The 144,179-nt window shown below is 47.7% G+C and overlaps 1 protein-coding gene across 3 annotated transcripts; it reads right to left on the reverse strand.

The window, feature by feature from the left end:
* Window positions 1-27,022: 27,022 nt before the first annotated feature.
* Window positions 27,023-78,073, reverse strand: LOC126530011 (uncharacterized). Of its 3 annotated transcripts, none has more exons than XM_055070182.2 (8): window positions 78,011-78,073; window positions 77,018-77,053; window positions 72,060-72,356; window positions 71,127-71,456; window positions 56,557-56,892; window positions 48,952-49,368; window positions 36,631-37,083; window positions 27,023-33,548 (listed from the first exon to the last, which is right to left on the reverse strand). In XM_055070182.2, exons 2-8 carry the CDS (start codon window positions 77,027-77,029, stop codon window positions 33,261-33,263), a joined length of 2,133 nt encoding a protein of 710 aa, XP_054926157.2. In that variant the 5' UTR covers window positions 77,030-77,053; window positions 78,011-78,073; the 3' UTR covers window positions 27,023-33,260. The 3 variants fall into 3 exon arrangements, with proteins under 3 accessions (XP_054926157.2, XP_072144265.1, XP_054926158.2); XM_072288164.1 differs by lacking the exon at window positions 78,011-78,073 and adding an exon at window positions 77,656-77,989; XM_055070183.2 differs by lacking the exon at window positions 78,011-78,073 and having other exon boundaries at window positions 77,018-77,627.
* Window positions 78,074-144,179: the final 66,106 nt, after the last annotated feature.

Below are 144,179 nucleotides of genomic sequence, written 5' to 3' on the forward strand. Positions count from 1 at the left end.
CAAAGCTGTACTCGTGGACTGCGGCGTACGACTGCAGGGGCCTCTCGCTGGAAATGGGAGGGATCCTCTGCGCGTATTCGCCGACGAGAGTCCTGTTGAAGATCCAAGCCGGGGCCAGGGTCTCGAAGCGAGTCGCGGAGACGATCTTTCGAATGGCCCCTCTCGCAGCACCGTCGAGGTAGGGAGCGGTGCTCACGGTGCTGAGAAATTCCGCCACGATGTCCTTCACGAGTCCCGCGAACTGCTCGGCGGGGATCTGCGCTGTGAGCTTTTCGAGGGAGACCCGATGAAAAAGCGGCGGCATCGCCTTCTCCGCGACGCGCAAGCACAGCTTCCAGCGCAGGTCGGCTTGCCGCCACTTTCCGTATAGCAGGGTAGCGTGGGCGTCGGCAAGGCCGGACTGCGGTATGAATGGAGTCACTTGGACCATTAGCCGGACGCCGAGGAAGTTCATCACCGTGTGAAGATCGGTCTCCTGCACGAGTGCCGCGAGCTTCGCCAGGAATTCGGGCGACCGACTCAAGACCTCGCAGCCGGGCGCAGTACAGGCAGCCCCGGAGACGCCGTCGAACAGCTCGGCCAGGAACACCTGGAGTGCCGAGGCATTGACGAGCGCTTCGATTCTGGCGTCGCTGTTGCTGGACTGCAAGGAAAGCTTTTCGACTTCGCTCGCGAACTTGATGACATTCAGCGTGTGCACTGGCGGAATGAAATCTTTGCGCAGCGCCTTGAAGGCTGCAAAGACGACCGACGTGTAGAGGCGGATGGCGTCGTTGATATCAATGCCGTCGATCGCGGTGAACAGCTCTGGCGTTCCGACGGAGATCACATCCTTCGTCGTGACGTTTGGGTGGGAAGCTACGGCCACACCGATCAGCGTGGCCGCGCCAGTCTTCCTCAGAAGCCTGGCTGCGATCTTCCAGACGGAAACGCTGCTTCGGACGGGCGGCGTCAGCGGGAAGCCGTCGAGGTACAATTCGGACATGAATTCTAGAAGGCCGTCCCAACCGGAGTCTTCAATAAGCTTGGCGTTGACGCATTTGTTATAGAGATCTAGCAGAGGCCCGATGGCGGCGTAAGAGCCGAGCGGCTCGTCTTCGAAGAGCGAGCGAATCTGGCCCTCCAAGCTGCTGGCATAGTCATCGTCTGCGGAAACGCGAAGGTCTGCGGCGGGAAACTGGTTCCTCCAGCGGCTGCAGACGAACATGTAGAAGTTCTCGCACGGGTCGAAATTCCAGTTGAGCAGTTCGTTCAAGTAGACAGTGTCTCGTAGGCAGTTGAGAGAACTGCATGTTTCCGGCATCTTCTCTTCAAATGCCCGCGGCTTCGTTTTCGGTGCGAAGTACAACAGTGCCACCATAAACGCGGCAGCGACCAAGATTAGTGAGAGGGGATATAGACAGAGTTCTTGACGAATCGCCACGGGCGAGCCACCGCCAACCTGACGAACGTGAAGTGTGCTGTCTTGTAGCGTAACGTTCACGATGTCTGCCACGGCACTTCGTTCGAGAGGCACTTGAGTATCGCCAACTGCTTCGTCGTTCCGGTATTTGGGGCTTTCGCAAAAAGTATTATCTGACTGCATCATCTCTGCGTCCTTCTCCACCAACTCCACGAACTCTGCGCTGAGTTGGTTCACTAGCGTAAGCAAACTGGCAGAGCGCGCCCACTTTCCAGGGTCGTGTGGCGCCGGTGCAATATATACTGAAGATTTGGCGTCGGACGGTGATCGGGACTTTAGGCGAGAATCCATGCTGCCGGCGTCGCCGATGGAGGTCGAACATTCCGAAGCTGAGTGCTTCGAAGGTGCAACTTTAGCTAAGTCTGCGCTGATGTTATCTGGCTCCGCGGGCGCCCTGGACGTCTCAGCAGCCCGTTGGTCACCTTTCGTCTCGTCACCACTGACTAAGGGAGGTCGAGGCTCATGGCAGCCATCTTGACTGTTACGACTAGCAGAAGTCCTTCGAGAACGGATGTCTGCCGGTTTTTCGAGGACGGAGTGGTGCTTATCAGGCTCGTGATTGCTGTCGCCGCTATTCTCAGACGACGGGGAAAGCTCCGATTTTGACTCGCTGCTGCGGATGCTGCGAGGTTCCCGCGCCGTCGCCTTTGACGGCCCCCGAGAGCAACCTTGTCCCTTGGCGAGGGTGCAGTGGCCAGATTTCGCTGTGCCTTCGGCGTTTTCGCTGTCCTTCTTGGACGACTCCTCGTGATCGCCGCCGCTCCTCTCAGACGAGTGGTGCTGCGCTGGCTTTGACTCGTCGTTACGGATGACGCGAGGTTTCCGCGCCGACGTCTTCCGCGCATTGCGCGATGCGCCCTGTGCGTCGGGTGACGTGCCGTGACCAGATTTCTCTCTGTGTTTGACAGTGTCACGGTCGCCTTTGGGCGGCTTCTCATCAGACGAGCTAGCATGGCCTTGGGTAGTTTTTGGCGTTGAGGAACTTGGAAAACTTGTCTGGGAGCGGTCCGCTTGCATTCCACGTGTTCCCGCGATCTTAGTTCCCGTTGCCGCGGACGACTTAGATGTGCGACGCGATGTAGCACGAGCTTTAGCAGAGGTACTCTTACGGGGCTTCGCTCGGCGTTCAGAGTCTGCGCTTTCGCTGTCATCGCTGGGCGATTCTTCGTTGATCGAACGTCTCGTCCCTTTTGTTGTCGAAGACCTCAAAGAAGCAGCACGGGAACGAGCTTCTCTGACGCCTTTGGGGGCCACCGAGCGGCGCGGCGAACGAGCGTCGTCTTCCGGATTGTCGCTGTCGTCGTTCGAAGAGTCCGTGTGGTTAGCCGATGAACGGGAAGACTTGTGGCGATAGCGCTTGGATTTGATGGTCTGCGTCGGTTTACCTGGGGCAGCATCACTTCCACCGAAGCTTGCATTGGCACGTTTACTGGACGATTCGACGTGGCGCCGTGGGAGACTACGAGGTGACTCTTCCTTGTCGGAATCCGATGGCTCGGCGTCTGAAGGTTCCCACATCTGTGCCTCGAGCGCCATTGGATTGAAAGCCTCTGCGCTGTAATACGTTGGCCACAGTGGAGGGTGAAACAGGTGGCGGTAGTCCTTGTGACATCTATCTATCTCACCTTTTTCATGAGGGCACTCCATCTGGTAAGGCTGCCACCCTAGATAATTCTCAAACGAAGGTACTGCATCGGCTCGAGCGCCTGCAATTCTTTCGTTACCGGCTTGTTTCGACTTGGAATGTCCAGTATGGGAGGCAGTTCCGGTCTTCGTGTTAGGCGCCCGCTCGGTCGAACGCTTCGGCTCCGGTTTCTTCTCGTTCTCGGTAGCACCCCTGCGCGCAGGTTGCTTCTGGGCGCGCCTGAGGAGTTCGTCCTCGTAGAAGGTCACCTCCGGCGACTTGCCCCGTCTGAGTTTTCCGGCGAGCGTTGGCTGCATCGGCGGCGTCAAAATGGGTTTCCGGCGCGGTCCTGCAGCCGCCGACGCCGCGTCGGTCTCGGGGCGGACCACGGCGCGAGGATCCATGGCAAGCGGGCGTGTACTTAAAGGGGTTTGCACGGAGGGCTCAACGTGCGCTGGACGGTACGGCTGCGCTGACACTGGGTTGCGGCAGCAGGGCCCGTGGAGCGCGCGGGGAACGATACCAGCGAATCGTGACCTCGCGCATTTACGGCACCAGAGCAAAGGAAGATGAAGATGACCTCAACGGCCGGATGCGCATGCTCTCTGCATTTTTTTTAATCACTCACCGATACTGTTCACCCACACTGTTCAAAGGTTTAATTTGGCTGTGATATTGTTCTTTTAATATCCCCGTAGTGGGCAGGAGCCGTTTGTCTACAAGAACAAGAGCGTGCCCACTGAGGATCGTTGTTAAAGCGTATTCATTTTGACACAGATATCCGTCCCACTATACTATTGTCATCGCTGGTTGACGGGTCGGGTGAGGGTGGCGATGAAAATGTGCGTTTGAATTAGACTAAATATAAACTAAGAGTAATTTTTAAAAGTCTGCTAGAGGGAGCTCTGTCGTTACAGATCTAAGAAGGAAGAAGAAGCATGTGGTTGCTGTGGGAAAGCTAGCGCAACGGCGGAGCACGTTCTTGTAGAATGTGGAAGTCGTCGATTTAGGCACCTCTGGCCTCATTGAAGCCCTTGGGTTCAGCGAGAGCAGGGGGAAAGTAAACATGTCTGCAGTAGGAGATCAGTAATAGGCGACTGGAATATTGGTGGAAAAGTAGGGAAACGACAAACAACGGAGGCGTGCAAAAAAAACAAAGTTCCCGATAGGGGTTCTGAAAGCTTGGTGATGGGAATACTTCGGGTTTTTTTCTTTTTTAACATAGGTAGGGCATTAGGCAATAACAAGAGCTTGGTGGCGCGACCCACCGCCCAGTTCCAAAGGGGACGCTCATGGCATCCATCCACCCATCCATCCATCCATCCATCCATCCATCCATCCATCCATCCATCCATCCATCCATCCATCCATCCATCCATCCGTCCATCTATCCATCCGTCCGTCCGTCCGTCCGTCCGTCCGTCCGTCCGTCCGTCCATCCTCCTGGAGCTATAAGGCTGTTTAGCCAGCGCGCGAATAAATAGGGTATGGAGGAATGAAATTAGAGGTGCTATATAGTTTGGTTTGGCATGGTTTGGAGCCTATGGGCTGCCTCAACCCACTACGGGGTTTCGGCCATGAATCGGGCGGTAAAAGGATAAAAAAGGGAGAAAACCTAAATGGAATTTTGTAAATTAAGAATGAGATATAAATGAATACTAATCGTTAATATCGATGTAAGGCTGTAATATATTTAAGCTATTTTTTGTTTTTATGGAGAAGAAAAGAAACACTGTCAAAATTAACATAACAATCTCTTTGTTTCTTTTGCAAAATTAAACATGGCATCACATACGTTTCCGTTGCAGTGTCCAATAGTGGCCACGCCCCAGGGGATAGTAGAGAGTTATAGCTGAGCGGGTTTACGGGCCAGCGGGCAAGCGGAGACGGGCAGCGGGGCACCACACGACAAGCGATCCCTCGCTCCGCCGAGGAGCGCTGTGCTGCGCTACCAGTCGAGCAAGGTGGGAGTTAGCGTGAAAAGATCAGTAGGCTCGCTGCAGGTCCTCGGTCGCGGTCATCCACTTCAAATTGTCGCCAAACGGTCTCGTTGCCGAAACCTCCCGCAGGATAGAGAGGTCAGCTTCAGTGGTGAAACACCTCCGAGGGTTTCTCGCCTGCGGGCGAGCCAGCGCCGCGTTTGAACACGACGCCGACGACATATGTTCGTGCGGTGGGTCGCCATGTTTGTTTCGCAAGAAGGAAGGAAGGAAACCAACTTTATCCAAGATCCTGCAGGCCACGAGAGCTTTGCGGCTCTCATGGAGTGGGCGTCTCCCGCGACGGAACCGGGAGGTTGAGTTTCCTGGCGGCGTCGTGGACCTGCTGGACGGCCCAGAGTTAAGGAGCGAGTTCTTCGCTCCAGATTGCTTCTTAAAACTTGCGCTTGTCCGGTTCGCAGTTTACGTGAGCTTGCGATCACGGCCAGAGTAAATGATAGACGTTAAGGGACGTGCTGCAATTGGTGCAACAAGACTTGTCGTAGAGCTCAGGCATGTCGTGGTGTAGCGGACCAGCGTTTGGCAAGAACGCTGGTCCGTAGTTTCTGGTTCATTGTAGTTTATGACATTTAGTGGAAGGAGCCAAACCAGACCTGGGGGAATAAAAATCAAGCATCGGTATTCTGCAATGCGTTCTCGTAAATAAAGCTTCAAATTTTCTTCTTAAGCAGCATCTGCTGTGCCAAGGGATTCTAAGATGCTGAAAATCCTTGTTATACAATAGGCATGATTTGGCAAACTCCTTTTGACCGCATTTAAAAAAAAACCTTGCTCCGGTGATGCGATATGCACCGAAGGCCGTAGGATCCTCAGTACCGGTGCCTTTAAGAGATGCTGCCACTAGTTCGTCTGCTGACTCGTTTAATGTAACTCCCATGTGCCCTGTGGCCTGGTACCCATACCAAATGGGTGAGGCTTAAGCCGAGCGAACATTGATAGTTCACGTGCACCCCAGCTAAACGTTTTCTCTAACGCTAAAGCAGTTTCATGCTGGGGAATAGGTGAATAAAATTCTCGCAGAACGGTAGATGAATTTTGCATTGACATGGATTTGTCTAAACTTTGTCTTTGTGGCTTCGAGTTGAAGCGACCTTGTGATTTTTTTTTGTAGTGCCGTTGAGCGGAAATTACTTTTTTGCATCGTGACTTGTGCAACCACGCATGTTCTTTGCGCCTTCTGCCGTCGTGACGTCACTATACCAGGTGGCTAAAAATGTCACTGCTTGATTAAACAATGTTCGCTTTTGTACGCTTGTGTCAGAACCTGTCAATTTTGCCATATATGATCAATTCGCAAACTCATCAATTGATCACACTGACCTCCTTCCTTTGTAGACATCAGTGATTGATCATATATCAAAACACTGCGTTATAAATGCAACTATTCTCGACAGTTGTGCGCGTGCGCAGATTACGTCTTTATTGCCTTTTGTGCACAGAAAAATAGGATTTATTCAAAATTAAGGCAAATAACGGCAGGTGAAGCTTGTAATAAGAAGCCGCAAGAATGCCTGAAATCGCAAGCACGACCACAACACATGTCCACGCATTACCCGTCATTACAAGATGGTATAACCACGGTCCATGTATAACTGGAAGATTGAAACGCCAGGGTTCCCTCTAGTAATTCCACTATTCTTTTTCAACAGCGCGAAGGACAAAGACGAGACGAAGTGAACTTACACAGCGCTGTGTATGCACACTCGTCTCGTCCTTCGCCCTGTTGGAAAAGAATGTTACACCAGCGTGCCCAAGCTTCTACAGTGTCTATAATTCTAGTAGAAACTCCATACCTCGATGTATGCACGACATATGTCCGTCACTTTCACTGGCAGAGGAATATAATAAGAATAATTAGTAATGTGCGACGAGTAAAAACATGTACGTATATTGTTGCAGATGTAGAATGGATCTATTTGCAGTGAAAAGGGTAGAAAAGACATGGGATTGTCCGGAACAGCCGATTACCAAAACTTTGTGCCGCTTCTTCTTCCTCTTCTACGCTCCTCCGTTGCGGCGTTACATTTTCCTCCGGGGCAGACGAAGCTCGCCGAGCGAGTCAGAGTGCGCGTTGATGGTACGGTCTCAATCGTGCGACGTGCACAACTTGCGTCTCGCGTGAACGGCGGTTATCTACCTCCACTTTAGCGATGACATTGCTCACTTCACTCAAGCGTTTCAGAATGACGAACGGGCCCGAATACTTGGAAGGAAGCTTTCGGCAAAGTCCCCTTTACCGAACCGGTGTCCACAGCCACACGAAGTCATCGGTGGCGAACCTGATGGGCGAATGTTGTGCGCCGTAGCGAACGCTAGCATGAACATGCGACGATAGGGTTCTGAGCCGGGCAAGTCGACGTGCTTCTTCGGCACGACGGGATATCTGCGCGACAGAAGCATCTTCGTTAGTTGAGAAAGGAAGTATGGTGTCGATAAAACTTTGAGCATGGCGAGCGTAGAGGAGAAAGAAAGGTGCGTATCTTGCGACTTCATGTTTGGCTGTGTTGAAGGCATACGTGATGAACAGTAATGCGGCATCCCAGTTCTTTTGATCCGCTGAGACATACATTGAAATCTTGTTGACGAGGGTATATGATTGGTGCGCTCGGTTAGACCGTTGGTTTGCGGATGGTAGGGCGTGGAATGGCGATATTGAGTTCCACAAAGGCGTAGCAACTCTTCCACGACGTCAGTGGTGAACTGCCGTACGCGATCAGTTATCACCGCACGAGGAGCTCCGTGGTGTAAAATAATCGAATGGAGAAGAAACCCCGAAACATCGGATGCTGTGGCTTTTTTGTTTCAGTATAACGTGTTAAATAATCCACGCACGCGCTAATATAGCGGCAGCCGGTGGAAGACTTGGGGAAGGGACAGGGTAAATCTATACCCAAAAGGTGAAGTCGGCGGTCTAACTGGTTGCGGAGTTCCTGCAGGAGCCGTAATCGGTTGTTTGTGGCGTTGGCAGACATCGCAGCTTAGTTGTTTTCCACGATTGAGGCCAATAGAAACGTTGTTGCAGGCGGTGCAGCGTTCGAGCGAATCTAAGGTGGCCGGACGTAAGGTCTGCACATCGTATTGACCGCAAATAAAGACGGGGACAGCGGAAGAGAACACAAAAACAACACGGGCGGTAACTTTCAACTGGTCTATTCACGGCAACCCGTGGGCATATATAGACAAATAGAACATGCGCAGAACGCAGCAAACAAGAACACTCATCAGCCTAGCGGGGCAACCAATTATAAAAAAAATATCTATTTCCGATTGAAACAACCTATTGGAAGTGTCACTAACACAGACTTGGCCTTTCTTTTTTATGTGATATACGTCCACCAGTTTGCGTGCAGTCTGGCCCTGGCTTCTCCCCAGAATCTTTATCTCCTTAAATAATGGTGCACAGGGTCAGGCATTGCAGTGCGCGGGCAAGTGCGCCAATTCATCTTTCGTTAACTTTTGTTCATGTTCCCTGGCTCGATCATTCGGACACCGTTCATTCAGACACTTGCCACATGCCAGGGGGATTTCGTACACAACTCCTACATTGCATTTTGCGTAAGGCTTGGTATGGTTCTTGCCACAGCCTTGCCTTCCTTTAGGATCACGGGAGGTGTGAGGGCAGAGCCGCGCCAGCTTAAAAGGGGCCGAAAGGACAAGGGGGACTCCAAACCTGCCTGCCACTTTCCTTAGGTTGTGAGTGACCCTGTGAATATACGGTACCACTTCAGGTCTTACGGCCATAGTAGTCGTCCTCACTCTTGCTTTGCTCCTAGATCCTTTTACCTTCTGAAGGAGGGTTTCCACCACTGGCGTTACCACCGAGTCAGGGAACCCTGCCGTGTTAAGACGGGAAATCTGATTGTCAAAGGCAAGCTGCATCTTGTGCACACACGACTTGCGGAGAGCTGATTCTAAGCAGAACATCGCTACTCCTCGTTTAACAATCTTTGACTAGGAGGAGTCATATGGGAGGGTCTGCTCCGGACCACCGTCATTAGGGGATACCATACGAAGGTACAGTAATAATTTGAGACACTTCAAACTGGGCCAGAAACGGGAAAGTTTCAGAACACAAAAAATTGGACATTGAAATTATGTTCATTGAATTTCGACTTCATGCTTTGTGCAGTTGTTTTAGGACTTGGCGAAATATTGCGAATGACACTTTCAAACACTTGATTAAGAATGTTGTTTGCAAAGACTGCGTTTCATCTAGGCGCATTTAACTGCACAGATATTTGCTATTGATGTCCCCCCCTCACCCATTTTTGCTAAATGTGATCTTGGTGGCATTTGTAGTTGTGAATGGGCTGCGTGAAACATATCGCGTTGCTTGTAAAACCGAGTATAAGAACGCTAAGGAGCGCCTAAATACGTAATTTGTCACACAGGCAGTAATTATCCACAAAACCTTGAATTTCGCCCACACACAACAAACAACATGCCCCTTATTTTTGTCAGATATGAAGTTTGCGTAACGTAGAGTTCCCTCACGACACTGAGAAAGATAGCGTAATATCATCATATAACGCTTTCGAGAGCTTCAAATTTCTTTACTCATAACGCTCCGGAACACTTGCACACGTAATTTAAGAACTACCGGAAACCAAACAATCTCTTACAATAAACGGAGTCTCCAAGGTCACGTGTTTGGCCGACTTTTCGAGACAAAGCGAAAGGAACGACTTCACGGAGAGTTGGCTCGCTAAGGCTGGCTGCGTGACGTGGTGCTCCCTCTTAGTTTATTGAAGACTTAGCTGACTTTACATGGGTTTGGCGTATGTAGGATTCGGGGATCTTGTAACCACTTCTAGAAAAAAAAAAGAAAAGGTATTTCGCGCATCCAGAGTGTTATAGCGAGTCGCAAGAGGTTTTGAAATGTAGCTCTCAACGAGATAAGAAGCGAAAATTCATTGCAGAGTAGGTAAAATTAACGGTGCGAGCCTAATTATCACCAATAAATAAAAATAACCACATTGTACTTTACCCTTGTAAAGGGTGCACCACCGCAGATAGAGACATGTTGAGGCAAAGCCGCCGTACGACACAGTTTTAGAAATTGAGCGAGTTCGTTTGGAATAAGCAGGGCTCACGCGAGACAATGATGTCTGGAAAGCGGTTTCGGCGGTACCCGCAAGCGAGAATTATTCGCAAGATATGTAAAGCTAACTGTACGGGCGTAATTAGCGCGAGCATTGTCAAAAATTAATCACATCTCACTATATACTTTACTATCTCCAGGATCAACGCAGCTGGCCTCTTGGCCAAGAAAAGGAAGGACATGTTAACCAGAGTCACTGCGAAAGAAGACAAGGTCGATCTATGTGCGCGTGAAATACCGTACAAGTGATGTACGAAATGTGTAAATATTGAACACGAAAAAAAAAGAGACAGAATACAGAGATATATGCATTTATTTGGCGGAGAAAACGTTATTCCACTGCGAATACTGTGCAAGAACCGCAGCACCGGTTTGTTAGCCCGGTCACGGATTGTGTATTGCGTTAGCAAATTGTGCGGACGCTCGAGGCGCATTCGTGCCGTCGACGCTCGCCGCATGCAGTTGTGCACTGTAAGAAAAGTCTACACCCTTCGAGTCGCATCTTGCCACACAGCGATAAACGTCATCTGTCTTGTCCGCATTTCCTTTCTTTAACGCTGCGAGCCCGGTACTTCCAAGTCACGAACAGCATGCGCGTTATCAGCATGGCAAGAGCATTGCCGACAGGAAAGTAGCGGGCGCGGCGTTTTCAACAAAGGAAACGCAAGCAAGGCAGATGACGATAATTGTTGTGTGGCAGATATACACCCCAAAGGGCGTAAACTTTTTTTAGGGTGTGGCGCTGGCCCATCGACGGCGAATGCTCGGCTCGCGCGCGTGGTCTTTAAATGGACACTAAACAGAAAAATAATTTCTTCTGCCCCCCCCCCCCCCCCCATCAGTAAATTACTTTCCTACGACATTTAGAGCACCGCTCTTACCACGATAAGACGCTTGGTACGCGAGAAAAAGCACAAGAACGAAAGACTGGTGGCGACGCCTCCTTGATGGTCCCGCACCTGGTCGCTGTGACGTCATGGATTTTGAGGCATCTTCTAGGGCCATCTTAAATATATGTCGGTACAGGTTAACTACATTGTGTTCTAAAGGAACCAAATATTAAACATGGGAAGTTTCGGGAACCTTTACTCAGCCAACCCGGCCGAAATGCGAAAACATAGTTTGGAAAGTGTGACGTCAGGGTTTCGGCGTGCAATTCAAATACTGATACTTCGACCTTCATTTTCTCGTATAATATTCAAACTATTATTTTGAAATGACTGCCTGCAGGGTTCCCAAACAATGCTTTATTTGTCTAAACTGATTTATAGTTTCGCTTTAGTGTCCCTTTAACGAGGATCTCGAGAGACGCGAAGCGCGTTCGGTCGCAGACAAGACGAAGCGAAGTGGGACGTCTCTCCAGCGCTACGCTCAATGCACTCTGTGGCGAAGCAGTGGCAGCGTTCTGCCTTCTGTGATTCTAGTAGGCTTTAGATTCATACTCTATCCTACCTGCTGGGTGCGTGCCCTGGTCTGAGCAGCTGGCGTCAAGCTAACGTTGTCTATTTCACTTCACCGACTAAAACGCCGACCGTTTCCCGTCCGTCTCACCTCGTGCGTCATCAGGATTCAGCGACATTGGTAAACGACAGTCACTATGGTGTCGCGACAAGCTTGACAGCTGGCGGAGCGCCGTTTCTTCTGGCAAGCAGCAGCAGCTTCGCCGTGACAACACGTCGCACCCGCGTGTGGCTTAGAAGTTGGAACACCATCCGAGAAGTTCGAGTGCTGCACTAAATATTGCCGGCACTGTCGGCGCTTCGCCCGAACTCTCCAATTTCGACGCGAAGAATTCTTGGCGAATTTCAACAATGGTTCAACTAACGGGTTTTTCTCCAACGACTGTCTGACCACCGCTTTCTTGGGCCGTTCCAGAAGATAATGCAGTCGAAATGTGTGGGCCGATCCCGAAGGTGGGGCAGTATAAAATGATGTACACGTTCCCGCGCGTATGCGCCTCTGAGTGTGTGCGCTCCTTTCTGGGGCCAATTTGCACGTGCCGCTCATCAACTAACAACTTTCACGCCAACTTAAGTATGTGCTACCGAACATATTATTCCAGCCAAGCTGTCTGTGGCTTGATCAAAAAAATGAATTGCGTGGGCCGATCCTGGCGACAGTGCAGAAAGGGTCCAAGCTCAATGGCACATATCCCTGCGGGCTCGGGGACCTGTAACGCGCCCTTCATTTTATTATGACGATGCGTGTCGAAACGTCAGCGTATATATATATATATATATAAAGTAACAGAAAATTAAAAACAAAATAAAATTAAAGAATGAGAAAGACGAAACGAACAACGAAGTTATGTGTTTGTGCCCTTATTCAACGAATGCACCACAAACACCATATAGAGCTGAATATATCTATTGAGCAATACAGCTTCGCTGGTCTTCCACCTTCACATAGTGGAGGGGTTCTGAATTTTTTCCAAAAGTGTGGGACATTTGTGCTTGAATGCATAAAATATCCGTATGTTAAAAAAGTATGCGGAACAACAGTGCATTCTTACCGCTTGTCTCCAAACTGGTGTTATTCTGTAAATCAATTTCAAGCGGATATGCCTTGCAAGCTCACCGGCTGCATTTCGTAAATTGTCATATGTGCCGTAAAGTAAATAATTTGCGATTTTTTAAAATAGTTCAAACTGTGTTTCGATTTCGCGTGGATGAAATGTCCGCCTCACTGAATAACCTAGTTCAAGGACTACGATTGTGTTATCTATAACAGGCGACTTTTAAATATTCTGCAAAACTTAACAATGACCACACTGTACTGCTCGGCCGTGGATGCGCATCGCTGTCTCCGCAGATGAGCGCGCATGCGGCTCGCGCGCTTGCGTTCAAGGTCATTCAAGGTCAAGGTTCAAAGCCGAGATGGCTGTTGTGATGTGCGCTGTCTCACCGCGGTGGTGGTGAAAAACTTTTATTGATGAGAAGGCCAAAAGTAAAAACAAATTAAAAAAATAAAAAGCAGCGTTGTGGGCGGCCTTCAGGCTGCCGGTTGTGGCGTCCAGGCCATGCCTAGTCGCGACGTCCTCAGCCCAGTTCACCAGCTCGAGTTGGATATCCGGCTCGGTGCTGGACAAAGCAGCCTCCCACTGCTGCGGATTGCTTAGGCGCCAAGAGGCAGGGGGCAAGTGTGCTGGGCAGGAGAATAGGACGTGAACGTAATCGGCGCGGGAGCCGTCACATAAGCGGCAAGCCGGCGAGTGCGTCCCGGGGTGGAAGAGGGCAAGACGTGCGGGAGTAAGATAGGTATGGGCCTGAAGGTGGCGCCATAAGTGTTGGTGGGGCTGGGAAAGGGATTGGTGCGGAGGGGGGAAGGTGAGACGAGAGAGGCGATAGTGCTGCGTGATATCGCGGTACGTGAGGAGCGCGTCGCGCGTATCCATTCCCGGCGGGGACGGGCTTGCTCGGTCAGTCGAATCTCGAGCGATGGAACTGGCCGCCTCGTTACCAGGATGGGCCGCGTGAGCGGGCACCCAGATGATTTGGATGGGGCGAGAGGGAACGGTATCGGAACGCAAGATTCCGATGGCCGGGTGCGCCACCCGTCCAACCGCGTAGTTGTAGACCGCAGGTTTGGAGTCGCTGAAGATGTACTTCGCGGAGGTTTGCGTGATGGCAAGGGCAATAGCTGCCTCCTCGGCCTCGACAGAGGTAGAAGTGTAGACTGAGGCAGTAAGAGTGGGTCAGAGAGAATTGTCAGTGACGGCAAGGGCATGTGCTGGGTAGCGGCGGTACGGGGCAGCATCTACGTAAGCCACGGCGGCCTGCCGTTCGTGCTGACGCCAGAGCGCGGAGGCTCGCGCTGCTCTACGGGAGGGGTGGTGTTCGGGATGCATATGTTTAGGGAAGGGATTAACGGTTAGGAGGGGGAAGACATGGGAAGGGATGAGCAGTGATGTGGGAAGAGGAATAAGAGGGGAGAGATTAAGGGTGGAGAGAAGTGCGCGACCCGGGCGGGTGCGGTAGAGACGGAGGAGTTGGGCCGTGCGATGGGCCTCCGTCAGCTCCGTCAGGGAGTTGTGGACGCCCATCGACAGTAACCGAGCCGTCGACGTAGATGTGGGAAGGGACAGGGCTGACTTATATGCGTGGCGAATGAGGCTGTTGACTTTGTCTTCCTCGGTACGAGAAAGGTAGAGATTGATTGATTGATTGAGTAACTTTTATTTTACAGTCCTGCAGAACGCGTATTAGCACGTCGCGGGCCGCTCCCACGTCGGGACCGACAGGCCTAGCCTGCCAGCCGCATCGTGGGCCTGCTGGACAGCCCAACGTTGCTCAGCCAGGAGTGGGTTGCGGAGGGCCGCCTCCCACCTAGCTGAGCTGAGGTCAGGGCTTGCTATAGAGATACATCCCCAGAGCATGTGCGAAAGTGTTGATCTATCCCCGCAAGCAGGGCACGCGTCATCAGTGTAAATCTCCGGATATATCGCATGTAACGTGAACAGGTTGGGATAGGTTTCTGTCTGCAACAGTCTGAATGTCAGTGCCTGAGGCCTAGTGAGCTTGGGGTGAGGAGGAGGGTATTGTCGCCGCGAGAGATAGAAGTGTTTAAGAAGTTCATTATAAGTGGCCGGCGCGTCCCTACCATGCATAACTCTCTCTTCGGCCGTTACAGCGCCAGCGCGGTCAGTCAGTGCGCGCGCGGCAGCGTGGGCCGTCTCATTGAGGTTCGTGGGGACACCCGCCATGTGCCCAACGTGGGCTGGGAACCAAGTAAGCGAGTGATACTTGATTCTATCCGGACCTGCCTTACGAAGCAGCCCAAAAGCCTGTTCTGAGATCACTCCACACTGAAATGCCCTAATGGCCGACCGTGAGTCACTGTAGATGACGTCGCTGCTGTCATCAAGCATCGCCAAGGCAATGGCCACCTGCTCGGCTATCGCCGGATCTCCGGTTCGTACAGATGCACAGTTCGTGAGTCGCTGTTTGGAATCCACCACTACTGCAGAAAAGGAGCACCCCTTCCGATATGCGGCCGCGTCAACAAAGCAGGCTCTACGCCCCTCTGTCTGGATCTGTTTGAGTATGGTTGAAGCTCTTGCTTTCCTTCTACCCTTGTTATATTCAGGGTGTACATTTCTTGGTATCGGCGATACGGAGATCAAATCTCGTATGTCCCGTGGTAACTGGCATTTTCTTGGTGCTTCTGCAGATGGTGGGTAGCCGAGCTCTTGTAATATCCTCCTACCGGCGGCGGTCGTGGAGAGTCTGGCAAGTTGCGCTCTTTCCTGAGCCTCTGCAATCTCCTCCAGAGTGTTATGCACACCTAGCTGGATGAGGCGATTGGTGTTGGTGAAGATCGGTATACCCAGGGCTCGCTTAGTTATTTTCCTGAGCAACGTGTTGAGTTTGTTCCTCTCTGCTCTTTGCCATCTGTGCATAGCCGCCACGTAGGCAAAGTGGCAAAGCACAAAGGCGTTAATCAACCGTAGCAGATTGTCCTCTTTAAGGCCATGATGGCGGTTAGCCACCCTTCGGATGAGACGTACTGCGTTGTCCGTCTTGGTCGTGAGCTTGATTATTGTTTGCGCGTTAGAGCCAGTAGATTCGACCACCATGCCGAGTATTCTTATTGCGTCGACCCTAGGAATCTTGTCTCCCTCGCCCGTGCGAAGACAAATGGTGCTGTCAGACAGTGGTCTCCAGCCCATGGGCTTACGACCTCTTCTTAAGGGGCGGTAGAGTAAAAGCTCTGACTTCTTAGCCGAACAGTTTAATCCCGTGGGTCGAAGATAGCCCTCCGTGACCTCGATGGCCTCCTGTAACGCACTCTCAACCTGTCCGTCACTTCCTCCAACACACCAAATGGTAATGTCATCCGCATAGATGGTATGCCTGATGCCCTCGACTCGTGAGAGTGTTCTGGAAAGGCCGATCATGGTCAGGTTAAACAAAGTGGGCGAGATCACCGAGCCCTGTGGAGTGCCCCTTGTTCCAAGCTCCACCTCTTCCGCGATCATGTCTCCTGCGCGGAGAGTCGCTCTTCTGCGGTGCAAAAATGACCTGACGTAATCATGGAATCTTACGCCCAGACCAAGCTCGGATATCGATTGCAGTATAAATTGATGGGCTATCTTATCGAAAGCCTTCTCCAAATCTAGTCCAAGGATGGCCCGAGTGTCCCGCGTGTCATTGTCGATTATCTGACTCTTGATGAGCTTCATGGCGTCCTGTGTGGACAGACCTGCCCTGAAGCCAATCATCGTGTGGGGGTAGAGTTCCTTGTGTTCGATGAACCTCGTGAGCCTGTTGAGTATGACATGCTCCGCGACCTTGCCTACGCAGGATGTGAGCGATATTGGTCGTAAGTTGTCCAGGCTTGATGATTTGCCAGGTTTGGGGATCAATACTGTAAGTGCCCGCTTCCATGCTTCCGGGACCTTGCCTTCCTTCCATGTCTCGTTGATGACTTCTGTCAGATATTCTATCGAGTGATCGTCCAGGTTACGGAGGGTCCTATTTGTGATGCCGTCGGGACCAGGAGCAGATTTGCTATTAAGCTCATGCAGCGCCCTCCTAACCTCTTCCGTGCTGATGTCTGCATCCAGCTCGGAGTTGGGTGGCCCAAGGTAGTCTGCGTAGGCGACCGATGTCCCTTGCCGGGGACCAACGGGGAGGTACTTCTCCACTAGGCTCTGCAGGACTTCCTCCGTGGTCTTGGTTCGTGTGGCTGTATGCAGAAGCTTTGCCATCACATGCTGCTGGTTGGACCTTGTGTTGGTGTCGTCCAGAAGATGCTTTAAAAGATTCCAGTTTCGACCATTCCGCATTTGACCATCAACTGAGTTGCACACCTCGTCCCATTGTTGCTTTGAGAGGGTGTGGCAGTACTCCTCTGTGGTTCTATTGAGTTCAGCAATCTTTTTGCGTAGTCTGCGATTTAGCCGTTGGCCCTTCCATCGATTGAGGAGTGACTGCTTAGCCTCTAGTAGATGGGCTAGGCGACTATCCATCTTTTCCACGGGAAGGTCCGTGCATATTTTGTGAGTGTTACTCTTGATATCTTCCCTGATCTGGTCCATCCACTGATCAAGGCTCAGTCTGGTGGTTGGAGGTTGGCGCTCATTCCTTATCTTGCGGAACTTGTCCCAATCCGTGAAGAAGAACTCCTTCGGCCTCTTAGGTGCTGTTGGAAAGTGTGTAGCGAGGATATAATGATCGCTGCCAAGATCAACAGCAGTGTTAGTCCATTGCGCCTTTGACAAATTCTTGACGAACGTTAAATCCGGAGTCGAGTCCCTGCACGAAGATGTTCCCATTCTGGTCGGAAAAGACTTATCAGTGACGAGCGTTAGGTCCAAGTCTGTAGCATTCTGCCATAACTCCTTTCCCTTGACCGTGTTGTACATGTAGCCCCACGCGTAGTGCGGGGCATTGAAGTCCCCGGCTATCACCAAAGGACTAGTCCCGGCGAGGTTGATTGCCTTCCTTAGAAGCGCTTTGAAACGCTGGCGAAGGTCATTGGGGCTACTATACACGTTAAGAATGAAAACACTCTGGCGTCTCAATCGGCCTGGTATGATTTCTATCATCACATGCTCTGCCTTACAGGTGGCCATCCCCAGGTCGTGAGTGATATATGTGAGCTTACGATTTACAAGGGTGCATACACCTCTCCTCCCAGTTTGACCAAGAATCGATTGATATCCCGACAAATTGACTTCAGCAGATAGGGTTTCTTGAATAAGGATTACATGTGGTTTTTCGGAATTGCTGCGAATGTACTGCTGCAGAGGCGCTTTCTTCTTAAGAAAGCCCCTGCAGTTCCATTGCCAAATGCGAAAAGATTCATTTGAGCCCGCCATCTTGTTGCTGTCTACTTTTGTCTCCATATTCTGCGGATGAATTGTCCCCAGTTATAGGGGACCCAATGGTAGTATGTGGTACGACATTGACGCTAGGACCAGGGATTGGCAACATTACGTTCTCTAGGAACGATTCTATTTTGGACACACGTTTGTTCATACTTTCAGTTTGAAAGGCCATCTCGCTTTGTATCTGGGAGACCTTCTCCGCCAGTTGCCTTACGCTGTCGCTTAGCGCTGAAAACATTTCGCGAATTTCTGATCTTGCGCGTCCCGGAAGACTATCCTGCTCACAAGCCACTGCTCGTTTTTTAGAGGGTCTCGCCTCATCTTGTTCGCCCTCCGCTGTAGGAACCTCCATGGGTTGGGGTGTTTCCAACGGAGCGGACTCAGGCGGAGGACGCGTTCCTCTCGCGTGTTTGATCTCCGCGATTTCGGACGTAAGCTTTTTAATAACCTCCCTCATATTCGCATTCTCGCGTTCAAGTTGTGCTATTTTACGCGCGTTTCCTGTCACATGCTCTGAGGATGCCCCCGACCTCACCTCTGCTTGTCCTCCACGGATAATGTCAGCCCAGGTGGTTGGTCTCGACGATCCAGGAACCGGTCCTGTCGGGTGCCCTCTGGGTCTGGAACTGGACCTGGTGCGGCTGTCGGGCCTAATGCGGCTTCCGGAATTGATGCGTATTCTCATCCCTCTAGACGCTGTCCGTCCTCTGGATCTGGAGCGCCCCCGGGGTATGAAGCGCCCCCGGGATCTGGATCGCCCTCTGGATTGGGAACGGCCTCGGGTGCCGGATGGGGCCGATGAGTCCGATTCTTGAGAGCGTGGGTGCCTTTCACCGGAGATAGCTGGAAAGTGTTGCTCATCCTTGAAGGGTGGTGATGGCTTGCTTCTTTCCTTCCGCTCAGCGTTGCGAGCGCGTTCTCCTCTTCTGCGTCGAACTACGTACGGCGTCTGGAAGCGTTTCTTGCATTCCTTAGCCGCGGTGAGGTGGGCCTCGCCGCATAACTTGCATTTTGGATCGCAGCTGTGTTGTTCATCGGGATTGGTTGCTCCACAACCCCTGCATACCACTTCCTCTGGTGACGGGCAGACATCGGAGCGGTGTCCAAGGCGTCCACAGGTGTAACAAACATCCATCTGTTTGTGGTAAAGCGTGCACCTGATCAGAGTGCCCCCATACGCAACGTAATTTGGGACCTTATATCCCTCGAATAACACCACCACAGTTCCAGTATTCTTGATTCTTTTTGCACCGAGCGCGAGTGGATTTCTCCGGTTGACGATCTTCCTGTCAATGACCTCAGGTCCGTCCTCGATTGCGATGCGCCGAATTACCCCCTTGCAAGTGGCGTGCGGCGCAGCAACATACGCGCTCACCTCATGCTGCTTCCCGGCGACTGTAATGTTCTCCACAGCGGCGTAACGAACCGCGTGCTCGTGACTAGATGTGCTGATCACCATCACATTTTGCATCGGATTGGGGCACATAGTGTCCCATTCTGTTTCCGTCGTACTGATACCCGTTGCAGCCCATATGGCTTCTGCGACCACTGTTGGGCCTGCCTTGGTAATACTCAGTCCGCCTCTGGGTCTGACCACAATCTTCATTTCGTCCTTTGGCAGTGGTGGCATCTTGCTGCCCCGGATAATCTTGCTTTTAGCTTCTTTATATCTATTTCGGTCCGGCAGCGTATCCTGGCCGTCAGGGTGGGCCGCGGACGAGTTTGCGCCAAGACGCCCGGAAGCGTTCTTGTAAACGCGCCGTTTGGCGACCGTTATCCAGCCAGAATCTTTCCCAAAACCTTCGGGGGCTAAATCGTCCCCATCGTCTTCACTCTCCATCGCACAAAAAGCGGCGAACTAGCGCCTACAGGCTAACGCAGGCCAGCGGCAGCAGCCCAGCGTCTCGTCGAGATCGGCGCCGTTGCGTTTAGCGTTAGGGTTAGCACTCAGTCCGGCGTGGTCGGCACAAGATCGGCGATAAATGTTCAGAAACTCCACCCACCTCCAAAAAACTGGTATCCACGTGTTCGGTAGAACTTCACTGAAATAATGCACGCAAAGTTCACGGGCCACCACTTCATAAACCTCCAAGAGATCGAGAAAAAGCAGGAGCCGATCGGAGCGCGTCCGACCTACTCGGCGTCATCTTCCTCTTCCAAAGGTAGAGATACGGAAGAGAATAAATGAAGCGGCTGAGAACAAAGGCCTGGACCAGGCGGCGGAGGTCGTGTTCGCGCATGCCGTGGTGGCGGTTTGCAATGCGGCGTATGAGGCGGACAGTGTGGTGTACAGTGTTTGTGAGTCGGGTGATGAGGGTGGTGTGCTTGCCATTGGACTGAAGAAAGAGTCCGAGGATGCGGAGGGTAGAGACGAGAGGAATGGGTGTGCCGTCAAGGTAGACGGTGAGTGGAGAAGGCGACAGGGGGCCATCCGCCCAGGCCGAAGGAGCAAAAGCTCCGATTTGGTCGGGGAGCAGCTCAACCCGATGGCCCGGGCGTGAGCTGCTACCGCGTCCACACCTGCCTGTAGAGCGGTCTCCATGTCGCCAATATTGCCGGTTGTCACCCAGAGGGTGATGTCATCGGCGTAGAAAGCATGAGACAGAGCTGGGATAGCTCGTAAAGCACGTGCCAGCGGGAAGAGGGTGATGTTGAACAGAAGAGGGGACAAGACAGAGCCTTGGGGGGTACCCTTGTTGCCAAGGGAGAAGGAAGGAGAAGAAAGTGGGCCGTATGAAATTTCGGCTGTGCGGTGGGCGAGGAACGGAGTGACGTAAGCATGGACACGGGGTCCGACATGGAGGGAGGAGAGAGCGTCCAGGATGGCGGTGTGGTGTACATTGTCGAATGCTTTAGTAAGGTCCAGCGCCAGGATAGCTCGAGTGCGTTTGTGGTGGGAGGGGCTGTCTCACCGCGCGCTTAGTGTTGAAGTGAGCGACAACACGAAGCGCTCACTCCTCGCATCCGTCGCGCCTTGTTATCACGGCAGCATTGTGAAAACGAATGCTCGAAATCATCGAGCGAGACCTGTTTTGTCTGTGCACGAGTGACAGCGTGCCTGTTTAGTTATTAAGCGAAAGATTGTTATATACGGCCGATAAAACTGCGAACCTTACTTCATGTCGATAACCTAATACTTTGATATTGCTATCCGTTTAGAGTAAAGCTGGTATTGGTATTCCGCAAACGTATTTACCAATCGTGTCCACTTCTGCCATGGCCTCCCTGAGCTCTTTGCATCTCTTGGGACGTTATCAATTGGATGTAAAAAGCGCTTGTGCGAGGTACGTGCCGGCCTCACGCAGAGCACGAATCCGACAACAAAAGGCGTTACAAGCGTGCTCGAATTGGCGAAAAACAATTTGCTGACGCATCCCAATAGGCGCGTTTCATCGTGCCCTTATTTCCGGCTATTCTGCTGCTTGCAGCACACTTTACTACCTCGCATGACAAAGATATTCACGTCTTAAGTGGAAGCGCGCCGGGAGAGTGAGAGATGTCTGCACAGTTACGTTCGATCTGATGTACTCTCACGGCATCGTTTTGCACCGCAATGACAGGGCCACGAATGCTTCCTTCAACAGTGACATGTTCACGTGCCTGTACCCACACTTGAGACATACAAGTGATGATGGGCGCCTAAAAAGGAAAGAAAAAACATGCCCTGCTGTACACTGCAGGCGCTCAACCTTGGACAGAATTTGGGGACAATCGGGGCCTCACCACGAGTGCCGTTCATGCAGACGCGGCACGTGACTTGTTCAGCGGGACGTTCTTGGACTGTGGAAATGTGCGGATTCTCAAGTGCACCCATCCCACTAAAGCGCTTATAGTATTCCTTCGAGGCCTCAGCGAGACCTTTGTAAATAAGTTTTGTGCTAGTGTGTTTGGCTTTTATCTCACTCCCTCTCTATCAACCTTCACCATCTCACTTGGAGTAACACGCCAGGCTTTTTTGCTAGGCTAACCTCTTCGGGTGTCACCAAGCTTTCTCTCTCTCTTCATGTAATGACTAACTGCCTAGTCCATGCGAAAAAAAAAAAAGGTCTTCATTTAACTTCAAGCATTCAAGCGTGACCTGGAAAGTGCATTGGATAAAGGCGGAACGATCGATTGCATATTTCTTGATTTTAAGAAAGCTTTTGATGTTGTGAAGGGTGATTTCTTAATAGAAAAGCTGTCATGGTATGGTAGTCAAACAACAGTAATGAATTGGATAAAAAATTATCTGCAGCTTAGACATTTGAGGGCTGTTATAAAAGGAGAGAAATTGGGTGAGGCTGTCGTGACATAAGGAGTACCACAAGGGTCGCTGCTTGGCCCAGTGCTCTTTCAGATTTATATGCATGACATTCTTAATATTAACTCTTCCGTGTGCATGTTTGCACATGACTGTGTATTGCACAGGGTTACTAATAATTTGAATGAGTGTGCAACATTTGCAAGGCAACATTGACAGGATCACACAGTAGTGCTCAACATGGCATATGAACCTTGACGTAGCAACAAGCAACAAAACCGATACTAACCATGTGACAACATATTCAGACAGCCTGTGGCTGCAGTCGGAGATACGCCAATTCATTGCTTGATAATGATAATGAAGGTGAGCTGACACATGCATGGCCCAGACGAATGATAGCCTTTGCTTCGATGATTTCTCTTGTGACCTGATTACGACTACGACCAAGAATGACGCATTCCTCTAAGACAGGTTCGCAACCACACGTTTTGCAGTGCTGGGCAAGAACCACGTTCGCGCAGCCTGTCATTCAGACATCGGCCAGTTTGACCAACCTAACGTTTTCCACACTTGAGTGGAAAACAATAAACAGCACAATGTGTGCAATTAACGAACTTGTTTTTGTGATTCTTATCACAGCTAGGAGGAGCCTCCTTATTCGGATTAGTGAGCTTGCAAATCTTCATAAGCTTGTTGGGGGCAGAAAACACTCCACGAACATTCGCTCGCTTGGCGATTTTCTTGAGATTATGTGAGACATTGTGAATATAAGGAATGATGCTTGTCCTACCCCGAGTAGTTGCAGGATTATCTGCATGCTGGTTGTCTTTTCTAAACTCTCTTAGAAGTCGTTCTGCTACTGACACTTGTAGGGACACGGGATAACGGGACACGGGATAAGATTTGCAAGCTCACTAATCCGAATAAGGAGGCTCCTCCTAGCTGTGATAAGATTCACAAAAACAAGTTCGTGAATTGCACACATTGTGTTGTTTGTTGTTTTCCACTCCAGTGTGGAAAACGTTACGTTGGTCAAACTGGCCGATGTCTGAATGACAGGCTGCGCGAACATGGTTAGAATGCTAAGAATTGTATTACAGCTGGGGGGTTTCTTGCGCAGCACTGCAAACGTGTGGTTGCGAACCTGTCTTAAGGAATGCGTCATTCTTGGTCGTAGTCGTAATCAGGTCACAAGAGAAATCATCGAAGCAAAGGCTATCATTCGTCTGGGCCATGCATGTGTCAGCTCACCTTCGTTATCATTATCAAGCAATGAATTGGCGTATCTCCGACTGCAGCCACAGGCTGTCTGAATATGTTAGCACATAGTTAGTATCGGTTTTGTTGCTTGGTTTTTGTAATCTCTTGATGTCACATGGTTTGCCGAGTGTATAAGTAGCCTTCTGTGTCACGAAATAAACCATCAGTTGGAAGTTAGCGCTCACTCTGTTTTTCGTTCCCTTTCATTACCCCTACACCTCATTCCTTTTTTGCTCTTTCTGAGCTGCGCTACAAGCCTAAAAAAGTACAAAGTACAATTTTTGAGGGCGGTGCGCTTTGCCTTCAAAAATTACACACAAGATTTTAGTGTAACAAAGGCCAAAAAGAAAATTGGGGGGGACATGCTGCAAAAATGTTTAATTCATAGATTAGAACTGTTGCATACGTTTTATTCAAGAACAGGTATCGATAACATGAACTATATACATATGCCCGACTACGTGTCTGTGAGAGTTGAGCACGAACTTTATGTAAAACTAATGTGTTTAGCGAGTCCTTTTTCCCTCAATACAACTCGAGACTGGAATCGGTTGCTTAGTGATATCATGAAAATAACTTCAAATGGTATTGATACGTGTACTTATATTTACCGGGCGACCACGTTTCGCCGCCTAACAAATGTTATCGCACAGCGCGGGACGCGTCTGCATGTATCCGAAGTTTCTGGAAAGTTATCGATGCTTCCATCCGCAGTCTGTTGTCGCCGAACCTTGTGTTATCTGATTTCATCGCGTGACTCGAATGTTGTAGAACTTTGTGGAAGGCATGCGGGTCCCAACGATTAGTCTGGAACATTCAATGACTGCTGTATAAAAGCCGACCCGCTTGACCCGCTGATCAGATTTTCGACGATCGCCGACCGTGTTCGCCGCTATCGTTGTGCTATAAGCGTAGCCTGTTTTTGTGGGCACAGGTTCGCCCAATAAAAGTTAAGTTTTGCCCTTCACAGTATTGCTACTGTGTTCTTCAACGTCACCACCACGTGACAATATGTTCATATAGTTGCTTTATGATTTAATATTATATACACGAACATGTTTTGTTTTATCCTATGCTGCCTGTATTATGTATCTTTTCTATCTTCTATGGGATTACCCCCCCCTCCCTTCCCCCTGTAATGACTATTGAATGCACCATGGGTACTCTGGTAGCTAAACAAATAAATAAGCAACTAAACGGTAGCGTGTTCGGTGTTAAGCATGTCTGGAAAAAAAAAAGTACAATTTCAATCTATTAGCAGCGCGGCAGGTGCCACTGGGATAGTGCGATGAGCGGCATTCAAGCACCCACAATCGCACAGAAGTCTGCCTGCTAGTCCATGTGAATGTGCTCACAATGGTTTAGGGTTATGAATTACGAATGGGAAGAAATATTGGGGCAGCGCATACAATTTTGTTTACTTTCAGGCTATGCAACGAGTAATCTCATGAAATGTGCGTGTTTGTCCACTGAAAATGTCACAACTTTATTGTCTGCAACATTTATGTTAGAGGGACACTAAAGGCAAATACTGAGTCGACGTGGACTGTTTAAATATCATTGCAGAAACCTTGCAACGCTTGTTTCATGCAAAGACTAAGTTTACGAGGAATTTGCATCTGAAGGGTCCGAATACTTTTTTTAAATTTCTAATCTACCGCCACAAAACCGGGGTAGTGGTGATGTTGCATACGCCATCACCACCCTTTGCTGCCATCGGTGAGTAAAACGGTACCCGTAAGACAGCGGTACCGAGCCAAGATTTGCCACTGCAACTATTTTTGGTTAAGGGGCGTAGACCCTTCGGGCATCCCACGACATCACATGGAAGTTGAATTCTCTGCTACTTGCAGTTTGTGCGAGTTTCGCGAGCCAGCAAAACCAGCGCAGCACTATGCAATAACGAAACTACTGGAACGTGAAAACGTGGGTGGTGCAGAGCTGGGCAAAAACGAAACCTTTCGACCACCCAAATCGTTGCCAAGGGAAGTTTCAACGAGTTCTTTTTTCTAAAGATGAAATAGAACTAGGCAAGTAGCATTTCATTCGGTCTTATAATACAAAGAACGATGTTTTTTGCAAGGAGTAGTTAAGTACTAGCGACAAAATTTAACTGAGGAGTGCGTTCATCATGGGGCAAGTGTTTGAATGTCCCGGGGGAGTCTCTAATCGTGTCCTGCATTTACCTCATTTTCTTGATTATTAAGGCTCTGTTCATGACAATATTGACACCTCAGAGATTCCCGAGCACTGATCTATCACTTTAGCTGGACTTAACATTAGCCTTTACTGTCCTTTTAATGTATGCATCTTGTGTCCTGTAATCTAAAGCTCTCAAATGATGACACGACACCACTTTGTTGACTGATGTCTAAGTCGGTGAAGAACTGCCATTTCGATAGGGTTGCCGAGCATAAGCAGAGTCATACTGCGAATATCTTCAGTTCAGTCAACTATTCCAAGTCACACCTTCACATCTCTTTTGCCTTGCCCATGAAAATGATCTACACTATCATTCAAGTGGTCCTTACCGTGCTCCAACTCAGTGGGATGCGAATGCGGAGCCCTGTTGAGATTGGAGCAAGAGAGAGCCTATTCCAGACGAGTGTTTAGCCACTCCCAGAGCACTCTGAGGAGCGAAGTATAAAATCTCAGTTTCACGCCCAGCTCGAAGGTTAAAACATTTCCAAGCATTGAGCTGGAGCATTGCGTTTTGAATGAACCAGGTGAGTGTGTTCCGAATGCTTGATTTTGACCAGCCAAATGTAAACTGCACTACAAGAGGGCTCTAGATTGCTCGAAGGCAACCAGTCGTACGTGCTCTTAAAGTGCACTATGAAGTTACACTACAGTGTAAAAAATGCCTCCTCATCAGGTCCCATAGGAAATTTTGGTTACACAATGCGAGTTGTATTGTGCCATCAAGGGAGTGTCCTATTGGAATACACATTCAAAGTGGTTCACTATTAGTGAAGATAGCAATTAAAATGTTGCGTTACCATCCTGTCAAGAGGCAAGCTTCGCTGACAAGAGCACTCTCTCCCTTTCCCTTGATTAGCGTCCACAAGTCATAGAGCAAGCAACATTCGTTCCCTGCCTGCTCCGACACCCGAGCTGAGGGACCATGTCACGAGACCTGCCGCCATTTTCTTTTTCTGCTATGTGGCGCATTTCCAGCGGTGCTTTTGTCTGTTCTGCACAGGATGATTTACCATTGTCATGTGCCATAACTGATAACGTTACAGGTGTTCAACGTGACACTGTCACCCATCTGGGAAGCAAGGCTCTCTCAAAGGGAGTACAGGATGCCACTTGAATTTTTTGACTGTTTTCACAACGTGTATCGGAGTGACCAGTCGCACAAAATATTGTTGTTACACAATCTACCCACCACACTTGTCCATCTGCAATGCTCAAACAGGGCGAGGGATCCATCAAGCTCAATTTCGGTTCCCTCGGTCACTGCTGCTTTGTGCAGTAAAATACAAGATCAAGACAAGATACTTCCACCCCTTTTATGTGTCAGTTAAACCAAGGGGCCACACGAGGACAGGTACAGTAATTTGCTCTTCATATATTTCCATACAGCAAAAAATGAATGATGTGCACAGAAAAAAAAATTGCTCCTGTTTGCAATTAATGTAAAACTGGTACAAGGGTAGGAAAAAAAGAGGAAAATGCAATGTGAGAAGCACACACAATGACAGGACCGATATAGACAATGAAATATGAAAAAGCTCGTGCAAGTATTACTGCTTGGAAATCAGTATTAAAACAGACACACGAAATTCATCATATTTTGTAATAAGGCACAAAATGACTTCTTGACACCATTTCTGATCAACTATATACATCGTAACTTTTAATCGGACAATGCAGAGCTGCTCGCAACGCTCGGTGAGCAAGTCCACAAGAAAGTGAGAGAGAGAGAGAAAAAGTGCAGAATTAAATCATGAAAATGCAAAGGAAAATGATGGCTTACTTCTCTCCTTTGTTATGACGTGAATCTAGCTGTGTGCACAAGCAGACAAGGGCACTGTGAAACAATTTGCAAGGCACTTGTTCTAAGGTCTTGGTAGAATGAAGAACGCATAGCCAACTAACTTGCTGGGAAACATCATAGATGTTCTACGATCCATTTTGAGCGCATTAGTACCATTCAGACGACGGCTTGGGGCAGAAGGTTAGAACAGTTGCTGTCTAAAACGTTCAAAGGGCACCTAAAGGGCTAATGGTGGAATGTAAAATTTGCCGGCGTTTGCCTGTTGTTGGCCGACCCGAGTGCAACAACACACAGATGACAACTGACCACCCAAGGCTGCTCATGAGTAACAGTTTATGAGGAAGCCCCAAGCATCAAGCCAAACTACAAATTTCACCATTCAAGTATGGTAGAATCTTGGTAAATGAAAACTACCTACACAGAATTGCTGGTTAAATGGAGAAACATGCTCTTAATTAATTGGCTTCATATTTAAACAATTTAAAAACACTTTCCTTAAGGAACCAAAATGTATACAACTCCCTATAAACGGAACCACAGAATCAGTATCTAAACGACTTTTTTTCCAAGGAGAACCAGGATCTGAAATGTTTTTGCAACGTCTGTCTTCTGTGAAGAAAGTTACTCTTAAAATGTGGCAGCATAAAATGTTGAATGCCATACATCTTGTCATTTTCCAATTTTTTTTTAGCTAGCTGCTACATTCGCTTCTAATACTCGACGTTTCTGACAACAGCATTAAGAGGGCTTCAGATCTATCTCGGTAAACGGAACTCGCGTTTAGCGGAACATGTCTCTTCGGTACCTGGAGGTGCCATTTAACAAGTTTCTGCTGGATTCAATAGGAAACCCAGAAAGTATGTGAACCCTTAAATGGTCTCAATAATGAACTCTGTCGCATACGATTGAGGAACTTAAGCTCCAGTGACTGGTTAGAGCCGAACTGTTATTCGCACCATTGATTATTTAATGGATGAGGACCTGAAATGCCGAGTCCACAACTGTGTGGCCTCACAACAATGCATATAGCAATTTTCCATACCGTACCTGCTACAGCATCAACATCGGGCAGCTAACACATTCTGCATGGCTTTAGACTTCACCATATCCCATAATTCAAAGTTTTCCCGGAAATACTTATTGACAGACACAAGTGCATGTACAAAGTAGTGTAAAATGATGTAATCTGCTCTAAGCACCATCAGCTGCTGTTTACAGAGCTGTGGTACCAGCATGTATCGCGGTTACAGAACTTTAAAAACCTGCTGTTTCATTCAAAACTAAAATGTCCCAAATTGTTGTGGCATTCTGCACACATATATAGTCACTGCAATTAGACATCATTTCCCAATGAATGTATTTATTTCATTTCTCTCGCAATTCAGCGTGAAAGTCATAGTCGAACCTGAGCTGAAGCTTCCTCTTACACTGCAGACAGAAAATAAGGCACGGTCTGACTTCTTAACGCTTTTGTATGATGCTTTATATAAGGCTACGTGTGGCAACATTGGACAAATGCAGAGGCTGATGCATCCCCTGAAGTGACCCACTGATATTCCGTTACGTAAAGACTGATGGACAGTGTCAGTTGGAGCCATCTAGGGGTTGACTGTACAAGATGGGCAAAAGCCATCGTAAAATTTTTTTTTCAGCTTAAAATACCGATGCGCATCTCGTGCTGCCCGACAACAATGTAATGTATATAAAATCTTTAACAATGATCAACACAACTAACTGCTAATCACAAGTTTGTCGCATCAGGTGAAAGGTACTGTCGACTGCCTTGCAGAAGCTGATAAAAACACGAGGCAGTAATGGGAAAAATGAAAAAACTAAAAATTAGCAATATGGATACAACAGAAATGTGCTGCTCGAATGGTACAAAGCAAGTATCTACTTTTCCTCGCCCTGAAATCAATATTCATATTGTTAATCTGCTCAAGAAAACTCTCGTGTGAACAGTGCTCCCAGTCTGCAGTGGTTATTTTCAGCAGAGGATGTTAGCTGTGAAGCACCACTCCACACTTATCAGTGATTAGGTGATAACCACATGTCATTTCAACACTGTAAAACAATGTATGCATGTTACAGAAGTCTCAACAATTAGGATATGAGCGAAAACCTACAGCACTTCTTTTAGTGCTTGACTTGCTAGGAGATGCTGACAAATTATTTACCTCATAGTACTCTGTTTGCTGTCAGCAATCACAGAACACAGGCTGTGAAAGTTTGGCCACCGCTCTGAGCCAAATCGTCTTACAGTATTGTCCTCTTAAAGGGCCCCTCACCAGGTCTGGCCATATTGTGCTGACAAGGGCATAGCGTACATTGCATGACAACAATCGTGCCTGCACAGTATTACATTGCTACGTCTGAAATCTCAATCCAAATGCTGTTTCCCTCTTCACTCGCTGCCGCCACACTCCAAGCCAGACAGTGACGTAATCGTGTCCATGCGCCTACATAATCATGTCTGCAGTGTGATGTCGCTTGTGGGGACACGTGACTTCGAGAATTATTGAAGACAACATGTGTTATCTGTGCGATCTGTTGCTTGAATTGACGAATTGAAGTTTAGAGAAATAATAAAACACGCAAACAGAATGTCTGCGAGTTTTTTGTTTTACTTCACACAGAAGCGAGAGCTGTGCTTCTGCTTCGTCTGCTTGTTCCCATGGTCGTGCGGTCACACATACAGGTACTGAAACTATGCTATTTTCTACAGTGTTTCAGTGCTTGATCATGCTCTGCGATCCGCTTGTTCTGCCTCAGTATTCGTGTGTAGCAGAATGTAGCAGAATGTAGCAGAAATGTGTAGCTGAGGGAAAAAAGTGAGGAGAAAAATTGAAGGCGGGGCCTGAAGACGCGATCCTCGAGGTCCGGTATGGGAGAATGCAGGGAAGGCTAGACGGGGCGAGTGGAGAGAGTGTCTTGCTTGGCAGTGAAGCCTGCCTGCTGAAATCATGGTTTCGCGGCACTGAAATATTTCTATCTTGGCTATTAATGAGCCGATGTGAAAAATTTTTTCGGCAGAACGCTCCCTAGAGGACACGTAATAATTTCCAGCATATAACAAGAATTTGATATGGGGCCTGGTGAGGGGCCCTTTAAGCAGACCACCTAGACAAAATTGCGCAACTAACCAGAGCTGGTATCTGACACGAAGGCCTGTGCATTACATTTTTACACATATACAACTTTCTAATGTCACACCAGCCACATTTCTTAGATAATTCAGAAATATTAGTTTTTGTGGCTCACTTCTTAAACTATAAGTGTATCATACTGTATGACAGGCATGAGATGCAAAGGCAATAATGGCTGCTGCTGCACCAATCATAAGAGTGCGATAAAACAGTGAAAGCCTCAAGAATTTCGAAATACAATCTAACAAGTAACTTTAATCTTGAACTTCATATAGGAGTAAACACTGCTCCTTGTGTGCAAGACTTCATTAGTATTCAAGTGCGCACAGCAACTTAAACTTCGCATGAGAACCTGCAGGTGAATATTTTATCAGCAGATGTATGTGGTAGGTGTAGCACCGGCTACTTTTCCCCTTCAAAGTTGAAAAAAGAATGTTAAAGCTACTTAGGGTCAAATACTGGCCTTTGCAGGTTTCTATGTTCTTTTTGCACTAACCTCCAATATGAAGAGCAGGCCTTGTGCAAAGCTAAATTAGTAAATTACTGAAGCTATTGTAAGACTTCATTAAACAACTACACTTTAAACCAGAAATTGGTAGCATACATAATACAAAAATTTTGCTTGTTTTATGTAAATTTTTTTCGCACTAGTAGTAGTTGACAATTGGTTCCCTTAGGTTTACTTGTTCGCTGCTCTGAGTCATGGCTGTGCAATGCTCAGCTTCCAGTCTTCAAGCAGTGCTTTGCCCCAGAAATAAGCAGGCCTGCTTTTCCTTGAGCACGTGACATTTGGCTAGACTGAAAGCGAAGAGTAAGTGATATGCTTGTAGTCATCAAGGACAAAAGCTGTCTAGAACATTACCAGCAATCTTAAATCTCCAAATTTTTATTAGCTTCCACTACTAGCTGTGACCCTACTCCAGTTTCAATGTTAGCCATTACCAAAAGGAAAAGATGCCGTTAATCTCACGACTTCAAGGAAAGACAAGTGCTATGCACTGCACCCCCTCCCCCTTCCTGTCTTTAGGAAGGAACGCTAAAATGCACTCTACTACAATTGTGGCATGGAAACACAATGAATGACTTCCTTTTACAACTTTCACTACCTCGCATGTGAAAAAAAAAAAGTCTGAATGAGGAAAAACATGACAAACACTGAAGCACCGTAACGGTAAGGCACAAGTTTGGGCATCTTAATTTCACTAACATGGGCACATCTAGCACTTTCTTCTTGCATTAATATTCCATGTCTCAATAACTGGCACATCACATTACCTGTCAAGTCGGGCTTTCCCTACACTGCCGACAAAGAAACCATCACATAGAGCCCTCATACTATGTGGGCCGATGTTCTCACACTTAATGTTGTGCAAAAGTTGCCTTACAACAAAACTGCTACAAACACTTAAAACACACAGAGTGCATCATGTAACTCGCGCTCCTCTTGCAAAGCGGCGAAAAAACCGATAGACTTGGAGACGCCTTGCTTTCTCCAGTAACCCTCTCCTACAACTTCTGCTACAGGTCTGGGAATGTGCCACAAGAGTCAAAAACATCAAATGGGAGAGAAAGCAGTTTTTTTTCGTACGATTTGGGCTACCAGGCCGGTGTAGATTGTGCGTGCCCATGATCGTGACAATCTTCATGTTGGTAGACCAGACTCTCCCTCCCCCTAGAATACACAGACGCACCTACAGGACTCACGACAAAACCCAGCACATTTCCAACTGCCTGCTGCTCTGTTCATGCCCAGCTAAGCATGGGCATTGTGCAATGCAGTACAAAAGAATGATACAGAGTGAAGACAAAGAGTACACGGTGTGCAAAGCACAGGAGAGGTTAAGTGAGGGTGCAAAGAAGCAAATGCGCTTTGTGGCATCGTAGTGTGTGCTATGAGCTTTCTGTTCAACTTGACATCAACGTTTACCTTCTGCCGACGGCTTTCTTGTGACTTCACGACCTTATGGGCACTCACCAAGTTAGTTATGCGAGCAGCCAGAAACTGCCACTATACTGTCCACGAAAAAAAAAAAAAAAAAAAACAGCTAATGCAAGGCCCAACCTGCTTCCAGGCATTGCTCCTGTTCTTTATCTGTCTTTCTTTCTTTCTTTTGCTCCAAAAACTATTGTCATTTACTGAGCTAATAAACAGGCATAAGATGTGTTTACGACTAGAGCGAATGCAGTATGCAGGACTAACAACACTGGTCATGCGTATTTATGTGAAAGCAGGAAAAGCTGTTCTGTTTAGCTACAAGTGTCCCTTGAAAATCTTTGCAACCATGAAACGTGTTTGCACCATGTGTAACAAGACCGCTGACATTATGCTTTTCCAAGTTCCAAGGGCTTTCACTACCAAGAACGTATTTAACTGACTGCTACTGTCTGCAGTAGGAGTCAACTAAATAGTAATGTTGCACAGCATTAACATATTGTGGTCCCTTCCGTTATGATAGCACGTGGAAATCAAACAAGCTCAGCCCAGACAACCCATGCGAGTGCCACCCAATTACAATTAGAAGACAATTCGTTTGCTTCTGTGCACCCTCAGTTAGTCGAAACGAGATGGGGGAAGGACGACAATGAGAAGCTAGGACTTTGCGAGACGCAACACGTGTAGAATGACCTCGTCGACAGTCTGGTTATTGAGCAGAGTCTTGACAGCATTGTCGTCAATGACCACTGTGAAGAGCAGCTTGGAGTTCTCACGCAGCCGGTCCATGTAGTTGTAGTCGTCAGGACTGGCCGGGCTGTGGCCGCAGCGACGGATGACCGCTTCGAGTAGTTCGTCCACGGGCTTGTCCGGGTACCCAAAGCCCTTCAGCGTTGGCTCATCAACGAGCAGGCCCAGCAGCTCGCGGATGCTCTCGCAAAGAGCCTGTGGAAAAAAATAAAACGAGCATAAGCAGGGCTACGCATGGTAAATGAGCAAAAAGGATGGGAGAACTCTAAGGGCTCGGTTGCTTGGCAGTTTTGATGACTTGAGATAGTATATGAGGGCTCGCTGGCTAGCTGCCTGCTCCTAAGCTCACGTGCTAGCATGCGACAGCTGTGGTTAAAAGGGCATTCCACATCTGCTGCGTTGGCCACGAGTGTCACTGGCTAACATTGTCAGGGCCAAGCCTGTACACAAACGCCCAAGAAAGTGGCTGGAGTGATAGCGCCGCGGTAGCTTAACAGGTAGACTACCACACGCGTAATGCAGCGATGTGGGTTTTGTCGAACAAATGATCTTTTTGTCCACTTTCGTTTTCCTTTGCTCTATTATTTACAGATTTCGAATAAACCTAAACATTACCTTCCCTTATGCTTTCTCTAGATTTGTCATTTTGTATGAACATTGTAAATGAGTGACAGAGAGTGCTTTATTCAAACGCAGAGAGCTTTGCCAGTTTAGCAGTATTAGCTTTGAGCACTTGGACTGTTTGCATTTATTGTCGAGAAAGTATGTCTCGCTTCATTGATACACGAAAATCGCAACCGTATTCCGCTGGTTGTTGAAGATAGAGGGACAGCGCTAAAGGAACCTTAAGTAGACAATTCGTGAACACTGACGTCTTTCCTATTTCTCAAAATCTGAATTCGTGCTAGGTAAGTGTGTGCCAAGCTGTTCCCTCTGTATGATGTTGAAGACGGGCAATCAATACTTAAAAAAGAAAGGAGAGTATTCATCTACAAGTTACTCTGCAAGGGCGGAGGAAAGAAATGGCTGTGGCTTAGCTAAGGTTAAGCCCAGGATGCGAAGCATACTAGCCTTTATTTTAGTTGTTGAACCACTGTTTAGCCTGGTGAACTGCTGTTGCTTGGCTATATTTGGTTCGGCTAGACGAAGAAACAACTCATGCGTTACTCTGCTTCGCCTTCAAGAGTGGAACGCGACAGCGTTCCCGTCGACCCGCCAAGGGGTGTAAGACAATGGGCTACGGCGCAGCGACTACGCGCCCCGCATTGGACGCGGTGAGCGTCGAGCAACGCAGCGTTCGGCGCGGCAACGAAATGTGCGCCTGAGCCTTAGAAACAGCTCGTTTCTAAGGCAACACCGCATTCACTAGAGGCGCTTTTGTACCGCTTTGAAGCATCGTACTCGTGGCTCAGTGGTAGCGTCTCCGTCTCACCCTCCGGAGACCCTGGTTCGATTCCCACCCAGCCCATCTTGCAAGAGTTGAGCCAAAGCCACCTAGAAACAAGCGCGGCTGCTTATATACCGCCGCGACGCCGCGAGCGACGGCGCGAGTTGGAGCCCCGTTTCTCCTCTGTCGTGACGTCACGGTGTCCCGTGGTATGGCATGGGGTCACTAAAGGTCATTGAAGGCGACACCGCCGCGCCTGAGGAGCTGGGTTGAGCTCTAGTAATATGCTTCGCATAAAACAGCATATAAGATGGAAATAAAGAGAACAACAACAACAACAACAAAAAAAAAACCTCAGTGCCTTTCCACTCTGTGAAGAAGGATGACCAGCGAAGCTGTGTATGCGGGCCCCTCAATGACGAATTGAACCTCCGCTGCGGGTCGGCCTGGCATTGCACTATCTTCGGGATCGGCCCACTTATGGGGAGTGCTTAACGCTTGCTTCACCTCCACCGCAGGTGGGGCCGGTACTGCACTATATTTGGGATTGGACCACGTATGGAGAGTGCTTAACGCCTGTTTCACCTCTGCTGCGGGTCGGTCCGGCATTGCGCTATCTTCAGGATCGACTCACGTATGGGGAGTTTTTTTGCTTACGACACGAAAATTTCCTTGGAGGGTAGAGGTACATAGCTTTGCTGTAAAAAGGGGGAGACAGCCGACAGCATAATATTTTTAATATCACTTTTGGCATTTGGAGTGGTGAACTTGTGCCATCACTTTTGTCACCTTCAGTTTGTCTTGACATCGTGATTACACTACACACTTTTTGTAGAATGTAGGAGTCCAAATTAGAGGTAGTTTTGAAATAGAGCCAAATGAATCAAAGTAAGCACACAAGAAATTGACGGCTGAATGTTATATTGATGGAGAGTGCCGAGGACCTGATCTGTGCTCGTTTGGCCCCCTGAGGGTCAAAGGGCCTTGACAAGAGTGTTGACATATTCCTCTGGTGCTGTCAACATCCAATTTTTCAGACTCCCTAAGGGCTTCAAATGCCTCAGAAAAAATGGATACATGCATTTCTCTGCCCCCAAGGGCTCAAACAGCCACAGGCATGTCCAAAATAGCTCTGAAGGCCTGCCGGTACACTTTGTACAGGTGCTCGTGGAAAATTTGACAACATGTAACTGCGCGCACATGCACTTGCCTTTGGCATAGACGTTCCGTGGCATGATTTTCTAGCAATCTCTTTCATGCTATTTCTTTTTATGCTTCTCACACTTCGTCGGTGATCAGAGTATTCCCCACACGAATTATCAACAGTATCAGCCGGCCACGAACGGTGGATAATAATAGTGACATATCATTGAGCGGAAGGCATCACTACAAAATTGAGGTCCACGTCTCAGCCTTTGTCATGCTGTCGCTACAGACAGATGAAAGTACAGTCAATGCATGTACCGAATTCTCATTGGGGACTACAAGATTGACTAGGCTTTGCAAGTTTCGGTATCGTAGAGCCGTTGGCGACATGGCCGACAGCCACGCAGGCAACATCTCAAAATGAAAATATAGGTAATTCTGACGACTTGGTGGCCAAATTAGCACACGGTTGTGCAGTCGGAGGATGAATTATTGCACGACGCGCTGTAGGGTGTCAGAAATTTCAGTCATCCTTAATGCCTATGAGGCCAGTGGCGGTGCCACGGGCTAGCCGAATTATCGGTCGGTGACTGTAGTCATTTCTAAGAGGATTTCTAGCGACTTCTATGGCCACTGCCACTTAGCCTTCTGGTGAGTGTGTGACTGTCTGCAAAGTGAACAATCCAGAACGGCGATTGAAATACGGATGAAAAGTCCAACCAAAGTGAGGGCACACACTCGCACCTGTTCCGACAGGATCCGGGCCACAGTGCCTGCCTGGGCACCCAGCTTGATGCCGCTATCCGTGTTGGCCGTGCCTCCCGGAGTGGCGACGGGGGTCGGGGCAAAGCGGTCGTCCTCCTCGTCGAGCAGGATGCGGTCGAGCAGGTCGCGGTGGCGCTTGCGCATGTGTCGCATGAGGCAATCCTTGCGAATGAAGGCGCGGCCGCACTCGTGGCACGACCGGGGCTCTTCCTTGGTGTGGGTCACCATGTGGATCTTGAGCGAGGGCTTGATGGCAAAGCGCTTGTGGCACGTTGGGCACTGGAATGGCTTCTCGCCCGTGTGCAGGACCGAATGACGGTTCAGGTCCTCACGCCGCGTGAATCCCTTGCCACAGTCCTCGCAGACGTGCGGCTTTTCCTTTAGGTGCAGGTACTTCATGTGCAGGTCTAGCCGGGCCTTGCGGTTGAAAACCTGCGTGTAAAGTAGGAAAATGTGGCCATGAGCATACGTACTGTGTTTTATCGACAGCTCATCTTTGTACAGTCACTGTCATACTTAATCCAAACGTGTCTGAAGCGCCGCTTTGCCTCTTCCGTGGAGGCTGCTGGAAATCCCTGGTTGGAGCACTTATAAATACCCGAACAAGGAATTTTTGTGGCACAATAGTTATTCGAATCTAGGCCGAGAGTTCTTTTTTTCAAATAATCATATGCCAAACTCTAGGGCAGGCTTAGATTCAAAGATTTTAACAAACGTGCCAGTCTGCAATTGAAAATGATAAATATGGTGCGTAGCTAGCACCATCTAGAAAAGTCATCTAGCATCACAACCGCTACTAGCCGTGCCAGTAGCCAACTAAAGTACACAAGTGATGTCGCCATTTTGAGCTGTGTCGTATGGGTGTGCAGCGTGGCGTTATCGTAATGGCACCAAACAGGCAATACCACTATAGTGTTGCTTTCAAACGAAAAGTTGTGCTAGCCGCAGAGGCATCGTCAAATGTTCAAGCCAGGCGGGACTTCACCATTGATGAGAAAAACATCCGTCATTGGAGGAGGCAACGGGAGACGCTTTTTGTGTGAGCCGCAAACGAGGAGATGACAGTAATAAGGACGATAAGCGCGCGATAACCGAGAGGAGCTGTTCACCGAGATCGCGCCGCATTTCAACGCGTACGAGCCGTGCCGCACGGACGCAAGCTTGCGCGCATCTGCAAGTGTACGAGCATGCGAATGAGGCTAGCAGCGATGACGACGTAGAGTGAGCTCGGCATGTTCATATTAAATAAATGCCGTTTTCATTTTGTGAACGCTGTCCTCATTTGTTTGTTCGGCTTACATTCGAGGCGAGTTTTTAAATTTTTTCGGGCTTCGGACAGTTGGCAGTCTGCTTAGAATCGGGGCCGGCCTAGATTCGACTAAGTACGGCATGTTCTATACCATAGCAATCAAGAACGTTCTAGTTCTACCGAATGGCTACACCAATTATCGGTCATTTTCCTTTTCATACGATGCAGCCGAGTTGTGCAAGACATTAATGACAGACCAAACAGAGCAACAATAATTTGTCAGTTACAAAACTAACCTTCACTCTTTCATGCTTGCATTACTCAATGAATGAAGAAGCAATTGATTTATACGGTCGCAAACATTCACTTTTCTTTCATTCACATACTCAATGTGTTTGTATATAAAACCATATAGTCTAGGGACTCTTCTTAAGACTCCTACGTGAGCTATGAGGTCCCACCTTTATACGTACTTGTAACTTGACTGAATTTCATTTTCCTTGGTGCCTATTCTGCTGCTCTGGTCATCTGCTATACCCTTTACGTGACCTGCCCAACAAGCACACTTATTTCTCTGTGATCCACTGTTTCTCTGTAATCCAACTTGTCTTCCTGTAACATCACATCCACCATTTACACTTCATTGCTGACTGTTCGGTCTTAATAGGGAGTTTTAGCACGTCTGGTATTCCTGGAAGCACAAGCCATTCGGGTGAATTCCCAAGTGAGCGGAGGCGCAAAAATGAGCGATGTCGGGAGCCTACATGCAAGCGCTGTTCTCATGTGGTGACAACAGCAAAATTCTGACAGTCATTTACTGCCAAATTTGGTGAGTACACTATATCTAAAATTAACATGTACCGAACTTAACGTTCTAAACATACTTTCAAAAGAGCTCACTATATCTGAACAAAAATTAAATGGCATATTTATGCCATTATTACACATTATACCATCTTGCGCTTTGTTTCTGAATGATTATTTACTGAATGAGTACAGAATTTTGTGTTTCTTGAGCTAAGCTGAAAGATGGTGCTTGGGTGGAGCAACCTCCAGCAAGTTCGTGGTTGCCATATTTTTGACATCAAGCGCTCGTTGTTCAGTCTGAGAAGTCGAACGAGACATTGTACAGCGTCTGAAGTTTTGGTTGCCGTCCTACATTATTTCTGTGGAGTTGATGGCAACGCTGGGGGAATTTCAAATACTGCATTTACTCGAATCTAACACACACTTTTTCCCAGATAAAACGGGTCCAAAAATTGCATGCCGTTAGGACCGAGTACGACCCGAAATATACGTTACCATATTGCCATCAGCATTTCAAAATGGCTGCCTCGTACGCGCTTTGAGCCTAGCTGCCATAGCTTTCTCCTTCTGCTGTAGTACACGTGCTTAGATTAGTCTACCATTCGTCTTCCCGTCTTCTGTGTTTGCTCCATCAGTGTGGAAGTGCCGATTGCGAAGACATGCCGAGCTGATCATGATGCCACATTAAAAAAGAAAGTGATCATGTGTGCGGACACCAACAGAAATTGGCCAGCAACACGGAAGTTGAGTTCCCGAAACTTTTATGACAGACCGGCGCGAACAGATGGGGAGGCTTACTCCGGCAGCTGCTGCGTATGGCGCAGCCATGTGGACCATATTTTGAAAGCGATCTATGGCGGGGACAGAGCCTACGCATCGAGACACACCGAGGGCAGATAGCTTCATGTGCGCTGTGTTCTTGTCACTTCGTGTTGAAGCAAGAGGCAGCACCAAGGTCAATTCGCTCGCTCCTGCTACTGCACTTCCTTACTACAACGCTCTGATAGTGAGTTTTTGCAGTCATCGAGCGAGACATGTTCATGTTTGCTTATGTGCATGACACCATGCTTGTTAGTTTAGTTCGTAAGTGAATGTTTACTAGTTTATACAGCCAATAAAACTACTATCCTTACTTCGTATAGCTGTCTACTAATTTGATATCGCAATCGATGCTTCACCTTTTGGGTGAAACTGCAACTTTTTTTTTATTAATCGCAACTTTAGTGCACTGGAAGTAATGTTTGCTTTTCGAAACGAGAGAAAGTTACCGTATTTATTCGCGTATAACCCGCACCAAAATGTGAAAAAACGCGTTTAAAAAGTGGGGGTGCGGGTTATCTGCGAATTTTTTCCTTGGGAGGGGGGGGGGGGGGGGGGTCGGCTTCACCGCAATGTGCGGCGGCCTCCCCGTGTAGTCCGCCATCCCCATCGTCATCGACGCTTGTCAAGCCGATGAAGGGCCAACGAAAGGCCAGCATTGTTGAGCCTCGCGTTAGGCGCTGTTTAGTGTACTTACCCCAGTTTGCACTGTTTGCCTGCTTTGTTTTGGCATCATGAGTGCGACTCGACGGCAGTGTTTCACAGCGAAAGAGAAGCTAAAGATTATAGCCGCTGCCGAAGAAATCGGCAACAGAGCTGCTGCAAGACAGCATGACGTCGACGAGTCGTGCATTCGCGACTGGAGGAAGAAAAAAGAGAGTCTCGAAGCAACGAACCGGGACAGGCGAGCGTTTCGGGGTCCGAAGACTGGCGCGTACCCCCACCTCGAGACGCAGCTTGCGAAGTTCATTGAGGAGCGGAGAAGTCGTGGCCACGCTGTTTCGACTGAGATGGCGCAAATGGAAGCCCTGAAGTTGGCCCGGGAATTGAACATTCCACGTGAGTTTCGTGCAAGCCGTGGATGGCTTCAGCGCTTCATGCGAAGACATGGATTTTCTATGCGGCGGCGAACAACCATGTGCCAGCGGCTTCCTGAAGCCTACGAGGAAAAGTTGTTGAACTTTCAACGATATGTGATCGCACTTCGGAAGGAGCACAGCTATTTGCTGTCTCAGGTGGGAAATGCTGATCAAACACCTGTGTACTTTGAGATGCCGATGGACACGACCATGGAAAAAAAGGGCTCCAAATCAGTCAGCGTGCTGACCGGCGGAAATGCCAAGCTGCGCTGCACAGTCATGCTATGCGCTTTGGCTGACGGCACGAAACTGCGCCCGTATGTCATTTTCAAACGCAAGACGCTACCTAGCATTCCACTGCCCCCAGGAATCGTTGTGCGTGCGGAAGAAAATTCGTGGATGAACAGTGGCCTAGTCGGTGACTGGCTTCGAGTAATCTGGGAGCGAAGACCAGGTGCCTTGCTGGCACGCCGGTCGATGCTCGTACTAGATTCCTTCAGAGGCCACTGCACTGATGCGGTGAAGGCTCGCCTTGCCGAGACCAGCACCGACCTCGTCATAATACCTGGCGGCATGACGTCCATGCTACAGCCACTCGACGTGTGCCTGAACAAGCCGTTCAAGGCACACGTGAAGCGGCTGTATGCCCAGTGGATGGCCGACGGCATTTACGCCCTCACACCGACGGGACGCGTGCGAAGGCCTGATATTCCATTGCTGTGCCAGTGGATCGTGGATGCGTGGAAAGCGATACCGGCCGATTTGGTGCGGAAAAGCTTTAAAAAATGTGCGATCAGTAATAGTTTGGATGGTTCCGAGGACGACTACGTCTTTGAGAGTGGCGATGAAGCCTCGGATGGCAGTAGTGAGAGCGGCGACGATTAAGAATCGGATAACCAGTGACGTGGTGGCGGTCGTTTGAATAAATGTTCTGAAAACGAAATGATCACTGAGTGTGAGTTGCATCTTTCTAGCGCTCATTTTTTTTTTTCAGGTAAACGTGCGGGTTATACGCGAGTTTTTTTTTTTTTTTTCCGCCGAGTTCAAAGTTAGGGGTGCGGGTTATACGCAGGGGCGGGTTATACGCGGGTAAATACGGTATTTCTGTATGGAAGCATGATGTGCGCGGTACTGTAAAGGCTTTTTTTTTTTTTTTGGTCATGGAAAACGGGTGCACATTGCAATTGAGGGGGGCACATTAGAACCAAGGAAATGTGGTAATCGGCCAGACCTGAAAATTTAGTCTGCTATTTCTTTTTTCCAGTGTTACTTTGTCTGCTTCATGCAAAGACCGCAGACACTTGACAAAAATCTTTAAAGCCTTAAAGCCTTAAAGATTTAAAGCCTTTAAAACAGATGCAAATATCCCGGTCGCAAGCTTCAATTATTAGTTCTCAGATATGTGCAGCTGCTTGTTCTACGTGTTTTGCACGCATGCAGCCTTTGAAAAATGTTCTTGTGGTTGATGTGCGACACCGTTTACAGTGTGGATATTCGAGACTCTGGCAACTTGCGCTATGAGTGGTCTATGCTGTAATGATTATCCTGCAAAAGCAGCACATTCAAGCTGCCTGTTACTCAGGGGAGTTGTGTAGATAGCTCTCACAACTGGCAGTACTTCCTGCATGGAAGTTGAGTTTGCTACCGATAAGGCAATATATTTTGCTTCAGCTTCAAACTACGTTTTTTTTTATTTCTTTACCCAAATGTAGAGGAATGTAGCATTAAGCAGCAAGATAGATAAGCAGGCTAGTTAGCTGACATTCATTGTGTCTCTGTGGTCTTTTCGTTGCACTAATGAAGCGCACGTGACAAATACAGCGTAACTTCAAGGTCTTTTACGAGGCCAGACATCGTCATTGCAGGGTGCTTTTGCAATGGCAGTAGGTGCGACAATCTCTGAGGAAAATGCACATAATTTAGGTTATGGAGTGTCTGCAGTCTACCATGGTGGAGTATAGGCAATGGGAGAGGCATAGGAATAAAGCTTCCAGCTCACATGGCAGGTGTTTATACCTTTAAAACATTGCGAACAAAGAGCAACACCAAGAAGACATGTACCATTTAGCTCAATTCAATTTATTTCAAAGGTGTTTATAGCCAAGTCAAGTTTTGGGAGTCAATAGGCTCCTTTTCAAGAAAGCGGGATTATTTGCTGCCCGCACTCCATCCTTTGAAAAATAGTGCCCTTGCACACACAGCCAAAATCACCAAAAGTGGGGGAAAAAAAAAAGAGAAAGATAGTGCACAGCACAAACTGGCCGTATTAATAGGAGATTAGAAGATGAATTTGGATGGCCTCTTGCACAAAGTACCCCCTCAACAACACTCCACAATATGCGGAAGCATGAGACCAACAAGAAAGGCTGAAAAAAAAAGAAAGTTACATTCTGTGGTCAAACATGCTAATAATGAGGCATGCCATATAGGGGGACAATGAATTTATTTTCACCACCTGGAATTCTTTAATGTGCAGCTAAATTTAGGTACTTAAGCATTATTGCATTTCGCCTCTAATGAAATGCACCCGCCACGACCAGCATCAAACACTAGGAAAGGCTGAATTGCCTTAATAGACATGACTATGACTTGCAGCTCAGTAACAGAAACCTCCTCCCCTCAGGAGGGTGCGAGAAGTTCCATCGCAACAATGCGCATGGCAAAGCTGAAAGTGCGAACGTGAATATTGTTACGTAGGAAGACGCAGACGAAAAGCTATATGCAAGGGAATACACCGCACTTGGCCAAGAGGCAACAGCCTGCGCTATCCTCTAATCATTGTTGTCGTCTTCACACTGCTCGCCTCGTCGTGATCGCAAATACTGTTCCGTAGCACTACTCCCGGCGGCAAAAGCGCCGTCCAAGAGCGACTAAAGGCCGGACTCGGAAGCAGTGTAGTAGGTCTTGAGCTTACTGATGTGCACGACATCACTAGGTGCCAGAGGAGAGGACGAGGTTGAACCGACAGGAGCAATTTCGTATGTCACATGTGTCAGCTGGCGCAGCATGCGGTAGGGCCCTGTGTATCGTGAAAGGAGCTTCTCTGAAAGTCCGACGTGACGAGAGGGCAACCACAGGAACACGAGCGCACCAGGTGAAAACTGTACGTCACGGTAGCGGGCGTTGTACTGACACTGCCGAGTGGTTTGTGAGGCCGTCAGTCGAGTACGGGCAAGCTGGCGTGCATGGTCGGCGAGGGCGATGGTGTTGCGCGCATAGTCGCTTGTTGAGATCGCAGCAACAGGAAGTGCCGTGTCTAGGGGCAAGGTTGGTTTACGACCGTACAGTAGATAAAATGGAGAAAATCCGGCGGTGTCGTGCCGAGAAAAATTATACGCAAACGTGAAAGGGCAACGTGCCAGTCGTGGTGGTCCTTGGAAATGTACTTGGACAGCATATCGGTAAGAGTACGGTTTAACCGTTCTGTCAGGCCATTGGTTTGCGGATGGTATGAGGTAGTCAGCTTGTGTTGAGTGGAACAGGAACGCACAATGTCGGCGATAACTTTTGAGAGGAAGTTGCGACCACGGTCAGTAAGCAGCTGTCGCGGGGCACCATGAAGTAAGATAATGTTACGCAAGAGAAAGTTCGCGACGTCAGTGGCGCAACTGGTAGGGAGAGCACGCGTGATAGCGTAATCAGTTGCGACGGCTACCCATTTGTTCCCAGAGGATGACGTGGGAAAGGGACCGAGGAGGTCTAATCCAACACGAAAGAACGGTTCCACAGGGACGGTGATCGGCTGGAGATGACCGGCAGGTAGCACCTGAGGTGTTTTCCAACGCTGGCAGGGATCACAGGCAGCAACATAGCGTCGGACGGGGCGAGCGAGACCAGGCCAATAGAAGCGGCGGCAGACACGGTCGTACGTGCAGGTTACCCCAAGATGTCCTGCAGTGGGTGCGTCATGCATCTTAAAGAGTACAGTCTGTAGTAGACGTTTTGGCACGACAAGATCAGATCCGTCAGGGAGGATGTTCCTTTGATACAGAATGGCGCCCTGGAGGACATATCGGCGAACGGATGTGTCGGTAGGTGTAGAGCGCAGACGCTCGATGAGTGCTCGCAGCGATAGGCCTCGGTACTGCTCATCAGCGATGTTAGTGAAGACAGAGAAAGAGAAAGCGCCGTTGGCGGTACCACTGTCGGTGTCGTCAGGCTCGTCTACCGGGTAGCGAGACGGGTAGTGAGCGTCCTTGTGTAGTCGCCCAGATTTATAGGTGACAGGGAACGAATATTCTTGGAGGCGTAAGGCCCAGCGACCATGTCTTCCTGTAAAATCTTTCAGTGAGCATAACCAGCAAAGCGTGTGATGGTCTGTGACAACAGAAAAGGGTCGGCCACATAAGTATGGGCGGAACTTCGCAACCGCCCAAACTAGGGCCAGACACTCACGCTCAGTGATGGAATAGTTGCGCTCCGAGGATGAGAGGAGCCTGCAGGCGTAAGCGATAACACGGTCGGTGCAGCGCTGGTGTTGTGCCAGTACTGCGACCCAGCACCTCCACCAGATATGTTACGTAGGAAGACGCAGACGAATAGCTATATACAAGTATATTTACAAAGGAATACGCCGCACTTGGCCAAGAGGCAACAGCCCGTGTTATCCTCTAATTGTTGTCGTCGTCTTCTCACTGCTCGCCTCTTCGTCATTGCAAGTACTGTTCCGTAGCAATATGTAGGACTCGGATGGAAACAGAGACAGGATCCTCTGGTGCATGTGCAATGTGCTACACTTTTAGAGAGAACGCTGTACTAAGCAACTCACTAGCTGCGGGTACTGGCTGAAGTTATTGGTACCTTCGGTTGACGACACTCGTGATGTTATCAGTGCACTCGTGTGCTGTCGCATGTTCGTCTGGGTGCCACGCCTGTGGTGGAGCACATTCGGCTGGGGCGAGCACCACACGCGTTCGCACCACATCGCAGAGAACGGCGGTGAAGCGCGATATGATCCTGTCGGGCAGCGTTCGCCTGCAGACAACAAATAGGGGGTCGTTCTGTTCAGGCTCCATTTCGTAGCAGACGGCTAAGATGGAAGCCGTGTCTCTGTGTGTGCTGCACAAAAGTGCTTTTGCTGCTAGAATCCAGTAGCTCATCGGTCAGCGAAGACGACGAAATTGATCGTCGTCGCTACCCTAGAGCAGCGACGAGAAGAAATGTCAAAGGTCGCCGAGGTTCCGGCATCCTAAGTACCGTATTTACTCGCATAATGATTGCACTTTCTTGTAAAAAAAATTGATGCAAATTCAGGGGTGCGATCGTTACGCGGTTTAATTGCCCGCGAAAAGAAAAACTAAATATTTTTCAGCCCGCATTTGCTGAGGGATGACAATCGGTCAACAAGCAGGCGACTACCGCTGAACAGTGCGGGACACCAAAACAAATATGGTGGCCGGCGGATCAAGCTGAACGCGATTTTTTTTCTTCTCACGAGTACATTACGCGCATCGAAACAGTTTCTTCCATATCAGTAATGAATAATATCGTAAATATCGGCAAGTTTGCAACAATAACGTAGCCATGTCCACTTTGAGGGGACAGAAACAGAGGTGGGCATAGAAACACATGGCGGGCATGCTGCGGAAACTGTGGCCATTTGTCTTCACTACTATCGTAATATGGCACGTTTCCGCTAAGGGTGGGCGAATATCTTAGCTGTGTTACAAGCATCGGCGTATGAATAGGGTACACTGCTAACGTATCAGTGTAAATGTGGTCACTATTGTTGTCGCTCTCGATTTGTTGCGTGCCCACGAGTGCAGACGACAAGAATTGAAAAGCACCTTTTTTGTTGCTGTTGTTGACCAAAACCATTTGGAAGCCTACAAATAGTAAAGCCAAGGTAAATTGGTAGTAGCTTTTTTTTCATGGAAGTGCGAAAAGTGATGAAAGGAATGAAATGGAGCATCTGCTTAAGAATGTTTGGTGCGAGCAGACCGCTTGGTATGTCTTCAAGTCGTTCGCGTGGCATTCGACAGAGGGTAAGCGCGATCATTAGCTAGACTTGGCACACGACATATCGCTGTGACAAGTTTGGGGTGCGGTCATTACACGGGAAAGAAAAAAAATTTTTTGACAACAAAATTCAGGGGTGTGATCATTAGGCGAGTAAATATGGTAGTAGAGGAGGCGTGAAGCTGCACCATTAGGTTGTGCGTTTGATACAGCAACTTTTGTATTTCCGTCGTTTCTTTTCAATCTTGAAGGCAGTTTCGGCTAAGTCAGAGTACGTGCAATGTGCTGCCAGAGCAGTTCGCAGCCTGAAATATTCCAGTACCTTAAGAATCATTCGTCATTACGCATTCTAAACATTTCTTATCAATAAACAACTTGACCTTGTTCACGTTGCTGAGAATCATGGCAAGTGCAAGTGACAAGTGGCTTCAGCTAAGCTGTCGTCTGCCGAGTTTCGAATTCCGCACGTCTTTCGCAGAACGTGCTACAGTTGCAAACTCGCGTTTGGTGGCTCATACATTTGCCTGGCAGGTAGTAAAACGCGAAACTCGGGCAGTGTTCGATGTAAATTCTGCTGCACTGGCACTGTGCCGGGGTGGCTCAGCTGAAGGTACCACATGTCTATGCACTGCGGCATAGGAAGCTGCCAGCAACCACCGAACACAAGTGGCTTGCTACAGGTCAACTTACCAGAGAAGAATTCGCACGCGCTCTGCACTGATGTGTTCGTTTTCAACAGTGGACTACAGTGAAACCTCGTTAAACCGTAGTTGGCCAGAGCTCGGAAAAAGTATGTACTAAACGGTAGTACTGTTTAACCGAATAGCATGAGATCACCCACTTACCTGTCGAAAACGGAACTCAGAGAGAGTGCGATGAAAGGGGAAAAGACATGCAGTATTTATTCACTTCGCGCGACAAAAGTGTTATTTTCGCTTGATGCCGCAGCGGCCTAGAACGACGACGACAGCGGCCTCAAACTTACTGAAGCTGTGTGACAGCTTTTCAGCCAGCCCCGTCTTCTCGGCAAACACTCGCATGGCAGATTCCTCGTTGGCGTTACATATTCTCCGTGCACGTGCGCAGTAGTGCTGCAGAAGTCCCAGGGGTGCCTTTTTCATTTCCAGATGCCGGAGTTAAGAATACTTTTGATATGGAATAGAATTACGTTATCGCGTCCCTGTTCTCGTCGCAACAATTTCATTCATGAGGCTGACGTAATGCGCAGCTTGTGCCATTGTCGGGCTTGAATCGCCCGTGCTGTCGCTTTCCGTGTCGTCCTCACCACTGTTGATAGTCGACACTTCGGCAAAAACACAGGCAACGATGGCGAAAAGTTGAACCTCGTAGCCGACATGTCTTCGCAGTTGCAGCAGCGCTGCCGAGCAACTTCTTAGCATTCCAAATGCCACACACTGTAGCCAGCAGCAGATTCCTGTTGCATGCCAGCGCCGACTTCTTTGTGTCACGTTCGACAGCACGGACGATGTCTACTTTTTCTTCTATGCTGAGCACCCGGTGTCTTTTTTATCCGAGCTTAGGAACGACCAGAGTCCTGGCTTGCACGACACCATAACGCTCTCTGGCACGGCCATAGAGAAAGCACGGCGTCGAAATGATGTTGATGTTGATGTGGCTTCGCACAAATGCACAGGGCGCTCGGAGGCCGTTGTTCCGATCTCTGAGGCTTGTTGTTCTGCTAGGCCGCCCGATGGAGACGGCTCACCGCCGTGTTTGCGCGACGAAAAGTTGAAACGCTACGTTTTAACCGATGTGTACGCAATAAGATGGTACGGTTTATGCGGATACAAAACACATTATGCTCAATGGCCGCTAAGTCGGGGATTTGACTTTACTACTTTTAAAACGAAACTACTGTCTAAGCGGGTACGGTTTAACGAGGTTTTACTATACTAACACATCTTGAAAAAAGCACAAAACAAAAAGAAAAGCAGTTTTATCTATATGTTCAAAAATGTAGTGGTTGCCGTAGGGCACCAGGCAACAGATTGTCCTAGAATGCATACAACGCCGTGCTTTGACTGGAGGGAAGCTGCTATCAGTTTTGGCACAATACGATCTGCCATCCGTGCAGTCCGAAGGGCCCTACTCTTGCGCAACAGGCTAGCACTCTAATTTACTGTAATAGTTTCACGGGGCGACAGAGACAAGGCAGCCTGCCTGTTCCAGAACTCACAACTCTCTCTAACTGGGTATACATATCCATCAAATGCACTGTGCACGTTCCCATAGGATATGGGCACCATGGAACAGTGGGGCACTTCCCACTGCACTGACGCCCTGTCATCGACTATGGTACACGAGACACTGACCAAAGCACTCGCCGGCGAAAGGTGAAACAACACGTGCACTGGCAAAGCTCCTCACCTTGTCACAGACGGTGCACTTGAAGCCGTTCATGCCCGTGTGATGGAACAGGTGCGCCTTGAGTCCGCCACCCTGGATGAACTCCTTGCCACAGTATGGACACTTGTGCGGTCGGATTCCCGTGTGGATACGCGTGTGGCGGTTGAGCGTCCCCTTGAGTGAAAATCGCATGCCGCACTCGGCACAGGCATACGGCTTCTCTCCCGTGTGGATGCGCCGGTGCTTGTTGAGCGCCGTGACCGACGGGAAACCCTTGTTGCAGAAGTCGCAGGGGAACGGCCGCTCGCCGGTGTGCACGCGGATGTGGATCTTGAGCAGCGAGATGCCGTGGAAGGTCTTGCCGCAGTGGTCGCACTTGTACTTCTTCCGCCGTGTCACCTCACCGGCATGTGCCCGCAGGTGCTCCCGAAGGTTATCCTGGGAGAAGGCACACGTGTATCAAGCCTGTTTCGCACTCGGCAATTTTCTTGCACAGCGGTTTCAGAGCCACATCAACGGCACGTGCAGACTTCACCTTTGAGCTTTGCATGCACTAACTGCACCAACTACGGTTTTGACATTTGCAAGCACCTAGTGGAAGAGTCACTGCGTGGTTTATTCAGTACACTATGTTATTATTGTAGCCTTATTAACTACTGCTATCCTTGAGAAGAAAAGTGTACAAACATTGTGTTCTACCAGTACCAAGACATGGGGTGGAAAGATGGAGTTTAACAAAAAGCTTGAGAAGAAGTTAAGACCACACAAAGAGCAATGGCACAAAGAATGTTAGGCATAATGTTAAGAGACCGGTAGCAGTGTGGATTACAGAGCCAACAGGGGTAGACGATACTCTAGCTAACATTAAGAGAAAAAAATGGAGGAAAAAATGGATGTGGGCAGGTGATGTAATAAGTAGGACAGATAACCGGTAGTCTGTTAGAGCTACAGAATGGGTGCCAAGGAAAGGGAAGTAAGTACAGCAGAGGATGGCAGAGAATCAGGTGGTGTGATGAAACTAAGAAATTTGCTGGCATAACTCTGAATCAGCTGGAGCGAGACAGGGGTAACTGGAAATCATTGGGAGAGGCCTTCATCCTGGAGTGGATGTAAAAATAGGCTGATGATGATTAAGTACACATTGGTTGAAAGCAAGGCAGAACAAATTAGGAACAGTTCCCGTAAAACCTCACGATTTGTGTGACAAGCTATGTTCTTGCTGGTTCCCCATTCACGCCGCACAAGTGATTTAAATAGCAGAGTTCAACACTTCAAAACATTGAAAAATCGCATGCACAGACTGAAACAACAGCAATGCTGCATGTGCAAAAGAACAAGCAAAACTGCACCACGTGAGAAGTGCTTAACTGCTATCACTGTGCGAAGACAAGACAAAGAACAAACGCAGCCTTGCAATTTCTCTATGCGCACTGCTTTCTCACAATGACCATTCATCAACATACCAGCAGCTAATTTAGCATTAAAAGCAAAGAATGCTAGAGTTAGATGCCAGACTACTAAGTTTATAAAGAGAGTCATCCCATAATGTCAAGAAGAAAGATGGGAGGAATTCCCAAAATGCCTGGCTAACAATCGAGTTTGCAAACTGGGCATGGTGTTGTTTCTAACAGACCAGAAATATTAGGGGTTGTTATCACTGCAAGTTGGACAACTAGACAAAAAGAATGTGCCTGACTAACTCTCCACACATTCTAAGGTATTGACGAGTAGCTTTGATTGCACATTTCCAGCTGCATTTTCACTTTTGTGCAACCTGGCTTTCAGTGTACTGTCATGCACATTCAGTCAAAGTTTCAGGGGTGTTCTCGCTAGGTCGGCAGTGATTCAGCCCATTTGCATTGCCCTATGTCATGCACTTACAGAGCAGCCTTGCTGCTAACATATATATTGTTACGGGTGGCATAGCGAGTTGTATAGTCCGTAGCGGAAGAAGGAAGAAGCGTGCGTCTATTTACAGATGGCTTTTTAATGGCTGGGCCAACAAGCGTAGAGCAGCGATAAAAAACTACCCTCTTCCTCGTCGTCTCTCAGGCCACCATCAAAGACCTCTTCTTCACACATTACCGACTGTGACATCACCCCCGTCGGAAAAAGCACCTTATTGGTGCGGCTCATCTGTCCGAGAAAGGTAAGGTTTGAGACGGCTGACGTGGATGATGTCAGAGAGAGGTGAAGGCACCGTGGCATCCAGCGGAGACACTTCATATGTGACAGGGGTCACCTGGCGAAGGATGCGGTAAGGGCCATAGTATCGCGAGAGGAATTTCTCCGAAAGACCAACACGCCGAGTTAGATACCAAACTAGCACAAGAGCACCTGGTTCGTAATGCACGTCGTGATGGCGCTGGTCGTAACGGCACTTCTGGCGTGTCTGTGAAGCAGAAAGACGAATGCGGGCAATCTGGCGTGCTTGGGTCGCTGTGGTTATGACATCCCGAGTGTACTCTGTCGGCGAGTCGAGCGTGGTCAAGAGGAGTGCCTCGAAAGGCAAAGTTGGCTCACGGCCGAAGAGGAGGTAGAAGGGGGAATAGCCAGCTGTGTCGTGGCGTGAGGAATTGTAGGCGAACGTGACAAATGGTAGAGCAATGTCCCAGTCGCGATGATTGGAGGAAACATACATTGCTAGCATGTCAGTTAATGTGCGGTTCAGGCGTTCGGTAAGACTGTTAGTTTGAGGATGGTAAGCGGTAGTAAGTTTGTGTTTAGTAGCACATGATCGAAGTAGGTCGTCTATGACTTTGGAAAGAAAGTATCCGCCGCGATCGGTGAGAAGTTGACGAGGTGCACCGTGGTGCAAGATAACGTCATGAAGCAAGAAATCAGCGACGTCTGTAGCGCAGCTGGTCGGTAGGGCTCTAGTAATGGCATAGCGAGTTGTATAGTCCGTAGCGACGGCAATCCACCTATTTCCGTCATTCGGTATAGGGAATGGTCCGAGAAGATCAACGCCAACGCGAAAAAAAGGGTCGGCCGGTATATCCAAAGGCTGCAGCAGTCCGGCAGGAGGCACAGCTGGTCTTTTCCGGCGTTGACACGGCTCACACGCGGCAACATAGCGCCGAACGGAGCGGTTGAGACGGGGCCAGAAAAACCGTCGCCGAATTCGGTCATAGGTCCGCGTAACGCCAAGGTGTCCAGCGGTGGGAACGTCGTGCGGTTGCTGCAGTACAGTCTGTCGCAGATGAGACGGAATGACGGTTAGGAGCTCGGGCCCGTCGGGGTGCATGTTGCGGCGATACAGGATGCCATTTTGTAGCATGAACATGTGAAGGGATGGGTCAGACGGATAAGAGAGCAGGCGTTCAATAATGGGGCGTAACGACTCATCGCGTCGTTGTTCAGCGCCAATGTCTTGCAAGGCAGAGAGCGAAAGAACGCAGATCGGTGCGACATCCACTAAGCCGTCCGGTACATCGACAGGATGACGAGACAGGCAGTCGGCGTCCTGATGTAGACGACCCAACTTGTAGACCGCAGTGTATGTGTATTCCTGCAGCCGTAGGGCCCAGCGACCGAGGCGTTCGGTGGGATCCTTAAGGGAGGAAAGCCAACAAAGGGCGTGGTGGTCGGTTGTAACTGTAAATGGCCGACCATATATATAGGGTCTGAACTTGCCCACCACCCAAATGAGGGCGAGACACTCGCGCTCAGTAATCGAGTGATTGCGTTCTGCGGGAGAGAGGAGGCGGCTGGTGTAGGCGATGACGCGGTCGTGCCCACATTGGCGTTGAGCTAAAACTGCGCCGATGCCGTAGCCACTAGCGTCAGTGCGGATTTCTGTCGGAGCGGAGGCGTCAAAATGGGCGAGAACAGAAGGTGTGGTGAGCAGCGTGATGAGCTGCGAGAAAGCAGACGCTTGTTCAGAGCCCCAAGAGAAAGGAACGTCTTTCTTCAGGAGGTCAGTCAGGGGACGGGCAACATGGGCGAAATTTTCCACAAACCTGCAAAAATACGAGCAAAGGCCAATAAAGCTGCGAACATCTTTGGCACAAGTTGGTACGGGGAAATTCTGCACAGCATGAACTTTAGCGGGGTTGGGGCGAATGCCCGACGAATCGACGAGGTGTCCGAGCATGGTTATTTGGCGGTGACCGAAGTGGCACTTGGACGAGTTGAGCTGCAAGCTAGCGGTGTGAAAAACAGAAAGAACAGATGAAAGTCTTTCAAGATGAGTCGCAAAAGTTGAAGAGAATACGATGACGTCATCCAAGTAGCACAAACAGATGGACCATTTCAAACCACGCAAGAGCATGTCCATCATCCGTTCAAAGGTCGCCGGGGCATTGCACAAGCCTAAAGGCATTACCCGGAACTGATATAGGCCGTCTGGTGTGACGAATGCGGTCTTTTCACGGTCCATTTCATCCACGGCAATTTGCCAATATCCAGAGCGAAGGTCTATAGATGAAAAATAAGTGGCACCGTGGAGACAACCCAGAGCATCGTCAATGCGGGGAAGTGGATATACATCTTTCTTGGTGATCGTGTTTAGATGACGATAGTCAACGCAGAATCGCCAGCTGTTATCCTTCTTTTTGACGAGAACAACAGGGGACGCCCACGGGCTGGAAGAGTGTTCAATAATCCCTTTGGCAAGCATCTTGTCAACCTCGCTCTGGATAACGTGTCGCTCAGAAGGCGACACCCGGTATGGGCGTCGGCGAACAGGTGCTGCATCGCCGGTATTTATACGTTGCTTCACGACCGTAGTTTGACACAAAGGGCGATCGTTCAGGTCGAAAATGTCGGAGTAGGACTCGAGGAGGCAACGGAGCTCTGCGGCTTGTTGGGTCGAGAGGTCCGGTGCAATCATCTTTGTAAAGTCGTCGGTCGGAGCTGATGTAGACGGCGGAGATTGAGCATTGGTCGAAGATGGCGCAACAGATAGAGCGGAAAAGTGGCACTCGTGCGTCGGTGACAACGTGGCTAGGGACATGCCTCGAGGAAGTACTTGTGGGCACTGTCCGAAATTTGGGATGGGAAGACATGTCTCATTGTCCGCAACAGAAACGATAGTGTGCGGGAAGGAGACATTGTGAGAAAGCAGGACTGAAGTCGCGGGAGTAAGGACGTAGTCTCCGTCAGGTACAGGTGGGCAGGCCAAGACAGGGATGCAGGTTGCTGCAAGAGATGGCAGGCGTATAAAATCCGCGGAACAAAGCTGAGTTGGAGCTTGAGCAGGAAGGTCAACGGGAACAGGTAGGGGTAGGTCAAGTTGTACAACGCCGGCAGAACAGTCAATCAGAGCAGAATGGGCGGCCAGAAAGTCGAGTCCGAGGATCACATTGTGAGGGCAACGTTCGAGCACACTAAACAAAACGGACGTGTGGTGGCCGGCGACACTGACACGTGCAGTACACATTCCAAGCACAACTGGAGTTCCACCGTCGGCGACCTGGGGGGCTTTTGCGAGGCTTTTCTTTCGAGGAACCCGTATGGATTTCCATTGTAGCAACTGCTATGATTGGTTGGATGTCTCATTTTGCCTTAATTACTTCTCTCCCCCTTGTGTGTGTCCACACAACTATTACTTCAAACTGCGCTTTTTTATGTCGTAAAGTTCGTTTAACCTGGACAATTACTTTTGCATATAAACGTATGTTTTTGTTTTCCTACTACCACAAGTTGCATTTTTATGCTTGCACTTGCTTTAACAGCTTTTTTTTACTCATTGTCCCTTCCAGGATCCTGCAATGCATACTAAGTAAGTTATGTAACTATATTGACGGCCAATTGCTACGACAATGTGCTGGTTGCCTACCCTGTCAATGCACTTGACAAGAGCAACATCGGAAATCAAAAGCAATTGAAAGGGACTGAGGGACCCGTGATGTTTTACTCCCCAAAATAACACTGGGCCTATGAAAGATGCCATAGTTAAAGGACTCCAGATTAATTTAACAATACAAAATAAACTGCAGTGCGACGACCAAGCAAGTGGGCATACTACACAATTTAAGAACATAGAGCAAGAGCACGACCTAAAAGCACGATTTAAAAACATAAATGCTTGCAATAAATTTCGCAGGACATTAACGCAGCGGAAAATAAATTCAACAAAATACTTTCAAATGTTTTAACTATGCATCATGGTGAATACTGAACCGATTTCAGTATAGTCAAAACAAGTTTTGGTCTAGCAGTGGCTCTGCCTTTATCTAAAAAGAAAATGTTATTGCTAGTCGCGAGCTCAGTCGGCGAATTGTCGCACTGATAGGAGTACAAGAATTTTGACCACCTGAGGCTCTTTAACGTGCACCTAAATATAAGTACACATTTTTTTGTATCCTGCCCCCTGCACAGAATGCTTGCCCTCATTGACACAGGTGCCGCCATATCTGTAATTGCCGAAAAACTTTGCCGCTCAATACGAAAAGTCACGACGCCTTTCTTCGGTCCTTTACTCCGCACGGCCACAGCACAGCACGTCCAGCCGGTGGCTGCGTGCACCGCCAGACTTGAAATTCAAGGAGTGCTCTACGCAGTCGAGTTCGTCGTTTTTCCCCACTGTTCCCACGATATTATTTTAGGTTGGGATTGTCTCTCCAGTCACCAAGCTGTCATTGATTGCTCCCGTGCAGAAGTCGCCTTCTCTTCGCTTGGCAATGCCATATCTGATGATGTTTCGCTTTCCTGTACCAAGTTGTCCCTCACTGACGACATCCAAATACCTCCACACACATCCGTTCTGGCACCTGTATCCTGTTCCGTTGCCTCCGACGCTACCGTACTCTTCACACCTTCGACTTCTTTCGTTCATCGCCACCCCCCATCAAAATGCCACTGCTGCAGCGAGGGACCACACCCACAACCTGGCAAGTGGCAGCAGAACACCATGGCCAGTGAGGCACCGCAGCTGGTCTGATGCAAAGCGCACCTGCAATCAAGCTTCGTTCATCGCGTCTAACAAGCATCAACACGCATCAACATAAAAGGATATACCTCAGAGCAACTTGCAATGCTATGCCATTATGCTATGCTTTTTGGTGTTCTTTAATAAAACTACCTAAAGGTACCACTTCGGTGCTGTGAATGCATGGGAATGCTAAGGCTTTGGATTGGCTTGTTTTCTGGGGTGCCAGGACGTCCCAGAGATATGCCTGGCGATCCGTCTCAATGGCTCGCTTTCCGAGCTTACGACGGTCAGTACAATGGTTTCTTTGCTACATAATTGTGTGTAAGCTTTTATTACTACAACACAAGCACCAGCTCTAAAGTTATATTGTATGTGCAGCATCACTGACAGGTTGCCAAGTCTGGAAAGAAGATAAGTCCTGCGATCACCGTGCACCCAGTTGCAGTGAAATGTTTCCGTGTTCTTTAATTTCTACGTCATATGTGAGCAAACATTATTGCAACGTGTACCACGAGAGAATGAAGACTTGCCACTAAGACATAACTTTAAGAAAGCTTTATTTACACCTAACCACACCCATGTTCCAGAACAAGGCACTTGTCAATCGAAGACAAGCCAAGGTATCCACATCCTGACACTCCCACAATGTCACAACCCACCTTAGGAAACCTGCATTGACTAGTGGAACCACATTTCTGCAGTGGCCGAGACAGCAGTGTATGCAGTCAGCTGTCCCACGCCCTACTCACCTTGCGGGAGTAGACCTTGCCGCACACTTCGCAGGGGTGAGAGGGCGGAGGCTTGCCCGAGCAGACGGTCATTTGGAGGTGGCGCTGCAAGTAGTACTTTTTGGTGAATTGCTTGCCGCAGACAGGGCAGTCCAGGTCCTTTTCAATGGTGTCATCCGGAGGCGACCCCCGCTTTCGACGCTTCAGCTGCTGCAGACGCTGTTCGGCTTTGGCAGCCTTGATGACGTCTGTTACTGCTTGGATGTTCTTCACTGGGCCGTCCTCGCCCACTTCTGCTTCATTTTCCTTCTCAGGGGAGCCACCGTTGACTTGAGCAGACTCTTCATTTTCCCCTTCCTAGAAGTCGCCAACCACACAGAAGGACTATGTCAGGCTCTCCATGAATTCACCCATATGTGGATCTCTCTCCTGGTACTACACTATACAAAACCTAATGCACAACTGCCTTGTCACATGCTTTCACATTGCAGCTCTTACTGAGCATAATAGTACCACTCACACTGAAGCATTGCTAAAGAGCGCACAAGAATGTTGTGCATTTTCACTCCATTCATGCTACAGGTAGTTTTTTTCAACTGCGTTAATTTTTTGGCATGCATGTTGGAGTTGAACAGTGTTTGTGTGTGTGTGCCCAAATATATTGTGGCACCAATGTCCGTCATTAGAAGGAAGAAAAAACAACTAAATTAACAATAAAATGCTTGTCTCAGCTTCTACACTACTTACATATCACACTAGTACATAGATCTGAACTCACCCATCACGATTTATCTACTGGTATAACACAGTAGTTTACTTTCTCTTAACTTGCATTTGTGGAGGGTATAACATCCCCCCCGCACTTGATTTATGGTAACACGGTGGCCACAAGTATTCAAAGGGATCGGCAACCAATAACAATAATAAAAAAAGAATGTCTAGAGAGACTATGGAGCAGATGAATATGTCTAACATTTATGAAAACAAGCATGATGTCCCATAAATGAGCTGTAGCATTTTAAAACTGCACAAGACAGTAGAGAAAGAAACTGAACAAGGAGAGACACCCTATGTCGGACCAGGTGATTTCACACATTAATGTGCATGCCTTGGTTGACCCCAATGGAATAAACTTTCACTACAAATGACATCTTTGCACTCATAGAGGAGCCATGACACAATAGACAGACAGACAGTGTCTATTGAGAGGCATTCGCAAGGTAATGATTACACTACACCAACAATGTTGCTGACGTGCCCAACAACCTAGAAGTGACCTCTAAATAAGTACTGAAAGAAGTAGATTTATTTAGCCTTATGTGCTACGGTAGACAGTTGCCAACTCTGTTTCACAGTAAGGTGCTGGAATTCCTTGCATTCGCAACAAATATTTAATACTTTATTGCTTTTTAATATGACCATTTCAATATCAGTGCAAGAACCAGTGCAGCTTCGTTGTGTAGGGTGTGCCAACAACTTAACGAGTCACTCTTGTTAGTACTAAGAGTGCCCTGCTACATTATGAAAACCGGAGGTACCATATCTACTCACATAATGCTAGCACTTCCTTTAGCAGAGAATTGATCCAAAGTTGGGGGTGCATTCATTAAACGGGGAAATTTTTAAGAGGGAAGGCTCAAGGTGTTAAAGAGGGAAATGAGAAATGTCTAGACTTTAAATAGCAGTTCCTATGCCAGCTATTGTAAGTTCAAACAAAAGATTACCACCAGGCAATGTTCATCTTTGTATTAAGAACGCAAGTTCTACACTAGCAGGGCTTGCAAAGGCCACTTATTTGCAGGCAGTAGCTGAACCTGGAGTTGCTAAATCAGTAAGTAATGTTATTCCGGGCCCACCTATTCAAGGTTAATGTCAACATGAATGTTACTTATTTCTTCTGTATGTAGCTGTGCTTCTGTAGGTGGCTGTGTTGCCACTGCCAACACCGACGTCTGCCTTAAGCTTGAAACCAGCCATTTAGCTTCCATATGGCCCTATGGCGAAGTGACAGGAAGACAAATGATGCTGGCATTAGCTATCCATGTGAAACTCAGAAACTTACGAAACTGCAGAAACCTTGCCACTAGCGCCTTAAGTTGGATTGGATTGCTAGTCCACATACTGGCTGCCATGTGCTATTGTTATCACCAGCTGGAACGAGCAGACACCAGTCACTGCAGCAATTTTTTAGGGTGCGATGATTGTTCATGAAAAAAGAATTTTTCTTTTTGATGGCCAATGTTGGGGGTGCAAGCATTATGCGAGTACAAGAATTAAGCGAGTAAGTATTGACGTATCACAAACGACTGATGCAACCTGTCATGTCATGTCAAAGCTGCGATGTCAGCTTTGTGTGGTGAGAACACCTCCTGCAGTGGTCACAAGCACCACAATGACTGTCGCCAAAAGATGGGCATGCACTGCATTAGCAATTCTTTCTTCTTTCACTCTGTACATAGCGGCTGTGAACTCACGAGAGCTGCCAGACTATTAGGGCGTCCACTATCAAGTGAAAAAATTACATTTGAAGAAAATTTAGTCGGCCATTAGTGACTCAAATATGACAGAATTATCATATCGGAAGAACATGGTGATGCAAATAGTTTCGCAACGAAAACACAATGTCATGGCCCCTCTAACTGTGTTATTGTGGCCTACAAATAGTATGTGTAAATAGAATACACAAAGAAAACATATAACGCATTAACTGTCTGCTCTACCATTTGCATCGCCTAGTAACCATTCCCTGATATTCACTTGCAGTTGTCTATTCCCTCAATGTTCCGTTTCTCTGTTGCTCTCTGTACTGACTGGGAATCATGTTATCTACTCACCATTAGGTTCTCTTTAAAACCCAGTATCACTTAAATGAACATGACGAACTTGCACATTCATCAAGGCAATGCTATCATCAACACTTGAGCCCCGTAATATTCCTACAGAGCAGCTACAAGCCCAAATCATACCTGGAAGGCTGCATGCCCTATCCTTCAGCTTTTAAAAAGAACCCGCCACTTATTCTTCCTTAGTCTTGTACAACACTAAACATGAGGACTCTTTGGCAGACTTCTCATAGACATGCTCTCTAAGCAGTGCCTCCGGAAAAAGTAGGAGCAAAGATGTGTCATCAGTAATGGGCTGGTGGCACCAATCGGTGGCAGGGAATGATACCAATGAGCCAATAATATGGCCTCGGAGATGGCCAACGCGATGAAAGGCCATGCCACACAATTTCTGGATCAGGCCAATACAAAAGCACAATGCAACAATGGACAGAGTGCGGCTGGAATTGTTCCGTGTATATGTCATGGCACACAAATTTGAGTGCAGTTGGAATGATGGAAAGATGGGAGAGGCTGTGAGGCTGCGGTATCATTCGATTGCAGACAACCTTGATAATACAAGCTACATAAAAACTTTTGGTTCGAATAAGATTTCGGAGGAGGTATGCTTCAATACTAGATGCATTCCACAACTTTTGTTAAGGCTGTTGCAGGGTCTATTAAAAAACATTTGTCGGTGTCCTGGAGGCACCGACAAATGTTTTCTAGACCCAAGAAAAGAAAGTGCTGGTGGGGCCCAGAGTGCAGTTTAACAAGAGAAATATCTGTTGTTGTAGCAATTGCAGTAGCAGCCCGCTACATAACAAAGATTGTTGTCAAGGTCACAACCTAGTCCTCAATAAATATATAATTTCTTGCTGTAAAACCATGCCCGCTTCCAGAATTTGTTTTTGCAAGGTGGTACCACCACTGTGCTCAGTGGTCGGTGCTGCCAGCAGCCATACATATATTATACGAATAAATTGAAAATGTCTGCAAAGTTAAATAAGAGAGAGGGAGAAGGAAGAAATAAGGGTAGTATTTTGTACATGGTTTGCAAGATAACTGATGCAGTTCAAGTTGTTCTTTGGATAACATGCTCTCTGCTGTGGTGGAAAATGGAGGCCTTTAAAGATTGGTACTTGGTCAATTTAAAGAAAATTGTGCTTCTGTCACAACAAAGAAGAACATTTAATAAAAGAACTATTTAACCAACTTGAGCGTGCAAACTAAAAATGACGAAAGGTATAAATCTATTAAATAAACACAGCTACTAGCTCCACACAAGCAAAATGGATGCATTTTCTCTTACGGGGTAATTACATGAATAAACAGGGCCACGACTGAAAAATTATTTTAGAAATAATAACCACTGCCACTCAGCACAGTGGCTTTCTAAGATCAGCTTCCAAATGTTCTCACTGTGCAGAAAACTTTAGAAAACAGTTTCAGCTGAGGAAGGCAGACTACAAAAAAATCTAGACTATTTTCAAATTATTAAGCACAAGATTTTTCCTTTGCAATTTTACGATGATATATGAAAACAGGGAACACAAGAAAGAATCGCAAACAGAAGAGCAGAAAAAAAAAAAATTAAATGACTGAATAGAGCACACAGGACAAACAATCCACATACAATAATTTTAGGTTTACAAAGTAGGTACTGCAGAGAGAGATAAATTAGTTGGCTTCAGCAAGGAAAAGCAAGCCAAGCCAAGTTTAGCAGTAATCGTAGTGGCAGTGCTAGGCACACAAAGTGGTAAAATTCATGGCAACTGCTGACCTTGTCCATAAATGTTAACCGATTGCAGGCGCCAAAATTTGGCTCCCGCCACCCCCACCCCAGGGTGCCAAAACTTGAAGGCAACTGCTAAAATTTTATGTAGAGTGCTAAATTTGATGGTGAATGCCAAACTGACAAGTGCTAAATTTTAATAGCTAGCACTAAAACATAACAGTGCAAAAACTTGAAGAAAACTGGTAGTAGTTCACAGTAGAATGCTAAACTTGAAGGCAAATGTAGAAAAACCAATGGCAACTGCTAAAATTTGACAGCAAGCGCTGAAAATTGATGGAGCGTATCAAAAATTGTCAGCAAGTGCTAAAACTTGAGAGTGCCAAAGCCCAACTCCACATGCTAAAATTTGACCGACTACGCTAAAACCCGAAGGCGAGTGCTAGAACAAGCGTACTGAACAATGAAGAGCCTAGAGACAAACCTATCAATTATGCAGCATAAACTGGGACCTCAAGTAAAGTTGGCGAAATTCCACATAATCTCAGCTAGGTTAGTCTAAGATACTTCTTGGTGACATGCTGCTAGCAAGGCAATATAAAGTATTCAGAATTGACAATATATGCGACACTATATGACAATATATATGACACTATGCGAATTGAATATTATGCCGACAACTATAAATGAAATTACTGCCCTGTCAACACACACATTGCAGAATGCCTGCGCAATGAACCAGGCACTGGTATTTGACTAACATGACTAATCATGAACAGTTGGACAAAGAATGTGTTGAGTAAAGCAGAAAGGATCTTAAATATCCTATGAGCGAAGATGGTGCATTGTAGATATCACTAATACGAAGGAAATAAGTGTATAAAATAATGTTAATGTTCAGACCATTCTTTCTTTCACCCTTGATGCACTTACAGTGAGGCTTGGATTGAAAAAACAAGTTCGTAAAACGAATTTGCAGGCAAGGATAATTTCTTGCAAGTGCCACTACATTTTCACCTGACCAGCCATTTGCTATACCTAGGATGAAAGACACTAATCATCATCATCAGCCTGGTTACGCCCACTGTAGGGCAAAGGCCTCTCCCATACTTCTCCAACTACCCCAGTTATGTACTAATGGTGGCAATGTCATCCCTGCAAACTTCTTAATCTCATCCGCCCACCTAACTTTCTGCTGTCCCCTGCTATGCTTCCCTTCCCTTGGAATCCAGTCCGTAACCCTTAATGGCCATCGGTTATCTTCCCTCCTCATTACATGTCCTGCCCATGCCCATTTCTTTTTCTTGATTTCAACTAAGATGTAATTAACTCGCGTTTGTTCCCTCACCCAATCTGCTCTTTTCTTATCCCTCAATGTTACACCTATCATTCTTCTTTCCATAGCTCGTTGCGTCGTCCTCAATTTAAGTAGAACCCTTTTCATAAGCCTCCAGGTTTCTGCCCCGTACGTGAGTACAGGTAAGACACAGCTGTTATACACTTTTCTCTTGAGAGATAATGGCAACCTGCTGTTCATGATCTGCGAATGCCTGCCAAACGCACCCCAGCCCTTTCTTATTCTTCTGATTATTTCAGTCTCATGATCCGGAGCCGCTGTCACTACCTGTCCTAAGTAGATGTATTCCCTTACCACTTCCAGTGCCGCCTGGCTACCTATCGTAAAGTGCTGTTCTCTTCCGAGACTGTTAAACATTACTTTAGTTTTCTGCAGATTAATTTTTAGACCCACCCTACGCCACTACGACACCCCCCACCCTAAAGACACTAAGTGGTAATAAACCAATCCATGTCAATGGGACACCAGTGCCTTGAGCGCCTAAATGTTAAGTTTAAGGTTATTACGCTGTTACCACACCACGACCAATGGAATCACCATTGCTGCATGCAGCAGTGGTATTGCATCATAATTGTAATGCCATACATGACCTTGTAACAAATTAGCTTCATGGTAGAAAATTAATCCTGGAATTCATTTCAACATTATGTGATGTGCCAAAGCTTGAGAGATCGTAGAACCAGTAATGTACAGTCCTGTAAAAAGCATGTCTATGTGAAAGATGGTGCAAAGGCCAGGCATTTACAGAGCAGACAAACAGACGACACCACATAGACGTGACACATGAGGAGAAATGAAGGGGAAAAAACTCGTGCTTAAAGAATTGGCCACTGAAGCATGTGCAACAGTATGCTGAACGTGTTCGTGTACTTGGCGCTTCGAGAATTTCATCTTCGGGACAATGATCACAAAATGCGTCTGAGCACCCTTTCTGGCACCACTGAGGTCACTTGGAACAGAGGCAGCGCAGTGTGGAGAATGTCAGGTTGACTATGAAAAAGTACACGATGCATCAAACAAACCTCCTTGCACAGCATGCAGGCAGAAACCCAAAAAGATACGGGGGTGTGCAAATTCACGTGGTTTACGTACAACCTGTCAGTTACGATACTGGTGCCATTGCATGCAGCGGTCAATGAAAAACTAACAAAGCAAGGCTTAAAGAAAATTTAAGGGAAAAAAAAAGATATGTTTACAGTGAGACATACCACATTTTGCTCGGGCCCTCCATGCGGCCAAGTGGTTCCTGGCACAGTGCGTGCGCGAGTTCGCCAGCTCCCTGTCCCGCCATTCTTCGCACCGCAACAAAGTTCTCCCACAATCTGAGCTGATGTGTCTGTCACTGAGAAATGTTGCGGGCACTACACAAGCAGCTTGACAGTCCACCCTCTTGAGGGTGCACGAGAACTTATGCCTCGGCACTGCAAGCGCTTGAATTTATCAAGCAATGCGCGGCATTTCCTATAGAGTCCAGAGGCAGCAGCACTCACTGGCCCCTTGCACGGCTTGCGACGTTGACAAGCCGTCTGCTACACTTAGTAGGTCCGTCCCCGAACGTTTTGACTACTAATCTTCCACGAACATGACACAGGTGTCGTGACAAATTCGAGTACACATGGCAAATCTCCTGACCCGCTGCATTACAGAGCCCAATTTGGCAACAGTGAACATTCGTTTCTCGAATCGAACTGACACCATATCTCCTGCGCTCGCGCTCTTTCACCCTGTGACAGGTAGCCTGGCAAATTTGCACACCCCCGTTCCTTCTCCCTTCTCCCCCACCCAGAAAAACAAGAAAAACTGAGTGTTAGAAAAAGTGTGAGTTGATGTCAAGCAACAGGATGGTGTTGCACAGTGATGCATGGCAAGATTTGCTGAACTACGTGATGCATTTCGATTCGTGAATCGAATTTCACATGTTGTGAAGGAAAAAAAAGGGGGGTGGAAAAAAGAACACATGCTTCAATACCAATGACAAAAGATCCAAGGTACATATGAGTCCCTTCACATTTCGAGCTATCAGTGTAGGTTAGAGAAGAGCAGGCGCACGTGAGTTAGTAGCTCAGGCATCGGTTAGTTCCAAGAACAGGATGCATACATTTTTTCATGCTCAGAAACAACAAAATTTCAAGACAATGAACATGAACGTGCATGGCACACGAGCTTTCAAAGTTAACTTTGGTAAACACCAATATGAATTCAAGCTGAGTTTCTAGAAAGCAAAATCTAAATAGATAATCGTCCAAGGCCGAAATACAAAGTGTAAATTGCCACCACAACAATTGAATACACAACTTCATTCAAATATTGTCAATGTCTCCTGTTTAACAGGCAAAGGAGTTATTGAAATGGCAGTGATACGTGACATGACTGTAATAAGTACACTGCAGCCGTGATACAAAAATAACTCTTATGTTCACTAAATGTTATGTAGGCAAGCTACATATTATGTTTAGGAACAGAAACCAGTGACATTTAGGATCATGCCACTAATTGCACTGCGTGTTTAAATAATTGCACTGCCTTCTGTGAAAGTTATGATGCTGTTAGTATTAACCACCACAAACAGCACACTAAAAGCGTGTATAATTTTAAAAAAATAATATGGGACAGCATGACAATATTGCAGGTGTCTGCTTTACCACTATCACAATAGTGATTAAATAGTTTTTCTCATCCTCAAAAGCCATTTCATCGTCCTTTCATGCTCAGTGGCAGGTGTAACTATGCAGTGTGAAACTGAAGCCTCTTTTCTAGTTTCTCGTAATGCCCAAGTGACATTAGGAATGACTAGTCTTTTTCTTTTACATCTCACAATAACTAGTTCAAGTAGTAATGGCACTTAACATCCATTGACTAGACGGGCTGACTGGTTCAGAAATTAGTTAATTTATCAGAACTAATTCATGGTCGATATGGCATATGCTGGGTGCCTAATTTGTCTGTTGGAGTACATATTTTCTTAAGGAGGCACTAAATGCAAACAATGGTCAATCTAGATTGTAGGATTACAGTTCTAGAAATGCTGCAACATTCGTTTTATGGGTGACATGGTTGCAGAGAAAGTCACGACTGAAGGTGATTGCACAATTCCATGACTCAAATCGCCTGAGACGAATGGGATTGCTACATAAGTCAGATGCTCATGTACAGAGAGCACCACATTCCTGTAATTCCTGTAAAATAAGCCAACATGCATTTGCATGTTGAATTGCTATGTAATTAATTTTCTTTGTTGGCTATCTCTGAGCCCATGCTCTACCAGGTTCTCCCACCTGCTTTTAGTCACATGTCCACACAGAGACAGCGCCACACTTCAGTAACTATGTTTGTCATTATTTAGATACAAAGGGGATGCCACTGGATGTCATCATCATCATCATCATCATCAATATGTCATCACAGCAATGTGAAAAGGTAGCACCAGCGAGTTAAAATCCAGTTAAATTTTCCAACTAGCATGTCTTTTCATGACGAAACACAAAGTAATTGCTTTGTTCAAGCACACCAATTGTTAAGTTTACCAATTACAAGTGGGAAATGTCAGGGGAGTCGACACCAGTGGCAATGTCGACCCTAACCTACAATTACATAATTTTACCACATCAAAGAAGCTCTGCTCTTGGTGAAAATGACAGTTTAAACACATTGCAGCACTCATCCGCAACCGCAACACTCTTGAAGTTCCCAAGCCAGGAACCAAGGGAACACCGGCATAGACAATTCGTTGCCACAGTTCAAAAGAATGCACGGTGCTAAAAAAGCAATAAACCTAAAGAAGGAGTATGCTGATATACTTTCCTACAAGTACCCTGCCAAACACGAAAAGGGAAAAGGCATTACCCTCATCTACATAGGTGCAGATGCACAAACAAAAAGCTACATCAACACACAAGCATGCGCATATATATATATATATATTAACTTTTGTACTATACACAACGTAGGCATTCAGACTCAACAATAAACTACAGCCACTTACAAGCAGCTCTTACTGCCAGCCAATGTGTGCTATAGCTGCTGCCTAACACAACGTGCTTAGGAAAATCCTTGCAACACACAGAGGAGCAGAACAGCAGATGGTGGATGTGCGATGAAGGCAGCACATGTATGATGTGAAGTATGAAGTACAGCATACAGACATATCCTGGTTTCAGTACAAATAAATAAATGTCCTCGTTAATAAATGGCACGCCTCATACCCAGGACATTCTGATCATCACGTCACACAAAGAGAATGGAGGGATGGATTGTTAGGAAGGAAGGTTAAGCGATTCATCTACAGGGTTTATTGTTTATAGAACAACAGAGTGGAATTTCAACAAACGGAGATCGCTTAAATGGAACTGCCTCTTAAACACAACACCATCCTCACGGTTGGTTGGTTTTGTATTCAGCTTTGTCGCTCAAAATGGAACCGATAAACGGAACCAATTTCCCTGGTCCCTTGAGGTTCTGTTTGAAGAGAGTCGACTGTACTTGGGGTATGACGGATGCTATAGTGGAAGGCTACACGATTCTGACCAACCAAGCAGGAGCACAGCTAGAGGTGGTCCGGGTGAACGAACACCCCCCAAAATTTTTATTACTATGTCTTAAAAATAACATGAAAGCTTTGAGGCCTATAAGTAACTAAAAATGTTTGTTTACTGCAATTTTTTTGTACCTGTACAAGTGGGGCCTGACACCCGCCCAGGAAAATGTTTGGCTATGCGACTGTACCTAGGGTTCATTAAGATGTATGCGATGCTTGAATGCCAGGCAAGTGATTTCGCATTTCACCCTTCTGAATGCGCGGCTACAGAAGTCGGGAATCGAGCCTGCAACCTTCTGCTAGACTCTTAGCTTGTAAGTGACTGTAGTTATCTTGCACACAGTGTTGCATAATGCAATATCACAGGTTTTGGTTAGATGTACAGCACAAGATGAAAAGACCTAGCAATGAATACGGCATGTGCCGAGTGGAACTTGCCGTTAAATATCCAATTACAAAGCACACCACATTCTAAATTTGCACACCTGCAATTTATATTTCAGTTACCACCAAAGATGCTCGATCTGTACCATGCGCAAGCTATGCACTATGGCGCGCTAGGACACGCCGTTGCACTAAGATTCTCACAAGTATCCCGCTGCCTCTTTCGTCAAGCACACTGCCTGCTGATGCTCAGCAATTTTAAGCGAGAAACTAATATACTATAAGAATGCAGTAACTATGGCAATAGAAGGTAATGTTTCACAGTCACAACTCATTTACTCAGTGCAGTTTAAGCCAATTTATAACAATCCACGTATAGCTACTGGCTGCACTGAACAAAGTTGTATTATGGCGCAAACGTGCATAACAGTTTTTTTACTGCCGATGTCAAGGCGCATCTGTTCACATTCAGTGACGAGCCCTGAACGAAATCGGAGGCTTGGAGTGCTCTGCCAATACACTCGTGAAATGAGCTGTGCAATTGTAAGGGCACGACAGCAGGACGCAAAGTCATGAACTCGTTGACATGACTGTGCATGTATGGCAGTTCGCTGTGGCCACAGTCAAAGTGCATGACCATAGGTGCTTTTCTTTTTTTTTTTTTTTTCGTTTGTTTTGCAGTCCTTCAGCATTGGGTGGAAAAGGTGTTTGCATTGGCTTTCGCTCACCTGGTGGTAACACCCGTCCTTGCTGGCCATGAGAGCTGGACAATGGTTATAATGAAGCAAAGGTTATAACAAAATAATTTCAGGATGTTATTCCCCCGTGAGCTGCTTGACTTCTTACCAGCTGCCCTGTCTTTGCTTTTCACATACTTTGATGCTGAAAGAGAGACACTATAAGCTGTCCACACAAAAATCAATCGTCTGTATCATTTGATTCACTATAAGAGAGTCTGACTGCGTGTGTAAATGAGTTCCGACTGTGTAAACATCTAACGATTAGCTATTCTTCTATTCCATACAGCAGTTGATCAAGAACCTGGCTTGAAAAAGAAAAGCCACAGTCATGTTTGGGTGCTCAGGATTAGAAGAAAGCATTCTGTAACAACTATGTTATATAATCTTTTTTTTTTTTTAACAGGAACAAACCAACTGCAACAACAGTATATTAATGGTCATCTATCCAGAGTGGCAAGTTTGTCTTTTGCCATTTCAATGCAACCACGTTCTAGGCTAAAGCCAGCTAAGAAAAAACTTCCATACAAGATAAATGTCTAGCACTCTGCCTTGCACACAATGAAATCATAAAAAAACAGTAAAACGAAAAGAAAATGCTCAAGTACTCTAGCCAAACAAGGACAGTAAACATAAAACGAGCGTATTATAAGCCAGCCATGTGTCTTCAACCGCACAAAATACTAATTCTGGAACAATGATATGTATGCATGGCACAATACATGGTGCGGTTGACAAAAATGACTGCCGCAAGGGGAACAAAAAAAAGTGGTAAATGAGGATGGGCCTCAGGATGGCAACAGCAATTTCAGTGCTTACCCTACAAAATGTATCGCACACTATAACCTTCAAATGATCACGAACCAACTGGCATGAGCACTGCATAAAATAATACTGCCAATGGCTGCCATTTACAGACAGTTTACCTCAGCCCTGTGCATTGATGAAGTTGTTAGTTAGATAGAAAAGAGATACACTGCTCCAGATGTCCAGCAATATGCAGTCGGCCACAAAAGTTTACAGGGCGTTGGTTCTACGAGAAATGTGAACTTCTCCTAAAGCATGGCCGTTCTAATCCCATTGATCGGTGGATCACTATGTCAGTTGCAAGAGCTAACAGCAGACTGAAACATTGATTTTGGGACTGTGTGCCCAGGCCTTACAGTAATTCAGCTATTTCGCAAATCCTGCAAATATTTTTCTTCCCGTCGCTTGTTGCGTGATCCTTACCTTTCGTTTTTTAAGTTTCTTTGTTAACCTCTGAGTTTCTGCCCTATGTGTTAGTATCGGCAGAATGCAATGATTGAACACTTATCTCTTCAAGGATGGCGGTAAGCTGCCAGGCATGACTGGGCAATGCCTATTGTACGTGCTCCAACCAATTTTTTTAATATAATGTAGGGTCTGATAAAAATTCACTAGGTCAGATGTTGTTAAGAAATTACTGCAATTGATGATTAAGTGACACTGTTAATGAAAACAGTTTCTTACAAAAATGAATAAACGTAACTCGGACACTACTGTTGATGAGAGCTGCAAGTTTGGTGGTTTAGCCGGCACGGTTAGTATGTGGATTTTGCCTTAACTTCCTTCTTGTGGCCTCATACGGTTTTGCAACTTTGCAAATTGGCCATTTTCTTCACAATATTACGTTACAGATGTAACAACTAGCTCTGATTATGCACAGGCACTTATTGCAGTGTTGCGTTTACAAAACTATGAGGACTTCGAAATTTACAAAGGAAGTGTGATAAATCAGATAAATCCATGTATCAACTATAATTTACACAGCAGCTAAACAATTCCAGCATTCGTGTGCCCTCCAGTAGTTTCTGTAGAAACTCTACAAATTAAGAAATGTTTGAAGCACTTACAATTTTCTTGGTCCCTACGCTGGACGAAGGCAGTCGGAAAAATGATGCCCAGATATAGAGTTAACACCTACATTTGGTCAGTGAGCGAAATGATTTCTTCATAAAAAGCACCGACTAAACAATGGTATTGAATTTTAAAAGAAAAATCTGTCACCAGAATGCCGAAGACTAGACCCCTTAAGGGGGAGGTGGGTCCTAGACCAAACATTTTTTATATCTTTATTGTTCGAGGTATAGTGCTGAACACTTTGACATATATGCGATGCTATGTGCTTATTTCGAATATAAGGTCCATTTTCATTTACCTCGTTCGGTTAAAACTGTATGCAAGCTTCCTTTAAATATCTTTTGCAAAGATTTGCAAAATATGTGTTCCTTAGATATCGCTAAATAGGGTATCAATGGCTTCTGCACAATTCAAGGAATGCAATAAGACCAACCTTATTTCTCTGCCCTACCAAGAACACGAGTTGCGAGGTATTGAACTTGAGGCTTGAAAAAGTGTTTTTCTGGTAACTAACACTGAAGGCTTGAAAACCTTGTTCTAAGTATGGCAGAGCAATAAGGTTGGTCTTAGTGCATTCCTTGAATCATACAGAAGCCACTCATACTTTATTCCGCAATACCCAACGAACACATATTTTGCAATTCCTTGTGGAATATAATTAAAGGAAGCTTGCATAAAGTTTGAACCAAACGAGATAAACGAAAATAGACCTTGTCTTCGAAATAAGCACATAACATTACATACATGCACAACTTTTCAGTGCTATACTTCGAAGAATAAAGATTTTAAAAACTATTGGTCTAAGACCCACGTCAGCCCTTAAAGAAAGAGGAACTTTACTAGTGACCTGCAAAACTGCAGCCAAAAGGGTTTTGATTCATGGGGAATGTGACACCTCAGGAGCAGGTGCCATCCCGAGGCCTCACCTTAGATGCCGATGATGCAACATTAGTCAGAATGCAATACAAGAACAATAAAAAACAACGAAATGAGGCCTATAGCATCACTACTCAAACACGTTGAGTGGGGCGAATTTGCCCGCTGTGAACGAAAAGAGGCCATCAAAGGCCGAGGGATCGCTGTGCTGACTCCACCCATAGAGTTCCTCCTGCCAAGAGCGCGGAGAGCGGCTGCCACTTGCCTTGTCGTCCTCGTCGCCGCTCTCGTCACTGTGCTCGTTGTCGCGTGTGCAGTGCTTGCAGCGTGGACCGTCCCGCTTGGGGTCGTAGCTGAGCCCACAGCGCTGGCAGATGAGCTGCGGCTTGTTGCCCGATGCCAGCTTGCTGGCGAGTCTGCTGGCGAGCCTGCCCTTGGGGTGGTCCGGACTGCTCTCGACTTCGTCCTCGAGATCAGCCTTGACCTGGATCCTTCTGCCGCTTCCCACTTTACCCAGCGGCATGTCGGAGTCAGAATCAGAGTCCATAACATCATCCAATGGAAGTCCGCCTGATGCATCGTCATCATCGTCTTTCTAGAAAGCAAATACGATGGTTTCTTTTACACATTGTAAGCAGACGATAGATATATAATAGTAGGGACTTGTAGTAATTATCTCTACTGATTGATTGTTTGATTCATGGGGGTTTAACATCACAAAGCAACATCATAGTTATGAGGGATGCTGTAGTGAAGGGCTCCGGATGATCTTGACCACCTGGGTTTCTCCAACTTGCACCTGAAGCTACTGGCACACCAGCGTTTCAGGATATCACCTAATCTAAATCTGGCCGAGAATCTATCCTGTGGTCGTACCCCATAGTCTGTTTTAGCTGGATCCACTAAAAGGGTAATTTGCTGCAGGAAAAATTATAGGCAGACCAAACCAGGTGAGAAGAGTGGTCTGTTACATCTGAAATAATGTTGTATGTGGAACCGTTGTAACAGGCGTGCGTGGACTGTACAACTCAATTATAAATAATATAGTAAAGGTGAAATTTGGCTGCAGTTGTCCTTCAATTGAGGACAGTTTACACGCATGACAACTGAAACAAAAACTTGTGGTCGCAAGAATAAAAAAGAAAAGAAAGGAAGGAAGGAATGTGCTTCAAGTGCACAACTGTGGGACCACACTCACGGCAGCATCCAGCTTGCAGGGCCAGCGCTGGTGCACCTTGAGACCTCGCTCGGTGGAGAATGTCCGTAAACAGCGGTCACACTCGGGACCGCCAGTGCCATTCTTCTGGGGAGTGGCGGCAGCAACCGGCAACGCGGGCGAAGATTTCTTAGCACTGCCCTCTGTTGCCAACTTCTTCTTGCCCGATCCAGGCGGCCTTCCCCGGCCTCGTTTAACAGGAGTCGCTGCCTTTGCAGGAGTGGTGCTCACAGCTTTGGCCTTTGCAGCAGCAATGGCCTTGGGGGGCCGGCCCTTCCGCTAGAGAATGAACAGCCAATGAGTGCCCAAATATCCCATCACTGCTTCCCGCACGGACAAATAACCAAGTTACTGGAGCCTTGGTAGCACTCCAGAACAGACACAGAGTGAAAGAATCCTTTCCACTGAATACAACATGTCTAAACTGTCCCTTTCCAAGGAGCTGCACTAAATTTTCAGTCCATTAGCAAAAAAAAAAAAAAATGTCACTAGCTGAGAAGATGAAGGTAAAAGTTTCCCTTCTTGAATTTTGCAATGAAAACTTCAGTGCCATTACTTCAATGTGAGGACGGATTTCCAAATATTTTTTAACACTTATGCCGAGTTGGCACTGAAAAGCTTCCTAAAAAGCAATTAGGTTCCTTTAGAATGCAGTGTGATCCATGTTTATAACTAAATAATTAACCACACCTGAAAGGTGCGATAACCTGGTATGCAAGCTGCAAGTTTACATACTAGAACGTGGTGTCATTGCCCATTTTCTGTTTATTGAGTGCTTCCTGGCTTTTAGAGCTGCTTTCACATTCAGGGTTTTAGGTATTGTAGAAGGCATCATCATCATCAGCAAAAGGCACTCACGCTGGACTTTCTTCCAGGGGTGGGGGGGTGGAGCAACCCAAGGTAACTTTTCTATGCAAATGAGGGGGGGCGGTACTTTTACTAGTACAAATATCAATAATGCCCACCATTGACCATAAAGATGCGTAAACCCGCAAAAGAGAATTGAAATAATGTGTATCTCACAGGCGTACCTGTGAGGTGCACCTTTCCTTAGAATTAGAAATATCTAATTTTTGCAAAAAGTTCCCAGGACTGACTCTTATTAAGGAAGTTCCGTTAACAAGCACATGCATGTCATAGCTTTGACCTGCACTTCACACTCCTGCTGGATGTATGCTGCTCATTCCAAGAAATGCCATCTGCCCTACAGGAAGCACACACATTTGTTTTCTCCAGCGTACCATGCTGTTTCATGATCGCACTTTGTGACCCACACCAGGAGTCGGTGGGAGGTATGGAGAAAGCACACTACGCCCCCTTCCGACCACCTATGCAATACTGCAACATGCATTTTTACCAGACTTGTCAGAAGGTGCCCACTTGTCAGAAGGTGCCCATCTTTCCTTAACAGGAACGCCCTCTCACCAAAATAAAAAGGCATCTCCAGGGAAAGATTACATGCCTGTCCTGTGAGTGATACTGTCACCCAGTGGACCACGTGAGACAAGATGTCAGCCTGCTCGTAACTATTACGGAGTTGACTCCCCTCTACAAGTGTTTACTGCTTATCTTACAGCTCTTAGTAATAAATGCTGGAGCCTACGCGGCTGTGTTGTCTTATTTGTTTGAGCCCACTGAAGCTATGATTTACCTCAATTGGAGACACGACAGGAAGCAAATGAGTGCAGCTAGAACTGGAGTGTGCCTTCAACCCTCGCCACATGCCGAGCGTAAACCATAGCCCTTCAGCATGAACCATTCTAAGCTGGTGAAACGCACTCTTTCGTTCGCCACCATGAAGAATGCGCTTGTCTCAACAGTGCTGAGCATGTGCGTTCACCACTTGCTTGTCCTGCCTTTCGTGCAATTCCCTTCAAAGATTATGTCGTGGGTGCCTCCTCTCTTCTTGCTACACAGCCCAAATCCAAAGGCAGTTTCGCAAGCTGTTGTGTTCCCCAAAAATCCGCGAGTGGTTCACATTGTTGCTGAGAATGGCAACCGAAGAGAGGACATGTGATTTGATGTTTTGGTAGCTCAGAGAATAATAGTGTTCATGCTTTTATTTAAATCTGCAGCTGCTTATGTGAAGTGCACAAGGGTAATATTTTGCAGGCACAATCATTACTACGTAACCTATTCTTCACTGGCACAAATAAGTCTAAACAAGACAAAAAGAAAAGTAAAAGCAAGTTTCAGGCTGTTGAGTGTTCACTAGAACATTCACGCAATGAGCAGTTTTCTTCTAGGGATAGTATAACCACAGCATTAGCTAATGCACTACTATAAGCTGGTGCAACTATCGACTTAGAAAATAGGTACTTGAAGCATTGCGTTTGCAAAACACCTGGAAGTTGTGACACCTGCGCCTTGTGAAACACGTGTGCATTTCTGCATGTGCCAATACAGAGCAAGAAAGTTGTACTTACTCTCATTAGTACAAAAAGGCTCTGCCACTAAGCTATCTGGTGAAGATGCATGGTAAAGCTCAGGACATGACATAAGATATATATCTCCAGGAGAGGATTCAGACAACACTCTTTCATGCTGCCCAGACTAGTGATCGCAATATCACCATGCATCACATTTCACAGCATCAAATTTTTCATGAGCGCATTTCCCAGAGACGCGAGCAACGCAAGTGATGAGCATTCAATTTGGCTGCAAGAAGCCCAGTGGACCCACTATCATGCTTCACTCAGCTGACTCGGTAGCAGAAAAAGGGCAGCGCTCTGCCCACCATGGTTCTAGCTTCCGCTGCTGTCTGGAACAATGTATGTGTCCACTGGCAGTTATACCACATGACTGTGTACAATTTGCATGAAAAAGACTCCAAAACAGTGCACATTTCCCATAGAAAAGCATCGCCGCCTCTCGCAGACCTATGATCAGAGTCATCTTGTGGGGTCATTTAGAACCACAGAACATTATCGGCACCTCCTGCAAGGCATGCCTGTGTACACCTAAAGAGTATCTTACACCAGGGTTGAAACACAGCAAAGCTACTGTAGATCATTTTTTTTTAAATGAACACAACAGAACATATCTTTACATGTTTGTATCAGGTGACTGTGCCAAGTCATACGGGCATACACACACACACAACCTACGTTGTTGCTTCGGTTACCTGCGTCGAGGTTGTTCAAATGTTTCTTTGACACTGGTAACAAGCACTAACAGTCATAACAAAGAATTTCAGTATAAGCATGTCTCCTTTAATCTAATGTCACAATTAAAACACAGCTTAGTTCTATGACTGATATTGTAAGCAGTAGCATAGTAAAAGCAATCCCGAAGGGAAAGCAAAGAGTGATTTCAGAGTAATGGGAAGTGCAAATAAAAATAATGGCCACCACAAGTGCTACTGTGGTGTCCTGTCTTCAGTGTTTTGTTTGTGTTACACTGGCTTCCTCAGGCATCAATCAACTTGCCCGAGAACAAGTTAATGTAAATATATCTATCAATATTTGCAAACAACGCGGCTACACTACGGTGAAGTAGAACACATCAAATAAATTGTACCACATTTAATACATCGTAAAAAGCTGGAGTGGAAAAAAAGTGATTGAGCGCCATTGGACCAGAACCTTGATGCTGCTGTTAACAGGCGAAGCTGCTTCCCGACCAAGCTATGCATAAGGTCATCACAGCAATAAGGTAAACATAGAGATGCACCAAAGGTGGGGGCAGCTATCACTATACTCCAGCTATCATTATCCTCTTAACAGATTTTTTCCAGCACCTCTGCCTCATAAAGAAGGACAAACACATACCCCCCCCCCCTTTTTTTTTTGAAGTAGTATGCTGAATAATATCAAACACAGAAATATGACTGCAGTACTGAAAAAAATGTAATTAAATAAAAGCAATTATAAAATGTCTGCCACTATCTACCCTTTGAAAAAAAAGATGGAGCCCTGCTTCCTATGGATGCAACAAGTGCGGCAGAAAGTGGCAAAATATTTATGACAAGTTAAGCTCATCATAAGTGGAAAAGTAACGAATGCTCATGACAATCTCAGGTTGTCAAGATCCCTGAAGGGGTTAACAGAGGCACTGAAGTTTCTGCTCCTTTAGCCCTTTTTTGTTCCTGTGGCTGACTGTGACTGTTTGTTAAAGTCCTTTTACGTTATGATTAGCTTCAATGATCACCATGCAGAAGCTGTCTACACTGTTGCGATGTTATGCACATCATCCAACTCTGGGAAACCAAAAGCGAACCAGCTTGTGAAAAGAAAAATGTCACAACCTCAGGGTGTGCCGTGGAAGTCTATTTTATGCTCTATGGTTAACGACTGCATTTAGATTTTTTTCTAAGCAAAAGACCAAAATCTGAAACCGAAACACTTGCTTCTGTCACACACGTTTTCCCAAACTATTACATTCACTAAGTAAGCTGCTATATACTTAGTTGTGTGCAATCACTGTGACAGTACAGCATATTAAGGATTTTAGACAAGCTATTAAAAAGAGAGAAGGAGAGGGGGGGGGGGGGGGATTGAAAGCTACCTAATTGTGGAACGCTTGTCTAATGTAGAGTGGTGATTCATCACACTAACTGAACAATGAAGTCAAGAGCCACGTAGGCCAAGCAACCGTGTTGCACATTAAGAGAAGCAGTGCAGGTGCGAACTACATTGAGAGTTGCGAAACTCGGAAGACGGTCGCCTCCTTTATTCTTCACGCGGTCTTACCGACTATAGCATCAAGAAAAGCAGCCCACAATGGAGATATACAGTGACGCATTTGACATTAAAATGTTTCAAGCTTTTTCTTTTTTCCTTTCCCTCCAGAGAGTTAGAATTCCACGACACACGCGTGCCAACCTCGCCGCTCAGGCACATGTGAAAATAGTGAAAATGCGACAAAAAAGACGAAATGTGCAGAAAAGAAAGTACAAAAATTAATTAACGAAAAGTAACGAACAAAAGTGGCTGCGTTACCTTTTTATCCATGGCTAATAAAAAAGTGGCTCGGTTCTACAAAGAAAACAAAAGAAAGTAAAGCGTGTAAGCAAGACATAACTCAAGATTTATAAGGAATAAACAGCAACGGTACGCAATAATAAGTGTCCGAAAGAAAGCAATCGAGCAATGTAATAACAAAGCGATACAGAGGGGGCAAACACCGCGTTAAGACGGCACTGTACAAGCTGCAGCTCGTTAGAAAAAGTATCGCCCGAAGCATTTATAGGAAAAAAGTTAAGACAAGGTTCCCTGAAATCAATTGCGGACATCCAGAATCGGCGCCAATTCTGATTAGAATACAGGTCGAGCGTTAATAAGCATTGGCTAACGCGTCGCCGAAACCGCCTAGAGGGGGAAAATTTGTTTCCTAAACTGGCGCGACCCGGGCTTGCAAACTTTGGCGAGATACGCGAGCCGGCGCAAATACAGCTACAGCAATCGGACCGAAATGCACGGTTTTTTCACCGAAATCGAATTTCAAGAGCGGCAAATCACAACCGAACAAGCTCTCAACGATGATAAAAAAACACTCGTCCGCCATCACCGAACTGTGGCTGCCGGGATAGGCATTCCACCATATCACCAAAGCCGTAGGGAGAAGCAGCGATGTTTACCGGTCGCTTTTGACGGGGCTTCCACGGCTTCGTCAGTGCAAAACAACGAGGCGCCGCTCGCGTAGCTTTGGACTCGAGTTTTACAGTCGTCGACAAATACGAATAGATCGCGCGCACACGACGCAAAGTGCTAAATTAAAGCATCTCTCCCGCGCCCGCCTAACCGTGTTTCCTGGGAAGCTTCGAAGACAACGGACAATGCGCCCTATGACCTAGCCCCGCTAACGCGAACGAGAGCGTGCAAAGCCTAAAAACTTGACCCGCTGCTCGCGGCAAACCAACGATCGTTATCCGACGAATGTCGCGAAATTACGGCGCTAATGTGAAATTTCGAAACAGTGGCGTCCAAACTTACCCTATATACGAGTCCTAACGCGATAATGACACAACAAATAAAACAAGGAATAATAAAAAAAAGTTAACTTTATAGCATGACCTCCAGCGCCGCCACGCACCTAGTCGAGGCCCCCTTCGGCAAAACAAATTTCCTTTTCTTACTTCTTATTTTACAATTTTATTCCTGAAAAAATATAAGTTTCTAATTTAACTCAGTCAGAATTATTTCTGAAGCCAAATTATTTACAAACGTGCTTTTGAGTTGCACATCAATGCCACCATAGCCTCGTTTTGCTTGCTGGGTTGTAAGCAACCATGGCGACCACCTGGCTTCCGAGAGGAAAGTGCCTGCGTTGCTTTCGCGTCCGTGCCAATTTTCTGGGTGTTTCTGTCGCCGTGCGACTGTTTGGACCGCAGCGTACAAATCACAAAATTGTCCGATGGTTTTAAGAATAAGTTGAGCGAACAACTTAGGACTCCTGATGTGCCTATCAGTCGTTAGCGAACACCGCAGTTAAATGTGTCGCGAAATGTTCGTTAGCTTGGTCGCTTTCTCAAGACAATCAGAAAATTCTTCCTTCTTAATTTTTGGCCTCGAAATTATCGCCGCAATTCTTCTAATAGTCGGATTCATTCACTTGAAACTTAAGCTGATGGTGACGCTGCCAGAGACGAGCGATGCGTTTGAAAATAGAAGATTAATCGGAATATCAGTTCGATCTGGATTCGCGTCCGCCTCCATCCCGCAGCAGTAACATTTTATTCGTTTCTGTATGAGCTTCAGTACGGTAGGGCAGGCAGCGTACTAAACGGCGGTATGGTGCAAACCTCGTCACGAAAACTGGATTTCGGGTCACTGTTGCCGTGGTCTATCGGCAGCGGATGGTTGCGAGTGGGTCTTACTTTTGCACCAGTGCCGTGTCAAATGACAGACATCTGAAGTGTACATCGAAACACTTACGCCCTGACAGCCTCTTAATTTGAAAGAAATTTGCGTGGAAAGCTGACCCAGACTAGAATAAAGCGGATAACCGGCGCAGGTTAGTGTCTGCTGCCGTCCCCTGCTCGGTTTGTTTTCCTGTAGAAGGAAGCTCGCTGCAGGGAAGTGACATTGCGAGGAAAGCTGACAGCACTCGACGCACGCAACAGTCGGTCACGCTTGGACGCGTTGCCTCGTGCCTCGTAAGCGGCTAGTGGTCGCCCGCAAGGACCGCTGCGCTCGTGTGATTCAGACGGGCCGTTGTTCGCTTCGGCGTGGGCCACCTTTGAGCGCATCAGTACTGTTTGGTGGTGGCGTAGAACGCTAGGCATGCGCTTGGCTACTTGCGCGATGAAATGATTCGCTGCAGTGGTCGCCGATTGTGACAGCTTAAATATTTTATTCGGTTTATTTTACCGCGGCTCAAGAAGCAATCCGCGTCACTTCCAGCAGCTTAGCATTACACTCTACGTCACCTTTCTTTTTACCCTATACTTTTTTAGTTGACGCGCACACGGCTTTCGTTCGATACTCGCTTGCACCTCGCGTTAATTCAGGTGTGTTTACGGTGGCGTTAGCGGCATTTGTTTAGCTTTCTTGTCAGCATCATTAGGTCAGTCCCCAAGCGCTTGCCCAAGGAGTGCGCGCGCACATTACAGCATTCAAGGAAGAGAAACCGCGGCATGGCCGCGATCTAGTGGCAGCGCGGCTTCCGAGATAGCGCGCGCTGTCACAGATCATATCGCCAGCACGACCTCCTTACTGAACTCCACCAGACCTCCACACATGTCCCTTGCCCGGCACGCCTGGTCTAGTGGTCTAGTTCAACAGTTTTGCCGCTAGGGACAGAACGTACGGACAGAGTGGCGCTAGTTATAACCTTATCATGCGGAGCCAACAAACACACCAAGGAACACACGCGAAATTACTTGCACTTGCTAATTGAATTAAAGAAATGATAAATTAATGGCAATGAAAGTGGATTCGCACGCGTAATGCGAAGACGTGGGATCGTTCGCCACCTAGCTGCGGCCACTTGTTTTTTTCATCCACTTTCATTGCCGTTAATTTATCATTTCTTTAATTCAATTAGCAAGTACAAGTAATTTCCTCTGTGTTTTCATTGGTGTCTTTGTTTGTTGGCTTCTCCTGGTATGATTAATAAAAATCTGGCCCTTCGGTTAACACCCTTTCTGCTAGTTATAACCTGTTTGCTGTCGTCTGCTTGCGAGATCTGCTCCAAAGCTCGTGCTGCCATTCGGCAGGCACACGTAGCGCTTGTATTGGTGGTGGATGAATGAATTCACAAATATAAAACGCAAACAAAATTTGCGAATGGTTTGCGGTAGAATAGTGAAATCAGAGGAGGAGTACAGCGGTACAAGAAAGGTAAACAATGAGCACAAGTGGCAGCTGCAATGCTAGACGGCATACATTTCACTTTCCTAGCCTCTGTAAGCGATTGAAAAAAATGTTTTGGAAGATTCATAGGATAAACTAGCTTTTATGAGTTCATTACAGTTAGCTTAATGTCAAAGATGACATTAGGGTTTACTGCTGTGTTCCGTAATTAATGAAAGGCAGAGGGTCTGGTAAATTAAAGTATTCACAAATAATTCCTGCGCGCGACGTGTGCAAGAAACTGACCCAGTCTGTTTCAAGTAAAGGTGAGCATAGCCTTTTAAAAATGTTGTTTGATGCCTAGGAGAGCTGAAAGCTTGCAAAAGCGATGCCGGTGTTTTAAAACGTGCTACACTGCAGGCCATCACGGAACTCCTTTCAAATTGCAAAGCTAGCTTTTCTGCGTAGTACGGCGGCAGCATAACGGTGGTGCGATAGATACGTACGCAGTGAACTTGTATGCGTAATTAGCTTTCTGAACTCACAACCCATTTACGGTCATCAATTAAGAGTTAAAATGAGCGGTAATGGTTCTGTCGTCGAACGTTACGGTGGAAACTCAGTTTCTAAAAAAGCGCAGAACTAAAAAAGCGCAGAAGCGATCTTTACAATGTATACAATGAAACTGTTGTGAAATTTGTGAACTCCATAAACAATGTGACTCAATGCGCATGAACTGTGCGGTTTGCTACTGCGTGAAAAAGACAATAGGAGCTAGCGGCTATTTAACGCTGGTTTAGAGAGCAGCGGATTGTATGTACTGGCGTTTTTCAGGTCGGGCAGTCAACTTCTGGAGCCAAGCGACCAATCAAAGCCTGCCTTGTGACATCATTGTCACTGTGTTAGCAAAAACCAGCAAAACCATCAACTATGCAAGCAGCTCTTCACAACAGAACACTCGCCGTTCTAAATACAACGCCGCCCCCATCAACATTCTTATTCCAGCTCCGTATACGCGCCCACTGGCCGACGTGGCGACAGCGGCTGTCCCGGGAACTACAGGCGCTGCAGTCGCGTCTTTCGTCACGCGCCGCGCGTCGTCTGCTCCTGCTGCGATGCGTCGTTTGCACCAACTGGCCTGTACAGCATCACGTTCATTTGAAGCTTCAGGCATTTTTCTTTATCGTATTGCCCATACTGAGTTTCTGTAGTCGCTTGAGGGTTGTGTTTGGAGGCTTGCTCGGGACAAAGTTGCCTCTGCAACACATAACGCTCACAAGCTTTTCCAAGTACTGCACTACACTGTTCGTGGTGCACATATGATCTTGTATGTCGCTGTTCTACTTTGGCTTGATGTTATGCACACCGGGCCATGCTTAATTGTCAAGCCGTCTGCTTCTCTTAGGATGATTTCAATTATGATTTTGAAGGTAGTATAGCCGCTCGAAATAACATTTTGTGGATTTTGTTGCAGCTTTTCATGCAGCAAATTAGGTGTGATACTCTTCAACGACAATACTTTCCATAACTCAAAAGATTCAACCTAAGAGCTGGTTGCTGAATTCACGTAAAACGATTCCCATACCGCTGCTGCATAGCGTACATCTTCAATAAATTAAAGCTTTCAGAGTACAGAAGGCAAGATCACGGCCGCGAGCTTCTTCAACACAGTCGTGTATATTTCGAAGGCAAGCGCAACAACATTTCATGTACAATTGGTTTGCCACCTGCATGAAGTGCATCCCTGCAAGCTTCCGCCGAAGTGCCTTCCAACACTCGATCGAGCTGCTTCTGTTGGTGAACTTCGCTTTTGCATCACATTTATTGGGTTCAAGATGTGTTCGCGAAGACCGGGAATAACTATAAGTCGTGGAGTCGTGCCGTGAACAAGCGTCCATGTTTCCAGTGAGGAATCAATATGGATTTGTTCTCAAGAATTAAAATATAGATCGTTGTCCTCAACATGACGTTCACACACGTCGGACTTATCTGTGGGGCATTCTTTCTTTCGGTGCAGCATGTGTTCCCATATAAAAACTCTCTGCCGTCGTCGCGGTGCGAAAAAAAAAAAAATTGGAGGACGCTTAAGCTTCGCCTTCAAGAGTGGAACGGGATAGCGTTATCTCATCCCGTTCGCACCTGCTTCTAATAGGCGCCGGACCCGTTCATTAAAACTAGCGCTCATTTTCTGCATGCAGGACCTGGTGAGAGAAGACTTAAGGCACGACATGGCAAATTCCCTTTTTTACTACTTCGGAATGCTTGGACTGAAAGTTTAACAACGGCTCCGAAGATCTTGGGGAGTACAGCCAACAAACGTCATTTTGTTCGAAAAACAAGGAAATGTCCAGAAACTGAATTAATTACGAGTCGCTCAGGAAATTCCTTGGTAAACTTTAATCCTCCTACTGGAACTTCAGACCTGCACAGATATCCGACTTCTATGGGAGCCGCTTGCGCCCACTTTCGTTCAACCCTTGGCCGTTGGTGTCGCTTTTATAACCTGTTCTACCGGGTTTAATGTATGCGGACGATATTGTACTGTTCGCAGATAGCCAGGAAGATTTGCAAACTCTGGTTAATTACTGTGGAGACGAAGGAGACAGTTTAGGTTTCAGTTTTAGTGCAGCTAAGTCCGGTGGGATGTTTTTCAACGATACAACTGATCAGGAGCTTACAATACAAGGCCACGAAATACCCCGAGTGGCCGAATACAAGTATCTAGGGGTTTGGATAAACAAAGGGCAGATGTACACGGAAAAGCACGAACAGTCTCTAATAGCAAAAGGGCGAAGAGATGCCGGGATAATGAAACATAAGGCATTGTGGGGTTACAACAGGTATGAGGTACTGAGAGGCATTTGGAAGGGAGTAATGGTGCCGGGGCTTACTTTCGGGAATGCGGTCCTGTGTTTAAGGGCAGAGGTTCAGTCGAGACTAGAGGTAAATCAGAGAGCTGTGGGAAGGTTAGCACTAGGTGCCCACGGGAAAACCACAAACGAAGCAGTACAGGGAGATATGGGCTGGGCGTCATTCGAAGCACGGGAAGCTCAGAGTAAAATCCTATACGAAAAACGTCTGAGGAAATTGGATGATAACAGGTGGGCAGCTAAGGTGTTTAAATACCTATACAGAAAGAGCGTTGACTCACAATGGCGGAAAAGAACTAGAAAGCTAACCAGTAAGTATGCCAGACACGAGGACGAAAAAGAACAGAGCATTAAACGACAGGTTAAAAATGCGGAAGGTAAAAATTGGATAAATTCAATGGGAAAGAAGCATAGTGTAGAACTATATCGATACTGGAAACAGCAGATCAGGAAGGAAGCGTTTTATGATAACTCAAGAGGCAGTGCCCTACTCTTTGAAGCTAGATCAGGGTGTCTTAGAACGCGGAGCTATAAAAAGAAATTTAACGAAGAAGAAGACACATGTACTGTGTGTGGTAAATATGTAGAAACAATGGAACACCTCATACTAAAATGTGATGGTATCAACCCCGATGTCGATGCGGCCACAGTCACCCTTCCTGAGGCCCTAGGGTTCAGAGATAATGATAGTCATGTAAATAAAGGTGCGGTGGAAATTAGCAAAATGCGATTGGAGGATTGGTGGCTCAAAAGCAGAGAGGTGACATAAGGTTAAAAGGGTAGGAAGACGTATTTAAAGAAAATCGAGGAATTCAATAACACACAACACAGATAAAAATAAAAGGCAAAATAAAAATCTGAGCATGGTGGCAACTGCCATCGCCCCGTTTCAAAGGGGACGCTCCTACTTTCCATCTATCCATCCATCCGTCCGCCACTCTACGGTTGACTGGTGGTTGTGATGATTGATTGATTGATTGATTGATTGAAAACTTTATTATTCCACCGAACTGGGGTACCCGCCTCTTACCCTACACGCAGGTAGTGGGGGAGGACGAAGCAGTCCCCGCGCGTTGAGGATGGTGAGTCTTCACGGCCTCAACGGCCAGGCGGATTGCTCGGCGCTGGTTGTCTTCAGCCTCGCTCTAGAGCAAGGCTGTGTTGTGATGAAGTGCTTGCCTAGTTGATGATTTTTGCGAACACAGTGACAGTGACGTCACAAGGCTTTGGTCAGTCACTTGGTTGCAAAAGTTGACTGCCCGAACCTGAAAAAATGTCGGTGCGTGTAGTCCGCTACTCTCTAAAGTAGCGTTACATAGCCGCTCCTATACCTTTTTTAGTCAGTAGCAAACCGCACAGATCTTGCACATTATTATAACTCCCATTGTTTATAGAGTTATAGAGTACACAAGAGTTTCATTGTATATACGTTCTAAACTTCACTTCTGCGCCCTTTAGAGACTGGTAACCACTGTTACGTTCGACGGCAGAACAATTACCACTAATTTTAAGTCTTAGAAGTTGTCCGTGAATGCGTCGTGAGTTCAAAAAGAGAATAGCGCATTAATCTTCACTACATACGTATCTGTCGCACCACCGTTATGCTGCCGCCGTACCACGCAGAAAAGCTAGCTTTGCAGTTTGAAAAGTGTTCCGTGACACAAAGGCCTGCAGTGCAGTACGTTTTAAACCACTGGGATCGCTTTTAAAAGCTTTCTACTGATTTAGACATCCAACAACATTAAAAACAAGTAACGCTCACCTTTCCTTGAAACAGACTCGATCAATTTATTGCACATATCGGGCGCAGCACTTACTTTAACCAGATCATCTGCCTTTCACTACGGCACATTATATCCTGATGTCATCTACGACATTAGGCTATCTGTAATCAACTCAAAAAAGCTAGATTTTTCTATGAATCTTTTAAAACAATTTTCCCAGTCTTACGGAGGCTAGGAAAGGGAAATTTAGGCCGTCTAGCATTGCAGCTGCCGCCTATATGCTCGTTGTTATCTTTCTCGCCCCGCTCCTCCTCCTGTAATTTCACTATTCAAACGCAAAGCACTCGCAAATTTTTTCTTTTTATATTTGTGAATTTATTCATTTACAGCCAATACAAGCGCTTTGTGCCTGCCGAAATGGCAACGCGAGCACCGAAGCAGACGACAGCGTACAGGTTATAACTAGCGCCACTCTGCTCGTACGTTCTGTCCCTAGTGGCAAAAGGGGCGAACTAGACGAGGCGTGCTGGAGTAGGGAGATCTGTGCAGGTATGGAGTTCAGTAGGTCATGCAGACGACATAATCGCTGCGCGTCGTCGACCGACGCTTCGGCGCGTGCCGAAGCTTTCCGACGCGTGCCAGTGGTTGGGGCCATGGTGTTAGAATAGGTTAGGTGTGTGAACGGGCCGTCCCGCGGCGGAGAGCAAGTGGCGAGAGCGAGGAACGAATTTCCGCCGGCCGCCGAGAGATGGCGCGGGGCGGTATATGCTGTATGCTGCTGTATATGCTGTATATGCTACCGTAGGTATGCGGTAGCACATACGGTAACTCTAGGGGGCTGTAGAGTCACTATATCTGCTACCAAGAATTGCTACCAAAGGTAGCAGATCCTTTGGTAGCATATACAGTAACTCTAGGGGGCTGTAGGGGCGGCTGGACTTTAGGTGGCTGAGAGCCCACGTGTTGCCGTAAAGATACGTGTCAGTTCTTGTCTTCTGTCGTGCGCGTCGTTTTTCTCTCGTGCACGTGCACGGTGCCTTTCGCTGATATCCACGCTCCATCATTTTCTTCGTTTCTGGCGCATTCTGTGTTCGCGTGACGGAGAAGAAGTGTTTTGTGCCACGCTGCAATACGGGCTACAAATCCTGCAAGGAAAAGTTTTCGCTTTTTTCGGCGCCGAAAGACGACGAACGAAGGACCGAGCTCTACAAACAACCGATTACGTTTGCGAGAGACATTTTCAGCGCAGTTTTGTGACCCGGACGGCAGAGTACAATGGGCATGTGCTGCAAAGCGTCCCGCGACGCGCGTTGTTGGCAAAGGACGCGGTGCCGACGAAATTCCCCGACTGGCCTGCCTACCTTTCTAAGACTTCGAGAAGCAGAAAACGACCCGCCGAAAGGCAACCGCTAGGAGCGAAAAAAATGAGGACCGCCGAACCTTGTGTACACGTGTCAGAAGAAGCTAGCATGCGCTCCTCTCCGAATACCGCTGAGGCGTGCGACGTGACAGCGGTTGAAGAAGAATCCGATTGCAGCTCAGCAACAGCGGCGATCTCAGCATTCGCAAGCTTGTTCGAAAACCCTCCACTCTCGTGCCTACCGTCTAAATGCTGGGGTTTTCACCGGCTTGAAATGGACGAAGTCAAAAGTGTTGTCTTTCTTCAACTAAAACGCTCCAAGAGATCTGCCAGCCAGTTGCTGTCGTTTACCTCACGTACTGCATCAGCGGGCGACATGACTGCATCAGACATGAATGAAGCAACGTGCTCGTGGGGCGCCATCTGCCCTGCTGCTTCTCTGATGGCTGCCAAGGTCGTCGAAATTGATGACAAAATGGAGGTGAGAGTAGTGATGATGGGCAAAGTTTTTTCTTTGGAGGATATAAAGCTCTGTGAGATCTTTGGAAGACGTTAAAACTATTTTGGAGCATGTAGACAAAGTAAGGCATTGTACTGCAGGACCTAGCGTCAAAGAGTATCCTGAGGCTGAGCCGCAAAGTGCGTTTCTCGATTCTGATAATAAATGGCGCCGCAAGAAATGTCCACTAATCCTCAGTGCCGGTGAATCGGTTTGCCAGAAGTGCTTCAGCCTCTCAGACACATTCCGAATTCGCCAGAGTAGGCTAATGGAGAAGCAACGGAAGTTGAATTCCAGTGGTGCTTGTTTCTCCGCGAAAAACTTGCAGCGCTCAGGCGTGTTAACTATTCCCTCAAAAGATCAAAGAATCGCCCTTTGCAACCGGCTTAAGATGCTCACTGCCGAGCTTAAGCAAGCTCGTGAGCGCCTGAAGACAATTTCTGCAAAAGACACTGAAGCGAAGCTTTCCGAAGCTGAGCTACCAGGAATACAGCTGACGGCAGTGAAAGAGTGCTTGACAGCTGCCAAACTCGCAAATAAAAAGAGCCGGCGCTACACAGAAGACTGGCTTTTTCTGCGTCTGTTGCTGCACATTCGCAGCCCATGGGCGTGTTCCTTCCTCCGAAAAAATGATGTTCTACCGCTTCCTTGTGTCACAACAGTTCGTAAGTATTTAAGTTTGGTGAGGGTGAAATGCGGATTTGACACACGATTTTTTGCGGCATTTGAGAAAAAAAAATGGCCACCAAGGACGAGTTTCAGCGACACGGGATTTTAGTGTTCGACGAAATGCAGGTAAGGAGAGAGTGCATTCAAAGTCAATGACTTATTGTGGATTCAGCGATTTTGGTGACAGTGCGACGACCAGCGATGACCTCGCAGAGCCTGGACTGGTGTTCACATTTCGAGCATTCGGGGAGCATTACTTGCAGCCATTTGCTGTCTTTGCGAGCAAGGGTCCTACAAAAGGCACCAAACTTGCACAGCTCATACTAAAAGCGATTTTTCTCCTGGAGGAAGCTGGCGTGTTGGTCGATGGAATTGTGTGTGATGGAGCTGCTACTAATCGCTTAATGTGGAAAAAGTTTGGAGTGAGTGGGGCTCTTCGGCACACTAAACACTTCTTTACTCATCCTGTTGACAACAAGCGCAATGTTTTTGTTCTTTCCGATGTTCCTCACCTCCTGAAATGTGTGCGTAACCGCTTGCATCGACAAAAGATTTTGATTGTCAATGGTGAACGGGTGCACTGGGAGCACTTTGACAGATTGTTTGTAGAAGACTCGAAGCAACCCGGCCTGGCGCGTGTCTGTCCTAAATTAAGATTTTCCCATATTAATCCAACAAACAATGAAAAAATGCGTGTTAAGCTGGCGACCCAGTTGTTCAGCCGGAGTGTAGCAAAAGGTTTGGAGTTTTATTCGAGGAGAGGCACGCAAGGATTAGAAAGTGTGAAAGCTACGATGGAGTTTACCATGAAACTCAATGACCTCTTTGACCCCCTCAACCGAAACTGCCCGCGAGAGGGCATTACTGTAGAGAGCAAAGATCTACGAGTTTTAGCATCTTCACTGTATTGGCTAAAAAAGTGGGAGCAAGATGTATTATCTGAAAAAATTTCCCGTAAAGATTGCCTAACCGAGCAGACCGCAGAGGGACTGCGCGTGTCAATTTTATCAGCGCTGGAACTCCCTCGGTATTTTCTCAAGGAGTGTGGGTTCAGGTATGTCTTGTCGGGAAAGCTCAATCAGGACGTGCTTGAACGCTTCTTCGGAATTATCCGCCAAGCAAGTGGGCAAAATGACCACCCCTCTATGCCCACTTTCCTGCAATTGTATAACATGCTCTCAGTGTATAGTTTGCTCAAGCCGCCAAAGTTTGGCAATTGCGAAGTGCAAACCGCCGATAACACACATGCATTAACACTGACTGATATTAAGCTTGCGTTTAAGGTTGACAATGAAGAAAAGACACAACTTCAGCAACTAAAACAAAAACTGGATGGCTTAGTGGACGCGGAAGCTGAGTGTGCCCCGCAGGGGCGTCTGCGCAAGCAGGCGTTTGGTGCGTTGCGACACCACGTACCCGAGCACACGAGGGTTGGACCCTCCCGCGTGTAGCCGTGCGCGGCTTAGCCGTGTCCGGGGAAAGGGGGATCCTGGGGGTTGAGCCGATGCCGGGTGTTCGGACCGTTAAGGCCTGCCGACGGAGGCAACACACCTCTTTGGCCTCTGCTTCACGTAGACGGCACTTCCGGACTGAACCACCCGGGGGAAATCGGCAGTCGCCTTTTCCTGTCCACCTCTTCAACCTTTTTCTTTCCTATCTTCTTTCTTTTACTGTCCTATCATCTCTTCTTTTCCGTCACTTCCTAATTTTTCTAGGCGGCTAGGGTTAACCTTGTGTATGTGCCCTCCCTTGGGTATGTTATATTAGGTTATAGCAGCAATGCACGGCTGGCGTCTGTAGCCTTACGCGTTAAGTCCTGCAGCGTCCCCATGTTGGGCTCCGTGGTGGGTGGCCGCCATTGCTGCCGAAAACAAACTAACATACTATGGGAACACCCGCATTTCCCTGCCTACTTGATCGTCACCCTCAGAGGAGGGGGCGCACCGATGACTTAAGTACATATTTGACCCGCACAAAAGAGAACTACCCGAAATACCATGTTGTACATAGTGAGAACGCTGCAAAACAGGCCAGACTCATTTCACCATTCATAGTTTCAAAATCTTTGACCGAAGCCTTAGGGTCAGGTTATAAGGTGACGAAAATGGCAAGCGGAGATCTTCTTTTTTGAGATCCCACAGAAAAATCAATACGAAAAGCTAGGCAGTCTGGTGAACTTTGGTAACATACCAGTTTCTGTTACACCACACCGATCAATGAACAGCTCACGCGGAGTCGTGTCAGAGGCAGACCTTCAGGATCTGCCAGAAGCTGAACTCCTGGAAGGGTGGAAAAATCAAAATGTGACTGATGTAAAGCGCATTATCATTAGACGGGACAATAAGGAAATTCCAACCAAGCATCTTATCTTAAGATTTGCATCCAGCGTACTACTAGAAACCATCGAAACAGGATATGTCAGGTTAACCGTGCGACCATATATCCCCAACCCTAGACGGTGTTTCAAATGTCAGAGGTTTGGCCATGGCTCGCAGAGCTGACGTGGTCAAATAACTTGTGCAAAGTGTGGAGTCCAGGGCCACCCTTCCGACAATTGCAGTGGCACACCTCACTGTGTGAACTGCAGTGGAGAGCAATGAACGGCAATCTTGTGGGCATCATTAAGGAGTGTGCAATAGAAGTCGGTGGTAACTCCGTTAGACAGGATACCAGTAAGCTATCGCAGGAGACGAAAGATCTGATCAAGAAACGCCAATGTATGAAAGCCTCTAACCCTACAGCTAGAATAGAACTGGCAGAACTTTCCAAGTTAATCAACAAGCGTAAGACAGCTGACATAAGGAAGTATAATATGGATAGAACTGAACATGCTCTCAAGAACGGAGGAAGCCTAAAAGCAGTGAACAAGAAACTAGGAATTGGCAAGAATCAGATTTAAGAGACAAAGCCGGCAATATCATTACTAATATGGATGAGATAGTTCAAGTGGCTGAGGAGTTCTATAGAGATCTATACAGTACCAGTGGCACCCACGACGATAATGGAAGAGAGAATAGTCTAGAGGAATTCGAAATCCCACAGGTAACACCGAAAGAAGTAAAGAAAGCCTTGGGAGCTATGCAAAGGGGGAAGGCAGCTGGGGAGGATCAGGTAACAGCAGATTTGTTGTAGGATGGTGGGCAGATTGTTCTAGAGAAACTGGCCACCCTGTATACGCAATGCCTCATGACTTCGAGCGTACCGGAATCTTGGAAAAACGCTAACATAATCCTAATCCATAAGAAAGGGGACGCCAAAGACTTGAAAAATTATAGACCCATCAGTTTACTGTCCGTTGCCTCCAAAGTATTTACTAAGGTAATTGCAAATAGAATCAGGAACACCTTAGACTTCCGTCAACCAAAGGACCAGGCAGGATTCCGTAAAGGCTACTCAACAATAGACCATATTCACACTATCAATCAGGTGATAGAAAAATGTGCGGAATATAACCAACCTTTATATATAGCTTTCATTGATTACGAGAAAGCGTTTGATTCAGTCGAAACCTCAGCAGTCATGGAGGCATTGCGTAATCAGGGTGTAGACGAGCCGTATGTAAAAATACTGAAAGATATCTATAGCGGCTCCACAGCCACCGTTGTCCTCCATAAGGAAAGCAACAAATTCCCAATAAAGAAAGGCGTCACGCAGGGAGATACGATCTCTCCGATGCTATTCACAGCGTGTTTACAGGAGGTATTCAGAGACCTGGATTGGGAAGAATTGGGGATGAGAGTTGATCGAGAATACCTTAGTAACTTGCGATTCGCTGATGATATTGCCTTGCTTAGTAACTCAGGGGACCAACTGCAATGCATGCTCACTGACCTGGAGAGGCAAAGCCGAAGGGTGGGTCTAAAAATTAATCTGCAGAAAACTAAAGTAATGTTTAACAGTCTCGGAAGGGAACAGCAGTTTACAATAGGTAGTGAGGCACTGGAAGTGGTAAGGGAATACATCTACTTAGGACAGGTAGTGACTGCGGATCCGGATCATGAGACTGAAATAATCAGAAGAATAAGAATGGGCTGGGGTGCGTTTGGCAGGCATTCTCAGATCATGAACAGCAGGTTGCCATTATCTCTCAAGAGAAAAGTGCATAACAGCTGTGTCTTACCTGTACTCACGTATGGGGCAGAAACCTGGAGGCTTACGAAAAGGGTTCTACTTAAATTGAGGACGACGCAACGAGCTATGGAAAGAAGAATGATTGGTATAACGTTAAGGGATAAGAAAAGAGCAGATTGGGTGAGGGAACAAACGCGAGTTAATGATATCTTAGTTGAAATCAAGAAAAAGAAATGGGCATGGGCAGGACACGTAATGAGGAGGGAAGGTAACCGATGGTCATTAAGAGTTACGGAATGGATTCCAAGGGAAGGAAAGCGTAGCAGAGGGCGGCAGAAAGTTAGGTGGGCGGATGAGATTAAGAAGTTTGCAGGGACAACATGGCCACAATTAGTACATGACCGGGGTAGCTGGAGAAGTATGGGAAAGGCCTTTGCCCTGCAGTGGGCATAACCAGGCTGATGATGATGATTATGATGATGACCTCACTGTGTGAACTACTGCAGTGGAGACCATCCGGCCTACTCACGCTCCTGTCCGAACTGGAAAAAAGAAAAGGACATAATTACCCTCAAAGTCAAGGAAAATATTTCGTTTAAGGAAGCCCTAAGAGGTGCTCACATTTCCACAGCACACCTTATGATGATGCGGCGCGTCGGGGGGCAGCGTCGCAGCGGCCAATGCCAAGTACCCAGCCCGCGTGCAGCGAGCAGGTACCTTTGGCTCCTGCCCCCAGGGTGGAAGTAGGTAAGCCTACTCCATCCAACCAGCAACCAGGCCAGGCTACCCTTGGGTTGCCGGCCCCACAAGAGTTATCTGCGGCATCCTGCGCTACACGCAGCGATTCCGCAGGAGTGATAGCGGCCACGAAGGAAGGCGCAGCCGAGGCTGCCTCAACCTCCCCAGCCCCTTCCAGCGCTGGCAACAGCCGGCGCAGCCAAATCCCCCAGGGAGCCCCATCGACCTCCGGGCTGGTGGGCGCAGGGGTCTTGCCCTCCAATGCGGGACTCTCGCTGGCAACTTCCCGCTCGCAAGAGCATGTGTCCGGCGCCTCAGAAGAGGCAATGGACACAACATCTATCCCCACGGCGCACCAAGCGCCTAAGGAGCGGCGAGGCTTCCTCGAACGCTCCAAAAAAGGCAAAACCCCGGTTACAGGGCCTCGCAAGAGCTATTTAATCTAATTCAACATTTCTGTTTCCGTATACACAGCACCAATTTACATTAAATATGGATACACAAATCATACAATGGAATGTCAGAGGTCTTCTGAGAAACCTCGATGACGTACAAGAACTGATCCACCAACACAATCCAAAAGTGCTGTGTTTACAGGAAACACACCTAAAATCAAAACACACAAACTTTCTCCGACAGTATATAACCTTTCGTAAAGATCGCGATGATGGTGTCGCATCATCGGGCGGTGTTGCCATTGTCATCCATAAAAGTATTGCGTGTCAACATTTACAGCTACAAACGCCTCTTGAAGCAGTGGCGGTTAGAGCTGTTCTCCTAAACAAACTCATCACTATTAGCTCTCTTTACATACTCCCACATTACAAATTAACTAAACATGAATTCAAATCCTTTATAGATCAATTGCCAGAACCTTATGTTGTTCTGGGTGATTTCAATGCACACAGCAGCTTGTGGGGAGACTCTCGTATCGATGCGCGAGGTCGTCTCATTGAACAATTCCTTTTTTCGTCCGGTGCGTGTCTGCTGAATAAGAAGGAACCCACTTATTATTGTATCGTAAACAGAACCTTTTCTTCAATTGATCTTAACCTAGTTTCCCCGTCAATACTGTCTGAACTCGAATGGGAAGTTAACATTGGATTGGATTGGAGACAAATTTATTTATGCCTGCAGTTGGGCGCTTGCGCGCCCCGACGAGGGCCTACGTCATCCTCGAAGTTGCCGTTACTCGGCGCGGGTCTCTGCTCGCCGTTGCCGGCTCGCTGGGTCCGTGCCTTTCGAGCGCCTCGAGGACCTGCTGGACGGCCGGAAGTTAACAACAATCCTTACGGAAGCGACCGCTTCCCCATACTGCTAAGAACACCTAAAGAAAAGGAATATCCACCACAGGCTCCTAGGCGGAAGATTGACACAGCCGACTGGGAGAAATTCCGAACTCTTTCTAGTATTTCATGGGATGACATGTCCTCGCTAGGAATTGATGCTGCTGTGGAGTATTTTGCAGCCTTTATAATAGATGCCGCATCTAAATGCATATCACAAGTAAATGGCCTGTCGTGCAAACGGCGTGTCCCGTGGTGGATCGACGATTGTAGGATCGCACGTAAAAAACAGAACAAAGCGTGGGGTTTGCCACGCGCTTCTCCCTCTGCAGAAAATCTTATCAACATTAAAAAAGTAAAGTCCGAAGGCAGGCGAACCCGCCGACAGGCCAGAAGAGAAAGCTGGCAGAAGTTTTTATCGGGCATCAACTCGTACACAGATGAAGCCAAAGTCTGGAACAGGGTTATTAGGATAATAGGGCGATAAGCACAATCACTCCTTCTGGTAAACACACAAGGCGATACCCTGCAAGATCAGGCAGACTCACTTGGGGAGCACTTTGAGAGCGTCTCGAGCTCAACCCATTATTCTCAGTCCTTTCTCAAATATAAACCAACAGAAGAATGTAATCCAATAATTAGAAAATCCAGACAGAATGAACGCTATAACCGGCCTTTCAGTATTGCCGAGTTGAGAGCTGCCTTGAACACATGCAAAAGCACTGCACCGGGACCTGACAGAGTCATGTATGACATGATCAGAAACTTACATACTGACACGCAGGTTACACTACTTACACTTTTCAACACTCTGTGGGCTGCGGGATACCTCCCATCTACATGGAAAGAGGCGATTGTGGTTCCTGTCCTGAAGCAGGGAAAAGGCCCCTCCTTGGCAGCAAGTTATCGTCCGATAGCTCTTACCAATTGTCTGTGTAAGCTCTTTGAAAAAATGATTAATCGCAGACTCGTACATTTCCTTGAACTCAACAATATACTCGATCCCTATCAGTGTGGCTTCAGACAAGGGCGGTCAACAACCGATCACCTTGTGCGCATTGAAGGATATATTCGCGATGCCTTTGTACACAAACAGTACTTCCTCTCGATATTCCTCGATATGGAGAAGGCATATGATACAACATGACGCTACGGGATCTTGCGAGACTTGTCGGGAATGGGCTTCTGTGGAAATATGTTGAAAATAATTGAAAGCTATTTGCCCAACCGTACCTTTCGTGTAAAAGTCGGTAATGCACTGTCACGTCCCTTTACGCAGGAAACTGGTGTACCCCAGGGAGGCGTGCTCAGCTGCACTCTCATTATCATTAAGATGAACACACTACGTGCTTTACTACCACCTGCCATTTTTTATTCCGTATGCGTAGACGATATACAAATAGGCTTCAAATCCTGCAACCGCACAGTATGCGAAAGACAGGTACAGCAGGGCTTAAACAAGGTGTCCAAATGGGCAGACCAAAATGGATTTAAAGTCAACCCCCACAAAAGTTCTTGTGTTCTCTTCTCAAGAAAGAGAGGCCTGGTCCCAGATCCTTGCGTAGAACTGGGCGGACAACAAATTCCTGTAAACAAAGATCACAAATTTCTTGGTGTTATACTTGACTCCAGGCTTACTTTCATTCCTCACATAAAACATCTTAAAGAAAGATGTCTTGGAACAATGAACTTACTTAAAATCCTATCCCACACAACGTGGGGTAGCGACAGACAGTGTTTATTGAATATTTACAGGAGCCCAGTTCGATCACGGTTAGATTATGGTGCCGTAGTATACCACTCTGCCGCACCGAGCGCGCTTAAGATGTTAGACCCTGTTCACCATCTGGGTATCCGTCTGGCCACTGGCGCATTTAGGACAAGCCCTGTTGAAAGTCTATATGTAGAGTCGGATGAGTGGCCACTCCATCTTCAGAGAACCAACATCAGCTTAACGTATTTTCTCAAGGTTCGCTCTAATAAGGAACATCCGTGTTTCACAACCGTTAACGACTTGACGTGTGAAACACTTTTTCATAACAGACCCTCTGTGAGACTTCCTTTCTCACTGCGTGCAAGAGAACTTAGCAAGGAAATGGATGTTCCAGTTCTCGAACATTACTTAATGCTTCCAGCTAAGCTAGTACCGCCCTGGGAGTGGCAGGTGATAGACTGTGATGTATCCTTTGTGGAGGTCATAAAGCATGCTCCTGACCTCGAAATCGCTATGCATTTCCGTGAACTTCAATCGAAATACTGCTGTTCCGAATTCTACACAGATGCATCAAAATCACATTCTGGTGCATCTTATGCTGCTGTTGGTCCATCTTTTTCTAAATCTGATGTATTGAACCCCTTAATGAGCATCCTCACTGCAGAAACCTATGCCGTACTGTCTGCAGTCAAACATATAAATAAATTCAAACTCGACAGAGCAATATTATTTACAGACTCGTTAAGCCTTGTAAAAGCGCTGAACTCTTTACAAAAGCATACAAATCCTGTTTTCATTGAACTCTACTCGCTCTTATGCAATATTTATCTATCACATAGACACGTAGTAATATGCTGGGTGCCTGGCCATAGGGGCATCGAGGGTAATGTGTTAGCTGACAAAATGGCCACATCACTCACATCACTAACCACTTTTCCTACGGCTGCTGTCCCTGTCACAGATCTCAGGCCTTTGTAAAGAAGGAAACTGCGACAACACTGGCAGCGCATGTGGAACGCAGAAACAAATAATAAACTGCACGTTATAAAGCCACAATTAGGTTTTTGGCCCTCCCCAACAAAATCCCGGCGAACAGATGCCTATTCTGTCGCCTCAGAATAGGACACACATTTGGCACTCATAGTTATCTGCTTACTGGAAGTGAACCTCCAACCTGTGGCAGATGCGGTGAGAGGCTGACCGTCCTCCATGTCCTCTTGGAGTGTCGGAAAGCCGAACCTGAAAGGAAAACATTTTCCGCTTGCATACCTTTATTACATCCCTCTACACCCGGCTGTCTTTCTTGGTAAGGAACCGCTTTTTAACACCAAGGCAGTCCTCGACTTCTTAAAGGATGTAGTTCTACACGTTATAAGCCCATTAAATTCGTAGAGCATCCTCGCTCCAGAGGATGCCGCTGCGATAATTGTTTTGAATAGCACATGCCTCCAGGCCCTTGTGTTTCAAGGGCTCTAAGGAGGCAGTAGTGCTCTAGCATATCTTATATAACCTGATATATTTTTAGACATCACATCATTCTTTTTAAATGCGTCTTAATGTTCATAGTACACGTCTTAAGTCATCGCCATAATCTTATTATACAGATTTTACGCACTTTAGCGCGACCATATTTGAGGCCCCTCTACAGCCACGTCACACCAACTCCATAGAACTCATAATTACACTGCGAACTCATTACCACGGACATGGAGCTCTTTGGCCATACTGGCCCTTGCGCCATAAAACATAAAATATCATCATCATCAAGCTGAGTGTGAAGAAGTTTTTGATCATGTATGTACAGAGCCAGAGGTTATTGACTGTATAATTTATTACCTTGCTGGTTTTATGTGTCAAAAACTTATGAAGAGTACAACATGCTCAAAATGTAGAGAATGCCTTATTGGAGAAGCTGCTGCACAGTCTCTAAAAGAAAGTGCCCTAGTTCAGTGCAAAACTCGAGGTGGATTATTACACCCCAGTAGGACCATTTTCCACCTGCTGCAAGCAGCCGAGACTGAATTTCAGAAGCACACTTTTCACAGAAATGTCTATGAATTGACAGTAGAAAGCATGCTAGAAAGCTGCCATTTTTCTTTTCCTTGTTTGGAACACAAAGAAATGATGGCATGTCTTCTGTATCACTATATAGCAATGAGAATGCGGGAAGTCTGCAAGCAAAAAAAAGCTGATGCAAAAAACAAAACACAGCAGCTGCGGAAACTTGCTAAACTTGTTTAACACATGATTTTTTACTTGTCTGTATTTTTTATGCCACGTATTTTTGTGTGAACTAAACAGAAGATAGCGCAATTCAGCCGTATCTGATGCGACAAAGCGGCTACGGAAGCTCTCCCAAATTTTACGCAACACCTGTAATAGCTGGCCTCTTTTGTGACTGCAGATATGTGTGTGAAATAAATGGTGATGCAGCATCGTGGTTTTTTTTTTTCAAAGCATGAAAGCAACATTTCGCGCCCGAAACCTACGCGGAAACTAGCGCACATAACAGCTGCAAACGAAAACACAAGACACTCGTTTCCGGACGCCAACTTCCAGAAGTCCTCTGTCGGCAGTTTTACAGACAGTGTTTTGCATAATTTGACGCAACATCACTCACATTATAACTTAATATAAGGACAAAATATTAGGAAGACTGAGACGTATCACAGAATAGCTGCTGTTACAGCTCGCGCCAATTCTAACTTTTAGTGCGAACGAGTCAACAGCTCTTTAGTGGCCTGCGATTTTCACGACAAGCATTTAATATAGAGCACCACAAGCTGTTAGGTTTAATACGACTAAGGCTGAATTGGCCCTCATAATATATTGCAAGGAGCCAGCAGTGCGCGCGTTCACCCCACCCGATTTTTAATGGGCGCTGCGCCGAAGGATGGATGGATGGATGGATGTTATGAGCGTCCCCTTTGGAACGGGGCGGTGGGTTGCGCCACCAAGCTCTTGCTACTATGCTGCCTAATATCGTACCTAGGTTAACCAATGAAAAAAGAAAAAAAAAACACTATGAACTACCGCGTCCAAACTTTCTGATCCCCTATTGCGAATTGTGCTTTTGTACGTCTCCGTCTTTTGTCGTTTCCCTACTTTTCTTCCACCAATCATCCAATCGCCTGTTACTAATGTCTATTGCGGGCCTGTTTGCTTTACCACTGCTCCCGCTGAACCCAAGAGCTTCAAGGAGGCCAGTGGTGCCTAAATCGACCGCTGGGTAGACGTCTTCACATTCTAATAAAATATGCTCCGTCGTTTCCCTAGCTTTACCGCAGCAAGCACATGCTTCTTCTTCCTTCTTATATCTCGCTTTATAGGTGCGTGCTCTAAGGCATCCCGATCTCGCTTCGATATGTAATGAGCTTCCCTTTGAGTTATCATAAATGGTTTCTTTCCTGATTTCGTTTTTTCCTCTTAAGTAGTTACTCATGGCAGGTTTCTTTTCCATTGCCGCCACCCATGAGATTAATTCAGCCTCTCTGACTTTCCGCTTGACTTTCCTTGTTGCTGTGTTGCCCACCCCACAGGCCGCATACTTGCTGGTAAGCTTCCTAGTTCTTTTCCTCCACTGTGAATCAATGTTTTGCCTGTACAGATACCTGAACACTCTCCCAGCCCATTTACTTTCTTCCATATTCCTCAGCCGTTCTTCATACTCAATTTTACTGCGAGCTTCCCTCACTTCAAAACTAGTCCAGCCCATATCCCCCTGCACAGCTTCATTTGTAGTCTTCCGGTGAGCGCCCAATGCGAGGCGACCCACTGACCTTTGGTTCCCGTGGAGTCCTGATTGTACCCCTGATTTAAAGCAAACAACCGCATTTCCAAAAGTAAGTCCTGGAACCATTACCCCTTTCCACATACCTCGGAGGACCTCCTACCTATTGTATCCCCATAGCGCTCTGTGCTTCATTATGGCTGCATTTCTCTTCCCCTTGACTGTTATGGTTTTTTCCTGTGTTTCCATATATCCATTGCCTTCGTTTATCCATATACCAAGGTATTTATATTCTGTTACCCGAGGTATTTCTTGGCCCTGTATCTCCACTGTCTGTTCACTGTTTTCATTGAATACCATAACACCTGATGTTGTAACACTAAATTTCAAACCTAAATTGTTGCCTTCCTGTCCACAGATACTAGCCAGACGTTGCAAATCGCTTTGCTTGTTAGCGAGCAACATAATGTCGTCCGCATAAAATAAACCTGGGAGTTGCTGCTCTATTACTGTACCTGCCTGTTTGTATGAGAGATTAAACCCGATAGTACTTCCTTCTAGCGCCCTCTCCATCCTCACCATGTACATCATAAACAGCAGCGGGGATAAGGGGCACCCCTGCCTCAGTCCCTTGTTGATATGAACTTTCTTCGCGCTCCTAATCCCTTCCCATCCAACGCAAACGGTATTTTCTAGGTAAATCTCTCTCAAAAGCTGTATACAATTGTTACCTAAGCCTTCCCCTTCCAGAATATCCCACAAAATGTTGAGGTCTACGTTGTCGTAGGCTCCTGTAATGTCTAAAAAGGCCACATACAACGGTCTGCTTTCTGCTTTTGATATTTCAATACACTGAGTAAGAACAAACAAGTTATCGTCCAAACGCCTACCTATTCTGAAGCCATTCTGAAGCTCTCCCAAAATGCCATTATTCTCTGTCCATGCTTGAAGCTTTAATTTGATTGCCTGCATTGCTAGCCTGTATATTACCGATGTAATGGTCAACGGTCTATACGAGTGAATTCTGTCTTTCTCCCCCTTACCTTTATAAATTAAATTCATTCTACTTTGTCGCCAACTGTCTGGTATCCGTCTATCTTTTAAAGTTTTTTCCACTGCTTTCACCAGAGCTTCCTTACTTTTTGGTCCTAGTTCATTTATTAGCTTAACGGGAACCTCGTCTAGCCCTGTGGCTGTGCGCTTAGGAATTTTCTCTTCCGCTTTCTTGCAGTTTAAATTTGTCAGAACCAGCTCCTTTTCCTGGGTCTCTTTCCTGCTCTTTTTTTTCCTCAAATACAACCTCGTCATTGCCTTGGAAAGATTCGGCTGTTATTTTTCAAATGTAATTTATTGCCGCTTCTCCTTCCAGTCTGCTTTCATCTTCGTCTAGGATATGTTGTTGTATTGTTGTTGACTTCCTGCCTAATAATTTTATGTGGTTCCAAAATATTCTGGGTGCGGCCTTCTTTTTCTCACGTATTTCTGACAACCAAGGTTCACTTTCACCTTTTAATTTTGCTTGCACCAGTATTTGAACCATAGACTTTTTCTCCCGGTATATTTCCCATTTACTAGTTACTTCATCCTGTGACAACTGCGCCTTCTTTGCCTGCCTGTGCTCTCGAGATGGTTTCTGTCGTTCGGCGATCGCTTCTCGTATCTCCTTGTTCCACCAGCTTTTTGGTTTCTTTTTTCCTTTCCAACGAACATGTTGTTTCTCTTTCCGTATTTCTGTCGTTATTACACTTAGAAGCTCACCATATTCCCACTCTTTACTTGGCCATTTGCCAAGTTCTTCCTCAACTCTAGTGATTGTATTTGCTATTTGTTGAGCGTTCAAATTTGGACTGGCCATTTTGCTCTCCTTGCTCTCTTTCCCAACTACATATCCCATTTTCAATATGATGCGTTTATGGTCACTCCCTATGCTGTTAAACCCTTCCTCATCGATGACCATTTCTCTCAACTTATCATGAATTCCTTCTGTCATCAGACAGTAATCAATGGTTGATTGCCGGTTTCCCACTGCCCACGTGACCTGTCCTTCACACTTAGGCCCTGTATTCACGATCACGAGGTTATGTTGCTCACAAAGGTCCAGCATTGACTTCCCGTTATTGTCGATATAGCCATCTAAATCCTGTATGTGGGCATTCATGTCACCTAATAGGACAATTTCAGCCCCACTCCCGAAACCCTTAATATAAGCGCTTATGCATTCCACTAACTCTTTATTCTTCTCTGTGCAATTTTTTCCGGTCCACAAATACGTAACACCCAGCCAAGTTTCTTTCCCACTCATTGTACCTGATAACCAAAGATGCTCTTGACATTGTGAATTTACTCTTTTCCATTTGGCTCCCTGATGGATGAGCGTTCCGACTCCCCCTCCCTTTCTTTCCGACTTAGTTCTGTTGCACCCTTCCCAAAGATAATTCTCAATAGCTGGCGGCTCTTCTGAGTCTCTAAGGTGCGTTTCTGTAACCGCATACACCCCTATTTGTTCTCTGTGTAACTGCTCCTCAATCTCTGCCCACTTTTCCTTTCTTCTGCCGCCCTGCATGTTTATGTAGCCGAAGGCCCCAAGTTTGGCGCGCCGCCTGCCGGAGGACGGGCACACTACGAGCGGCGGCGCGCCCCGCCGGCGAGACTCGTTCGTACACCTAACCTATTCTAACACCATGGTTGGGGCATTAGAAAACTATCCTTATCTTCAGGCTCACCACAGCAGCCTGCTGAAAGCTACATATTGTGTGTGCAGTTGAATGCTCAAACTTCATTTCCCTGCAGAGTGAAGGGGCAGAAACTTGCCAAAAGCGGAAACAGAATAATGATAAAAGATGTTTGTGTAAGCTTACATGACTGCAGTGGAGGATAAAGAGGATACAGTGTCCACGAGGTAAGGCTTGAAAGACGATGAAAATGACGTAATCAAGCAAGTGTACTTGCTATATGCCCACATTGTCAGCGTCGAGAACTTTTTTTCTCCTTTTTGTCCGAGTCAACTATAGTGAACAGCCACTTCCTGGGTCATGAGCGCTTCAAGAATGCGCTGTGTAGACAAACTAACATTTCTCGCTTGTAACGCAGCGGGTTCCCACATCTGCAGTTTACAAGGTTGTTTGCCATTAACAGGAATCGCAACAGTTCAGATAACACTAAGCAATTTTTTATAGCAAGTGAATTTTCAAGCGACCCACTGACTGATGATGACTTTCAGGCTGCAGTGCAAAGTTCAGTAAAACATGATTAAAGATTTTAAGGAAGCATAACAAATCGTAAACAAGATCCGCATTTTTTACCCCACAGCATGCAACAAGTTTCTAACGCCGTACTTTGCTTTTCACAGGCGTTTTATAGCCCAGATATCAGTGCTTAGTATTTTACAAAAAGTGCAATGGAATTGGAAATGACAGGCAATGTAGTTTTGTTTTATTTCATTTATCCACTTAAAAAGCCCTACAATTGTGCTGTAACAAGCCTTAACGTCTTTGCTATACCCTCCTTAGACCCACTCTCCCCAACCGTGGACAACTTTCATCCATCTCATAAAAAAACAGGAATAATATACTTGGTATAACGGAAAGCTGAGTGCAGGTGGCAGCATGTGTCAAGCGTATACCTCTGTTGCATCCATTTTTCCAAAAGATTGATACTTCGTACATTATGTACTGCTGCACCGTCGACAAAAATTATTAATGTACAGTACATTTTCAGTGCTACTACACGAAGTGATACCCATGATGAAAATAAACACAAGATGCTTTAATCTCAACAAACTATATAAATGGGCTCATTTTCCACGCACATGGAGGTGCTGATATGAATAATTTTCGCACCATCTGTTCAAGGAAGTAACCTTTTCTAGGTTTGCAAGAGACCGGTTGACAGGAATACTGACTTTGAAAGGTATTGTGTCGTTAGTATTTTGTTGGGTGTGAGGAATATAAAAGTACACTGTTCACGAAATTAGTCCTTTAAGATATATTCATTATACATTAGTCTTGTTTTTTAATTGTAAAAAGCAAGGTACAGTGGCGAGCAAAAGTTTCGGGACCGAAGGTGTCACAATTCTTTCTTTTTTTTTTTGCAGCCTGGGCATTTCGGCTGAAATCAAAAGCGCACGCCTAAGTGCGCTTTTGATTTTGATTTTGATACCAATACGATGTATAAACCGATTTCAGGCCGCGGAGCTGCGCTTGAATATTGACACATGTACTTATCTTTATCGGGCGATCCCGTTTGGCCGCCTAACAAATGTTATCGCACAGCGCGGGACGCGCCTGCATGTATCCGAAGTTTCTGGAAAGTTATCGATGCTTCTATCCGCTGTCTGTTGTCGCCGAACCTTGTGTTATCTGATTTCATCGCTTGACACGAATGGTGTAGAACTATGTGGAAGGCACGCGGGTCCCAACGATTAGTCTGGAACATTCGACGACTGCTGTATAAAAGCCGACGCGCTTTACCCGCTGATCAAATTTTCGACGATCGCCGACAGTGTTCGCCGCTATCGTTGTGCTATATGTGTAGCCTGTTTTGTGGGCACGGGTTCGCCCAATAAAAATTAGTTTTGTCGTTCACAGTATTGCTACTGTGTTCTTCAACGTCACCACCACGTGACAATACATTAAAATTTTTGTTGATGCTGTGGTCTCCAAACTCTTGCTCGCGACTGTACCTTTCACTGATTCAGTGGTGGCAAATACTTTTTCTACGTAGAACTATGAACTGAAGTGCACCATAGAACTTGCTTCATATATACTTCAAGCAAGTATACTTGCTTATTTCGTACGCAGAAAGCTGGAATTGCTTACTGTGAGATATGTCAGTCAGCTTCACGCTTATTAAATTTGTGCATAACTGTTTCTATAGAGATAAAAACCTATCAGTACTCCGCGAAAATTCTTACCAACTCTGTCTTCCTTGCAGCATTTTATTAGACGTCTTGATCAAACAGCTCGAACTCAGTGATGTCGCAGAATAATTTTTGTAACAAATCTGCTTCAGGCTGAAGTTGTCAGTCACAAAGCTTCTTTTATAAAGTCTAGTTGGCTTTCCAGGTGCTCGACATTTAAGATTATTGTTTGTAGAAGCCTGCTGATGTACTTGATGCCTGAAATTGACGAAGAAGATGTTTGAGGACGCTCTGGCACAACAGTTAATATTCGTGCAGTTGTTGGGTTTAGTTTGCCTTGTATAATGGGATGCACTCTTTCATTCATAAACAATAACTAGATCCTCATAGACAGCGTCAAAATCGGAGTTGAATGGAATGGAACTTAGCACAGTATAGTCATCCGTCCTTCATCCTTGCAAAGCCCACAAGAGTGGTTGTTTTGCTATTACGTGAGTTTCAATAATACAATTGAATTTATTAAGCTTCTTTATAGTTCCTTCGCTATGTTGAGTTCATTTGCTGAGCACTGGGAACCCAGAAACATTGCTCTTCCAAGCAGTCTGTCCACTTTTAGCCAAATCCCGCGCAGTTGTGGCACCACATCTATAAACTATATCAACACACCAGTGTGACTAGGTCACACAGGTTAGGCCTTTTCATAAGGAAATCCGATTAAGTTAGCGAAACCATTTTCCTTACTGAAACGCAGCAAATCTTTCAATCAGCAATTGCCACAATACTAATTATAACGGCAACATGTTACGTAAAAAGAGCTGGTACTGCATTCTTTAAATGGCACTGCCACTCATGTTCTGTGTTTACATTATGAAGAACAGAGGAGAGGCTCTAATCTTACATCGGTGTCACAGGGCCACTTCTGATCATGAGTGAGCCCGATCCTGATAGAAATTCTCAATCAGAATTGGCTCCCTCCCGCAATATTGCAGAAAGGAGCCAATCATAACCGAGACTTTTGGTCCCAATCAGGCTTGATCACGACCGAAAGTGGGCCGTGTAACACCATCATTAGCATACAGAATCCGGTACAAAACAGCTGTGATTATTGCAGAGCTCCTCTGCCCAAAGTGAACCAAAATGGAACAACCTTACTGTTGGAGCATCGGGTGCACATTGAGAGTTGATCACATCAAACGAAAAGATAGTGACCTTCACACGCTTGTCAAGAAGCAGCAGTCAACAAGTTAACAGAGTACCCATATGGTATTCTAGCTCGAAGTAACATTATTCCGAGCCCCAAAGAGCAACTGGCCCCATTAAGCGGAAGCTTTAGCTTGAGGGGGGGGGGGGGGGAGGGCTCTTATCTAAACACATGGGAAAGGATGAATCATTTTTCTTGGCAACCATTGTACCAAGTTTGATTAGGTTGGCTCCATTTGAAAGAAAGAACATACCATCTAGTGACAGTTGCTTCGAAATATTTTATTTATGTCGTCAATACTTAAAATAAAAATTGTAAAAAATCGCAATTCTGACAAGACGAGACTATCATGTTTACAACTGTGTAACTCAGCAATAAAAATATCACAGTTCTATCAATTGCACCTAATAGTCTATCTAACGCAGACAATATTGATATATTGCACATGGCTCTCACAAAAACGATTGATATGCGAGTAGAGCTTTTGCAAAATCCATGTAAACAAGGTAACAAATTCACGCAAGATATAAATTGACTTATCAAATTTTCTGCTTCAGATAATTGAACGGATGCAGTTTGCATGACTCTGATATCTGTCCTTGGCTCAGAGCAAAAAATTTGTAAACCTCGCGCTTCTTTTTTTAACGCTTACAAATAAAAAACTATTTTAAAAGGACCAAGCCCTAAATCGAAATTCTGCTTCTAACAGTCAATATAATTTAAATTTCTCTCTCATATGCAGTAAATTTTATTAAAGTCAGTTTAGGGTTTATTTCAGTGAAGCATTTATACGTTTTACAGGTATATGAATAGGCAGCATTGAAGTTCAGCCTTAGCCAAAGCTTCACTTGCCCATAAGTAACTTCCACTGCACTTTTAACAGGCTGCTACAGCAAAATATTAAGTCAAGTGAGATGGCACTATTAGGCTTCTATAAAAAATAAATTTGTAATTTCTAGCGAGAAAATAACGAAAATTCAAACCATTCCAAAAGTTGCGGACTACGGCACCTATCATGCAACGTCAGCACTGGCCGACTTGTAAAGAGCAGACTAGATCATGCAAAGGATAATGTGTGTAAACTCGTCCATTTTGACGTAAGCAATTCAAATTGAAAAAGAGCAGCAGGACAAATGGCTGCAATTTCCTACACAAGAAAGCGATATAATGAAATAGAGAAAACAATGATGAACATCTCGAGAAATCATACATTGCTGAAACTCAATACGTTTCTTAACGTTTGTGCAGGGTCTTCCTAGAGGTTTTATCTTGACCACTCTTGACACAACACAAAAACACCAAAAACACCAAAAACACCAAAGTGGACACGGCAACACTGCCGTGGCAATGTCACCAACTTTCCCGCTCCTTGTGCAGGCTCTGGCTGGGTGCTTTTGGATCAGCGCTGCTGCAACTTTCACGGTGGATGGACGCTGCCAGCTTGCCTCGCCTTTGACCTTGCTGGATTGCATCTTAGGCGCACCCTTCGGTGATCCCGTCACATCGCGGCTGCCACACGTGGACTATGGCTACAGCGCATCATCGACACGCACCGTGACGTCACCTGACTATCTCGGACCTGCTGCCTTTCTGGCTTTGAAAGGGACGCCCATTTCAGCAAACACCAGTGGACACGGCAACACTGCCGTGGCAATGTCACCGACTTTCCCGCTCCTTGTGCAGGTTGGTGATCGAAAATATGGCTTTCGCAGTGATTTTCTATGCTTAGTCGTGTTGCCGTGTCCACATACTCTCTTATGCTGTGTATCTGAGTGTTTTTCCGTTGCTCGTTTGCTAATGGCCCGCTCGGGAGATGTTGAGGAAAATCCCGGTCCTATCACTGAAGAAATGTTTAACGAGATGATTAAGACACAGAGGGCGGTCTTGGAAAAGGTAACTGATAGTGAAAAAAATCAAGCATCTTTCGAGGCTCGTGTGGAGGGCAGGCTTTCGAAAATAGAGGAAAGATTAGAGATCTTGGGCGAAGCCCCAACCAGGCTTGCTAACCTTGAGAAGTTTGCCAATGAAACTAAAACTGCAATGACAACTATTGGTAAAAGAGTTGACTACTTGGACCTTAAATCAAATCCTGACAGTAATGCTCTCGTCAAACGAATTGACGACCTTGACAATCGCTCGCGGAGAAATAACCTCATTATCAGAGGGATAAGGGAAGATGTGAATGAAACTGAAGAGGCATTACGTAAGAAGGTCAATGTTGATGTTTTTCATACAGTCTTAAAGCTAAAAATTGATTCAGTCGAACGGATTCATCGCTTAGGAAAGCGACAGAATGGTAAAGATCGGGCAATCATTTTGAGACTCTCAGATTTCCGTGATAAAACCAAAATCCTGCGAAACTGCTTTATGCTCCGGGGCAAGGACATCAGCATTAACGAAGACTTTTCTAAACGAATTGCCGAGATCCGCAAACAGCTATGGAACTCTAGTTCTGAGGAGAGGAAAAGGGGGATCAAGGTGAAACTTATGTTTGACAAGATGAAAATAAATGATGCGGTGTATGGCTGGAATGAGGATACCAATTTGAAGTACATAAGTAAGGCACCCTCCGAAAGAGATGACAAGCACGGTAACAACGATTGACGACGTCACAGTGCTTCTGAACAATTCAAGATAATAAACATAAATGTAAGAAGCATTTTAAATAAAATAACGGACATTGAGGCTCTAGTACTGGAACATGAACCCGATATTCTGGCAATTACCGAAACATGGCTCAAGAAAGACATACTAGATGCCGAAGTCACGCCTCCAGGATACAAAATCGTGAGAAGAGACCGCGAAACGAGAGGAGGAGGAATTGCCTTGCTAATTAAAGAATGTATATTGTTCAGTGTTCTCCCGCATGTCACTGATGTCGAAGCTCTTTGGATTAAAACCAAACTTAATAATCGTACAGTATACCTTGGTGCTATATACAGACCACCAAACTCTCCAGTGAATGTGCTCATTAAACTGAGAAGCTTTATGGACGCACACCTAAAGCATGAAGACAATATTATTTTACTAGGAGACTTCAACCTTCCTGGAATTAACTGGTCGACCTTTTGTGCAGAGGGAAATGACGTCCCTAATTGTGAACAACTACTTGAGATCGCTTTCTGTTATGACTTATCTCAGGTCGTCTCAGCTTGTACGCGTGTGGGTCCAACTACTTCCTCAATCCTTGATTTAATATTCTTATCTGGTTGGTTGCTCCCATTTGTTAACATGTGTGAAATTGTTGAAGGTCTCTCTGATCATAAAATGGTTATGATGTCACTAGATGTGTGTGCTAATCTCATGCGCGAGAACGAGAAACTCCTGATTCCAAACTTCAAAGCCGCCAATGACCTGGCAATACTGGAACATCTGGAGCAGTCATATTATTCTTTTTTGGAGTTGTGCAGATCATCTGGTACTACTGAGGAGCTATGGAAGTTTTTCCATGATATGACAACATTTTGCATACAACGTTTCATTCCTGAACGTTCTAAACGTGTAGGAAAAAGAAACCCCTGGGTAACTCGGGAAATAATACACACAAAAAGAAAACTTAAACGTATGCGAAAGGCTTGCACCCTCCGTCCTAGTATCGAACAGAAACATGACATTCATCTTTTAGGTAAAAAGCTCCGGCATAACCAAAAGACGTCTAAAGATAACTTTTATAACTCAACACTGAAACGATTTCTCAAAGAAGCCCCAGATAAGTTTTGGAGGTACTTGAATCCAACGGCTAAGTCGTGTAGCATGCCCACAGACAAAAGTAGCCAGGACCAAGCGGAGGCATTTAACTCCTTCTTTTCCTCAGTTTTTACCATCGATGACGGTATTTTGCCTACCATCAATGATTATGCAGACAGAATTCCTATTCAGAATATCAAGATTACAGAAGAGGGCGTTTTCAATCTCTTACTTCACGTTAATATAAAAAAAAGTCCCGGTCCTGACGAAATCCCCAATGAATTCCTTTATAGATATGCCGAATGGACATCCAAGTTTTTAACACTAATTTTTCAATCATCCATTTCCAGTGGCTCGTTTCCCACTGCCTGGAAGCGCGCAAAAATTGTGCCCATACATAAAGGTGGCCCAACCTCTGGCACTAGCAACTACCGACCGATATCGCTCACGAGCACCTGTTCTAAAATGCTAGAACACATTGTGTCAAAGCATCTGCTCACCTATTTAGATGAACATAAATTACTTTTTCCAGGTCAACATGGCTTTCGCAAAGGTTTGTCCACCGTCACTCAGCTTACTGAGCTTGTGCATGACCTTTCTAGCACAATTAATGCCCGCGGCCAAACTGATATAATATTCTTAGACTTTGCAAAGGCCTTCGACAAGGTGTCCCACAAAAAGCTTTTACTTAAAATCAGTGTTACTTTCAAAAATTCTTCTCTTACGCGGTGGTTCACTTCCTACCTTGAACATAGAGAACAATATGTTCAATTGGGACATCAGCAATCTAGTTTATCTCCCGTGGTATCTGGGGTACCCCAGGGTAGTGTCTTAGGGCCCCTTTTATTCTTAGTTTTTATAAATGATCTGCCAAATGACATCACTACCCAAATAAGTATGTTTGCCGACGACTGCATATTGTACAAGAGAATAGAGTCACCAGGTGATCAGGCCGACCTTAAGCTTAACTTACAGAAAATTAAGGACTGGTGTGATCGGTGGCAAATGCAGCTTAACCCAACTAAATCGGTTTTTATGTCCATCTCTAGAAAAAAGAATATCTTAAATTTCTCATACAGTATCAACGGTCATGAGCTTGCTCGAGTTAAACAACATAAATACCTAGGTCTTATATTTACACCCGACTTGCGTTGGAATCTTCATGTATATAAGCTTTGCGCAAAAGCTAACAAAGTATTGTGGGGGCTGAGACGTAACCTGCACTGTGCCTCCCCTGAAATTAAAATTATAGCTTACAAAACCTTGATAAGGCCTATAATTGAATACGCAAAAATAGTATGGGATCCCTACACCCAAAGTAACTGTCTAAAACTAGAGAAGGTCCAGCGCCTTACTTCTAGGTTTATATTTAATCAATACCGCCGTTTTCACTCTCCGACTGAATTGTGTAAACATGCAAAGCTTCCACCTCTGCAAAAACGTACGGAGTATGAAAGGCTTAAATTCCTGTTCTTAGTAATTCATAACCATGTCAAAATAAGATACGACGAGTACTTCCAGATCAAGACACAGGAAACATCACGGCACAGACACAGCATGTATATACCTCCTCCCACAGTGCACAATGACTGCTTCAGGTATAGTTTTTTTCCCAGGGCAATTCAGCAGTGGAACTCTTTGCCTGACTCAATTGTCCAAATAAGATCACTTAATGCATTCTTGGAAGCAATACATTGTCTTATGTACCCTGATACACCCACCCTGATGTTCTGTAGTAATATTGTGACATAATAAGTCAAAATGTGCTGTGTATTTAATTGTTAATGTGTTTCATATCAGCAGTGCTACTTCATTTTTAAAATTTTTTTAGTGCATTGTTCAATCGCACTAATGCACTTCTGTTTATGTATGTTACATCCACTCCTGTAATAGCCCGTCATGGGCTGACAGTATCAATAAATAAATAATAAATAAAAAAATATGGATACATACTGTACACCAGAACGCGCGAGGTGTTATCCACAACCCCATGACATGAAGGAACCTTCACACAAATACAATATAAAGGCGCTATGCGTTCAGGAGACGCACTTAAACGAATACAAAGAAACTTCCTTAGGCAATACACTATTTTCTGGAAAGACCGCGACGTCTCACTCGCTTCGTCGGGCGGAGTTGCATTAATACAGGAAAAAGGTGTCGCTTGTAAGCAGTTACTTCTTCAAATTCCTGTTGAGGTAGTTGCGATCTCAGCGGTGATCTTTCAGATGTTGCTCGTCGTATGTTCACTATACAGCCTCTTTAATTGTCAACTTTCCTAAACAGATTTTTTATTTATTTATTTTAAAAAATTTTATTCTACCCTCAAGTTCGAAGTATTACAGAGGGGAGTGAGTAAAAACATACACAAGTAAATAACAAAGCAGCAAGAAATGGTTAGTTACTACATCAATTGGTTAGTTAATTGTATCCGGGAGTGATGATGTCTGATAAGGCCAAACGAAACTTTGAGTTGTCCTTGATTGTGACAACTGTGCCGGGAAGGTGGTTCCATCCCTGAGAGGTCCTAGGAATAAACGATTCCTTACAGGTTCTGGTGCGGCATTGAATGATTCCAAGGTTATGGCTATGATCAATGCGAGAGGAAATGCAGGTACGAGATGATATAAGATTATCGTGCAGGAAGAAATTGTGGAAATATAGTTTATGAAATAAGCTATATTTCATAATTTGTAAGCTTTGCATAATTTGCACTTTGTAAGCATCATCGCTAAACTTCCTGAACCATACATTACTGTTGGAGATCGAAATGCACATCATGCATATAGCACACTGTCGTTTGCTTGTTACAATATTTCCTCAAGATTGACTCTAATCATGAGCATCCGTGTTCTGATACTGTTAAGGATATGACATGTGCTACACTTTTTCACAATCCCCCCTCTGTAAGATAGCTTTTCTCACTGCGCGTGAGGGAGCTTAGCGATAAAAGTGGTGTTCCACTCCTTCAACATGGCTTAATACCCCCAAACAAGCTGTTATCACCTAGGGAGTAGCAGGTGGTAGATTGTAATATATCTTTTCTACAAGTTACAAAGAACGCTCCAGAGCTCGAAATCCGAATGACCCGCAGGGGCGTCTGCGCCAGCAGGCGTTTGGTGTGTTGCGACACTACGTACCCGAGCACACGAGGGTTCGACCCTCCCGTGTGTAGCCGTGCGCGGCTTAGCCATGTCTGGGGAAAGGGGGATCCTGGGGGGTGAGCCGATGCCGGGTGTTCGGACCTTTTAGCAACACACCTCTTTGGCCTCTCCTTCACATAGAAGGCGCCCCTGGACTGACCCACCCGGGGGAAATCGGTAGTTGCCTTTTCCTCTCTCTCTCTCTCTCCAACCTTCGTCTTTCTCTCACTTTCCACCTTTCCTCTCTTCTCCTGGCTTCCCTATGCTTCCAATTTTTCCAGGCAGCAAGGGTCAACCTTGTTTGAAAAGCCAACCTAGGTTATTTCATATTTGGTTATAGTGATAACGTACAGCTGGCGTTATAGCAGGACCTGCTTTTACAGTCAATTTAGAGCATCCCCTTGTTGGGCTCCACGGTGGGTGGCTAGCGTTATTGTCGAAAACTACACATTCCTCTATGGATAGCTCCTTTCCTCCATTCCCTGACCGCCCTCCGAAAAGAGGGCGCACCGATGAAGGTTTCCAGTTTTTCACACGCCAAGTCCGCAACTTCCCACGTTTCCATGTAGTTCGCTCGAAAAAACCCGACAAGCCAGTGCGCACCATTTCACCGTTCCTTGTATCAAAGTCTTTGATGTTTTTGGTCCCGGTTATAAGGCGACGAGGATGGCAAGCGGTGATCTCCTCCTGGAGCTCCGCGATCAGAAGCAATATGAGAAACTGCCGAAACTAGTGTCATTTGGGGAAACCCAAGTAATTGTAACCCCACACCGTTCTACGAATACCACCCGTGGCGTAGTTTCATATGATGATCTGTTGGAGCTAACTGATGCGGAACTCATGGAGGGCTTCAGTGAGCAAAATGTGATCAATGTCAGAAGAATTAAGATGAGGCAGTATGGCAAAGAAATACAAACTAAGCACCTAATAATCACCTTTGGTTCAAGTGTCCTGCCCGAGTCAATCGAAGCCGGGTACATCAAGCTCTGTGCTAGGCCATACGTGCCAAATCCCCTCCGACTTTTCAAATGCAAGCGTTTCGGCCACAGTTCGCAGAGCTGCCGAGGCCGTCAAACTTGTGCGAAATGCAGTTCCCATGAGCACACCTCTGAATCTTGCGAGAACACTCTCCACTGTGTAAACTGCGATGGGGAGCACGCCGCGTACTCGCGGTCGTGCCCATCTTAAAGAAAGGAAATTATGACAGCTAAAGTAAAGGAGAACATAAGTTTCAAGGAGGCATGCAGGCGGGTTTCATACCAACCCAATAACACCTTTGCCGATGTGACGCGTCAGAGAGCAGCGACACAACGGCTTCCGGCGGCTGTCCGACCCACAAGGAGTGACTGAGCCGTTACGCCATCTGCCCCCGCGGCGGTTGCAGCTAGCGCTGCTCCGCCAACCCAGCAGAAGGCGCCATCCACCTCCGGGCAGGTGGCCTCAAAGGTCTCGTCCAACGTGCCGAGGCCTTCACGTCAAACAAAGAGCTCGGAAGAGCGCGTGTCCAGTGCCTCGCAAGAGGCGATGGACACAACCACCAGCAAGACGGCGCCACCAGCGCTTAAGTAGCGGCGAGGCTCTGTCGATCGCTCCAAAAAAGACAAAACTCGCATCACGGCGCCTCCAAAGGGCCCGTGAACTAATCTCAATCTCTTAAACACACATTTATCATAATGGAAACACATTTATCATAATGGCAACACAAATACTACAGTGGAATGTACGATGACTTCTACATAACCTCGACGACATTAGAGAACTACTACACAAACGTAATCCAAGGTTGCTGTGTTTTCAAGAGACACATCTGAAACCCACACAAACTTTCTACGTCAGTACATACTCTATCGTAAAGACTGCAACGAGGCTAACGCCTCCGGCGGTGTTGCGATAGTTGCGGGCAAGTCTGTAGCTTGACAGCAGATCGCCCTCCCGATGCCCCTTGAGGCAGTGTCATTCGGGCAATCCTTTTTAACAAACTGGTGACTGTGCGTTCTATATACATACCGCCTAACCATCATCTGAGAAAAAAACAGATTTCTATAACCTAATTAATCAGCTTCCTGACTCCTACATACTCGTGGGAGATTTTAATGCCCACAACACGATATGGGGAGATTCGCGATGCGACGCGAGAAGTCGATTGATTGAAAATTTTCTTCTGACCTCTAGTGCCTGTCTATTTAATAGGAAGGAGCCGACGTATTACAGTGTCAAACACAACACATATTCAGCAATAGGTCTAGCAATTGGTTCTTCTCCTGTGCCTCACCTAGAATGGTCCGTGATCAATAAATTGTATGGAAGTGACACTTTGCTCTAACCTTAAGCTTGATAACTGGGAGCATTTTAAAGAATCATCTTATTTACCACCAGATTGTATAAATAATTTTACTAAATATAATGCCGTTGCATATTTTAGCGCGTTTATTATTGATGCAGCCGAAATGTTTATCCCGCAGATGAATGGTGGATCACTAACAAGACGTGTTCCCTGGTGGAACGAAGACTGTAGAGAGGCGCGAAGGAGACATAGCAAGGCCTAGGGTGTATTGCGCAGATCGCCTAATGCCGAAAATCTAATTCAGTTTAAATAAATTAAATCACATGAAAGGCGGACACGACGTCAGGCAAAGAGAGAAAGCTGGGTGAGGTTCCTCTCCGGCATTAATTCATACACGTAGGAGGCAAAAGTGTGGAATGTCTTGAGAAAGCTAAAAGGGCAACAAATCCATCCGTTGCCTCTGGTGAACGACCAAGGGAATACCTTGCAAGACCAGGCAAACTCTCTTGGGGAACACTTTGAGCGTGTGTCGAGCTCAATGCACTATTCTGAATCTTTCTTAAAATACAAAGAAATAGAAGAACTTAAGCTATTAGTACGTAAATACAAACACGACGAAGCATATAACCAGCCATTCAGTATTGCCGAGTTGAGAGCTGCCTTGATCTCATGCAAGAGCACTGCACCGAAACCTGACCGAGTCATGTATGACAGGATCAAAAACCTTGCACACTGATACACAAGTTACACTGCTCGCAGTCTTCAACACTATTTGGGCTGACGGATACTTTCGACACACATGGAAAGAAGCGATTGTGGTCCCTGTTTTGAAGCAGGGGAAAGACCCATCCATGGCGGCAAGTTATCGCTCGATAGTTCTTACAAGCTGCCTGTGTAAGCTTTTTGAAAAAAAATGATTAATCGCAGACTCCTTGAACTCAACAATATACTTCATCCCTATCAGTGTGGCTTCAGAGAAGGTCGGTCGACAGCAGATCATCTTGTACGCATTGAAGGATATGCCCGCGATGCATTTGTACATAAACAGTTTTTCTTATCTATATTGCTCGATATGGAGAAGGCGTATGACACAACATGGCGTTACGGGATCTTGCAAGTCTTGTCGGGAATGGGCATCTGTGGAAATATGCTGAAAGTAACTGAAAGCTATTTGTTGAATCGTGTCTTCCGCGTGAAAATCGGCAACGTATTGTCGCGACTTGTTACACAAGCAACAGGTGTACCCCAGGGATGCGTGCTTAGTCGTACGCTCTTTATCGTGAAGATGAACACGCTTCGTGCTTCATTACCACATGCCATTTTTTATTCCGTCTACGTGGATGACATTCAAATCGGCTTCATATCCTGCAACCTCGCAGTATGCGAGAGACAGGTACAGCCGGTCTTGAACAAGGTGTCCAAGTGGGCACACAAAAACGGATTTAAAATCAACCCCCACATGAGTTCTTGTGTACCTTTTACTGGAAAGAGAGGCCTGGTTTCAGATCCTTGTGTTCAACTGTGTGGACATCAAATACCTATCAACAAAGTGCACAAATTTCTAGGTATTATACTTGACTCCAAGCTTACTTTAATTCCAAACATTAAATATTGTTACGCGAAGGACGTACATGTTATATTTACAACAGCGGTTGCAGCGCTGACCGGTTAGATTCACAGCGCGAGCCGAGTTTGTTCTTCCTCTTTTCTCGAGTGATGGCGCTCACGCGCCCCGTTCAAGCAAGCGAATATCACACGCGTGTAGCACAATCCCCGGCGGCAGAAGCGACGTCCCGGAGCGTCTAAATGTCATCACTGGGAGGGTGACACTGCTTCAGTCGTGTAACGTGCACGATACACTGGACTGGGAAGCAGATGGGGCGTCAGGTGCGATATCGTAGGTGACGGGAGTCACGGCACGAAGCACTCGGTATGGGCCTCTGTAACGAGACAGCAGTTTTTCTGACAGGCCGACCTGACGCGACGGAGACAATACAAGCACCAAAGAACCAGGCGGGAAGTGCACGTCTCGTTGTCGCTGGTCGAACAAACGCCTTTGACTCTCTTGGGACTTCAGAAGGCGGTCACGGGCAATTTCCCTTGCGTGGGCACAGCGGGCGATGGTGTCAAGTGCATAGTCACTGGTCGGTGCCGCGTGAACAGGGGTGGTTGCGTCGAGGGGCAGCGCTGGTTCTCGGCCGAACAGAAGGAAAAATGGGGAATAACCAGCTGTGTAGTGGCGCGAGGATAAGCAAATAAGCAAATGGGGCAAACGGTAGAGCGAGGTGCCAGTCAGTGTGGTCTGAAGAGATTTCGCGAGCATGTCTGTGAGAGTGCGATTGAGACGCTCCGTGAGACCATTCGTTTGCGGATGGTATGACGTGGATAGCTTGTACCTCGTGGAACAGGACTGTAGGATGTCCGCGATAATTTTTAATAGGAATGTCCGGCCACGGTCAGTGAGAAGCTGTCGCGGAGCTCCATGTAACAAAATCATGTCGCATAGAAGGAAATCGGCGACATCTGTGGCACAGCTTGCAGGAAGCGCTCGGGTGATGGCGTAGCGCGTGGCGTAATCCGTTGCCACAGCGATCCACCTGTTCCCAGAGGCAGAAAGAGGAAAAGGGCCAAGTAAGTGCAAACCAACCTGGAAGAATGATTCCGCGGGAATGTCGAGTGGTTGAAGGTACCCAACAGGGAGCGTCGATGGTGTCTTGCGTCGCTGGCATTTCTCACACGCAGCTACCAGGGGGGTAGCCAGGGGGGGGGGGGGGCTTATGGGGCTTCAGCCCCCCCCCCCCCGAAATTTTTTCGCGCTGTCGATGCACCGTCGACCAAAGCAACCCCCGGCGCCAGAAATCATTCTGGATTTTGTCTAGAATGTGTTTTTCACGCTCGTAAAGACATTTCACCGCGAACATTGCTAACTCGGGCTGGATTTCGTGGCAACGCCCATGTACCGGGAGTCACATAGCGCAAGCAGCCCCATCCGAGCACAAACTTTCAAGGTCGTTTGGATGGCGAATGGGCTCACCTCGGAATCGCGCGGAGGCCGCGAAATTTGCGGCGCGCATGGATGTCGATTCCGAAACTTCATGGGTATAAAGTTCTTATAAAATTTTGATGTGAAAGGTGCATTGACATTTCCAAAGTTGTGCTTTAGATCTTAAATTGGGGAACTTTGTGGGTTTAATGTTGTTATAGGCATTTGGCGCCAAAGGTGCATTGACTTTCCAAAAGTCATACATAGGAACATACAACGAGACAAGCCAAATCAACACACTATTAGACAAGTTGACAAAGCACGCAGCGTGGTCTGATGAGACGAAGCTTTGTGATGGTTCATTTGTGCCGTCAAGTCACAGAAAAAAATATCAACATTCTTTTCACCAGCGCCGAAGCATCCGTGTCAAGACACTAAAGCCAACCAGGGTAACTACGTTCTTATTTGTTTTTTTCTACCTTGACTTTTATTCGCGAGGACACATTGAGCCTCTTCAATTTTTTTATTCTCGCTACCCTACCCGCGGGCTTCCTGAACCAGCCAGAGCGCATGCGTTTTTTTTTGTGTTGCCCCGACCACCGCGCGGCGCATGCACTTCAGGTTTGGTTTTCTCTGGCCGAGTGGATTTGCGCCTGACAGAGTTTTGGACGCCTTCTGGCTAGCAGAAGAGAAAAAGAAACAATTGTCGCTCACCACCATCACTGTGAGGACTCGACGGATTTGCAGCGCGTTCGCTTGAGCGCAGTACCGAGCACTATGCGTATGGTTCTCGGTGGACCAAGCGTCTCACGTTTTCTTCAATATTTATTCGGTAGCCACATTAGGTGCCCAAAGTAGGCGTTGGCTTGTGGCCAACTCACTCTCCTTTGCGTTCTTTTTTTTTTTTTCATTTCGGTGATCCACAAAAGGAAAAAAGAAACATTGTTGCGGTGCAGCGACTTGTCGCATGGTGAAAGTTCGATTTTGTTACTTTTTGTTTTGCGGAAAGTAATCGGCCCCGGGACGCTTCATTTGCCGGACACTCTTATTACATTATTGTGATAGCAATTATGTGGACACTCCAGGCGCATTCCTACTGTCGCCGTTGCCCTCATGTTTCGTATGAAGTCCAAGGGCGATAAGATCGTGACCGCGCGCCGCATGCTGTATGCGCGAGGGAAAGCGTAGGGGGGTGTGGGGTGGAATGGGTGAGCCGACAATGGTGGCTCAGTCTTGTGTGCGCAAAGGAGAAGAGCTGGGAGAAAGCGCGCCGCCTTTCGTCGCGCGTGATACACCAGGGGGAGTGGAGGGAAAGGGGGCGGGATCTAGGATTCTGTGAATCTGTGATTGGGCAACATCTTTATTTGCCTTGTTTGACCCATTATATACCGTGACATTCTTTTAGATACGTAGATTTATTTGAGACTTATATGTATATTTAAATATATCTTGTTGCGAGGTTTTGTGTATACGTGCAGGGAACTTTCTTTCCAGTGACACTTTTTTGCCCTTTATCAAGCATTTGTGTATTACATTGTATCTTCGCATTTCTAATGAACGAGGGCGAGTTAAATGAAAGTGAGCCTACCCATCCCGCGCAGTAATGGTTCGGTTCATTATCTGCGAGGCATGCGCGTAGCACACAGGCATCTTTCATTTACAAAAGTGACACGCAGATGTGAGGGTAAATGTTCATTAATGCTCTCATACACTGGATTGAACATGGTTGCGTGACGTAACGGATACTTTAGAAGTTGAGCAGCGGTGTGCCGTGAATGTTTTGACAGCTGAAGGTGTTTTCCCCCAAAAAATTATTCGCCGTATGGCTGCCGTGTACCTTGAACATTGCATTTCATTGGCCACGGTGAAGCATTGTAGCAAACGGTTGAAAAAGGACGTGAAAGTTGCAAAGACGATCCAAGACCGGGCCAAAGCCATCGTGAAATCACCCCCTATACAAGTGCAAAAGTTGATGAGTTGATCAGACAAGAATGGAGGATAAACATCGATGAACTGGCAGAGCGTGTGAACATCAGTCGCGGTTCGGTTGACACCATAATTCATGAACATCTCGATCATCGGCTCTTGTGCACGCAATGGATGCCCAAGATTTTGAACCACCGCCAGAAGAAGGTTCTGCGCTGCCTTGACTCATCTGATCCGGTATCACAATGAGGGTGACGACTTCTTGTTTCCAGTTGTGATCGGAGACGAACCATGGTGCCACTACTACGAGCCTGAAACACGACGGCAAAGCTTACAGTGTAACCAATCGAATTCACCTCCCACAAAGAAAGTAAAGACCGTCATTTCCGGCGGAAAGGTGTTGTTGACGTTTTTTTTTCTATCGTCAGGGGCCATTACTGATAAATTTTGCTAAACCCGGAGAGACTATCAATCGTTTCCAATATTGCGAAACGCCGGATCGGCTGCATGTAGCAATCAAGAACAAACGACGTGGAAAATTGACGAATGGGGTCATCTTGTTCCACGACCTGGATATAGTGTTGGGCTGCTCAGCACGAGGTCGCGGGATCGAATCCCGGCCACGGCGGCCGCATTTTGATGGGGCCGAAATGCGAGCACACCCGTGTACTCCCATTTAGGTGCCCGTTAAGGAACCCCAGGTGGTCGAAATTTCCGGAGTCCTCAACTACGGCGTGCCTCATAATTAGAAAGGGGTTTTGGCACGTAAAACCCCATAATATACTTTATAATTGTTCCACGACAATGCCCGTCCCCACGTCACTGATGTGGTCAATACAAAACTGGCAAAGTTCAAATGGGAAGCGCTGCAACACCCGGTATACAGCTGAGAGCCCCCCCGAACGAAATTTCTGGCTACGCTACTGGCAGCTACGTATCTTCGAACGGAGCCAGCGAGCCCTGACCAAAAGAAGCGGAGGCGGATCAGGTCGTACGTACGTGACACACCCAGGTGACCTGCAGGGGGAGGTCGTGAAGTTCGTGGAGAACAGCAGAGGTAAGGTGTTAGGGATCACAAGGAGTAATGCAGGGCCGTCGAGGTGAATGTTGTGGCGGTAGGGTACGCCATCTTGAAGTGTGAATAAGCGAAGGGAACTGTCGGCGAGTGACGCTTCCAGGCGGTCAGTGATGACACGTAAGGACGGGTCAAGGCGCTGCTCGTCGGCAACATGGAGCAGTGGAAGAACTGAGAACACAGGCGTCGGTGTCAGTATCAGAAGTAGAGGTCGCGTCTTCGACTGGGTAGCGACAGAGGCAACCTGCGTCCTGGTGTTGGGGTCCCGACTTGTAAGTCACTGTGTAGGGATAGTCTTGTAGTCGGAGGGCCCAACGACCAAGCCGGCCAATAGGATCCTTGAGCGACGAAAGCCAACAGAGCGCATGATGGTCCGTGATTACTGAGAAGGGCTTGCCATATAAATAGGCGGAACTTTGAAACAGCCCAGACTAGAGCAAGATATTGGCGCTCGGTAATGGAATAGTTGCGCTCTGGAGTTGTCAGGAGCCGGCTAGCGTATTCTATAACAGTCGTGTCCGTATTGGCGTTGCGATAAGACGGCGCCGATCCCATAACCAATGGCATCGGTTAGGACCTCTGTAGGTGCGGACGAGTCAAGTGGGCCAAGACCCGTGGATTGGTGAGAATCGTGATAAGGCGTAAAAATGTGGCAGCCTGAAGGGAACCCCACGTAAAAGGCACGTCTTGCTTCAGAAGTTCAGTGAGCGGTCGAGCGATTGTTGCTAAATCTTTATGAACCATCGGAAATTAGAACAGAGCCCCACAATACTGCGGACGTCTTTGACAGACTGAGGTACAGGAAAAGCCGCTACCGCTCGAACCTTCTCCGGGTCGGGTTGTACTCCGGAAGCATCGACGAGATGGCCTAGCACTGTAATCTGTTGGAGCCCGAAGTGGCACTTCGATGAGTTTAATTGGAGCCCAGCCTTGTGGAAGACGTCAAGGACAGCTGCGACGCGCTCAAGGTGCATCTGAAATGTAGGAGAGAATACAAGGACGTCGTCGAGGTAACAAAGGCAAGTTGACGATTTGAAACCTTGAAGCAGAGAGTCTATTATCCATTATTACTTGGCGGGGGCATTGCATAAACCGAAAGGCATAACCTTGAATTGGTAGAGGCCATCTGGAGTGACGAAAGTGGTCCTTTCTTGGTCATGCTCATCGACGGAAATCTGCCAATAACCAGATCGAAGGTCGATGGATGAAAAGTATTTGGCATCGTGAAGACAATCAAGAGCCTCGTCGATTCGTGGTAAAGGGTAAATGTCCTTTTTAGTCATTCGGTTTAGGTGGCGGTAATCAACGCAGAAACGCCACGTGCCATCTTTCTTTTTGACGAGCACGACCGGCGACGCCCAAGGACTCAACGAGGGCTCAACAATGCCTCTGGCGAGCATCTTGTTGACTTCCTGCTGAATGACTTGCCGCTCCGCCGTGGACACGCGATGCGGTCGGCGGTGAATGGGAACAGCATCACCAGTGCTTATCCGATGCTTAACAAGGGACGTCTGACCAAGTGGTCGATTGTCAGTGTCAAATATGGGGCGGTAGGAAAGCAAAAAGGCGATATAGGGTGGCTGCTTGTTTAGGTGGGAGGTCCGGAGTGACCATGGGTCGTAATGGGCCGTCGAGGTTCAAGGCATCCTGCGTGTAGTCAGGAGGATCTGGAGACGCGTCGGCTGCGAAAGGAGTGACGTGATCGTCTGTCACTGACCGGAGCGCGGCCACCGCTATGCCTTCAGGTAACATTTGCTTCGTCAAGCCAAAATCGATAACGGGGAGACATGTGATTAGCGACATGGGTTACGACGGAGTGTGGCACAGAGATGTCGCGCGCAGGGAGGACATCATGAATAGGTGCGACGACATAGTCGCCATCAGGCGCAGTTGCCGTTGAGGCCAATTCGACGAAGCTTAGGTCTTTCAGAGGTAAGCGAACAAACGCTGTAGTGCAGAGGGTGTTCGGTTGTTCGGGGCGAACGTCTGAAAGAGGAAGAAGCTCGAGGCACAGACTACCGGTGGAACAGTGGATGAGGGCAGAATGCGTCGCCAGAAAGTCGAGCCCGAAGATTAGGTCATGAGGGCAACTGGTCAGCATGGTGAACAGGACTGGAACTTGGCAGCCAGCAATTCCTATGCGAGCAGTGCACATACCCCTGACGGCAACAGTGGCGCCATTGGCGACGCGTACGGCTTGAGTGATGGCAGGCGTAAGTACTTTTTTGAGGCGACGACATAGGTTAGTGCTCATTATGGACAGTTGGGCTCCAGTATCAGTTAATGGCGTCAACGGAAAACCGTCTACGTCTACTTCAATTAGGTTCGTGTTGGTGAGGAGCGTCAACGGAGGATTTGGACCCGACGAACGTGATGCAGCGCTACCTCCAAGAGCTGCATGGCCTAGTTTTCCGTCCGTCGGTTTGGCAAGGAAAAGCGGCGAGGCTGGGGTGACGGGGAGCGACGGCGTTGAGGCGACGGCGATCGCACGGAGGAGCGGCTGTCAGGGGCATCAGAAGTAGGGTACGTCTGTACCCTACTTGGTGAATAACGGCAATCGTCGGCATATGAGCGAGGAGCAGGGAATGAGCTCCAGTACGGTGGCATCCAGGTGGTGCGGCAGTAGCGGTATACATGACCAATGCGGTGGCAGCGGAAGCAGATCGGTTTGTCGCCTGAGGTGCTCCATTCGGTAGGATTGCGTGGTCTGGGAGCGAAATACTGGTCATTACAGGTTGTGGACATAGGAATGAGTGCCGAATCAGGTCGGGAGGCTGCGTAGGCGGTAGGGATGCCAAGGTTTGCAATTTTTTGCCGCACAACTGCTTGGATAACGGAAATAGTGGGGGCCGCTTGGTCAAAGGTACCTTCAGGGGGTCGTGGATGAAAGGGGGCCGGACTCGCCGCTTCAATCTCACGGCGAACGATACGGGTGACGTTCTCTTGAAATGGTCGTGTGGCGGTAAGAGCGCTGCAAGAGGACGTGGCAGGGGTGTTTTGGAGCCGGGAAAAGTGTGGGACGACGCGGCGGCATTCTTTTACGATGGCGCGACGGCAGAAACGGCGTTATAGACGAACAAATTGAAAGCGTCGTCCGCGAGGCCTTTTAGGATATGGCCCACCTTGTCAACCTCGGCCATGTGCTCGTCGACTTTTCGGCAAAGCGCGAGCACTTCCTGTACATAGAAGACATACGATTCGGTCGACGACTGGGCACGGGTGGCAAGCTCTTTTCGCGCAGCCTGTCGGCGACCTGACGAGTTGCCAAATAGGTCGCGAAGCCGCTCTTTAAAAATGTCTCAGCTGGAGAGCTCGTCCTCATGGGTGCGAAACCAGACACGCGGTGTCCCGTCCAGATAAAAGATCACATTGGCAAGCATTATGGTAGGGGCCCAGTGTTGGCTTTGGCTAACACGCTCATACATGCTGAGCCAATCGTCGACGTCAACGTAATTTTGGGTGGAGAATGTCCCAGGATTACGGAGACTAGGGACCGTAACGTACGTTGTGGTAGGCGCCAGAGGTGTAGGTGGCGACGGGGTGGTTCCTTTGGAAGCCGTGGCTGAGAAGACGACGGTGCGGCCGCTTCGGAGCTCCGTGGCGATGACGGGGAATGTTCCACCTCCACTACAATGTTACGCGAAGGACGGGTCAGTAAGACGAGCAACTATTTACAATTTATATTTACAACAGCGGTTGCAGCGCTAAGAAGTAAGATTCGCAGCGCGAGCCCAGTTTGTTCTTCCTCCTCTTTTCTCGAGTGATGGCGCCCACGCGCCTCATTCAAACAAGCAAATAAAACACGCGTGTAGCAATATCTTAAACAAAAATGTCTAAGGACAACGAACTTGCTTAAAATTCTATCCCACACAGCATGATGTAGTGACAGGAAGTGTCTGATGAAAGTTTATAAGAGCCTAATTCGATCACGACTGGACTATGGTGCCGTCGTTTCCAACTCTGCCTCTCCGAGCGCACCAAATATCATAGATCCTGTTCACCATCTAGGTATCCGCGTAGCCACTGGCGCTTTCAGGAGAAGCCCTATTGAAAGCTCATACATGGAATCAAATGAATGGTCACTTCATCTGCAGAGAACTTACATCAGTCTCACATATTTTCTTAAGATACACTCCAATGACCAGCATCCATCTTTTAACACTGTTAACGATATGACGTGCGCTACACTTTTACGTAATCATCCCTCTGTAAGACAGCCTTTCTTGCTGCGTGTGAGGGAGCTTATTAATGAAATGCATGCCCCACTCCTTGACCTTCGCTTAATGCATCTAACCAAGATGTTACTACCTTGGGAGTGGCAGGTGGTAGAATGTTACATATCCTTTCTAGACGTAACAAAACACCCACCAGAGGTGCCTTGCCAATGCCTTGTCGACAAAATAGGTTCAGCAAAACTGGAAGCGTATGTCGAACACTCTCCACAGCATATTCTACAAAAAGACACTTCCCAACCATAAATGTTACGCGTGGCATGCACAGGTGTCCTGGTTTATAATTCTCCCAGAAAAAGTAGCGTCTACTTAATATTCTGTAAGCTTTGTTTTGAGATTTGCTAGAGCTTTGCAGATTTGCACGAGATTTGTAGATTTGCACGAGGTTTGCAGATATGCTAAAGGTTTGCAGATTCGCTAAAGGTTTGTAGATTCGTTTGAGGATGGCGGATTCGCTTGAGGATGGCGGTTTCGCTTGAGGATGGCGGATTTTCTTGAGGACGGCGGATTCGCTTGAGGCTTGCGGATTCGCTTGAAATTTGTAGATTCGCTGGGAGTATGCAGATTCGCAGGAAGTTTTCAGGCTCGCAGAGAGTTTTCAGGCTTGCCGGAAGTTTTCAGACTCGCTTAAAGTTTTCAGACTCGCTGCACGTTTCCAGACTGCAATTCGTTGAACTACAGTCCAAGCACTCTTGCACAGAGTTGTACACAGACGCTTCAAAGTCACATGCTTGGGTATTTATGGAGCCGTCGGTTCATCCTTCAATCTTCAATTTATTTCAATGAGAATGAAGGAAGCCCCGAACAAAAAGTGGAAATGTTTCCACTTGACAGAGATGCGGGCCCCTGTAGAAGGCATACAGCAAGTGAAATAATTAGTCATGCATAATAGTCTTTCAAAGAAAATGTGAAAAAGGTGATTCTGGCACATGCACCTTTTTGTTCTGTGCATACTTTACAAGCTACACAAGTCGCAAACGAGAAAAATAGCACAAAAATCCACCTTATATATATATATATATATATATATATATATATATTGATACAAGGCAGAAACATTTAAACAACGCGCGCAGGTTCGTGCGCCCCCTCAAGACGACAACGGAGTATTGAAGGAAAAGGACGAAGTAATGGCACGTGTTTTCGCCGCACGCACTCGCATCGCAGGTGGCCGTTGTCGGCGTCTACAAGAAGAAGACGAGGTGAAGCGACGCTCGAGAGAGAAGAAGAAGGCCTTCCTGATCTCCCGTTTAGAACGCGGCAGTGTTTTTTATTTACCCCAGGGCACAAGTTCGCCCACAATAAATAGTTGTATCTGGGTTTCCTTAACTGTCCGTTACAATTCTGGTGGAGGTGCGGGGTAATGATTTCCAGCCCAATTCGAGTTGGAGAAAGCAGCCCGGAACCACGCCATCTCAGACCCAACGAGCTTACGCCCGTCCACCAGCGCACGAGCCGTCGCCTACGTCGTGAGCCGCCCGAGTTTCCTCTTTTGCCGGAGCAGACTATAATAGCAGCAGCAGACAATACAGAAATGACATCTCAGACAGCCTCAACCCGCATCGTGGTTGATCAGCCGCGAACGCCCGAGCCTTTTCACGGCGACACCTTCGAAGACGCCGAGGACTGGTTGGAAGGCTTCGAGCGCGTCGCTGACTACAACGGATGGGACGAAAACCGGAAGCTCCGCAACGTTTACTTCGCGTTGCAAGACTGTGCGCGAACGTGGTTTGAAAACCACGAAGCTGTCCTCCGGTCGTGGGATGACTTCCGACGGGAGCTGTTGGCCACGTATCCGAGCACAGACCACCGGGAAAGAGCTGAAGCCGCTTTGCAAGCAAGAAGTCAGCGAAACAACGAAAGCGTGGCAATGTATCTCGAAGATATGTCCCGCTTATTCCGCCGAGCCGACCCGAGCATGAGCGAGGACAAGAAGCTTCGGCACCTGATGCGCGGCGTGAAGCAGGAGCTTTTTGCTGGTTTGGTTCGCAGCCCTCCACGCACCGTCGCCGAATTCCGCTCCGAGGCGACAACTATGGAAAGGACTCTTCAACAGCGTGCGAGACTCTACAACCGCGATATGAACGTCGCCTCTGTGGATGCGATGCCGGCAATGTTCGGGAACAGCGTCGAGGTCTTACGAGAACTCATAAGGTCTGTGGTTCGAGAAGAGCTCCAGAGGCAACAGCGGAACAACGGCCCCACAGAGGTCTCTTCGTTAGCAGAAGTGGTTCGCGAAGAAGTGAGACAAGCCGTCCGCGAACAGCACCCATCAGCACAGCCGCAAGCGTCGTCACCGGTACGGCCGACGGTATCGTACGCCGAGGTACTCAGAGGATCTCCAGGACGTACCTTCGTCGCGACAACTGCGCATGTACCTGAACCTCGGTTCTTGCCGTCTCCGCCGGAGACGAGATACCGGAAAGCTGACATATGGCGCACTCCTGATAGAATCCCGCTGTGCTACCACTGCGGCGAAGCTGGTCATCTCTACAGGATGTGCGAATACCGCAGAGCGGGACTTCGGGGGTTTTCCATAAACGCTCCTTGCCCAAGAAACGGTGAACGCCCTTTCGAGATCCAGGAGTATTTGTCAACGCGCCAAAGCCCGCAGACTTCACAGCAACACCAACCTCGGTCAACAGTGCCGCTGAGGTATCGATCACCGAGCCCGCGTCCATCCTCAAGCTCCCCAAAGCGACGCGCCCAAAGCCCACGTCGGGAAAACTAATGCCGGCGACCTGTGGAGGTGAGGCCGCTGTCGACGCACGAACGGAGCCTCCAGCGCTGATTCTGAAATATAACGACGGACGCGAGAGCAGTTGCGAAAAGAGTGACGTAGCTTCCGATTTATGTGTGTTTATAGACGGCTGCGAAATTACTGCTTTAGTAGACACAGGCGCAGACCATTCCGTTATGAGCAAAGTACTTGCCAGAAGACTGAAAAAAGTGCTGACTCCTTGGAGAGGACCGCAAATTCGAACCGCCGGTGGACACCTTATCAACCCGGTGGGCAGGTGCACTTCTAGAATCGGAATACGCGGCTTTACATACGTCGCCAGTTTCATTGTCCTATCAGAATGCTCAAGGGATGTAATTATTGGAATGGACTTTTTGCAGGCGAACGGTGCAGTTATCAACTTGCAGGAATCCTGTGTGTCGTTCTCAACGAAGCACGCCATCGCGACGTTCGAGAGTGAAGAACGATTCGATGCGCTTCAGATTATAGACGACGACGTCACGATACCCCCAAGATCCAGCATAGCTGTCGCCGTAAGAAGCACCGTATTCAGCGACTATGAAGGAATAGCCGACAGTAACACTGGGCTCTTACTCGAAAAAGGGATCTGTATGGCAAGGGGCCTTGTTCGGCTGCGTGACGGGTGTTCAAATGTCTTCCTGACTAATTTTGGAAATGAAGTTCAGCATATTGCGAAGGGAACCGTCATTGCCCGCCTTAACGATTATGAACAAATTACGGATTTGAGCTCTTCCGATGGTGCACTACTGGAGTCTGACAACGTAGACTCCATACTCGCATCCGTCCACATCGAAGCAGCACTATCACCGAGCCAGAAGCAGCAAATAGAGAACCTTGTACGAGAATTCGCCTCATGTTTCTCAACGACATCGAAAGTCCAGAGAACATCCATCGCCAGACACCGCATCATTGTCGACGAAGCTGTGAGGCCCATTTGCCAGCATCCCTACCGAGTGTCACCGAAGGAGAGAGAGGTCATCAGCAAACAAGTCGAAGAAATGCTTCGAGACGACGTAATTCAACCATCGACCAGCCCATGGGCTTCGCCTGTAGTGCTGGTAAAGAAAAAGGATCAGACCTTGCGCTTCTGCGTTGATTATCGGAAGCTAAACGTCGTCACAAAGCGGGATGTCTATCCACTTCCGAGGATCGATGACACCCTCGATAGACTACGGGATGCGAAATTCTTTTCCTCTCTCGACCTCAAAAGCGGATACTGGCAAATAGAAGTGGACGAACGGGATCGTGAGAAGACAGCATTCGTGACACCAGACGGACTATACGAATTCAAGGTACTTCCGTTCGGCCTCTGTTCCGCGCCTGCCACCTTTCAGCGGATGATGGACACTGTGCTCTCCGGGTTAAAGTGGCAGTCCTGTCTGGTTTATCTCGACGATGTCGTGATTTTTTCTACCACCTTTGCTCAGCATGTGGAACGACTAAGGACTGTGCTCAAAGCTATTAGTTCAGCAGGGCTGACGATAAAGCCACAAAAATGTCACTTCGGCTTCCATGAGCTCCTTTTCCTCGGCCATGTGATTAGCTCCGAAGGCATCCGTCCTGACCCTGAGAAGACCGCAGCAGTAGAAAAGTTTCCTAGACCAACCAACAAAAAGGCCATTAGGCGATTCCTAGGACTTTGTGCCTATTACAGGCGTTTCGTCAAAAACTTTTCGAAGATTGCCGAGCCGTTAACGCGATTAACGAAAGAAGATAGGCCTTTCGTATGGCACAGTGAACAAGAAGATGCATTCAATGAGCTGCGACGGAGACTTCAGAACCACCCGGTCCTTGCGCACTTTGATGAGGAAGCGGAAACAGACATCCACACAGACGCCAGCAATTTAGGACTTGGTGCCGTCCTCGTTCAATGGCAAAACGGAGAGGAAAGAGTGATTGCATACGCTAGCCGCACTCTTTCGAGGGCTGAAACCAACTATTCAGCCACCGAAAAAGAATGCCTCGCAGTAATATGGGCCATAGGAAAATTCCGACCATACTTATACGGTAGACCGTTCCGAGCAATCAGTGACCATCACTCATTGTGCTGGCTTGCAAACCTGAAAGATCCGTCTGGACGACTTGCTAGATGGAGTCTGAGGCTGCAGGAATACGACATAACGGTCGTGTACAAGTCAGGTCGCAAGCACAGTGACGCTGATTGTTTATCACGTGCTCCGGTCGAATCTGGAGACGGAAAAGATGGAGACGAATTTTCGTTTCTTGGAGCCGTGACCACATCTGAGATGGCCAAACACCAGCAGTCTGACGCCGAGTTGCTTCTACTCATCAGGCACCTCGAGGGACACCACGTCCATGTTCCGCGAGTTTTCTGCCGGGGATTGTCATCGTATGTGATGAGAAATGGCGTCCTGTACAAAAGAAATTTTGAGCACAGCACAGAGAAATTTCTACTCGTTGTTCCTTCAGCTTTGCGATCGGAAATCTTAGAAGCCTGTCACGATGACCCATCAGCAGGACACCTCGGAGTGAGCAGAACCTTCGCCCGAATTCATGCTAAATACTACTGGCCAAAGCTATTGAATTCAGTGCAGCATTATGTACGAACATGTCGGGATTGCCAAAGACGCAAAACGCCTCCATTAAAACCCGCAGGCCTCCTTCAACCAATAGAACCCCCAGGAGCCCCGTTCGAACAAGTAGGAATGGACTTGCTTGGTCCTTTTCCGACATCGTCATCGGGGAAACGATGGATTGTAGTAGCGACTGATTACCTAACGCGATATGCCGAGACATCCTCTCTAATCAGTGCAACGGCCGTTGAAGTGGCTGAATTCTTTGTCACCAAGATAGTATTACGACACGGTGCCCCTGCAATTATTATCACGGACCGAGGAACTTCGTTCACAGCCGATTTGACGCAATCCATCATGAAATTGACTCATACCAGCCACAGGAAAACAACTGCCTATCATCCTCAAACAAATGGGTTAACCGAGCGATTGAACAGGACGCTGACCGATATGTTGTCAATTTACGTAGACTTAGAACACCGTACATGGGACAAGATCCTACCCTATGCTACATTCGCCTACAATACCGCATTGCAAGAAACCACTCAAGTAACGCCATTCCAACTTGTTTTTGGTCGAACAGTTACCACACCCTTGGATGCAATGCTGCCTGTCAGCGACAGTACAGAACAGAACCCTGACATCAGTGACTTTACACAGAGGGCCGAAGAAGCACGTCAGCTGGCGCGACATCGCATTCAACAAAGGCAGCGCATCGACGCGGACCGTTACAACCTGCGACGAAGGGAAGTCGAGTATGCACCAGGTGACAGAGTATGGGTGTGGACCCCCGTGCGGACGCGCGGCCTGTCCGAAAAGCTTTTGCGCCGTTACTTCGGCCCTTACCGAGTACTTCGCCGCATCAGTCCCCTGAACTACGAAGTTACGCCAGAAGGACAAGTGAGCTCATCACGATGCCGGCGTCGCACAGAAACTGTACATGTGGTCAGACTGAAGCCATATTATGACAGGCAGTGATTATTCGACCAAACATCTTTTCTGTGCCATATACCACTTTAGTGTGGACAACTGCTTGTGAACAATTTCGTCGCTTTACGCATCGGGACGATGCGTTTTGGAGGGGGGATGATGATACAAGGCAGAAACATTTAAACAACGCGCGCAGGTTCGTGCGCCCCCTCAAGACGACAACGGAGTATTGAAGGAAAAGGACGAAGTAATGGCACGTGTTTTCGCCGCACGCACTCGCATCGCAGGTGGCCGTTGTCGGCGTCTACAAGAAGAAGACGAGGTGAAGCGACGCTCGAGAGAGAAGAAGAAGGCCTTCCTGATCTCCCGTTTAGAACGCGGCAGTGTTTTTTATTTACCCCAGGGCACAAGTTCGCCCACAATAAATAGTTGTATCTGGGTTTCCTTAACTGTCCGTTACAATATATATATACATATATAGTAAGGAAGATAACGAACGTGCGCACTGGGTCAGCAGCATCGGCACGATTGAATTCATAGTTCTTTCATCGTGCTCCCACGCCGTTATTCTAGGATGGGATTTTCTCTCATGCCACAACGCCATCATCAATTGCGCTCGGGCTGAGATTAAACTTTTCCACCTTGGTGACCTGGCCTCCGTCGATGCTCATCCTGCCGCTAAAATTGTCGTGAAAGAAGACACCTGTATTCCTCCGCGCTCTTTAGCATTCGTACCAGTCTTCTGTAGTATCATATCCGACGGGACGGTCTTCTTCATGCCCTCTCATCACTTTGTTACCCGAAAAGCGCTTCCTTTGCCCTTTGCAGCTCTTGACCTTGCCGCCGGTGTCAGCACGATGCCCATTTACAATCATCTTTCATCGCCGCTATCACTGCTCCGCCGCGAATGCCTTGGTTACGTCGAGTCGGTCGATTCAACACGAATTGTCTCCGTCCTCGACGAAGCGCCTGCTACTGCCGTCTATGAACCGAGTGCCCTCTCCGTACCCGACTCAACATGCACTGGTGTGTTCAGCCCATTCATCGCTGAAGATCTGTCGCATTCGCAGCGATCTCAACTTTTCGCACTCCTTCAGCACTTCCGCCGTTCTTTCGACATTGCGCAACCATCTCTTGGCCGCGCATCGACGGTCGAGCATTACATCGACACTGGCTCTCACTCACCGCTGCGACAAAGACCATATCGCGTGTCCGCTACGGAACGTCGCGTCATTGCAGACCAGGTCGATGACATGCTCCGTCGAGGCGTCATTCAACCTTCCCAAAGCCCATGGGCCTCTCCCGTGGTCCTCGTCCCCCCAAGAAAAGACGGTTCCATCCGCTTCTGTGTTGATTTTCGACGCTTGAACAAGATCACGCTGAAGGACGTCTACCCATTACCACGCATCGATGATGCTCTGGACTGTTTACAGGGAGCCGAGTTCTTTTCTTCGCTGGATTTGCGGTCAGGCTACTGGCAGGTTCCGATGGCAGAGGTCGATCGCCCGAAAACTGTCTTTGTTACACCAGACGGCTTGTATGAATTCACCGTCATGCCTTTCGCACTTTGCAACGCTCCTGCTACGTTCGAAAGGATGATGGATAATGTTCTACGTGGCCTCAAATGGAAAATCTGTCTTTGCTATCTTGACAATATTGTGGTGTTCGCCCCTGATTTCGCAACGCATCTGCTCCGTCTCCAGCACCTACTCACTTGCTTGACCAACGCCGGGTTGCAACTTAACCTGAAGAAGTGTAGATTTGCTGTTCGTCAGCTCACAATTTTAGGCCATGTCGTGTCAAAGGAGGGCATTCGCCCGGATCCCGAGAAGCTACGTGCTGTTACTGCGTTCCCAAAACCTACCACTATGAAAGAGCTACGCAGTTTTATCGGCCTCTGCTCTTACTTTCGACGATTCGTTCGAAACTTTGCGTCAATTATATCGCCTCTCACGCAGATCCTTGGTGGCGCTAGAGACCTCTCATCATGGTCTCCAGAGTGTGACGACGCCTTCGCAACCTTGCGCCGTCTTCTCACGATGCCACCCATTCTTCGCCATTTTGACCCTCAAGCGCTAACCGAAATCCATACCGACGCAAGCGGTGTAGGCTTTGGCGCTGTGTTGGCACAGCGTCAACCTGGCCACACAGAATACGCCGTCGCATACGCGAGTCGCACGTTAACCAAGGCGGAAACCAATTACAACGTTACAGAAAAGGAGTGTTTGACCATTGTGTGGGCGCTTGGCAAGTTTCGCCCATATTTATACGGCCGATCGTTTGACGTAGTGACCGACCACCACGCACTATGTGGCTGTCGACGCTCAAAGATCCATCCGGCCAGCTTGCCCGCTGGGCATTGCGAATCCAAGAATACGACATCCGCGTGGTGTACCTTTCCGGGCGAAAGCACTCCGATGCTGACGCGCTATCCCGATCGCCGCTTCCCCCGAAGGCCCGTGACGACTCCGCCTGCGAGTGTACATTATCCTCTCTGGACGTTGACACTATCGCTGCTGCACAGCGCAATGATCCCTGGACTGCATCTCTGCTCGACCTTCTCTCGGATACGTCGAAAGTTCCAGCGTCACGTACGCTTCGGCGCCAAGTTCCTCATTTTGCGATTCGAGACCAGCTACTATATCGACGCAACTATGCCCCAGAGGGACGCACCTGGTTACTCGTCATTCCGAGAACCTTGCGATCAGAGCTCTGCTCCTCGTTCCACGTTGACCCTCAGTGTGGCCACGCGGGAGTCTTCAAAACCTACGAAAGACTTCGACACCGCTGCTACTGGCGGGGAATGTACAATTTCGTTCGAACGTTCATCCGCTCTTGTCGTGAGTGCCGACGCCGTAAAGCGCCACCACACAACTCCGCCGGTGAACTCCAGCCTCTGCAATGCCCATCCCGACCCTTTGATCGCGTGGGCATAGATCTCTACGGGCCACTTCCGTTGACTCCTACCGGCAACAGGTGGATAATCGTTGCGGTAGACCACTTAACCCGTTATGCGGAGACCGCTGCTCTACCAAATGCTACAGCGCAAGAGGTCGCCAATTTCATATTTCACCGTTTTCTCCTTCGTCATGGAGGCCCACGTGAACTTTTAAGCGACAGAGGCCGCGCCTTCTTATCTGAAGTCATCGAACAACTGCTTGCTGAATGCGCTATTGTTCATCGTAAATGCACTGCTTATCACCCACAGACTAACGGTACCACGGAACGCTTTAATCGAACTCTTGGTGACATGCTCGCCATGTATGTTTCACCTGATCACTCTAATTGGGACCTCGTTCTTCCGTTTGTCACCTATGCCTACAACACCGCGACTCAGGCCACTACCGGATTCTCACCCTTTTACCTTCTTTACGGCCGTCATCCTTCGCACACCATCGACACCATTCTGCCCTACCGGCCAGACCCATCCGAATGCCTGCCGATCTCGGAAGCCGCCAGACACGCCGAGGAATGTCGGCAGCTTGGCCCCCGATTCACCTTGGACGACCAGAACAGTCAAAAAGCCGTTCACGATGCCCAGAATTCGACTCCCACTTTTCTCCCGGGCGCTCTCGTCTGGTTGTTAGTGCCACACCGCACGCCTGGGCTCGCTTCAAAACTCCTTCTGAAGTACGACAGGTCATACCGCGTTCTCGAGAGAACATCACCCGTGAATTACCTGATTGAGCCGCTAACGCCGCCGTCCGACATACGACGTTGTAACCGCGAAGTCGTTCACGTTCAGCGTCTCAAGCCGTATCACGATTCTACCGTCCTTCCAGAAACCTAACTCGCCAGGATGGCTCCTTTATTTCCGCGGGGCCATTGTAAGGAAGATAACGAACGGGCGCACTGGGTCAGCAGCATCGGCAGCATCAAGTGCGCAGCAGAAGCTCGAGCCCGGGAACTGCTCGGTGCATCGTGCATCGTAGAACCGGTGGTCGCTACGAACCCTAATAAATCTCCCTTACAATATATATATATATATATATATATATATATATATATATATATATATATATATAGAAAGCAGGCCCACGAGTGTAAAATAACGTATATTTACAACTGGCGTATATGGCGTTCAGGCAACTGCCAGACTTCGTCTTCGTCTATCCCAATTCAACTTCTTCGTTCCCTTCACCGTAAAATCACCCTCCCAGTGGAGTAGGTCCGTCCCGGTGCAAGTTATAGAGCCTCACTTAATGGGTGGACATAGGGCTTAAGCCTGGCGACGTGAACAACATCGCTGGTGACGTTGCGATGCACTGAAGGCTGACCTACTGGGGCGATCTCGTATGTCACATCGGACAGTTGGCGTAAGATCTGGTACGGACCAGAATACCGGGAAAGTAGTTTTTCCGACAAGCCGACGCGACGTGAAGGCGTCCAGAGGAAGACAAGGGAACCAGGTGAAAAAATGGTAGTCTCGGTGCCGAAGGTCGTAGCGTCGCTTTTGAGAAGCTTGCGAGACTGAGGCGATGACGGGCGACATCTAGGGCCTGGGCGGCTAAGTCAATAGCATCGCGAGCGTAACCAGTGCTGGGTGATTGTACTGCGGAAGGTAGCAACGTGTCAAAGGGCAAGGCGGGGTCGCGGCCATACAAAAGGTAAAATGGTGAAAATCCGCAGTGTCGTGATGGGACGAGTTGTATGCGAAAGTGATGTATGGTAAAGCGACGTCCCAGTCACGGTGATCGTCGGAAACGTACATGGCCAGCATTTCAGTTAGCGTGCGGCTGACTCGCTCGGTGAGGCCGTTCGTTTGAGGGTAGTACGCAGTAGCAATATGGTGTTCTGTAGAGCAGGAGCGGAGCAGGTCATCGACGACCTTCGAGAAAAAGTAGTGGCCGCGATCCGTCAGCAACTGGCGAGGGGCGCCGTGGTGCAGGATGACGTCGTATAGTAAGAAGTCGGCGACATCTGTAGCGCAGCTGGTTGGTAGCGCTCGTGCGATGGCATATCTCGTGGCATAATCGGTTGCTACAGCAATCCATTTGTTGCCTTTGATAGAAATTGGAAAGGGGCCAAGGAGGTCTAGGCCCACACGAAAGAAAGGCTCTGTGCGGATATCAATTGGTTGAAGCAAACCAGCGGGAGGTGTAGCAGGCGTCTTCCGGCGCTGACACAGGTCGCAAGAAGCGACATAACGGCGCACAGAGCGATAAATGCCGGGCCAGAAGAAGCGGCGCCGCAGGCGGTCGTATGTACGAGTGATGCCCAGATGTCCAGCAGTAGGAGCGTCGTGAAGTTGCTGGAGCACGGCGAATCGAAGGTGCTTGGGAACGACTAGGAGAAGCTCCGGGCCGTCAGGACGAACGCTACGACGGTATAAGGTTCCATCGCGCAAGGTAAACATCCATTGGGCGAGGAGCTTAGGCGTTCCATAAGTGTCCGAATACCAGGATCTTTGCGCTGCTCGTCACCAATATGGAGGAAGCCGGAGATGCATAGAACGCTGATGTCCGAGTCTGCATCGGTATTGTCCGGTTGATCCACGGGATTGCGGGACAGGTAGTCAGCGTCTTTATGCAGGCGCCCTGAGTTATACATAACAGAATATGTATATTCCTGTAGACGCAATGCCCAACGTGCAAGTCGTCCAGTTGGGTCCTTCAAAGAGGAGAGCCAGCAGAGGGCGTGATGATCGGTTACGACGCAGAAGCTCCGACCGAAAAGGTACGGCCGGAATTTCGCGACCGCCCATGCGAGCGCGAGACATTCTCTCTCGGTAATGGCTTTATGTGGCCCCTTGGTCGAAAAGGAAAGGAAAAAGAAAGGAGGGGCAAACCCGCACCACCGTTAAGGTATAACGGGTATAAAACCGAATATGAAATAAATGAAAAGGGGCCGCCAAGGCAGCCCAAATCAGTTTTAGAGAAAAAGCCAATGGATAAAAGAAAAGAGGTGGAGGCAAGCCGACAATGAGGCCAAGATGTGGAATAAACAAATACACTGGAAGAGAAGGGGGCAGCAGTAAAGTAAAAACTGCCTCCATGGGTCTGCAAGCAGCGCATGCTCCCAAACCCACCCCGTCCGCAGGGCAACCCAACAATGCCCACGCAGTGACGCGCAGTTGGTTTATTGTAGAAAAGAACCGAAGCATGTGGGCGTCTTCGTGGGCGCGCTCGTGCCGTGTGGTCTTGTCACGCCGAGGCGACTGGAAGAGTCCGGAGAAAGGTCATCGCAATGGAGACGCCCACGGTCGGCTGGCTGGACAGCAGCACAATGGGTATGAGACTATACAAATGGGGAAGAGAAAATGGGAAAGATGAAAAGGAAAGAAATGTGAATGTAGCATGCAGTTAGGACCATCCTACACGGGGAAGCCCCGCCATAGTTGGCATATGCAGTGTGGATGGCCACGAACAGTCATGCGAAAGTAATATGAAAAGGTGAACCGAGAGGCATCAGCAGAAGGCAATTAGTAGGCGTCGGGAAGTAGAGGAGGCACAGGAACAGGAGGAGAAGGAACGGAGAGGGTTACAAGCCGGATTAGTTGCAGAAGCAGGGCGCGGGATCGTGGGGTTTTTATGAGTGCGGGGTACAGGTCGGGAGAAAGGGCATCGATATGATGAAGTCGGCGCAACCGCGAAGCAACAAATGCAGTGCGCGGGCAGGAGTTCAAGTAATGAAGGTCATCGACAGGAGAGGTACCACACGCGCACCGATCAGAGGCAATTAGGCGGAAACGATGAAGGTAGTAGGGAAAATGACCATGGCCGGTGAAAAAATGCGTGAACAGACGAGGTGGGGGGAACCAAGAGGGGATGGCATAGACACTCCCGACCCATCGATAAAGGCTGGTACCTTGTCCCTCGTGCTGCCAGTACAAGTGCCACTGCTGTAATGAAGCCGCAAAGAGACTCTTTTTGACCGACCGGACTGAGGTCGGGCAGGAACGAAGTATACCACGGCGTAGCGCCGATGACGCGGCCTCGTCTGCCAGTTCGTTACCCACTACGCCCCGGTGGCCAGGGACGTGAAATAGGCGCACGGTGCGACCCACGAGGTGGAGCTGGCGCAGCACTTGCTGAAAGTTCCAGACGCGTTCATCTGTATGATGAAGGCTGGAAATCGCCCTCAAAAGAGACAGGCAGTCAGTGTATAGGTGGGTTATGCGAGCCCCACGCATGTTCATTATAAACAGGAGGGCCTCTTCAAAAGCAGTGGCCTCAGCACTGTATGCGCTAGTGGCATTGTGGATCTTGTATTTGCGCACCGCAAGAAGGCGACCGCGCGGGCGAATACCACGTACGCCGCGCCTGCCGCGACTGACGTGAATGCGCCGTCCGTGTATACATGGTATACCGGCAAGGAAGAATGTAGGGCAGCCTGGGAGGGTGTCAGACGGGTGAAGGAAAAGCGACAGGCCATGCGCGGGTGATGCGACCAGGCGTCGAATGGACGCGCTATGGAGGCCGGGTGGAACGTGACCTGGCCATAATGGGTGATTTGGCGGAGAGTCAGGATGGAGAACTCCGCCCCCAACCTGTCCAACTCCACATTCAAAGGTGGACAGTTGGCCAGGATGTGCAGTGCCGTGGTGCGCGTTGTATGGTATGCACCGGTCAGGGCCACGAGAAGGGAGCGTTGAACCGACAATACTCGTGTGGTTAAGAAGGAGGATGGAAAAGCCGGCCACCACACCGGAGACGCGTAAACAATCGCAGGAAGCAGGACCTGTCTATATAGACGCCGTATAAGCACGGGACGCAGCGAAAAATGCATGCGTAAAAATTTAAGAGATCGCGCAACCAATACCTCGGCTTTGGTCTTTAGAAAATCAACATGGGCGTGGAAATTAAGTTTGTCATCAAAGACCACGCCGAGAATTTTAATATGGTCTTTGGTTTTTAGATAAGTGCCGTCCAACCTAATGGAGGGACGCCGCTTAGAGGTGCCAATGTGCCCATTGTTGAAAAAGACGAAATAGGACTTTTCGTGACTAATTTTGACCTTGTTTTGCCGTGCCCAATTGCAAACCAAGGTGAGTACAGATTCTGCAAGAGCCTGCAACTGCAAGCGCGACGAACCGGAAACGAGTATAATGGTATCGTCTGCATAAGCCTGGATGTGTACCCCCTGTGGAAATGGAAGGTCTAATAACGAGATGACTAAATTCCACAGTAAGGGGCTAATAGGGGAGCCCTGAGGACTGCCATAGACGGACGCGCCGAGGCGTCGCCCGCGTTCGCTCGGAAGTCTACTTGGCGGTCCGTCAGGAAGGATTTGAGGAGGAAGTAGAGATTGGCGGGGCAGTGGTGTTGGCGCAGAAAAAACAACACCGAATCGTGCCACACGCTGTCAAACGCACCGGTAAAGTCTAAGGAGATCAAAACCGCCGGGATTTTATCAGCCTTCAGCGCACTGAGGCGACGTTGGAGGACATGCAGAGCCAGAGGGGCGCTCCGCGCATGAGTAAAACCAAATTGTTGAGCGTGAAGGAGGTTGTGGGCGTGGAGAAAATAATATAGGCGAGAATTTAGCAACCGTTCCAAGATCTTGCCGAATATAGAGTTCATTACGATTGGCCGATATGCGAAAGGAAGAGAAGGGGGGCGACCGGGTTTAGGAATAAAAATAATCCGGCCGACCTTCCACACGGAGGGGAAGTGGCCCAAACGGAGAGAGGCATTGAAGACATCAAAGAAGAAACGCGGATGTAGCCGGTACAGGTGGCGGATGAACATGGCAGTAAGCCCGTCTAGTCCCGGCGCCGACTGTGGATTGCCCCGGTAAACCGCTCGTTCGATCTCGGCCTCAGTAAAGGGATAGTCATTCCGCACCGCAGGATACGGACTCTGTACCACAGTCCGGATGCGACTATGATAGTCGCTGTCAACGGTGGGGTCATCCAAAGCGACATGCGTCCGTAAAAGGAGGGTCGCCGATTCTAAGACGGACGTGGTGAGAGTACCGTCCGAACCCTGTAGCGGAGGAAGAGAGATGATAGGGGGAATTTTGTCAAAAGCGGTCCGAAAAGGGATACCAAAGAGGGACCGTGCCGTAAGATCGTGGCATGTGGCCCAATCAGCCGCAGCCTTCGATTGCCGCAGATTACGCTTATAGATAGCGTAGGCGGCAGCATATTGAGCTCGAAAGTGCGCACGCACGGCAGGGTCGCGCGCGCGCTGAAAACGCCGTCGCATCGCACGCACCCTGGCACGCTCCTCCTGCAATAGAGGCGACCACCAAGGCTTTGCCCCGTCGCTGCGTGGACGGACCTTTCGAATGTAGCGTCTACAGAGGGTGTTGTAAGTGGTGTAGAACCCCTCTAACACGATGTCGAGCATAGTGGACGTTGAATATTGACAACGGGAGACGCCGCGGAACCAGGTGTGGTCCCGGAGACATTCTAAGATCTGGCCGCGAGCGAAGTTGGTAAAACGACGGACCGGTGTCGTCGTGGCCGCGAAAAGAGTGAATGCAATATAGCGGTGGTCGGACAGCGTCTCTTCCTCGCATACCGACCAGCTATATCCCTGCTCTGTCAAGGAGAATGATGCTAATGAGACATCGATCCATGACCGAGCATAGGGTGTCTCAAAGGTGGGGAGAGAGGCACAATTGTTTAAAATGAGCAAATCGTTCCCGCACGCGAACTGCACAAGTTGAGCGCCGCGCACATCGCTCGCCTCGGGACCCCACAGCGCATGTTTCGCGTTAAAATCGCCGCCCAGAATAAAGCTGTGGGTGAGATGTTGGGAAACAACTAGGCTCAATTCATCCAGAATGGGGTCCAACGGGCGATGAGGTGGCGCATAGACCGCGACGACAATGAAAGCCTTCCCAGCACGTTCGCAGCAGATCGCAACGACTAACTGGGAGCAGTGGACAAGAAAGATGTCAAAGTCAGGTGCCCGCGCCAGCAAGACGACACGCGGGCGTTGGGGAGCGTGATAGGAAACGATGGACTGGGGCAGAGTCTGCATGCGGTTGTCGCGCATGTGCGGGTCGGACACTAGCGCAAAACTGAAGTCCCCCGCGATCATGCGCTCCACAAGCAGCTTGGTGGCATCGCGCGTACCGGCAAGATTAGCCTGGAGGAATTTGAGAGGAGTGGCGCTATCCATGGCGGGTGAGCACAGGGGTGTCATCAAAATGAATACGCGCTCTCGGCAAGAGCCAGGAAGAGCGCCAGCGAAAGCACCAAAACCGTGTGCACGAAGCCAAGGCCGTCAATAGGCGTGACCCACCGAACAAGGGCATGACCCATAGCCAAGAGGGAGCAGCCCAAAACCGAAGAAGCGGACAATGCTGCCCTAACCCTGCAACCGGCCGGCAGAGAATGCTATCGAAAAAAAGGTGGGGTGAGAGAAAGAAGGGGGCAGAACAACGGATACAGGAACATAGACGAAATGGGGACGCGAAAACGGGTAGGAAAACGCAGGGTACAGGTTCGAGTGGAGAGACGAAAGGAAGACGATGAAACGATGAGGCAAAATCAAAGGAGTGACGAAGGCACGGCGGCCCCGCCCCTGCCGGCGACGTACGCAGTCTCCCGCGCACGCAAAAGCCGCCGACTTCCGCGGACAAGGCGGAGGCGCCGCGCTGCAACAGACGGGCCATCAGATGGAAGCTAGCCATAATCGGTTCGCAACCGCAGGCGGGCTATGCGAGCCATCAAAAGAGGGCACCCCCTATCGCCCGTCGGGTGCGAGCTCGGCCGCCCCGCCCGACGGCACTCGCTGCAGCACACCGTCGCATCCCCCATGCGCACGGTGCACTGCTCGCCGAGATGTTGGCCGGCGCAGCGGGTGCAAACCGCCCGCTCCGGTTGATCGCGCAGAGGACACGCACGCCGGGGATGGCCGTACGAGGCACAGAACGTGCACGTGGGGACGTGCAGGTCCTCCACCACGGTGGCAGATGTCCATCCTACCGTGACGCGGCCGCGGCTCGTGAGCGCCCGGAACGCCGCGGGGGTCACCGCAAGCACATGAGTGAAGTTGCCTGACCGTTCCCGAAATGATGCGCGCACTTCAGACGTCGAAGGGTCGAGGTTGACATCGGGATTGCGCGCGTTGATCTGCGCTACGATGTTGCATGCCGGGACATCGGGATCAACGCCTGTGATCTTTACCTGAGGTTTACGCCGGTCAACGAGTTGCACCGACATAGTCGTTTTAGTGATGACATTTTGTTCTATCGCCTCTTTAAGTCGGAGGACAGATGGTAAGTTGTTGGTTAGGACAGTGAGGCCGCGGGACGTCTTTCGAATAGTAATGTCACTGATGTTTTCCTTAGCCGGGTCGATGTTAGTTTTTAGGACGTGGGAGAGATCTTTCGCGGGAGTGGTGGTAGGGGTGAGTGGCGACAGGAACATGACGTGGGCGTGTTCTCGCCTGGGCAAGTCGTCCTCCACGGCGACGTCGACGGCCGAAGGCGCCGGGCCGAAGGCGACCGGAGCGGGCATGCCAAGCACGCCCACATGTGGTGCCAAACCGCCAACTCGGGCCACCGCGGCGTAGGAACGAGCCGGGGTCGCGGAAGGAACAGCGGCCGTGCACTGCACCGGACCAGCCGCTCCAGTCCGCGCCAGTTGGTGCCGCAACTCGTCAGCCCGTCCGCATTGCAGGGCCGCAACCGCATGCAAATCAGCACACTCCTGTATCAGTCCTTTCAAAAGGCCCAAGATTTGTGACCGGTAGTTGTTAGTGATGTTGCAGTTGTTCTCGAACAAGATATCCGTGATTTCTTTGTGGTAATCAATAGCACGCTGAAAGGAGGCCGAAAGCGCGGCATCGACGGCCCCGCGCTCGGAACATGAGCCTGCATGCCCCCGGTCTCCCGGCCGGCGATCGGCATCCGCCCGCCCAGGAGGCGCGGGTACAGCAGGCTCGGAAGGGCCGAGGTTAACATCCGCTAGGAGCCGATCTCCATCAGTAGAGAACACTGACGCGTCCGAGCGCGGCGAGCCGCCCGGCGAGGCAGAGCCGCTCGCAGGCGGAAGGTCAGTAGCGGGGTTGACGCTCTCCGCCATGCCCCACTAGCGGGTATGAGCCATGGGCCCGTAGGCCGGCAGCCGGCCGCGGCGAAAGGTCGAAAAATATAGAAAAATAGCCCCTTTTAGCCCAAACCCGCGCGTCGAATGCAATCCCCAAATGTTCAAAAATAATCCCTGATAGACATTGCAAGCCAGGAATCAGAAAGTACTGACCTTTCGCCGATAAACAGGAGCCCGATGCAGCCGGCCAGCCAAGCACTTGCACGGAGCGCTCGTGCACTTGCACGAGTCAGGAGGACATTTGTAGCCGCCTGTGGAGACAGCCTTGCAAACTCAGCAGAACATAAGCGGTGTGAAGCACAAGTTGTTGCGTCGGCAGGAAGTAATTTCGCTCGGGCGTGGAAAGAAGGCGGCTAGCGTAAGCGATGACACGGTCTTGGCCCTATTGACGCTGAGCGAGGACAGCGCCGATGCCATGACCACTCGCGTCACCCCGTACTTCACTGGGCGCAGAAGGGTCAAAGTGTGACAGAATTGGGGGAAGTTGTAAGCCGCTCAATTAGGGTAGAAAAGGCTTTCTCCTGCAGTGGTCCCCAAGAGAAAGAGACGTCTTTCTCAAGATGTTCAGTGAGAGGGTGAGCGATACCGGCAAAATTTTTCACAAATCGCCGGAAATAAGAGCGAAAGCCCAGAAAACTATGGACATCGTTTGTTGAACAAGGTACAGGAAAATTTCGCACGGCGTGAACTTTCTGTGGATCAGGTTGGATTCCGGCGGCGTTTACGAGATGGCCGAGCATGTTAATTTCATGGCGACCGAAATGGCACTTGGAGGAGTTTAGCTGAAGGCCAGCCCTGCGAAACACGAAGAGTATGGTTGTGAGGCGCCGCAGGTGGCTTTCAAAGTTCGGCGAAAACACAATCACATCGTCGAGGTAACAGAGGCATGTAGACCACTTCAAACCGCGCAAGAGAGAGTCCATCATGAGCTCGAATGTAGCGGGCACATTGCATAATCCAAACGGCATGACTTTAAATTGGTACAGACCGTCCGGTGTGACGAAGGCGGGTTTCTCGCGGTCCATCTCATCGACGCTAATCTACCAATAGCCGGAGCGGAGGTCAGTTGATGAAAAGTATTGGGATCCGTGAAGGCAGTCAAGAGGATCATCAATGCGCGGCAGGGGATAAACATCCTTCTTTGTTATCCTGTTGAGGTGACGGTAGTCAACGCAGAAGCGCCACGAGTTGTCTTTCTTTTTATTAAGACAACGGGTGATGCCGACGGCCTACTGGAATGTTCAATGATGTCCTTGTCCATCCTCCTGTCTACTTCTTTCTGTATGATGGCCCTTTCTGTTGCGGAGACACGATATGGCCGCCTATGAATGGGGCTGGCGTCACCGGTGTTGATGCGATGCGCGACAACAGATGTCTGGCCAAGTGGACGGTCGTCCAAATCAAAGATGTCCCGAAAAGATGACAGGAGGTGACGAAGAGCTGTTGTTTGCTCGGAAGGAAGGTCAGGGGCGATCATCTTAGAAACATCGTCCGCAGGCGTCGAGTACGGAGGAGTGGGTGACAAAGGTCCGTTGGTACTGACGAAGGATTCAGAGGTCAAAGAAGAAATCTCAAATTCTTCCAAA

The sequence above is a fragment of the Dermacentor andersoni genome, chromosome 5 (genome assembly GCF_023375885.2).
Source record: "Dermacentor andersoni chromosome 5, qqDerAnde1_hic_scaffold, whole genome shotgun sequence".
Classification (NCBI taxonomy): Eukaryota; Metazoa; Arthropoda; class Arachnida; order Ixodida; family Ixodidae; genus Dermacentor; species Dermacentor andersoni.

Coding starts and splice junctions, on each gene's coding strand:
- LOC126530011 (XM_055070182.2), bottom strand. Junction 71,457..72,059: donor CCTGCAAGCTGGATGCTGCC/GTGAGTGTGGTC, acceptor TTTGCTTTCTAG/AAAGACGATGATGACGATGC. Junction 56,893..71,126: donor GCGGCGACGAGGACGACAAG/GCAAGTGGCAGC, acceptor GGCGACTTCTAG/GAAGGGGAAAATGAAGAGTC.